Raw genomic sequence first — 144,179 nt, forward strand, 5'->3', positions numbered from 1 at the left:
GGTGGAGGGTGCCCTGCACTGCTGGGGGGTGGGGGTGGTGGGAGACATGTGTGGGGGCCTGTTGGAGGGTGCCCTGCACTGCTGGGGGGTGGGGGTGCAGGGGGACATGAGTGGGGGCATGGTAGAGGGTGCCCTGCACTGCTGTGGGGTGGGGGTGATGGGAGACATGAGTGGGGGCCTGGTGGAGGCTGCCCCTGCACTGCTAGGGGTGGGGGTGATGGGAGACATGAGTGGGGGCCTGGTGGAGCCTTCCCCTGCACTGCTGGGGGGTGGGGGTGGTGGGAGACATGAGTTGGACATGAGTGGGGGCCTGGTGGAGGGTGCCCCTGGATGCTGGGGGGTGGGGTGGTGGGAGACATGAGTGGGGGCCTGCTGGAGGCTGCCCCTGCACTGCTGGGGGTTGGGGGTGATGGGAGACATGAGTGGGGGCCTGGTGGAGGCTGCCCCTGCACTGCTGGGGGGTGGGGTGGTGGGAGACATGTGTGGGGGCCTGGTGGAGGGTGCCCTGCACTGCCGGGGGGTGGGGGTGGTGGGAGACATGTGTAGGGGCCTTGTGGAGGGTGCCCCTGGATGCTGGGGGGTGGGGGTGCTGGGAGATATGTGTTGGTGATCAGTAGTGCAAGGTGACATGTGGGTTGGCTGGGGGGCATGGCCATGGTGGATGGGTTGCCTGTGGGACATGAGCAGGGGTGCAGGGTAGTCCCCTGTGGTGTGGGCTGCCTGCAGGGGCCATGGAGGGTGTAGAGGGAACACCTGGCAGGACCCACACGGCCAAATCACGTGTAGCATTCCCCGGCACCACCGAAATACACGCACCATGCTGAAATCGCTTGTGAATCTTCCTGCGCACCTCGGAATACACGTACCCAGGCCAATCGCACGTGGAACTTCCCGCGCACCCGAAGTACACGTACCCAGGCCTATCGCGTGTGGAACTTCCCGCGCATCCTGAAGTACACGTACCCAGGCCAATCGCGTGTGGAACTTCCTGCGCACCCGGAAACACACGTACCCAGGCTAATCGCGTGTGGAACTTCCCGCGCACCCTGTAGTACACGTACCCAGGCTAATTGCGTGTGGAACTTCCTGCGCACCCTGAAGTACACGTACCCAGGCCAATCGTGTGTGGAACTTCCCGCGCACCCCGAAGTACACATACCCAGGCCAATCGTGTGTGGAACTTCCCGCGCACCCAGGAACACACGCACACGCAATTTTTCACACAGCGGGTGTCCGTGTTTGTCGGTACCCCTTTGCACCTCATTTGTCCTAGAGGGCCACTGTATGGACCATTCATCATGGCTGTATATGGGTGCTTTTTGTTAGCGCACATTTTGGCGCACATTTTTTTCAGGCGCAGGGACGCTACCGCCTGCTTTCTTGTGGCGTACTTGTTTGGCCCCGTGCGCGTCTTTGACCGTGCGCTGGTTTGCCCTATTCGATTCCATGAATACGGGTTGTAGGCGAGCGTGTGGGCGTTCCGCGCACTTGCCTCCTGTACTTCCCCCGTGACGCCCACATGTTCACGCGTTGTTCCCCATTCCGAGTGTTACGCCCCGTGTTCCGCCTACTTTTGTGATGTGCGCCACGCTATGTGCGATTTCGCAGTTGCCGTGGCGCACGCTGTTGGATGACCTGGGCGCCGGCGTGCACGGCGCACTTTTTCAGCGCACATCTAATGTTTTTCTCGCGCACGAACTTCCATGAATCGATGTGCGCTGGTTTCTCTGCGATTTTCGCACTTGCACTGCGAATCGCACGTTTTGGCACCTCTGCACGGGAATTTTTGGCACACATTAATTCCATGAATCGACCCCCTTATGCCACTATTACGTACATTAAAATAGCTTATTAAATATTAAAATGTATTTTTTTCTGAAATGCACATTACCAACAATATTGTATAGTTGCATATTATTATGATAATTGTATTCCATGGATAAATATGCTTTCTTGAGAATGAGAAAAAAGGGTTATGGAAGCCTAGAGAAAATGTCAAGAAATAAGTACCACCAATCAGTATTTGAAGAAAGAAAGACGAAAGCAAATAAACAGATCGTAAAACAATACAGCACAAACTACTCTTGTGCACCATGCAAGTTCTTAAATAATAAATTCAACATGTAAGTTTCAAAAGTGGCAATTGCATTATTTCACAGAACTCAGACATTCCCCAAAGCACAACACAAAACGAAATGAAACATACAAACCATTGCAATAACAACTAAGATTTAACTACCACACTTAAAAATATGCTTACCTAGCAAAATAAAGCACAATAAAAACATAAGCAAACATAAACAATGCAAACACATTTCTTTTTAGCATTCATAGTTAAAATGGTCAACCAATTAATAAAATAGTGTATCATTAAAAATTACACACACAGATACCTGGCAAGCATTTAAAGTGTTATTGATAAAGATATTTTTTTCAGACAATGTTATCTCCATGCAATGCAAAAGCTCAAGAAGATTCAACATTTTATTTTGCAAAACTATTAAACTTCCATTGGACGCAAATGCACACTACACAAATATAAATAACATATTTTAAGAACATTTATACAGAGATTCCTCACACGGGAAAATCATTTCAAATGCCGAAGAGTACAGAATTGAGGTGTAAAAGCAGAATATTTCCTATGTATTCATTAGTTTTACACTCCATAGCATACCTGTGTCATTCCACGACGTAGGAAGGGCACAATGCAGAGTTTGCACCTGTTCTTTGTTTTCCTTCTTTGTCTTCAAGGAGTACCTAGTTTTGCACTTTCGTGAGAGTTTCAGGAGGTAAAACATTGAATTGCTATGGCATACACCATGTATTCACACCTGGTCAATAACAAGCCGATTCCATATATATTCATTATACAATGCAGCATTATACAAGTGCAAGCATTGGTGGTCATCATTATTATATCAGCATAAACTATAAAATTACCCCCTGTCACGTTGCTGAAGAAAAATACATTATTAAAATTAGTACCCAGCGAGGGAGGTGTGGTGGCCTCCCAGCCAATGAGGAGGGTTAGAACGGTGTCCTTGCCACACAGGAAAAGACCCAGCTCCAAGCCTCCTTGGAGCGAGAGTCTGCCATCTTTCCTCACAGGCACCTAAGGTAAGTGTGCTCCCCGCATTCTCTGCCCTTTACCCATCCCATTTTCTGCATATTCTGTCCTCTCTCTACCCAAACCCCACTTACCTGCGCTCCTCTGTCCCTCGCAGGCGCTGGGAACAGGACTGTTCCTGGCGCATCTCTGGCGTGCAAGTAGCCACCATGGAAAGGGAGAAGGGACAATGTGTAGTCCCTTCTACTTTTTCCATTGCAGCCATTTTGTTGGTTTATTTTTTTCATTAATTTTAGTGGCTGCCATGTAAAGGGAGAATGGACTACATGTAGTCATTTCTCCCTGATCACTGGCAGCCATTTTTTGGCATTTTCTTCACGAGTTGAGAAACAGTTTCAACGCCGTTTCTCAGCACGAGAAAGAAATATTATTATTACCCTGGTATGATGTGCCAGGATACTAATAGCAATGGAAACCTTGAAGTGGGGAATTACTAGTCTGGTTAAGCCCCCGGGCCTACCCTAAAGTCCTTGCTACACTCAGGCTTGTAACTAGGGCCCCGGGGGCCTTACCAGACCAATATTGCCCTCTCCTATGGTTTTATTGCTACAATAATATTAAATGTGGGTTGAGTAAAGAAGATAATACTTTTTTGAATATAGAGATGGAGAAATTCATGCATTAATTTATGTTGCAAACACTACAAAGGAAGAATCTGACATATAATTTTCCCTGGTGACCTTACAACCTCTTGTTGCAAAAAAGGGACTCTCTTCAGAGTGCAAATTAGAAAAAAATATCCTTTGACCGTGGTATTTCCATTCTGACATTCACCCTTTGAAATCTCTATAACAGCTTCTGTTTGAGAGATATCGTTTAAGGGTAAAACATATTTTTACCCAAACAGTTGTAAACATTTTCTGAAAGGAATGAGCTATTGATTACCTGCTGTTATCTACTTTTGTACTTAAACCATGCATCCTAATAGACCATGCTCTCATCTACTGCTTCTCTGTGAATGAGGAGAATCTGTTTGGAATAAGTCCATTTTTTTTAATACACGTTCAGTTTCACAATGTTTGATAACAAAATAGAATGTTCATCCGCACCCTGGAAAAGGTGCTGAGCAAATCAAGTTGCTGAAACAACGGGCAGGAATACACATTCTCCATCTTCTGATTAAGGCCAACCAAGGCCATTTCAAGAGTAGTACCATTTTTCTTTTCTTCAAATGTGGGGAGTCAACATGGAGTCTCTTTCTGTTGCCTCCCCAGCCCCCCCCCCCCCCCCCCAAAAAAACCGTCCCCGCTCAATCCCTCGCTCCCTCCCCATGTACCTGCTGGACTGGAGTTTGTGCTCTGGTACCAGCGCTCCTCCAACTCCCAGCCACCACCATAGAAATGGAAAAGGTACCAAGTCCCTTTTCTCTATGCCAGCGGCCATCATGCTTTTTCTTTTTTATTGGAGATTGGCTTTGCTTGTGCAGCCAATCTCCTGAGAAAAGAAAAATAAACAATTCACGCCTTGGATAAAACCTGGAGTGCAAATGGCTTTCATCCCTGCTGTTGGGGGCAGAGATGGCTTTTAATGGCCCTCAGCCCTTGCTGAGGTGCACACTTTGCTGTCGGGTAACTAGGTTCAGTCTGCGCGCCGTTAAAGACCACGTCTGCCCCCCACAGCAGTGGTGAAAGGCATATTCTCAATCTTTGGACAATCCAATGGATATTTGAGAGCTTCAAAAATAACAAATGTGTTTACATTTTTAAGGTGTTTATTAAAAGATATTTGCATGTGTGTTCATTAATCTCCGTAATGCAATGCATCACAATCCTTTAATTCATTACCACAAACAATATACATGCATTGCCTTTCAGAAATACCAAACAATAATCCTAATTATTTCAATGAATTTTAAGCATTTCTGTAATCATCTAATTGCAAAACCATGATAGGAATTGGAGTGTTTTTAAAAACAACATTCCGTTGGTCTGTTCTCACTTTGTCAATTGCTCTAACATGAATTGCTTCTAAAATCCAGTAGGTTTTAAATCTGTTTGTCTAAGGCTTAATCAGAATGCAGAATATTCTGTGGAGTATAGTGATGCTACTTTTCTCACTAGTTTAGACGACCTCTGGCCTAAAACCTTTTATTTAAAAAACAGCTTAAGAAAAGCTGTTTCAGCACAATGCATACAGACAAACAATCCTTGTGGATTTTCTGAGCAGGAATCTGTCCTGCATATGTACACAAGTGAACCCATAGGCCCTTTCAGCAAGGTAGGGCTATATGGGATGGATGGGGATGCAAATTTTAGTCTTACACCAATAATAAGACTGACTCAAGAAGTTGCCAAAACATAACTTTTAAAATTACATTTATTTAGTAAAAATGTGTCATCATTGACGACATACTACGTGGCAAAATAAGAAAACCTACATGGGTTTGTGATAGGCTTAAGGGGAACATCTAGGTATACTTTCTATGGGGGATAGGATTGAGATTGGGTCTCTAAGGTCAGGTGGACAGCTATTCCCACTCCTAGTGCAAGTCTTCTTTGCCGTCATGAAATACACAATGTTTCATTGGCTTTCAAACTATAGGTCTCTTTGCCATGTGGCCCCCTGTGATTGGTTGCCATACTGTACCCTTCTGGAATATTCCACTTGCTAGCAGCACACAAGCTGGTGCCCCAGGTGCCTGTGGATTGGACTTGGCCATGCCTCCCAACCCAAGTAGCCCATCACCCATCATCACTCCTGCCATTCGAATTGTCTTTGAACTCGACCTTGTAAAGTATCACTCCACCTGAGAATAGAAGGGAGGGTGAGCATGGTCTTATCTTTAAGTCTCGGTGTTGTTTGCCTAAAGTCTATTTTCATCTAGACCATGTGTCAGGAGACCGTGTTTCAGCTCTTTCTTCTGTATTTAACACTAGTAAATAAATACAACCTGGCACTTGTATTGATTTTCCATTACACCTCAACTGGAGCTTGCCACGCTTCTCACGTTCATTGTATCTTCTCGAATAGATAACCAGTTTCTTGACTGCCCCAGCCCTTGAAACTGGGCCAGACAACCTTTCTCGATACTTCCCTCATCGTCAGCTGTTTTTTTCTACTGCACCACACTTTCAGCCCCTCTGTTCATGGGGTCCTAGTTTGCTAAAACACGACATGGAACATCCAGATTCTATACACATATATATAAATGGTGGCACCGTCGGCAGCCTATTTACTACATATAGCCAGCTTCAGGATTACTTATTTCAGCATCTGTACAATTATAAAACGGCTTTCATTTTCTTCAGTGCTCTCCGCACATTCAATCTTCATTCCACACATGAAATGTTGCCCAATTCTTCACTTCACCATCAGATTCTATAAGGTCTATATACTCTCTTCATTGGCATCTCTTCTGGATGCATCTTTTTTGCTTCATTTGACGTCACAGGTCTTCTCTTTCATTCATCTTCACACTTCTTCCGGAACCTCCTTTAAAAGACTGTCATTTCACTGCCGGTACATCATATAGGGCTTTCTCAATGGATAACTTGTTTCAAGGATTGTTCACGGTATAGGGACCATTATTGGTGTTGTGCATGTCACAATTTCCGGCGTCCAACATATAGGAAGAATGGAGGCGGGACTACCGGTAGAGGCACTTGGCTCCTCCTCTACACAAGCAAAGGCTCAACCTATGACTTCTAGTTCAATTTCATGACAAAACAGAATCAATAATGCTGGACCTTAACTCCTAATACTTTTAATTAAATGTGAGGAAATGAAGGCTCTAAATATCAGCTCCCTGTTTCTTTGCAAAACAGAATAAGCTATTACTTAGTCCACATTTTCAGCACTTCTGTGTTTCAAAAACTGCTTTAACATGGCATACCTAATTTTGGGGCTGGCTTGAAGTCAACTTAACCCCTTCTAGGCCTACCTCTCTGGCTGACTTGTAATCATCTTCCTGCTTCCACCACCCACACAACACATCTAGTTTGCCAGTTGTCACAGGACTGAGTTGTCTTGAGCTGTGTATTCTATCAGAATATCCTTTATCTTGTATGTAGTCTATTTTAATTTTAACTAATTATTAGTGTACTTGCTGGTCCAGTTATTTATAGCATCTGTTCTGGACAATCAGCTATGTCCAGTATGTTTATAAAACAATGTAGAAAGAGATATCAGGCTTGGATTAAAATCACGACATTGCATATTCTTGTAATCATTGAGTCAGTCCTACTCTTTACTGGCATTCATTAGCTTACCTACTATGGTAAGAAATTTAAAATGTCCTTACATCTCAGCTTATCTCGTTCCGGACAGTTTGCTTGGATTGTTTTAACATATTCTGGCAGTATCTTTATTCTTGTTTCCTCTGAGTTGAGAGCCCAAATAATTCTTAAATGGACGTCACTGAATTAAAATCTGATACACACTGAAAAATAAGCATTTACCTTTGCACAATGGTAATTGAAAAATGTTAAGTACAATGTATCTACTTCTAAAGCACACAATATTCAATCTGGTTCTAACCATTATTCTTAGGTTATTTGTGCAAGGCTTATATGTGCATCCATTTAACCACAAAGTTCTAATGCATATCCCTGTTGTAAGTCTGTGTCTTTCCATGGTTATAAGTGCTTCTATGGGCTGACAAGAGCTAATGGATTTGAATCTGAGATGACAAATGTGCATGTACATTAAACCTAGCGCGCTTACCCAGACATGCTGTATAGTTCATAAGGCTCAATTGGGGAAATTATGGTTTCCATATGATGAGCTACATGCATTTCATTGAAATCCAAAAATGCATCACCTCTCTTTCAAATGTGGTGCTCAGTTGTCTAAAATGGCTTGTACTACTGCAATAACCCTAGTTATACATGTACACATATGTTCTCAATTCTCCAGTAAATTCAAACAAGTTAAAGCAATGAACATATTTACAAACATTTGCTAGGCAGAATGTACATTCTCTGTGTTTGGAATTTGATTGTATTGTGGATAGTTTCTTGCCTTAGAGATATTCTGAATAGCTGTTTTCAAATAATCAGATAAGTGTGTAGAACATAACTTTGTTCTAAGTACTTATCTGATGTTTGCAAACATTTTGCAAACATGGAGTCACATGTTCATTCCTTAAACACATTTGCACAAACATATTTCTAATGTAAAATCAAACAAAACATACATATTTTACAACGTGATTCTTTTCATTGGCCACAGTACACATGATTACATTGACATCACATGCTATGCTCTTATGGGAATCATTGCAATAGTACATTTCCTTACATTCACATTTGTGATACACACAATACAGAAATCAAACATGTAGTTTAGAAATGTACATTGCTTAATAAAAAACAGCAGAACATATTTTACAATTAAAAGAAACAATGAAAAGAACATCTTCAGAAAAACATAAACACATTTCAGATGATATACAGATGACATATATGGAGTAGTGTGCCAGTGCTGCCCCAACAAGCATTTGTTTAGAACCCCCATGACCATGTAATGCAGAATATTGTAACCGTTTAACTGCAAGCAATGGTGCTTGTAAGTCAGGAGAGCTAAACTATGCCATGGTAGTGGTCATCATGGAAAAGCAAATACAGCTCCTCTATCCTTAACCCATGTAGGTCTCTGTGCATGGGAAAAGTAATGAGGCAGTCATTGGCTGGATTGACCTCATGGAAACAGTCAGAACACACAATAGTGGCAGTGGTCTGTGGGAGAGTTGAAGAACAATAATGGGAATAAACATCTCTGAGAAGAGTTTGAGAACTTGAATGGGAGGCACCACTCCGCGGGAGAGCTTGAGGCCCTTAGTGTGGCAGTCAGAGGGCTTTCTTTGTGTGCCATCTCAAGAATGTTCAGGGGTGTTGCATTAGACATTTGAAAGAACATAAGAAATATAGTGGGTGGCTGCACCCTGTGAAAGAGGGTGAGAACATTATGGAATGGGGTTTGCACTGCGAGGAAGAGAGCTTTAGTGAATGGTTGCACCCTGGGAGAGAGCCTGAATATGTTAAGGGGATCTGGGATGGGGGCGAGAGGGGGTCGTCTCGATTCTGTGCAGGGCCTGGGAACTTCAGTGTGTGTCTGTGCCCTGTAAGCGAGCCCAAGCATAATAGTGTGGGGCTGCTAACTGTGATTGAGCCTGAAGGACATTTGACAAATGCTGCCTGTGCTTGTGAGACGATAGCAGGATTTAAAAACCATACTTGCACAATAGGCAGTGGCTTGCAGAAGTACTACAGCTATCTGTTTCCCAGACACACGTGTCTCAAAATAATCCCATTCTACTTTTCAGTTTCTGATTTATACAGATGCCTAAGTCAATGACAAATCTTTCCCAGATCATCTCTTCCTGTAGGCTGCCCCCCACTGCTCACAAAGAGTTTGACAGCTGTTTTTGATTTACCGCCCATTGGTGCAGACAATCTTCTTGACCGGGTCATTCCCAGTGCAGTTGCACACATTTATTCTTGTTGTTTTCTTCGTGCTGCCAGAATGTGGTGTTCCAATTACGTTTCCAAGTGCTCCAGAAAAGTATACTCATACATTTTCGCAGTGTGTCCTCTATGTGGTATCTGCTGTGAGTCCTCTTACCCTGAAACATGTAGTTTAAAAGCAACCACTTTTACCTTAAAAATTGGGTCCATACAGGAAGCCAATACCCAATGGGATCTATACATCCAAATACGCTTGAATCTCCTTGCACCTTTAAAAGCAGTTGCATCGCAAGCTACCAAGCATTGGCATCACATTCCACGGGTCGTGGCTAGGTTGGTCAGGTTCAGCTCAATCATTCAGAATACAGAGAGAACATCACCGAGAGATGCATTGGGCCTCATTACGACCCTGGCGGTAAGGGGTTTACGCCAGCGTTAGCTGCGCCGACCCCTTACCGCCAATTACGAGGTCCCTTAGCGCCATGGAGGTTTTAACACCCGCTTTTAGCGGGTGTTAAAATCCATGGCGCTAAGGGACCATGGAGTTAATTACGCCACCGTAATTTACGGTGGCGTAATTAACGCCTTCCCCACTCCCATTATGCACTATGGGGCAAAAATGGGAATGGGGAAGGGTAAATGGGGATTGGGGACTTACCGCCCCGCCAAGGTCAGAATGGGGCGGTAAGTCCGCCAACCACCATGGCGTAAACGTAGTTTACGCCATGGTGGTAAAGTCACGGCCCAGGCGGTAACTTACCGCCTGGGTCGTAATGAGGCCCATTGTGATCGATAACCTGTGTGGTAGCCTCTTTGAAAGGTCACAGCATTGTTCAGACATTTAACAGCAGCTGGCACTAATTCAGTGTAAGAAATGCCCCACCTATAGCTCTCATGTGAGTTTTGCGGTAATCTGTGACGGCAAAGCACATATCACACAGCTTCTTTAGAAATTGCAATGTTGAATTGCTGGTATAATTTGTGGTGCACTTGCAGTAGGTGCAGACCCGTAATTTTTCCTCCGGCTCTCAGGTCTGGAACCATTGTTCAATAGTGTCATTGAAATGGAGGATAGGTTACAGTTTTGTAGCTCACTCACGCTCAGTGACCAGTACAAATTGCTCATGGCTGTGGATAACAGTCTGGCCTCCGTGCGTAATGAAACAGGGTGGCAAACAATCCCTGCTCTAATATGTACAGTGTCCTGGGTTGCCTGCAACACTCTATTTTTAGTTTGGGCTAGTAGGTGTCACAAGCGAGCAGGTGTTGTTTGGATATTTGCCCACCCATTTACTGCCCATGGTTATGCTAAGCTCTATTGTCATGATCCGCCGACCATGTAAGTTGTGGAATCAATGGAGGAAGGGTTGAGCCGTATTATCTCATGGCAGAAGCGAATGCAGCATTCTAGTGTTTCCACTTCCTGTTAGTGACGTGTATTTATGCGCGTCGGCAGCTTTCGACAGCGCATTGCAACCCTCATTGCTTTCGGGTTTACAAGCTGTCAAGTTCTACTCTGCATACTCTTGTGCTCCTTTCCTTCCTTGCCCTCGTCTCCTGTCTTCCTCTGTTTCCCTTCCTCCCCTACGTTCCACTCCTCAGAACATATCCTTTCCCGTTTGGTTTCACTTTACCTCTCGGGTTTCCGATCCACTTATCGCGCTTCCCGTGGTCATTCCTTGCAGCAAAGGCAGTTCCGCTCCGGACCCTCAGACGTGCCTGGAACCTTCCTCGCTCCGTCCTTCTGTCGGAGTTCCCTTACTCTTCTGCACCTTACCGGGATAAAGATCTCACCGGTGCTTTCTGGTCCTTACAGTCCTCCAAAAAGAAGTCCACCACTTTACTACGTCACCGAATCCAGTTAAAACCTCCGGATTCTGCCAACATCGTTCTACATAAACAGGGTTTTTCAGCAAAGCTTTTCCCTGCCTGTGGGGTGGTCTCCCTGGAGGTCCCCACTGCCGAGCAGTTGCATCAGGCAGCGTGGCCTCCGGAAGAGCCCATCCTAAATTCCCCAATAAAAAGCCTGCTGCAGCTTGGAGAGAGAGAAGAGACATTCCTTCTCACGAATCATCCGAAAACGAACATTCAGGTGAGGAGGAGGCGGGTGAAGGGGAAATTCAAGCAGATTCTGAGGCCTATGGCCATTCCCACCCAGTTCCTGTCCCTCCCCACCCCAAACACCTCCTCATGGGAACTCATTGAGCTCACTTTAATAAAGCCTTAAAATCAAACTTTGCACTTGAAGTGCCCACCAGTTTTTTTTTCCAAAGCAGTCTTCTGAGAGTAAATGACTTAATTGGAGTGCAAACCCTCTACTGATGTAATAAAAAATTATTAAGCAAGTCTGGCATCAGCCATTCGATGTATAAGCACTATGCTAGTCCTTCACAGAAATCCTGTTTAAAAAAATAAAATTAAAAAAACGTGCAATGGTAACGAAAACAGTTTTGGCTTGTGTATAAATATTAGGCAATTATCAGCCACTGCCATGAGATGCCCATGTATTAGCATAATTTTACACCTGCTACCAGCAATCGTCAGTTAATAGCACTACAACAGTGCCTGGCAAATGCCTTTCCCATGCCTACACAAAAGCCCAAACTGTTGGCATTGGCAATGATTGTTCTGTGTGTTTTTAGGCCAGTTCATACAGCTTGGAAGTGACGCGCACTGGAGGCTGTCCACAGTTTATTGACTCAAGCTAAGCGTGGCAATGGGCATTGCATTACCTTACGGTATGTCTTTATTGCCATGGGAGGGCGTAATGGTGCAGACGTTGCTGTTAATGAGATACAAGTAAATCGTGCTGCAGAGGATTAGGGTCCGAAGTTTGAGGTGACGAGGGCCATTTTGTATGTTCTTCTTCAAGAATTAAAATGCTTGGATCAGTAGAAGGAAGGGTGCCAAGGCAGACATGTTCTTGTGCCCGTGTTCATGAATTTTGGGATATACAGTAAGAGGGAGTTGGATGATATGAGCCTGCGGTTGGGTGGTATCAGTGGATCCTCTCCTTACTAGGTCCACACCCATGGAAGGCTTGTTGTGCAAGGAATAGAACCTCAAAGATGTTCCTTTCAGAGACCAGAAGCCTTTGTAGAGCAGAAAGTGTAGTGCTAATATTGCCTCTATGTCTCAGATCAAGGATTGCCTGGGCAGCTGCATTTTTAACACACTGCAAGTAAGACGTCAGAAAACCATAGTCAATTCGAGAAATCATCATTACTCCAATGGTAGAATTTTGTAAGTAAATGACTTGTGTTCCACTGGAATCATTGCAATAGTGGCCCTCAAACCTCACTAGGCCTTTCTGCCTATAGTTAGAGGGCAGGCCAAATAACTCCTTTCTTTACAGAAGATGGTGTAAATGTTTCCCTTTGTCCTTGCTTCTTCATTGAATCCCTGTGATGCACGATTCCCTTTGGCCTTGCTTCTTCATTGAATCCCTGTGATACCAATGATTCTTGTGAGGCTCATTGAAGGGCACTGCTGGAGGACCATTGATATGTGCTAATGTGGAGGACGCTGCTTCAAGGTTGAGGGCCAGTGGTTGTTCTTGGCTACCCCCTCACAATTCTGATTATTTTCTTTTTCCACCTCATTGCCAATACCTTGCATTCTGTGTCTGGTAGTGAGCTGTAATCCGCGCGCTGGTGCCTCGTGTTCAAGTTCAATACGTGTTTGCTCTTGTTCAGGTTGCAGGTTACACGGACCATAAGTGAGCACCCGCACCAACCAGTGGATCCATCCTTCACCTACTACTCAAAGGTACAAACTGTCAACTCAGATCCACTCTAAGGTTCTCTGTTACATCTCAGCACATGCTACAGGCATCCATTACCACTGCATGCAAAACAGGACTCTACACCGTCTCTCTTCACAGACCTGTAAAACATAACCGTAATTGTGAGCATAACTGTACATTGAGGATGATCAAACATGTATTATCAAAAACAGCTCAGCGTGTGGTCTTACCCAGGACTGTAACTAGAAGTCTAGAAGTTAGATTTTTATTTTTTATAACCTATTGGTCTGGTAGGTCTACAGAAATAGTACAATCTTTAACAGTGGAAATAAGCAATAGAAAATTGACCTCATTTCATACTGGAAATTTGCAATTGCTCGCACTGCATTTAATACCATGCTTACGTGATTTCGAAAAACTCCTGGCCCAAAAGGAATAACTCCTGTCAGAACAGCGTGGTAACAAGGGCAGCATTAACTGATAAGCAGCGGTTGCTTCATTTATTGCTGTTACCATTTTATTTAACAGTGATAGAAATATGAATTAGCTGCCATAATCACTGCCATGCGTCGGCAGGTTGCAGGAGGGCAGGAACATTTGTATAGATTAGCAAACTCTCGAGACTGCAGGAGAACAAATGCGTTTGTTCTCACTAGGGGAAAAAGAGCTCAGCCTAATTAAATCTGAAGAACCCCAGCTCCAGCATGGAGATCTTAACAAGGAAACGAGATCGACTGCGTTAAGAGTCATCCAGCTCACCAGCTGCGGTAAATATGACTTTGCGGCAGTGCAGAGAATAATTAGCACTTCTCTCCAGTCGAGTTAGAGGAGCTTTTCTCAGGTGCTCACACATGCCTTGCCTCACGGATTTCTCGGGAAATACTATCTACGAATTGGGACTAACTGGCCACTTATTTAATTACGATCTAACTGAAACCGATTAATCACCTTCCATTCTGTGCACTTCCCTTTCTTGGTTTTGCGTAGTTCATATTTCTGCTGGGTGACCAAGGGGTTGTCATCACGGGAGACATTTTCCATTTAGTCGGATACATATAAAGCAAGTTTGGCTTCGAGACGAGACTGCTAGAGATAGGTTCAAGCCCTCTCTCCAAGTGCATGGTGCACTTGAAAGCGGTCTGAACATTTCTGCTGGGTAATATACACATGTCTCTGAGAAACAGTTAAGGACTCATATGAGAAGTCGGTGCGCTCTTTTTGTGAGTGGCATCGGGTCACCCTGAGGAAAAATGTAATCAACAGGCTTTCTGCGTGGCCATTTTGTATAATGATTGTAAAATAGCAATCAGGCAGACATCTTAGCTTTGTGCACCCCTGGAAGCTTTGACTCCTTGCATACTGCAATATGGACTGCAGATTGGGTGATATTTCTGAGGAACTTGTCAGGTGGTCACATGATGCATTTCTGCCATTCGCGTGGTGTAGCCATTGCGCTTTAAAGGGTGCTTAATTAAAGGCCCTCATTACAACCCAGGCGTTAAGGGTTTAACGGCGCCGTCGGTGCTGTTAAACCCTTAACGCCTGATTCCCATTTTACCGCCTGCTTTTAGCAGGCGTTAAAATGCAAGGCGCTAAGCCGCCTTGGTGCTAATTACGGCACCGTAATTTACGGTGCTGTAATTAGTGCCTTCCCCACTCTCATTATGCCCTATGGGGCAAAAATGGGAATGGGGAAGGGGCCATGGTGAATGGGGATTTACCGCCCCGCCAAGCTTAGAATGGGCGGTAAATCCGCCATCCACCATGGCGTTAACGTAAATTACGCCTTGGCGGTAAAGTTGAAAACTTCCACCAAGGTTGTAATGAGGGCCAGTGTGGGCAAACAGTTATGAATTCTAAGTCAAGACCGGGGTTGAGCGTTATGCTTAACTTCTTTATTCACTGCTTTCAAAAGCCTTTAAATCTTACACTTTTTCCCTTTTTTGTTTTGTTTACATCAGCTAGAAGCTGTAAACCAAACATGCATAACAAAAAAGGAAAGCAGTAACAACAAAACCACAAGTCCCATGAGTCTCTGTAGCATGGTAGTCCTGAGCCTCTGTCTTACTCTCCAATGAGGGCTCCTCCCCATGTACAAATCCCTGCTCCCCTATGTACTTTCACCTTCTTTTTTGCTGCAATCCGACTTCTAAATTACATTTACACAGTTTTCATTACAATAATGTCTTCGTAGTTTACAAGTAGTTTATAATGTTACAATAACAGCCTGGATGTAGAATTGTACATTACACAATATATGTTTTGTTTGAATAAACTACCATAACGCGCGCATGTTCATTCCATCCCTCATTATTGTGTTGCGCGGTTCCCTGCAAGGGCATTCAATTAAGAGAAACGGACCGAGCCCGCAAGCGATCTCGTCAGCCTCAGGGCTCCGGTCCGCATTTATCTTAGTCAACAGTGCGACGTGTAAAACCTTGCTGGTATTCGAGGCTGTATGAAGAGACCGGCCTACACTCACAGGCAGAGAGCAGTCATGATGATGCAGTAAGCGTCTTCTGCGCATGCGCGCCCAGATCCTTCACAGTAACATTCCCAAAAAATTGTACAGAGCTAGTTTCTCTGCGCTTCAAACAAGAGCAGATTAAGGAAAATACATATATAGATATTGATATAGCGTTCCAGGGTTCTAAGCTACAGATTTCGATTATATTAAAAAAAGGAGAAAGTTCAGTTTGGATAAGGGCATCACAGCGTCCCAATGAAGATATTTTAAAGTGACAGTTGCCTCAATCCTCCTCTGCAGCCTACAGCAGAATGGCTTGTGACATGGGAGATTATCCTTGGAGGGAAGCAAGTGAGGACATAGGACAGGAAGAAGCAGACCTCTCACAGAGTTTGAAAAAGGTACTGGGGGACTACTTAGTAAAGGCTGTTGCCCAGGGAGCGAAACCCCTACAGGACAGACTGCAGGTCCTGGAAGACATGTTAGGCAAGAAAGCTGACGACCTAGAGGATCCAGGGGAGGAGAACTCCACAAATCAGCCCATCAAAGATGTTGAGAAGGGGAGCAAATCAGCCTGGAAGAGGAAGGCCTCTTCTACTCCCCAGGCACAGTGATGACACAGTGATGGGGATGAAGAAGAAGCCTCAGGAGGTGGCTGATGCCTTTAATAGACTTAAAAAAGCAGCCATGCCCAGCCACTTACCGCCTAACCCAGGGGTGAAAAACACAGGGGACGCTCTCTCATCATCAGAAGAATTTGATAAGTACTTGGAAGATGATGATGAAGATAAGCATTGAGAATGAGAGCATAGATGTGCAGAGAAAACCCATATGTGATCTGAAATCCAGCAAGGAGGAGTTTCCTCAAGAAAAAGAAGATGCGTCAGACATATTTGAGCCCGTCTCCATCAGACACCCCAGATCCACTGAGTGGGCCCCGTCACCAAAGGTATCTCAATGCATGGCACAGAAAATCTGTAAACCTTTAGAGAAGGAGACTAGATTCCATTTGAAAGCCAAATGTCCAAGACCAGAACTGGCAGGAAAAGTAGCAGACACACCCGAGCTTGACCCCAATATGCTGACCTCTGAAACCAAAGCAGGAACAATGCCAGGAAAGGCATGGATCTAGGCTGGAGATCATGCCAAGACAATATATTAGACCTAGCCGGGCCCATTGCTAAAATAATGGATCTAGCAGCAAGGGCTAAAGGTACAGAAGAGCAGTCGACCCACACACCCTAGCAGGCTGGGCGCAGCGAGCAGTATGTATGCTTGGGAATGCAAACTGCACTTCGGAGAGGCATGCAGGGCCATGCTGCTAAAGATTAACAACAAGTTGGGAGACCTAGGCTCCTATGAAGCAGGGGAAGGAGCACAAGGCTTGCTCTTTGGCAAAGCCTGTGTAAAAGAGATGAATCCATTCTTAGGGACCTTAACAGCATTGGAGAAAGTGCAAGCCTCGATCAGGAAAGTTTTCCTTCGGAGAGGTTTTGCAGGGGCTGGTGTTCCTAGAGACTCCCAAGCAGCACAAGCCCCCTCCACGCATGCACATTACCCGAGCAGAGAGAGTGGCCCTCATTGCGAGGTTGGTGTTAGTCATGTCGCTGTCAGCGCCATGACTAGCACCAATACCGGTACCGCCACCGACTTGGTGGATTGGGACTTACCGGTCTATTCCGACCATTGTGGGACCAGTAAGTCCCCATTTGAAAAGCCATTCCCCATTCCCATTAGAGCCCCCATAGGGCTCAATGGGAAGGGGGAAGGTGTCAATAACGGTACTGCAAATTGCAGTACCGTTATTTACCCGGTATCCCTTTGCGGGTCCCGTCCATAACGCCTGGTAAAACCAGGTGTTAAGGGAGGGACCCGCAAAGGGACCTCGGAATAGGGTGCAAAATGATTACCAGCACCGGTGTCATTACCGTTGCCCGGTATCCCTTTGCGCCCAGGTCGTAATGACCCCCAGTATGTTTAGACACAGAGATACAAGCTCTGGCGCAGAAGAATATCATACGTGTTTTTTAACCAACATGTTATTAGTACACTTTAAAGACAAAGTGCGACCAGTAATACATTTAAAATAGTTGAACAGTTTGTTAGTATACAGACTCTTCAAGATGGAGGAAATCCAATTGTTGGTGGACATGCTCAGGAAGGATGATTGGTTAGCACGGCTCCATTTGAAGGACGCATATCTGACGATACCCGTAGCAGCGGAATTTCTCCCCTTCTTGAGGTTTTCTTGGACGAGGGAGATAAGGCAGTTCAAGAGTCTCCCATTCGTCCTAGCATCAGCACCGTGGGCCTTCACCAAGCTGATGAGGCCTGTGGCAGCTGCCTTCAGAGAACAGGGTATCAGGATGATCATTTACTTAGACGACATCCTATTCATGGCAAACGAGAGAGAGGTTAGAGAAACAGCTGCACTGGGCGATATTGATAACAACAGGCCTGGGATTCTTAGTAAACGAGGAGAAGACCGTGCTTATGTGCAGCAGGAGAGTAGAATTCTTAAGCTTCACAATAGATACGAGGAAGACAACGCAGGAGCGTCCAGCACCCAAGACGAGAGCAATAAAGAAAGTTCTGATGGCAGCTCTCAGGAAGCTAGTTATTTTGCTTTGGAATCTAGCCAGAATGGTGGGCCTGCTAGCAGCTTCCATCAGGGCAATCTTTCCTGGCCCTCTGGACTATCGAGCCAGCGGATAAAGATCAAATGCCTTCAGAAGGGCGGGAGGTACCGCTAGATGAAGACAGCAAGACAGAGCTGCTCTGGTGGCTGCACAATATGGAGGTGTGGAATGGTAGAGCCATTTTCAGAGATGTTCCAGAGCTCACTGTAGAATCAGACACCAACAGATCAGGCTGGGGAGCCAGACGTGGGCAAACAGAGACAGGAGGGAAATGGTCCCAAGAGGAGCTCTAGCTACATGTACACTGCCTAGAACTTCTGGCAGGCTCTTTTGCAGTGAAAGTGTTTGCCAGAGACAAAACACAGTCCTGTATTCTGCTGCAGATGGACAATATCTCAGCAGTAAAATACATAAACACCCTAGGAGGTACAAAATCAAAGATGTTAGCAGATCTAGTGAAAGACTTTTCCACTTCTGCATAGAGAAGAAGATCTCAGTTACAGCAGAATATCTACCGGGAGTTCAGAACTCCTGCTATTTCGTACACTTAAGCATCTGAGAGCAACACAGATAAGTCTTCGAGGAGTTAGAACAAGTGTGGTACCCCTTCCATACGGACCTATTTGCCTCCAGACTAAACACCCAGTTGAGAAAGTACTTCAGTTGGAGGTTGGACCCAGAAGTGCTAGGGAAGGATACCTTCCTACACAGATGGGACGATCAAGCCTATTATTCATTTCCCCCATTCACGATGCTGGTGAGGGCACTAGCAAAAGGACGCAGGGACAAGGCAGAATTAGGGATAGTGACACCAGAATGGAAATCGCAAGCTTGGTTTCCAGTTCTGATGGAACTTTCCCTGGATTTCCCCCAAAGGATTCCGCGCAGAGAAGATCTTCTAGCAGATCCATCAGGAACTCTGCACCCATTAGTGCTAAGCCAGACACTAACACTGTTAGCTTGCAGAGTTTCAGGTGCAAGTGATTTTTGCCAGGACTGTAATAGGAAGCTACATAGCTTATCGAAGTATCATGGGCCCCTTACATGGTTCGGAGCTATAAATCTGTTTGGCAAGCCTGGGAGTGATGGTATAGGGGGATGGGTGTTTACCCATTTTAGCCTCTATAGTACATGTGATACATTTTCTAGCGAGCCTGCCCAGACAGGGTAGAGCTTTAAGAACAGTAGGAGTGTATAGGTTGGCCATCTCTGCCAGACATGAGCTAGTGGACGGGGCACCAGTAGGAGAACACCCAGCAGTAATGAGATTGATAAAGGGAGTTAAGGTGGGCAGGCCACCGTAGCCAAAATATTCTTCCTTATGGGATGTAAAAAGAGTCCTAAATTTGCTAGAACAATGGCTGAGGTACGAACTTCTGTCGGGAGAGCAATTGTCAGGAAAGTTAGGCACGTTACTTTGCCTAGTATCCTAGAGTTTCAGATATCAATGTTTTGGAAATAGACAGAAAGGTTTTCTATCCGGAGGGCAAAGTGCTTAATATTGCACAGCGTACAAAGCCCAACTCCTCAGTGATTTCATATCTGTATTTTCCCAACAATAGCAATTTATTTGTAGAACAATGCATAAAGGGCTAATAGAAAGCAACAGCAGCAGTGAGACCACAAAATGTGAAGCAACTTCTAATAGTGCGCAGGAAACCATATCACCCAGTAGCAGCTGCAACCATAGCGAGATGGGTGAAGGAATTAAAGGATTTAGCAGGCATTGATATTTCTGTATTTGGAGCCCACACAGCACGAGGGGATTTGGCTTTCAGAGCTTTTGCGGTGTGAGTTCCGGTGCAGGAAATCATGAAAGCCACTGATTGGTCTAGTGACTCAGTATTCAGAACGTTCTACTTTAAGCCGGTTTTTAATTTTGCTACGGCGTTAGTGGAGAGCTTTGAACAAGCATAATGCTCACCCCCGCTCGTGAAATAGAATGAAGATTGCCCAAGCGCCTAGCGCAGGTAGTCTTGATTCTTTTAAAGACACGGAGGCCGGCATTATCCCTCCAATTGAATATGGTGTATCATCTTTAAACAGTATGTTGTACTAGGATGACAATGGTAGCATATTCCCCTCCCTTACAGTATGATATGATATGGCATTTGTAACACGCCTATACACAAGTGTGTCAAGGCGCGATGAGGCAAGGAAGGGGGAAACAGAGGGAGGACAAAGACAAAGATCTTACTAGGCCAAGTGACATTGGGATCCAACGATTTATTTTTTCATGTAATGTGGTTTAATACCACTTTCCATCGAAAACCTGTACAACACATTTTTTGTATTTTTTATTTTAAAAAATGTAACTTGTCGAGTGCTGAAATAGTTTATAATTTCAGTACTGGACAACTCCCTGTAACTTTTGGTATTTATTGTTTATTGCGGGGTCCACCAAATCCCCCTCAACCCCCAGGGGTACTCCCCCCTGAACCCTCCAAACCCCATTTTCAAAAATTAACCCGTTCCTCAACCCATTGAATTTCCAACCCAAACATACATCTATTTTAAAGGTATGTTTGAGTTGGAAATCCATCGAAATTGACTCAATGAATATGCTTTTTGCTGGAAAAGCATTTCAATTAATGAATTTCGATGGATCATGATTTGATGGAAATATGTTCGATGGAAACACTGGCTACCGTGTGCAACTGGGCAGGTACGGACCTGGGACTGAAATCAGAGGGGAGCCAGGTGACAAGTGCAGTATCAGACAGGATATCAGCAGGAGAGAGGAAGAGATAAGGCAGAGGTCTCGAGGTGCTCCCGGAACAGGAGATGGTTCTCCTCGAGCTTAGAGAGGGAGGGAGGCTGTTCCAGAAAGAGGCCCCAGCCGAAGAAACAGATCTACCACCAACTTGTTGCTTGGCGAAGTGACTGACCCTGAGGGAGTTGGAGGTGGAGGAGTGAAGAGCTCGAGAAGGAAGGTATTTACGAAGAGAGAATTGGAGGTATTGAGGACCCAGGCCCAGAAAGCCATGTGGACAATGCAGGGTGTCTTGAACTTAATCCTTGCTGCCACTGGGAGCCAAAGCAGAGATTTCAGTACTGGAGAGATGTGATTCCTGGGCTTGAGGCCAAGGACAACTCTCGCAGTCCTGTTCTGGATGAGCTGCAGAGGGCGGAGAGTAGAAGCAGCTAGAGCCTAGAGAGAACCAGAGCTCTAGAGACAGTGAGCTTCTGGGGAAAGGAGAGAAAAGGAAGAATACCTCTAAGGAGATGCAGTTGATAGTTTGACTTATTAGAGATATCAGATATGTGAGGAGAAAAGGAGAGCGTGGAGTCGAAGATGACACCAAGGTTCTTAGCCTCACAGGTGGGGGCAGAAAGAGGGACAAGGGAGGCCGGCCAGAGAGTGATAGGAAAGGAGGCAGAGATCATTGGCAGCACACTACTCCTGGATAGCAGACAGGCAGTCAGAGATGAGAGAAGGAGAAGAGGTGGCAGAGGGGAGACTGAAAACGAGTTGAGTGTTATCCGCATAGCACTGAAAGGTGGAGCAGGGAGCGGCAATGTAGTGGGCGAGAGGTGCCAGGTATTGGTTGAACAACCAAGGAGAGACCCCTGGAGAACACCACAGGTAGAGAGTGAGATAGAGGAAAGGAAGGACCCAAGTTGGACCTAGGAGGGTCGATCTGAGAGGAACGAGGTCATCCAGGCCAGGGCCTGATTGGTGATACCCAGGTCATCATGGAGACAATTGAGCAGGATGGCAAGGTTGACCGTGTCAAAGCCAGAAGAGAGATCGAGTAAACTGAGGACAGTGGGGAGATTATAATCAAGGTTAGAGAGCAGGCCTTAACGGATGTTCAGGGGAGCGGTTTTCATGCTTTGAAACCCGAATGATGGTCAAGGAGACAACCAACAGATTTGTTACGAAGATTAAGCTGGGAGATGGAAGTTTGCCCAGTAAAGGTGTAATGGAGATTGGGAAATAGTTAACCGGGCAGGAGGGGTCGGCTGAGGGTTTCTTGAAAAGAGGGTGCACAAGAAAGTGCTTCAGGTGGCAAGGGAAGGCTCCAGGGGCGAAGGAGTGGTTGCAGAAGTCAGCCAGGACGAGAGCCAGGATGAGAGATGATGTTAATGTGGTCCTTGATGATTTTGGAAGAACAGGAAAGAAGCTTTTTTGACGAGATATTCATATGATATGATATCATATGATATGATATGATATGATATGATAGTTTATTTATATAGCGCCTATATACAATGTGTTTCAAAGCGCTTCAAGGCAAGGAAGGGAACAAGGGAAAATACAACGACATTCTTACAGGCCATGAAGAGTAAGGATGTGAAATTAACTATCGTACTCGGCCTGACGACATTTCAGATAGCGCAAGTGCTAAGACATAGATAAGGAAGGGAGGGAGAGAGTGGGAAGGAAATGGAAACAGACAGGTGACTGCCGTACTAAGCTTGACAACATTTCTGGTAGAGCTGAGGGAAAACAAAAGGTGAGGGGGAGGGGCACAGAAAGGGAGGGGAGGAACAAAACAAGTGACTATCGTAGTAGGCCTGACAACGTTTCAGATAGTGCTGGGGGGGGCGGTAAGGGGATAGGGGAGTGACAGACGAGGTTGCTATCATAGTAGGTCCTGGGACAATTCTGATAGAGTAAGTGCATAGAAGAAAGTAAGGGGAGGAGGGGAGGAGATGGGAAAAGGGAGAGGGGAGGGGAGGGGAGGGGAGAACAGAGAGTAAGCAGTCAAAAAGAGTGGAGAAGCAAGAGAGGAGAGCGAATACAATTGCAGAAGTCAGTAGTAAGACATAATGCTGCAAGCCAGGATACAAGATGAAGATGGAACAGCATGATTCAGGGCCACCATGAGTACAAGATGCAAAGGAAGTCCAGCATGAGAGTTGAGAAAGGGTGACACACCATGAATCAATGAAGTCCATAAAAGTAAAATCCAGCATTGGCCACAAGACGGTGATGGTGAAACCAGAATGTATCAGGACAGACTACTGTGTGCAGGAAGGGGGTGTGCATAAGGGAACAACACGGGGGGACCAGAGAGGGTGGGGATGGCCTGTTGGGACAGAGGGTGTAAACACATGTTGGTGCAAGCTTACCTGCTGTCTTAGCAGGGGGTCGGACTCTGGATCATCCTGGTCCGAACAGGTCCAAACAGCAATAGCACTTTTCTTTGACTGCCCTTCACTTTGGAGGCCCGGGCGAGAGACGCCCTTCATCTAAGAGTTAAATGCAGGAAGGAAGAGGCAGGGCTAAGAAGGTGGGCAGGGCTTAGGCCAGGTGGCCTAGATCCACTTACAGCTGCTCCCCAGCTGCAAAGGAAAAGAGGCTGGAGGGCTCCTTAAGTAGGGAAAAGAATGGCAAGCAGGAAGTCACCAGGTAGGCGGGGCTTGCTAAGTGGTGAAAAGGAGCATCAAGCACGAAAGCACCAGGTGGGCGGGGCTTGCTAAGTGGTGAAAAGGAGTGGCAAGCAGGAAGGCACCAGGTGGGCGGGGCTTGCTAAGTGGTGAAAAGGAGCGGCAACCAGGAAGGCACCAGGTGGGCGGGGCTTAGGCCAGGTGACCTAGATCCACTTACACCTGCTCCCCAGCTGCAAAGGAAAAGAGGCTGGAGGGCTCCTTAAGTAGTGAAAAGAGTGGCAAGCATAGATCATATCATAGATCTGACTTGTCTAGAAACCTTGTCAGGGGAGAACAGAGGAAAGGAAGAGAAAGAGGGAGGAGAGGTGGCCACTGGGGGGGCGGAGGTAGAGGAGAGAGTAGAGGGAGGAGGAAGAGAGGATGAGAGGGTGGACAGGATGTCCTGGGTTTTAGAAATGAAATGAGAATGCAGGGCCGTGCAGAGGGACTGGGAGGGGACAGGAGAGGTAGAGACAGCAGCAGGGTTGGCCAGCTCCTTGCAGATTTTAAAGAGTTAAGCAGAGTTGTTAGATGCCGCAGAGATGTGGGCTCTCTTTTTAGTGTGGAAAGAGAGCCGGTATTGCCTTTGGAGCAGACAATAGGCCAGTTTATCAGAAGATGCACAGGAAGGTAGCCATTTTATCTCCGACACCCTGCACTTGCATTTAAGGGTCAGTCATACCAGGAGTTGCACTTGGCTTTGAGCTGCAAGCGGATCCTCATGACAGGGGCATGAACATCAAGAGTATAAGAGACAGAAGAGTGGAGCATAGAAAGGGCTGTGTCAGGATGTGAGTCAGCCAGACAAGGAGGGGGGAGAGAAAGTGGTAGCGAAAGCCTCACACGCTTCATGTGTCAGATGACGAAGAAGGTAGGTGGCAGTGCTGAAGTTGGCTTGGCCTGGGAGGAAAGGAAAAAGTAATCACTCCAGGAGAGAGGAGTGATGAGGGGGATTTCACAAAAGAGTCCAGAGGAGGGACAGGAAGCATCCAGGTGGATGTTAAAGTCTCCAAGAAGGAGGTCTTGAGTGGTCGAGGCTAGGAGGGAGGAGGAGAGGTCCGCCCACTCAGAGAGGAAGCAGGTGATCTGACCAGGTGGGAAATAGATAGTACCCATGGTAAGAGAGTTGCCAGGAGAGAGAGAGATAGCCTGCAGAAAAGACATTTGAAAGAGGAATGACAAAGGCAGCGATCCACTCCGGGAAGATCAAGGCTACACCCCCTCCCAAACGGTTGGATCTTGAAGCAGAGAGGATCTTGTAGCTCAGAGGTATGCCCTGGTAAGGTGTAGAAAGAGCCCAAAGGGGGGGCAGAAGAGGAAGGGGGAGAGGGTAAGTTAGCCAAGGAGGAGGCAGGGGGGAGGCAAGGAATCCAAAGAAGTGAGAGAGGGGACAGCACAAGTAGAAAGGAAATTGATGAAGTCTGGGAAGCGTCTATCAAAGAGGAGAAGGTTGGCCTGAGGGAGGCCTGGGTTGGAGACCAGGATATCCTTTTTGAACGTCGTCCTACCAGACTGAGTGAGTGAGGGGAGCAGGATAGTCAATAGAGAAGCAGTTTAAAAAGATAGGAGAAACAGAGAGCAGCATAGCGTAGGTGGGGGAAGAGGAGAGAGAAGGTGGGAACTGTGGGAACGGTGGGGGGAGACACTAGGGGAGGACACAAGGAGCAGTGCACGCAGATGAGATGAAAAGGGAAAAGAAAATAGTGGACGATAGACTAAGTAAACAAGAACTCAGATGGAACAGAAGGCAGAAAACAAGGCAGTCCGGTAAGTAAATCAGGTTACCAGGGCATCAGGAGCTGCACAGTCATTAAAAAGAAAACCTCGAGGAAGGTGGAGCACAGTAGTATACAGAACAATATACACAAGAACAAAGCAGTCGACAAATGTAAACCTAGAAGAAGGAAGAATGCAGAAAAACACAAAGCAATACAATGCAAAACAGGGCTGTCGATGAGGAAGAGCAAAGGGGGTGCATGGCTGCAGGAGGCTGGAGAAGGGTGGGCACGAGGCAAATACAATAGGGATTTTCCAGGGACTATGCAGTCAGGGAGGCGCTGCTGCGAGCGAGAATATAACTTTATCACCGAATTTGCGTTGGCATTGCCTGATGATGATGGGGATGGCCTGTGGGGACAGAGGGAGGAAAGACATGTTGGTGCATGCTTACCTGCTGTCTGAGCAGGGGTTAGGGTCCCTGAGTCCTTCTTATCTGAACAGGTCCAAACAGGAATTCCCCTTTTCTTCATCTGCCCTTTTATTCGTCTGCCCTTTTCTTTGCCCTATGCCTCTCTTTTCAGATAGGAGAGGATCAGAAGCATATTTGAGAGTAGTTGCCCGGAGGGTCTGGAGGGAAGATATTCAGGCAATGCCTACTAGAGTGGATGGAGTTCAGGACGTCTCTTTGCCGAGAAGTTCAGAGTTAGGTACCTTAGCCTGCTAGACTGTTTTGCAGAGTTTAAAGGAACATAAAACAGAAGATGAAAGGATTTAGGGGAGCAGGGATTTGTACACAGGGAGGAGCCCTGCGTGGAGAGTGAGACAGAGGCTTAGGACTACCATGTTACATAGACTCATGGGACTTGTGGTTTTGCTGTTACTTTTTTTCCTTTTTTGTTGTGCATGTTTTATTTACAGCTTCTAGCTGAGGTAGAACAAAAAAAAAAGAGAAAGAGTGTAAGATTTAAAAGGCTGTTTACTTGACATGTCCTGACACAGGTGTCAGGCAAAGGCAGGCAATTAACTCCAAACACAAAAATGTCTTACCCCTAATCCCATCAAAGAAAAAACACCAACAACAAATCAGTTTCCTCTCTCCCAGTTTCCACTTGTGTGTTTTTTGTTTCCATCTCATCTTTCCACTTGAGTGGCCTGTTGTTTTGTTATGTAGAGTTGTTTGCATTAGTATAGTAGTTGTTAGGAATGCTTCATTGTTGTTAGCTTTGAGTTGAGCCTTGGTTCCCTGGGCTGGTTGGATGTTTCAAACTTGTGGGATCCTATGGTATTCTCACAAACGTTTCTATGCTTTGGCAATTGACATTTTGGGTTCTCATTGTGAGCATGTGATTCTGGGAAGGAAATGGGAAGAAGGTTATTGGGGAGATGCCAGAGAAAGACGTGTGTTTCCCCTTACGGCAGCATGGTGATTATCACAAGATATATAAGAGGTTGCAAACTTATGTTTGAAGAAAGCAGATGGTGGGCAGACAGAGGCAATGCAGCACTGCACATCATTCAAGTTGGCCTGGAAGCCAGAGGAATTGGGGGATTTAGTCAAAGAAGTATGGGATGAGTTATGGCCATCAGAGGGGGCCTTAACTAATCATACTGAGTCTGTGGCAGTAGGACCCCTGTGGAAACCCCCACGGAAACAGGATCTCTAGTGAAGGCATCCATGAGGGCAGGGAAGGCAGGGTCTTTTGTGGATGCCCACAGAGAGGCAGGTGCATTAGACATGCCACCACAACTGCATGGGTGGGAGTATGTGGCTGCTCCAGAGTGGAATGGTCATTCAGGAGAAAGTGGCATCTATCCAGCAGGGCTACCATGCTACTGAGGAGATGGAGGTTATTTAGTAGGATGATCATGGGGATTACCAACCTGTGGATGCTTCAGCCCTTGCTGGGGCTAGAAGGGAAAGAGAAGGAAGTACAGAATGGGGTTGAAGAGGTGCAGAGGAGACTGTGCCTACTTCTGCCATGGCAGATGGGGCAGGCCATACACAAGAGGAGTACCAGAGATTAATTACTTCTATTCCCTATCCTGCCACATGGTCCTGAAGGTGAGTTGATTTGCCGTAAAACCATGGCCCATCTTCATGGGGAGGAGCCTATCATCTTTTGTACAGTGGACACTTGTGCAGAAAGGGTGAGGCAGGGCCATGAGGAAAGGAGGATGGACTGTGTTATAAGGTTATTGGCATTCGGGAACCACGTTCACTAGTGGAAAAAGAAAGTATACCAGATGAATGTTGCCTCTGTCTTTGTAGGCCCACAAATAACCTTGCTGCAACCACTGCTCCCTCCAGTTGTGGTGAGTATGGAGAGGTACATATCATTTCCAAGAGTCAGGTTCCAGCATAGTAGTAACATCAAGCATGTTGTGCCAAATCCCCTGCACCACACAGCCTACCCTTTTCCGTACTAGTGGCACTGGTTCCATTTACCAGTGATGTTGCAACTCGTGGTTGGATTGGCATGTAGTACCTGTCTTTCATGCAGGCCGACCTACACTACATCGTGAGGCAAGTAGGCACCTACTGCCTTTGTTGCGGTCAGTCTGTTAGATCGGAGAATCTGGACAGCATGTGATATTATATGAGATGATTTGGTATTTATAATGCACCTCTACGCAAGTGTTTCTAGGCACCAGAAGACAAGGAGCGAGATAGGGGGATAACAAGACAACAATCTTACTAGACCTTTTGACATTCAAATTGTGCACTTGAAACAAGAAAGTGCAGGGGAGAGGGTGATGGGAGTAGTGCATGCAAGGGGATGGGGGAAGTGCAGTCACGCTCTGAGCAAGTGCAAGGACGTTAGAGGAAAACACGGGTTGAGTCTGAGATCGGAAGTGCTAGGTAGACCTTAAGGCAGTGCAGAGCATTGGTCAATGGGAGGGTGGGGTGGCACCCTCTGTAAATTTTAGGGCAACCACGCCACCAGTCAGTATGATAAGCAATGTACATTAACAGAGGAGAGGGAGGGAGAAGGAAGAAGAGAAGAGGAAAGTCTTGAGCAGCTTCCAGAACTTGGCGAAAACCAGAACCCAAAAAATCATATAAAGTATCCTTGGGTGAAATTATTAGTTTCCTAAACAATGACAGCTCTCTCCCTATAATCATATTGACAATAGATGTCACATCCAATTCATAACGAATAACTTCCACCGGTACACAGTTCGGTAGACACTTAATGGATGCCTTTAAGAGACGAGCTTCAATTTTAGGAATTTCAGCTAATATCCATGTTGGAAACAGCTCAAGGTCGTAACACAATTGGAGTAGTGTTTTCAGTTTATAAAAAAACGTAAAGTAGGCCAAAGGAAAACTTATCAAATTTACTATCAATTAATTTAGGTGGATAATTAAGGGCACTACCTTCATCTATAAAATATTCCCTATAGTAGGATTTCATACAACCCCCATAAATGGGGTAACCTAAATATCGTAGAAATGGTCCTAACTTTGTATGGTTCAAGAACCAAGAAAACTGTTTGACATAGGTCCTAGGGTGGAGCCAGACAAACACTGTCTTTTTTTCATTTATGGTAAGAAGATTGGCAGCGGTATAATATCTAAATTTACTCAATAGACGCTGTAATCCAATTGGAGTATGGCTGAAGAGCAAAAAGTCGTCCGCATAAGCGGTCCAACATATTTTGACTCCTCCGACCATCAGCGGGGCAAATGCAGTTCCTTCTAATTATAGTTTGGCATCTGAGACATAAAGATTGAATATGGTTGGTGCAAATATGCACCCCTGTTGTAAGCCATTCGGTGCATTAATCATAGATGATAAGCAACCCTGATTGTTCAGCCTAACCTGCAGCTTTGAGCCCTCATGTATTTGAACTAATATGGAGAGAAGATCCAAGGGCATGCCTAATCGATGTAATTTTCCCCAAAGCACAGATCTGTCCACCTTATCAAACGCCATCGATAAATCGATTGAGGCGATATAAATGAGTGCCAGTCCTTTCCTCCAGGCCTTCGCCTGCATGATAATCAACAACAAACCACCGACATCTGTTCCCACACCTCTTCTGAAACCAAATTGAAATCGAGACACCGGCCTGTCATGCCAACAGCCTATCCACTTACAATCCACTTCCGGTGCACCTGGAATATTAAGGAATGACTGCACCCAGTGAAAGAGCCTGAGAATCTGTGTGGATGCCGGTGCCCTGTGAAAAATATAACTTTAGAGAGAGGCAGTGCTCTGTGAGAGAATTAAGCAACTTCATGGGTGTATGCACCAATTGCAAAGAACCAGAGTACTTTAGTGACCCAAGATTGTTAATGTATGAGACCTGGGAATCTTAAGGGTTGGCTGCAATCTGCAGGAGAAACCAACAACCATAGATGTTGGCTGTGCACAGTGCAAGAGCCCAAGAACATTAGATGCTGAACCCTGTGAGTGAACATCGAATTTTGATAAGTGCTGTGATCATGTTTAGACAACAAAAGCATTCAAAAGTATTACTTGCACTATGGTCAATGGCATTTTCAAGACAACCAATGATCAGGGCAGCTGAATCCACTGCCACAGCCATATGTTTCCCTACCACATGCACCACATCACAACCCTGCTCCACTTTTCTATGCTTGAGTTGTACTGGGTAACAAAGGGTCAACATCAGCCAAACTGGGGTTTTGGCTATGGTTAGATGCCATTACATAGTTTTCTGTAACAACATGACTGTCCATTTTCATGAATGCCAATTGTTCAAAATGTGTTACTGCATGGGTTCACCTGCAGTTTGAGACATCTGTGACAGCCACACTAAAAACTCTCTTGGACTGCACTCTTGTGAGATGGCAGCTTATGGACTCAGAAGCAACATGATGGAACACTTGCCGTACCAATATTATAATAAAGGCTCCTTGTTTTCTGTATTTACTAATTTGTATACATATATACAGATGGAAATCATAATTGTTCCTTTCATTATTTGCTTGTAATGGAGAAATAAATGTATGTCACTTGGTTTACTTTTTAAGTTGTCTATCATAGATTGCAGGTCAATGGGTGTGCAAAGTAAAATAATACAGAAGTTGAACCAGGAATGTAATTCCTTGTACGTTGTTTACATGTCTACAGATGTGTAGTACATCTTTTTGTGCAAGAACCAAGCTCTAAGAGCTTCCCTTTGCAGGCAGTAAGTGTTAATGCGTCTTTTTACATGTAAATACACGTGTAAAATTGCTAGTTACAAATGATTCATTTACACAGAAAAAAATAAACAAGGATGAATAGAGATAAAATTGCTAAAATTAGATATGGATTAATACAGACAGAAATGGTGTAAAAACAATACCATACAATGGAGACCCTTCATTATAATGGATCACCTTCCCTTCCTGCAAGCGTACAGTACATTGTCATCAAGCATCTGTATGATTAGTCGTAAGCTCTTTGTTCCTGTTAAGGGTCATTCTGTTTTCAATATTTCCAAGTTACCCAGAGATTCCCCTCCCCATAGGCTGTGCCTGCACATCTCACAAAGTTTTCCACTGGCGTCAGTGATCTTCTGCCCGTTGACGGTGTCAATCTTCAGCTTGATATTATACTTGGCAGCATTTGGGCTGTTTGGTTCCTTCATGCTGCTTGCATTCGTTCGCCAATAGATGTGGCAAGAGCTGCAGAAAAGAATCCATTCACATTTGACTCCTAGTGATGTTTTCAGTGAGACATATTCACCCAAGCCATACAGATAAGTGGCCTCTTTTACTCTGAAACATCGTTTCATAAAGAACACAAACAGGCACTCCGCCTCTAAATCTAGCTGCCCATGTAGCATCACGCAAGGTTGAAAAGCAGATCCCTAACCAAACTGTACCACAGTGGCATCCTTACTCAAAAAGATTGTGTGTGGAGTGCACATTAGACATTAGACAGCCACTGACAGATTGTGCGTGTTGCAGTAATCCGTGATGGCATTGCACTGCTCACATAACCTGTCCAACAATGACCAAGTAGAGTTCCTACTGGTTGGACACTGAGAACGTCAGTTTGCCCTTTGGCAAGACGTGGTACACCTGAATTTGGACAGCTCATCTGAAATGGGAGCTAATCTTTTAGGCCACAGTGGTCATTTCATTCAAAGGCTCACAATGAATGATAGATTGTATGCCCATGGGATTAAAGAGAGGCGGAAAGCGGGGGATGTGCGATTTCTTGCACTTTGTAAACTAGCAAGGACATGTGGCTGACTTATCTGCTGCAACAAAGACCAAATTCAGAACACGTGGCTTTGACAATTGTGCTTCCACTTCCTTCACCTTCTTCCAGGTGTCAACTGGTCTTTGGCTTCCGTCCGGAAACCATAGCATACACACCATTACCAAGTACTGTGTTTCATAGATCCGTTGCCCCGGTCAATTACTGTGTGAACCCTCATACATGGTAGAGGATGGAAAAACCACCAAGCATGCAGTGACAGCCATGCAGTAAATACTCTGAGCACTGGTTCAGATGGCCATGGTGAAGTGGACGTTTTGTCTCATACATTGCTATAGTAATCACCCCACTGAAGCCATAACCTAATCTGCTGTGCCCCTTTCCCAGAGAAAACGAAACAACTTCAACCATGAACTTCCAAGAATTCATGAGCTTTTCTCATAAGCCACCAGAATCCAGGGCTTTCCACAAAAGATAAGGGCAATATATCTATTGCCAACATTACTGCCCGGTTTTTCTTTAGCAGGCACTGTCTGTTATGGGGCATGTGATATTTTGGGCACATTTAAGCACTTCCACAACACTGACCTGAGAAATGGGATCACTGCTATGTGCACCTGCTGTATTTAATTTCTTAGGGTAATTGCACTGACCGCTAGAAGTATGCTGATTAGATCTTTTGAATATTTCCAATGTGTTTGCATGGCACCAAAGCATATTTGGCAACTAGGCATAGATGTGGCCCCCAAGTTGGTCCCTGCTTTTCCACAAGTCCCCAGATTCAGTTGTTGTTACTGCAGTTAAGTGCGTGGTAAGGCCTGTTAGAGCTTGTACTCTATCTTTGGACTAGCATATAGGCTGGGCTCATGAGAGTGCACACATGCTGGCAACTGTGGGGCTGATTTTCTTCTGGATTCCACATAATCATGTGATTGCTTTTTGGCCGCAAAGGGAAGGCTGTTTTGCACTGTGACTGTACTCCGATGGGAGTGCGCTTCTATGTATACTACAACCTCTGCATTTGTCGTGTCATTCTCTACTCCTCCTTAGTGTTCCTGGGTACCAGCAGCAACACTCATTTGTGTCTGGACTCTTCCGGAATATAATCTTTGATCATTTTATCTAATTTATGTGAGGATGGCATGGTGAAGATAGCGACCTGGGGTTTTCAAATGACTTCAAGTGTTTAACTGCATGTGTCGCTCTTCCATGATATTCTCTGTGGTTAATATCTGTGTATCACCCTCTTCTGCACTAAATAAAGTGGATGCACAGTAGATAGGAGTACATGTGCAATGTCCTTTGATGGTCTCAATTGTTATACAAAACCCTTGAAAGAAGTGTGATGTGGCTATCAATGAACCTTCAGTTAAGGCCTCTCTGATACACATTGAACATGCTGCAGCAGGAGTAAAAAGACCATGAGCAGTATGTCTCCACCTGCCTCAAGCTTTTTTGGATACTGACACACTGTTCCAAATGTGTCAAACATTCAGTGACCTCTTTCTCGCACTGTGCTAGCGTGACATCTTATGAAGGTGTGATAGCATACGTTTTTATTTTTTATTTTTGATGAGCAAATAATGTGGTGTAACTCTGTTTCTGAAATTGGCATCTGCTAATCAGGCCCCACTTTCATAATTCTCGATGACAAAAAGCAACATGCACACATGTACCTTGCTAGATCTGTCACATGATATCCCCAGTGGTTGCCGCACAGTGGCAGCAGGGCAACCTCAATGGTCACATGTGCATCCCCAAATAAAGCTGCTGGAATTCAAAGTTCCAAAATATAGCTGTGACTATTTAACAGTTTGCACCTCTGGTTCACAATTTCAGAATTGTGTACCCTGGCAGCCTTTTGGCGGTTATTAATATCTTAATATAAGCCATGTTTAGTTTTGACACGGCGCCTACTAAGGTTTCAAAATGATGCAGCCACAAGCATTGGCTGCCATATTTGATTTATCTTAGTGAACAGTGACTATTTCATAAGAGGGCTATGCATGTAATTGCTGTTGGGCCTCCGTGCACCCATGACAACCATGTGCAACCCAACCCAGAAGCAATTCTTGGATACCACTTAGGGGGCTGCCACCTTCCTTCAGGGAACAGCAACCCTCACAGGGAGGTCTCCTTGGAACTGGTGCTTGAAAAACAATCCTTTCATGACAGTGGCAATTTCACACCAGGCTGCTGACTACTGGAGATTTTTTGAAGTATTTAGACAGAGGTACGGGGTGGAGTTAGAGTAGCAAAGGGTGAGGTTCAGACCACAGAGCTGAGTCACCGTCTTTATTTTTACTAGTGCCCTTGAACTTCCTTCCCCTCCATACTTTCTGCCACCAAGGGACTCTGGAAATGACATTAGCAAGCAAATAACATTTATTGAAGCAGCCAGGATTGGACCACTAACAACAGAATTACTGTGGTCCAAAATATAATGTATTTTTCAGTATGAATAGGAACACACTCCTTAGTTGATTCTTCTTTGGACTACTGAAGAAGAAGGATTCAGCTGGATCCTTGTTGGGAGTATAGTCCATGCCAATGTCTTCCGCCAGAGAGGTTAAGACCAGACACTTTGGAGCAAAGGTAAGTGTGTCCCCAAACACCCCCAAAGGGCATATTTGGGGGGAAGCCCAGGTCTAAGCTTCTGCTTAAACACTAAAACCAGGATACTGCTCACTGGAAGTATCCGTTTGTCTTTGTTCCCACTGGTAATCTTTCTTGAATGGAGGTGGAGAGCATATACTACCTGTTCTCCTTGTGACCTAAATGGGGCATCCTAGCAACCCAGAAGTCAAGGACAAGCCCTGGGCCATGTATCCTGCCTACAACTGCTTGTGGCTACGCTGACCTGGGCATCACCTGCTGTGCCAAGCTTCTTCGTAACACCTACTGGTGCTGATTGGACCACATTGTGTGTTGAATCTAGTAGAAAAGCTCCCTAGCCATATGCTGAACCATTGCCTCAGAAAGCTCCTAGAAGCCTGGATCAACACCTTCGAGCACCCAGAATAAGAGCTGCAGATAGTTGACGTGGTTCAGTCCCTTTGGCATGCCTAAAGGAGACTGGTCAAATTAAATACCCTGCCCCTTACTTTTCTTAAGAGAATCTCAGTGAACTTAATCATTACTACTAAACTTCTTGCCTGTTGGACCCCTTTTTTCAGACCCAGAGTGGTTTTTATTCAAACATGCGCATATTTCCTTTATAGGGGTGGGTTACTAATGTTTTTTATCAGTTTTATCAGTTGTGTGCATTCTTATATTAATTCAAGTTTGTATTTTTATTTAACCTTGAATGCACATTTCTTGAACTCACATTTCTTTTATTTTGGGACCAAAGTAATATTGCTATGTTGGATACTAACGCAGATCCTGCCTGACGAGTATAGCATGTCCTTGGCATTCATTACCAAAAGAGGTGAAAGAGTTATACCTTTCGATCTGTGGCTGTTCACCCTTGATGATTGTGATCATTGTTAGTTTAGTATTAGATTAGTGTGGGGCTGAGAAAGCGCTCTAGACATTACTTTTCCCTGTACTCCTGCAGAACAGTAGTCATTCCTTCACACAGCCATCTCCTTGAATCTCTGACATTCTGCCCCAGCAGAATTAGCATGCCTACCCACTTGAGTTCCCAACTACTCCCAATTGTTTACCCAGATTCCTCCAAATAGCATGTATCTCACCCACTCATTTCAAGAGACAGAGATTGAGAAGTGAGTGCCCCCCTGCCTGAATCGTAGCTGCTCCGTCCAAGCAAAATAAAGTGAGTGTGTCTCTCCTACAAGATGCCTTTAGGAATTTTCAGTGTCTCTGCTCCTTCTGCTGTGTGTCACTCTAGGACCTGTTTTCCATCTTGTCACTTCAAGAGGCAGCCACTGACTTGTATGTCACCTTCTTTACTGATCTCAGCAGTTCTGTCACATCAAAATCTGGTGATTGTGTTTCTACCACAAGATGACCTCAGGAATTCCCTCTCCCCCCTGTGGCTCATCCCAGATGCCACTCATAGGATAGACACTGACTAGTTTGTCATCCATCTCCCAGAATATTTGCTGTTCTGTTCAAGGAAATCATGTGATGTCTCTTCCACAAACTGCAATCAGGAATTCCTGGCTTCTCCCACTCCTCCTCCTCCAAGGTGTCAATCAATGCCACATGTCTCAACTACTCTCTTCATTTGATGGAAACTGAATGGAGTGTCACAGGCCTTCCCTTATTTCAGTTGTTCCTGTCCAGCAAAATCAGTCTGTCTCTCACACAAGTGGCTGTCGGGTATTCCCAGCTCCTCTCACACCTTCTCCAAGATATCACCTGATGGTACATAGCTCACCCAGGCCTTTCAATAGATGGACACTGACTGATGTGTCACCCAGTTCCCGAATGTCTGTTGCTCCATCCCCCAAAAATCTATTTTCTTTGTTGTACTATAACTGGAGTGTTCCTTTCGCTCCTCCTTTCACTGTAGCACACAATGGTAGATTCTATTAATCAGATAACCATTTACAATGTTTTCCCAAGATGCTTAATCGAGATTTGAAACATATGACTCTGTTTTAACCTTTCATTTTTACTATAGCATACATAGTAAGCTAACGGTACATATTACAAGCACAATGTAAAACAGAGGCAGACACCATACAGGTTATTGATGAGGCACTACACATCATAGACAAAGGTGACCCTTGCTTCATTCTGCTTGATCTCTTTGCCAACTTCAAAACACATGACCATGAAGCCCTCAACATCAGACTTACATGCTCATTGATTTTGATGGAACAGCCCTGCAGTGGGTCAGATGCCAACTCTTTAGCAGAGACCAAATCATCCAGGAGGACCCTAATAGAGTCCATCAACCACTAAACGATGGAGTTCTGCATGGCTCCTTCCAGTCTGCTGTCGTCATCATTATCAATGTAACCTCCATGCCAGCAATGGCGTTGAGTTAGGGCAATGTACAAATGATGCACAACTTTACCCAAAGGATTGTTATATCAGTGCTATCATCAACTCAAGTGTTCTCTGTCCTTCATCAATGCCCGAAGTCCAAGCACATACCGGAAGCAAGACCTGCCAAAGACTGAGTTATTTCTCCTATGAATTTAACAAAGCATGGCCAAGTCCTGAAATGACTGACCAGGATAAATCGTGATGGATTCACACCTCATCTCTGACCCATTCAAGTACCCTTCAGCTTTGCAATCGACTGTGACATCTCCCTCAAATCTCTAAGATGTCCCAAACAGTCTAGTCCAGTGCCTCAATTGTGCTGAACCACAAAGTCTAGCCCTTTATCCTTGCTATAAGTTTCAGAACAGTGGTCCAAGCCCTGTTATTTTCCAAATGGACATAGGAAATGCGTTACTAGGAGTCCCATGTGCCTATTGACCCTGGTGAAAGTTTGAAAGTTACTCAGCATGCTGGAGGAACCATTGTCAAGGACTATGAAATTCCAACCACATCCCCAACATACTCGAGGAGCTGTACTGGCCAACACTTCAAGCATATACATATTTTAAGATACCTATCTCACCTACAAAGCAAACACTCTAGCTGGACAAGAAAATAACCATCTCTGGAGTAAAATGCACCACCAGAAGCAACGTCACCAGAATGGAAACAAACGACTGTACGATTGAGACAGATTGGAAAGATGTCTATTCTGGATATGCAACCTGTCTCTGGGGGCAGGTCACCAATGAATATCGGTCTCGACCCCTCCACCATACACTTCATAAAGGGCCTGAAGCAGTGGTCGAAGTGTAGAAAAAGAAATAGTGGAACTATGTTCCCTGCTGGCCTGCATCAACACCCCAAAATCCCATCACCACGCCCCCTCCCACACAAAATACACCCATCCAAACACTTGCACCTGCTGTTTAAGAGAACGTTCAGTGCAGTGCACTGAAAGTGCAAGTTTCAACTTCTTCCTACACTTTTATTTTAAAACAAAACCATTTCGGAATGGTTTCTTTTTAAAATAAAAGTATAGGAGCTGTAAAAGGTGATTAAAAAAAGTAGAGGAGCACCGCTCCGACCGCTCCCACTCACTTCGACCACTGGCCTGAAGGCACTACTCTTTGAAAAGCTAAAAAGCTGTTCACCAAACGATCCCCCTTTTTGTGCTTTCTCCACCCATCCCAGCAGCTGCTGCTACCTGTGCAGCCTGCCTGTAACTGGATGATTCCCAGCTAGAATCGAGCTTCAGTAAGTTATATACATATATTCAAAGACACATAAGTACATACACATACACCAACATAAATACAATCAGGCTTATTTCATTGTGACTTCCCTAGCTAAGATTATGGCCTCGTTGGAGTATTGTTTAGTCAGATGGAACCATGACCGAGGGCGAGGGGAATACTATTCTCTAAATATTGTACAGGCTGCAGGTCCTCCACACTGGAAATGCATGGCATTTTCTTAATATTAAAGAGTAAAGAAAGGAGGTTTTTGTTTTGGCCACTAAGTGCCTTTTTATAGTAGTGGATAAAATGTACATTGAAATTACCTTCCATTGCCTCTCATTGAAATTCGTTCTGTGCCCCGTATCCAAGGAATCATTTTGGAGTACGGCCTGCTCCTTGATAGCAATCACATCTCAATTTACCATTTGCCCCATTTCATGAACCTTCAGGGAGCTGTATTCTCCAATTGCCCCTGAAGAAGCGTGGTTGAATCCAAATTGGTCTTTGGCCAAATGTGATATCAGAGAATCCCCTAATTGTAATTTACCTGTCAACAGAAATGTGATGAATGAACCTCATTAAATAAAAATCAATAATATTAGTTACATTGAACACCTAATTTTCTTTTGAAGAAGGCCAACTTCACTTTAAAGATATACAGAACAAAATGTCCAGGAAATGAGTATTGCAGAGATAGTCAAAATGTTTAAACTGGTCATCAGTAGATTGGTTTGGGAGAACAGGAATACATACAAATGCAACCAATCGATAGTAAATATGTGTGTGACCCAAGAAAATCACTCTGTAGAGCAGACTTCAAGGAGTCTTTAATGCACCTTAAGTTACAGAAATGTCTCTCTAACTGATAGGTTAGAAATTACTTTATTGACCATTTTCTAAAGTTTGGAGCAGGTAATGATGGCAGCTCTGGTCGATTGTGTAGTCGGTGCAAAAACGTGTTAGTGTCTCCCTGAGCATTTCTATTCAAAATAGGAATTAGTAGAGTCATGCTTGGATGTCATCCTAGCAGCTTGCAGAAAGAGCGAGGAACTCTGGAAATGTTTTATTGAAAACATCTGGGGTTAGAAGTTGCTCCAGGATAGCAAAGCAGGATCAACCCTTAGTATTTCCCAGTCTTTGTCTAGGGAGCACGACACTTAGCATGCTAACGTTAATGTCCTCTTGTGTATGGCAAAGCTAGCTCAGAATTATTATGGCACTATGGCACGAATCCTCCAGAAAACTTGCATGTTGGTGTTAGGGAATAATTCCATGTTTCCGATTGTGCAATTTTACTTCATGGGACCCCCTACTCGTAGTGTTTTTCCTCTTTATTTTGTGGGTTTTCTCATTTATTTTGGTCATCATATGGACTTCTTCTGCAGTACATAGTCCAATGCACCCCTTTTTAATTTCTTTAGAGTATGTGGTCATGGGTCACTTTTAAGGCTCACAGTTCCAGGAGTGCTCCTTAAGCACCCCCTTCTTAGTCTACAGTGATTGTCTCACACTATATTGGTTTAAGAAGGTAGGCTGGTGGCAGGTAATATTTAGTTTTGGCTTCAGCAGCGCTGCAAGCCGATTTGCCACATTCGTAGCCCAATGTACCTTTCTGTGGCTACTGGAGTACTAGATGGAGTTTTAAATTCTATTCTCGGCCATCTTTGTTTATGGGTTTCCTTTGATCAGTAAAATGATAAGGCAGGCCTGATATAGCCGCTCTGCTTATATGGACCCTATATGGGACCAATGTGGCAGTCTCCATAGGGGTTTGAAGTGGTTTACACACTATGAACCAATACACGTCCTATTGATTTGGGCTTGGGTGTTTGGCAGTTTTTGGTCCCATCATGATTTAATGGCTGCCAAAATGTATTTTCAATCACCTAATGGGATTGAACGACTGTCAGAAAGCAACCCCTGTACATGAAGGCACCTATAGGAGAAACCCGTGTTCGTACATACAGTTGTGAAGGTGTTTGCTGCATACCCGTTAAGCGATTTGTCTTTTGACCCATTGAGAATCTTGTCCTGGTATGCATGTCATCAGCTAGCTGACATCACCCCAGCATGAGAGACTGCAAAGCACTAGGTTTAGTTGGGCTTCTGGTAAGATCATTCCTCTTCTTATGGTTAACAAACAGTGCAACGCATGCATGCCACATTGCTAATGCAGTTCTTTTGGTGTTTGATAATAACAGCAATGTCAAGCACATTTTAAAAATAATAATGTATCATGTTAATTGTGTAGCCATATATTAATAGCTCATTTACCATTTACCATTTATTTCAACACTATTTGCTGGGTGGCCTTCCATGCAAGAACTTACAAGCAAAGAGAGTCAGCATTGTCGATATGAATTACAGTGGCAATGTCACCAATAAGTCACAATTATAGTTGAACAACCATGACTCTCTCCTTTTTTTTGTATCTTTATTTGAATCCAGGTGCCGCATTATTTCTATTTTACAGTACATGTAGTTACCATTCATAGTGCAGCATACCCACCTGAGGGGTCCTTACCAATTAGAATGTGCCATGTTTCCAAATCACAATATGTCACCTGGTAGAGCATTGCACATTTTAATTATGTTCAGTTGGCACATCATAGCCAGTTTCCAGTATGCCAACATAGAACAGCATTGTTGTTTTACATTATACCCAATGTGCATGAACTTGGCAGTTTTCATTATGCCCTGATAGAATATCATGACTTGTTACTTTATGTTTAATTAACCCACCATTGCTCGTCCTTAAGTACTTTACCACAAAAGGCATTACCATCTTCTACCATTGCCAGGAATGCAAGAGGACTAAGCTCCACAGGATGGTCCAAGGACTGGATGTCCAGTAAATCTTCACTCTGTCGTTGACACCATACTAAGGGGGTCATTACGTGTTGGGCGGAGCAGCAAATGTGTGGCGATAACGCTATTACCGCTGCATTACCGGTCTGCCCAATCCCGAGTTTGGCTGGAAAGTTGGAGATTTACCTCCAGCTTTTTGCTGGAAGTAAATGTTCACTTTCCACCCATTTGCAGCGCTATTACCACAACACTACTAGTGCCCTGAATGTACCACTGGATCCAGTGGACCCAATGGGAATGGGAACTTACCACATCCCGCAACTTAAGATCTGGTGCCAATAGCACCAGATTGAGTTGTGGTAATGCAATATGCGTTGGCTGTATCCCAGCAGATTTACTGCCAGGATACCATCAAGGTCATGATAACGCCCTAAGACACTTCACCCCTGAAAGTATCTGATATTGGCTTGGAAGCTGGCTCTGGTTTGCTGTATGCTGGTCCCTGTCCAGATATCCTAACCTGAAAACAAATAGCAGGCAGGTATGAGTGAGATCTATGTCAGCATTTCCCTATGTGAATTGATTTTTAATACACATATCACGTTGTTGTGTCAGGCAATGACTGCATTTCCCCTGCTTTTTGTGCTGGTGCTTAATCCTGATAATCCTGAGGCATATTCCAATGAAGTTAATGGTTTTATGTTGTGTACACAATGGCACAATGTCCTCAGTTGCACAGGTCGAGTACCAAATGCTAAATAAATAAATATATCTTTCCAATGTTTCTGATACCCCTTTTTTTCTGAGTTTGACAACATCTAAGTACAGTTTCAGTTTGACAAAACAAGTATATTCACAATTTGACAACACCAGCAAGATCCATGTTTCACAAACCCAGTAGACTCAGAGCTTGATGATCCAAGTATGCTCCTACTTTGATAGCTACATTGCATTGCTAGATTTCAAATTTCAGTATAGTACAGATTTGACAGACCCAATACACTTCAAGTATAAGTTCGGTTTCCACATGTCATTATAAGCATCTGTTTACAACCATAGTATAATCTCTAATTAATACCTCTAGTACAATCCCATTTTGACCTTACAAAAAAATCTGTTTCACTACAGACATGTTTGCAGTTTTCTAAAGAATAATACATGTCTAGTTTAACAAAACCAGTATATTCTAATTTTTCAGTCTATCACAGATATAAGTCCAATGTAAAAAAGACCAGCAAACTCCTGTTCTTGTTGTTTCACAATTTTGATATAATCAAATTTTACTTTGAGTATATGTTTAAATATCTTCAGTATATTCCTAGTTTGCACAAATTCCAGTTTTGGCCAAGGCTTTATAAAACCAATATACTCTGTGCTGAGCCAGAGGAAGGACACACATTGGGCCTCATTACGAGGAAGGAGGTAGCCATGCCGCTTTTTGCCTTGGAGGGCCTGGTATTTCCTCATTCAGGGAACCCAGACCCGGTCCATCCCTATTCCGATTTGAGCCCCGTTGTTAGCATGCTGGACCGCTCGCAGGACCCGCTAAGGATGTCTGGTAAAACCAGGCGTCCTTAGCGGGTCCCGTGAGCGGACCTCGTAATGAGGCAGTAGGGGGTTAACAGGGCCAGCAGCTCTACTGGCCCCTTTAACCCCCTACCGCCAGGGTCGTAATGAGGCCCACAGTCTTGATAGAAATTTCCTTATGGTATATATTGACAAAAAAGTCAGTGCCTATCTTTCTCTACTTCTATGGGGTATTCCCTAACTAACAAACTAACTAGGGTGCTCGTCAGCCATCAGTTAATGTATTAAAAGAATCTGTACACTGTCCTAAACTAACCCTAACTGACCCTGCTACTATTTTAACAACTAAGGACAGGAAAATGGCTCCCTTCTCCTGGATTCCTGATCCTCATAAAGTTATATTCAATAACTAATTATCAAATAGTTCAATGTGACTTCTTTAACTAGTTGACACCGTTTTTTTGCACTTCATTACTCATTTTGCTATTCTCAATGTGTGGCTTCTTGGTTCAGGACTGATATTTTTTCTCTTGTCAGTGTCTCTATTTGTGCTTAACTGTCTTCTTTAATTCTATTTCCAATATGTATTCTTCTCAATCCCAGGGTAGGGTTATCCAACCTTTCTGTGATTCTCTTTTGCGGTTTCTTCCTCTTTTATTAATTTCTAGCTGTCTGACCTCTTAAGGGTATTTATCCTTTAAGATACAAGCTTCTGTATCCCTACTCTCAGGACTTTACCCCACATGTTCCTTCCTTTGAATGATGATGCTTTCCTTACTTTGTCTGCAATGAGTATGATTACTCTCATAATGATTATCCTCCAATTCTTTGTCTCTTTGGCGTATACTCTAAATGTCTTTACTGAGCTCATTAGGAATACTTTCATAACAATTCCCCCTTTCTTCTCTTGTCCTCACTAATGTGTTCTTGTTATCTCAATGATTATGGGTACTCTTATAACAATCTTCTTTCTCTCCTCTTATTCTCTAGGCTATTTCCTCGTTGTCTTAACTTGAATGAATATGAAATATTCTTAAAATGATTCTCATTCACTTCTCTCACTGATGTATTCTCATTATATTTACTAGGATGAGAATGAATGTTCATTTAATGATTTTCACTCACTTCTCTTTTTCCCACTGGTATATTCCCATTATATTGACTATGGCATGTATGAATGTTCATATAATGATTTTCCATCTTCTCCCCGTGTCTCTCATTTACCCAGTTACCTGATTCTCTTGGAGATAAAGTCACAGGGTTTCCATTTCCATTTTGCTCCGCTTGTCTTTTCTCTTTCACTCGGCCGAGCCCTTTTCGTCGTCAGACCTATTGTTCTCCTTATCTTCCTTCCTGATGTCTTTTTGGTATCCTAGGTACTGGTTTGTTCAACGGTCTCAGCCATGTAGCAATCTTGCTATGATTACATGGTCCTCCAGTCCACAACTGGTTTTCTGTGGCTATGCCACCGCTTGCTACTCCTCTTCCTCTCCAGTTTCCAGGATGCCAGTCGTCCATCACCTCAACTTTGGCTCGACAGCTGGTTTGTAATTCACGGGCGCCCTCCCCTTGCAGAGGTGACACAGCCGTGGGGCTTCCCCGGCATACCTTTATCTCTTTGGCTCTCTCTCTTGACCTCTTGAAGCTCTTAATCTTCATTATTCATCACCTTCATCTCGGTTAAACACAATTCTACCTTTAAAAGGATAGTCGCAGTTTCTGTTTCTGTCATGATGCCTACTCCCGCTGACATGATGCCTGCTCCTGGGAAGCCAGTTCAGGCCCAGCGTCCCCGAAAGCAGCCATCATGTCCCCAGGGAGGGACCCAGCAACCCCTTATAGGGGCTCTTTTGACATTGTCCTGGCGCCTTTGGCGCCAGGCTCATAGAAGGCATCAGTCCTGGCACCATAGGCGCCAGGCTCATTATGGGAGTACTTGGATGGACTTACCTGATGCAGACCATGCTGCCGGATCCAGACCTCCTTGAGGTCTGAAAGGGACTATTTTACCTATGGGACTATTTTACCACTCGGGCATGGCTGAGGAAGAATACTTACCTGGAACTACGTTGGGGGCTATTTAAACCACGCCCAGACAGCAGCTCACGCTTCGCGTTGTTCTGCATCTAGCCGCTGGACGCTCACCGTGTCTGCTCCTGCGTCCTGGCTCCAGCCACGCCCGCCTGCAACCTGGAACACCTGAAAAGGAAGGAAAGGAGAGAAAGGTGAATAATTGAACTTTACCTACCTCCATCCGGAGTCCGGAACCAACACTCCGACGATCCTGAGAAAAGACATTATTTTTAGAAGCGCATCGCATCGCTCGCTGCCGTGCCGCGTTCCACTCACCTTCACGAGGCGCTCTCGGGCTCTTCAGCGACCATTGGCACCATCCGTCGCCTTTCAGCGCCTAAGGAGAAAAAGAGAACAAACATAGGTGAGCAAAGGAACAGATTGAGGAATGCCTGATTTTTCCACCTTAAAACTTACCTGATTATTGTTGGGACAATCTTTCCTCACCTCGGGTCGGCGCCGCTTCTTTGGCACTTCCGTACCCCGGCCCCTAAGGGGAAAAAGACACACGCATTAGTGGGTGAAAGCAAGATCACTAAGGGAACCATCCATCAAAAAGACTCAGCAGAGTTTACCTTCGGCAAATCCATTCCTCTACAAGGATTCTTCATCCTGCATCTGAAATAGAGAAAAGGACAACGGACAATTAAGGCTTGAACTTTGGCAACTGAATACTTACGGCCTCATATCGGAAAAGTCAAGCGGAGTTGAATACTCACCAAACCCGAGATCCAGTGAAGTAACTGGAAATCAAAGCGCCACTGCATCGGAAGCAGGATAGGGAGCTTGTCCTTTCAGACTCTAAGGTGAGACTCTACGGGGAATCGCGGAGGGGGTTCGAGGAGTGTGAGAGGGGGAAGGGGGGGGAATCCGACACATTATCCAGCAGACAGTTAATCCCCTTTTCCATCTACAGAAGGATTCTTCTATGGGCCAGACAGATGAGGTTTGGGGGTCCGGTCCAGTCCGTCTTCCGAGTCCTGCGCTTCACCTTAGAAGAGGTCATAGCAGTCCAGAACGGGTCGGCGCCTCTGTGGGAATCAGGTGAGCGTTACAGAACGCGAAGCCTACCTACAATTTCCCCATCCGGGCGCTATGGAGACTTCCGAGACAGACCAGCTGGCCCAGCTATTGGGGGAATTACGGGCTGAAGTTCATTCCGCTCGCCAGGAGACGAATGCCCTCAGGAGAGAGTTAATTGTATCTAAAGAATGAACTGATGATCTTGCCAGACAGCTATTACAAGGTCAGGCTGGTCAAACTCCTTTACCAGGTTCTGGGGGTAATTCCGCCCCAGTGGTTTCAAATAACCCAGTGCAAATTAATCTACCTGGAAATATGTCACTGGCCCCACCGGAACGTTTTGCCGGGGACCCCAAAAGGTTTGCAGTATTCATGAATCAATGCCGATTGCACTTCCTCTGCAGACCTGGGGCCTTCCCTAACGACCAATCAAGGTCGCTTTTGTACTATCATATCTCAGTGGCAGTGCTGCGGATTGGTCAGTTCCACTGGTTACTCAAGATGACCCAATTCTTCGGAACTTTCAAGCCTTCCAGACAAGCATGGAAAGACTTTTTGTGCGGCATTCTCAGGGACAGGCCCTGGACAACGAGCTTCTATCCCTACAACAGGGTAACCTGGACCTCTTAGCCTATATTGTGACCTTCAATAGGTTAATTGTGGAGACTGGATGGCCGGAGGATAAAAGAATCACTTTATTCCATCGAGGTCTACGTGGAGAATTTAAGGATGTCCTGGCCCAGGTCGTAAATCCACCCCAAGACTGCTCTGAATATATAGACTTGGTGGTCCAATTAGATCACAGACTTCAAAACGGAAAGGCAGATCGGTCCAAGTTTGAGACCTGGGTTTTATTCAAAACCCATGTTAACCCCAAGGGTGCCGATGTTACTGAACATATGCAAATTGGAGGGGTTAAAGGACCTTTAACTCAAAAAGAGCGTGAACGAAGACGGCAAATGCAATTATGCCTTTATTGTGGGGCTTCTGGACACTTTTTACGAGATTGTCCTATAAAACCGTTTAAGAAGGCGTAGGAGTCGCTGATAAGAACCTGATGGAATCTGAGTCGGGAAACGACCACGCCCGACAAGCGTAGGGGTCCGCTTGCCGAGCTTAAAAACTAACTTTCTAACCTCGCATTTCATCATGCCAATGGTCCTCGTAAATCCGAAGCAGCCTGGGTGGTAACATGCCATTAAGGCATACATCGATAGTGGGGCTATAGGAAACTATGTGGATCGTGAATTGGCTTCCAGGATCAACCTCCCTCTTTTCCCTAAAACCAGTAAGGATGTCATCACCACAGTGGATGGAACCGAAATCGCCTCTGGGCCAGTAACACACTCCACTACTGAAGTGACATTGTTTGGTCAAGACGGACATCGGGAGGCAATTGTGTTTGATTTAATCAAGGCTCCGCAATTTCAAGTAATTCTAGGAATCCCTTGGTTGGAAACACATAATCCTTGAATTGACTGGCGAGCAAAGAGGATAACCTTTCCAGATTGTGCACAAACCTGTTATGCAAGAAATCCAAATATTGGCCTAGCTACAGTAACCCCTGTCATTTTGCAAATACCGCCAGAATACCAAGAATTTCAAGACGTCTTCCAAAAGGAACAGGCCAACATTCTACCGCCTCGCAGGTCGTATGATTGCCAGATCGATCTATTGCCCGGTGCACAACCCCCTTGCAGCAGGATCTATGCCCTTACCGAACCCGAGAATCTTCATTTACGACAATATCTAGATCAGTACCTAGCCAATGGTTTTATTCGCCCGTCTAAGTCTCCTGCATCCTCGGCTTTATTCTTCGTGCCTAAAAAATAAGGCGACCTCAGAACTTGTATTGACTAAAGCGCATTGAACCAGATAACTGTTAAAAACTGATACCCTTTGCCTCTGATCCCTGAACTCCTTGACCAGGTGAAGGATGCCTGCATATACACCAAGTTAGATCTCCGGGGGGCCTAGCATCTGGTGCGAATAAGGGAAGGCGATGAATGGAAAACTGCCTTCCGCACCAAATATGGGCTATTCGAGTACCAGGTGATGCCTTTCAGATTGTGCAATGCACCGGCTGCCTTCCAATACTTCATGAACGATGTCTTTCGGGAACTCATCGACGTTTGTGTTGTCGTATATATCGATGACATTCTTGTGTACTCCTCTTCGGAATCTGATCATAGAAAACATGTCAGGGCAGTTCTCGAGAAATTGCGCCAACACAAACTATTTGGTAAACTTGAAAAATGTGTTTTCCATGCCACAAAAGTCGAGTTTCTTGGTTTCATCCTGACACCTAAAGGAGTCCGCATGGACTCACGAAAAGTGGATACTATCCTCAAATGGCCATCGCCTAGCTCCGTGAGAGGTGTTCAAAGCATGCTTGGCTTTGCCAATTTTTATCGCAGGTTTATCCCGGAATTTTCTCATGTGGTTCAACCCATCACTGCGCTCTTAAGGAAAAATAAACGTTTCGAATGGTCTGAAGAAGCCGAGCAGGCCTTTCAGGAACTAAAAGCTAAATTTACCTCCGCACCTGTATTGAAGCACCCGCGCCCAGATCTCCCTTATGTCGTCGAAACTGACGCATCCAGCCTAGCCATGGGAGCTGTCCTGTCTCAAAGAGATCCCAAAACTAACCAACTGCATCCCGTTGCATTTTGGTCCAGAAAATTCTCGGCAGCCGAGGTTAACTACGCAATCACTGACAAAGAACTGTTAGCCATTAAATCTGCCTTAAAAGCCTGGCGGCATTATCTACTTGGCGCTAGACATACCATCACGGTGATCACCGACCACCGGAACTTACAGTATTTAAAGACCGCCAAGGCTCAGTCATCTTGACAGCTCCGTTGGGCTTTGTTTTTTGCAGAATTCGATTTTGTAATCACCTACCGTCCTGGCTGTAAGAATGGAAAAGCGGACGCTCTATCCCGAATAGGAATGGGAGAAACTGATACTAACTCAGAACCTGTACCGATAATTCCCGAACAGAGAATTGTGGGCATGACTTCTTTACCAACGCTTGAAGACATTCAAGCTAGAGTTAAACAACTCCTGGACCCTACAGACTTACAGGATTGGGTACAAAAGGGATCTGACTTTACTATAAACAATGATTTACCTTATTTCCAAGGGCGCTTATTTCTGCCACACAAGGAATTACAAGAGCTCGTTATTTCTTGTTATCATGATACACTAATAGAGGGGCACCCCGGTATTGCCAAGACGGAAGAAAAGGTGAAACGACAATTCTGGTGGCCTTCTTGGCGAAAAGATGTTAAATCATTTGTGATGTCCTGTGGTGTTTGCGCCCAAAATAAAGGCCAAAAGAAAAGACCAGCCGGTCTCCTTCAACCTTTAGACATTCCGCCAGCACCTTGGCACACCCTGTCATTGGATTTTATTACGGACTTACCTCCTTGTTCAGGATATAACACTATTCTTGTTATTGTGGATTTATTTTCCAAAATGGCTCACTTCATTCCATTGAAAGGTTTACCTTCAGCTTCAGTTCTAGCCAAAGAATTCCTTGAAAATATTGTTCGTTTACATGGATTCCCGTCTGTACTAATCTCAGACCGGGGAAGCCAATTCATTTCCCACTTTTGGCGTAGATGTTGTCAATTGGCACAAATCGATGTAAGATTATCGACTAGTCACCACCCTCAGACCGATGGTCAAACAGAGAGGACAAATCAGACCCTTGAGCAATATTTACGGTGTATGTTGCAGCAATCTGAAAGTAACTGGAAAGACATTCTTTGGATAGACGAATATGCATATAATAATTCGGTACACTCTGGAACTGGGCAAAGTCCTTTTTATACTTTATATGGGCATCACCCTCCAACCTCAGACCTCGACTCGCCTCAAGGCCTCGGAATGCCCGCAGTGGACCATCTGCATTCTACAATTATCCAAGCCTTCAAAGAAGCAACTACACATTTACAACAAGCCAAGAGAAAATACAAGAAGAATACTGACCTGCATCGGAGTGAAGCACCTCATTACCAGATTGGGGACCAAGTATGGCTGGCTACCAGGCACTTATCGCTCAAGGGACCTCGAACTTTTAATCCAAAATATCTGGGGCCTTACTCCATTACGGCCATAATCAATCCAGCGGCCGTTAAACTTGATTTACCAGCTAACATGCAAATTCACCCTGTTTTTCATGTGTCACTTTTGAAACCAGTGCAACCTGGAAACAGACTTATCAAGCCTCCAGAACCCATTCAAATAGATGGAGAACCTGAATTCGAGGTGAAGAACATTTTAGATTGAAAGATGTTAAGGTCAAAACTTTTCTATCTAATCGATTGGCAGGGATACGGGCCTCAGGAGAGGTTGTGGGAACCCAGTGACCATGTACATGCACCTCAATTAATTAAGAAATTCCACCGGATCTTCCCAAACAAACCAAAACCCCCGGAGGGAACAATCTTGGGAGGGGCCTTGGGGGAGAGTGCTGTCATGATGCCTACTCCCGCTGTCATGATGCCTACTCCCGGAAGCCAGTTCAGGCCTAGCTTCCCCGAAAGCAGACATCATGTCCCCAAGGAAGGACCCAGCAACCCCTTATATGGGCTCTTTGGACATTGTCCTGGCGCCTTTGGCGCCAGGCTCATAGAAGGCATCAGTCCTGGCACCATAGGCGCCAGGCACATTATGGGAGTGCTTGGATGGACTTACCTGATGCAGACTATGCTGCCGGATCCAGACCTCCTTGAGGTCTGAGAGGGATTATTTTACCTATGGGACTATTTTACCACTCGGGCGTGGCTGAGGAAGAATACTTACCTGGAACTACTTTGGAGGCTATTTAAACCACACCCAGACAGCAGCTCACGTTTCGCGTTGTTCTGCATCTAGCAGCTGGACGCTCACCGTGTCTGCTTCTGCATCCTGGCTCCAGCCACGCCCGCCTGCAACCTGGAACACCTGAAAAGGAAGGAAAGGAGAGAAAGGTGAATAATTGAACTTTACCTACCTCCATCTGGAGTCCGGAACCATCACTCCGACGATCCTGAGAAAAGGCATTATTTTAGAAGCGCATCGCATCGCTCGCTGCAGCGCCGCGTTCCACTCACCTTCACGAGGCGCCCTCGGGCTCTTCAGCGACCATTGGCACCATCCGTCACCTTTCAGCGCCTAAGGAGAAAAAGAGACAAAACAAAGGTGAGCGAAGGAACAGATTGAGGAAGGCCTGATTTTTCCACCTTAAGACTTACCTGATTATTGTTGGGACAATCTTTCCTCACCTCGGGTCGGCGCCGCTTCTTTGGCACTTCCGTACCCCGGCCCCTAAGGGGAAAAAGACACACACATTAGTGGGTGAAAGCAAGATCACTAAGGGAACCATCCATCAAAAAGACTCACCAGAGTTTACCTTCGGCGAATCCATTCCTCTACGCGGATTCTTCATCCTGCATCTGAAATAGAGAAAAGGACAACGGACAATTAAGGCTTGAACTTTTGCAACTGAATACTTACGGCCTCATATCGGAAAAGTCAAGCGGAGTTAAATACTCACCAAACCCGAGATCCAGTTAAGTAACTGGAAATCAACGCGCCCCTGCATCGGAAGCAGGATGGAGAGCTCGTCCTTTCAGACTCTAAGTGGAATCGCGGAAGGGGTTCGAGGAGTGTGAGAGTGGGAAGGGGGGGAATCCGACACATTATCCAGCAGACAGTTAATCCCCTTTTCCATCTACAGAAGGATTCTTCTACGGGCCAGACAGGCGAGGTTTGGGGGTCCGGTCCAGTCCGTCTTCCGAGTCCTGCGCTTCACCTTAGAAGAGGTCATAGCAGTCCAGAACGGGTCGGCGCCTCTGTGGGAATCAGGTGAGCATTACAGTTTCATAATAACACATATGTTTTGCTTCTTCATATGAGATATGGTTAAAGAGATCAACTTAGAAGACTCTTTGGGGAGTTCCTCACAGGAAAGTGAGTCCTTGTTCCCAAAGGGTAAGTATCTCCTGGTGAAGTCCCGCTTTCATATACCACTAGGGAGGGAATTGTGGAGTGGGCTCACCTCCCTAGCCTTAAGGGAGCAGGGGTTACCCCTCGCAGAGAAGAGACACATTCATGTGATTCATCACCTCTGCTATTTTGACCAGTTCATTTCAGTTTCATGTCCACAGAATGTGTAAAACATGTAAACTCTCTGTTTTACCATCCGACTGCATTGCACATTTGATATTCCCACTATCTAGAAAATTTGCAAAATTCCAGTATCTCACTCACAATATACTCCATGGATTTTGGCAATCGTTAGGCACTACTAGCCGAGGTTTTCCAATTGCTCTATGGCAACCATAAATTACATGAATGACAGTTCGGGTATGCTCCTAGTTTAACTAAACCAATATATTTTCACTTTTACAACCTTATCCTGGCCCCAGTTTACACAAAAATGTCCCATATATTCAGTGTCACATTACCCATATACTCTGAGTTTTATAATCTTGTAGCACACACAGTGTGTATAATCCAAGTTTGACAATGTTACTATATTCCCCATGTGCTAATCCCTGCATACTCAAATCTAGGCAATCGAGTATATATTTTACATACACTAGCTGAGTGCACGCCAACTATAACAATCACAAAACACCCCCACTTTGACAATCTCAGAACACCTAAAGGGCACATGTTGCAAGTATTTTCTAAGGATGCCAAATTCAGTATACTATATTCCCAGTGTACTCCCAATTTGACCACCCTGCACACTATTCCACTGTTACTACTTTTTCAATTCCGGTATGTTTCCATTTGACTGAATATCGTTATGTTACCATGTTGACATTCACAGACAGTCCCTGCAATTGACAAGTTCAATACACATTAAGTACTCAGAAGAAGAGTTTTTTTTTTTCTTTTTCCTTTTGGCACAATAACACTATATTCTCAATTTGACAATCTTGATTTAGTGGCAATTTACCCAATGATAGTATTTTTAGTTTGACAATACCAATATATTATACTTTGCAGCACTCATCTGCTTAATAGTTGCAATGTTGGTAGGCTGTTTTTTCAAGTCCATAATATTCAGTTTGGTATTAGCAAATATTTCCTCTTGGTCATTGCCAGTTTGACAAACTCAGTGTTTTACAAACTTGAAACATATGTTGGGGAGGAGGCGGTCCTTTCCGATCCGTCTCGCCATTCCGGCAGTAAATTGATCAGGTGTAGGCCAAGGAGGGACAGGCACCCACCCCCCATGGCATGCTGTTTTATGATATAACATAGAGATTTACACAAATAATGTGGCCCAAAGCCCCGACAACAAACTCCATTTTGTATTAGAACAGATGTCATCTTTTTACTAAGACCAAAAATCATCCCTCTGTAAACTCAGCTGACCCTTCCCCAACACCTCACACAGAGAGCCCAAGACACTACCACCCGCTCTCTGCCAGCTCCGCGCGAGCCGTGTCCTCACGGACGTCCAACCATTATTGTTGCAATTGTTTAGTATCAGTTTCACAGAATGTGCTCTCTGTTGAGCGTGAGACAAGAGCAGGCCCCAGCACAAGTTCCCATCCATCTCCATTAAACTGCCCATGCTCTATCAAGCCCCATCCCACCAGGCCAGGGCCCACCAGTCCTCGACCCTTCACTCTCTTTCATGATGATACCCATCTGGCCATTCCAGAACACCCTCCATAGACTTAAACCCTTGCAGCAGTATATTCATCCCAACACATGTCTATCCGTGTCATGATGCATTAGGGAACATAAATAGTAGATCAAATCAGCAAGGGGAGACACCTGGGAGAGGGACCCCAATATCAATAAAGCCTTGAATGCAGAGGTAGAAATGCCAATATATTAGCCCACCTTTCCTAAATACCGCCTTGAAGCAAGGGTATAATTGCTATTATTCTCATAGTATCAGTTCCTGTTGTTTAGCTTAGACAGTTAGGCGTGTGTTACATTTGCCCTGACTTTCACCGCAGAGATGAGCCCAGCTGAACCACATGCATCATGATCGACTGAGAAGCAAAAACTAATGAAACCAGGCCTCTCATGTGGAGCTGGGTTTAGTATATGTCTCCAACCAACCAAAGATGCTGAAATGTTACCTATATGATGTCACACATGACGCTTGGTGCCTTTGGAATGTGCTGTCTGTGTACTTTTGGCAGAGCGCTCTCGGGCAGCAGAGTTCTTTGCTTGCATACTTTATTTTATATAAAGTTATATAAAGTTTGTTACCCTTGCCACTTATCTCTTTGTCTCATTCCCTGACAGGGCGTGTTATCATTATTTTATCTATTGTGAGGACGCGGGTTTGGGAGTCCACCTTCATTTGGTGACCCCCAACGTGATTTCCTCAAGACCCCCGTAATTGAGGCGAGATCCAGGGCTTCTCCGGCAAGGCCGACCCCACCTACGGTTGACCAGTCTTCAAAAAAAGCATACACATAGGAAAAATGTTCATGTGGGTTCTGGATTTGCGAATACCCCGCTGCTTGCCTGACCCGGGTGTGGCCCCAGGTGTTGTGGATGTACCGCGAATGGAGGCTCTTGGAAGAACATGGGAATGTGAGTATAAAGTACAAGGGAAAACAAATGTTGGGATGGGGAATACAGAACGGTATGATTGAAGGGAACATGCACGGGTGGAATGTGAATGAGAAGTGTGATTTTTTGAAGTGAAGCGCTTTTTCATTTTTATGGCCATTTCTTTTTTTTTAAGAGAGACAAGGTGAAAATACAGAGGAGATTTGGGAATCTAGCTCTGAAAGGGGGTGCAAGGCAGCACCATGGTGAACTGTCCCGAAACAAAAGTAGGAGCCCCATATAATTAGAGGGCTCGGGAATAAGTAGTGGTTTTTGTTTTAGCTTGTTATTTTAGCTTTTTGTTTTCAGTGATTTTATATATTTGGAGGAAGGTCCAGGAGGGGCAGACGTGAAGTGAATGACGAGTAAGTGAGGAAGGGGATACACTCTAAAAAAGGGGGAATGGGGTATATGTTTTGTGTTTATTGTTGTTGATTTGTTTTTTGTTGATTTTTGTTACTGTTGCAAGTTATTTGTATGTATTGTATATCGTGAAGTTAAGGATAGAGGTTATAAAACATCATTGACAGTTACAGAAAGGAGGCCTCGTGTATAACAGAAAGGGTGAGTGGAAGATAAAACCCGACAAGTGTTGGGGGAACAATACACCACAGGCAAAAGGGCTTGTGGCCATGGGGATGGATACCCCACTGTCCCATATTTGTAAGCATCTCCCCCTGTATAGTGAGCAAATTATAAAATACCATAATCAGTGGGTAACTGAGACATAGGGGGAGGGACTAGTGAATGCTTGGCCAGAGGATGGGTCTTTTGATAAGGGAACATTAGAACATCTGAACACGTACTTGACAGCAAAATATAAATGGAATCAGCTCCAAAACAGAAGGGAATTATTAGATTTGTGGAGAATGATTGAAGAAACTCCTGCCACAATTAAAAGGGAAAAAGGGCTGGAAACGCCGACAATGGTGGGGGGATATGGGAGAGATACTGTGACAGTGGAGCAGGAGCCCAAGAATATTTACCCATTACTCACAATACCAGCAGAATTGTACTCCGATCCTACAAATGTATCAGGGCACAGCACTCCTGGTACCCCAGGTATGGCCCCACCCCCTCCATACGACACATCTACCACCACCCCCGCTCACACAGGAGTAAGTACCCAAGATCTTGAGGCAGCACTAACCACAACCTGCACTGAACTGGCCCGATTACTAGCAATATGTGAAGCAGCACAAGTAACTGAGTGAGGGCACCAAATCCTGAAAATACCCCCTCCCATACCTGCAGATAAATGGAAATCGGGAGACTTCCTCTTTAGGATTGACAGTGTGCCTATACAGGCAGTACTAATACAGTGGGAAGGGAAAATTGATAGTTTGGGATATGACACTGTGGCCTTGGTAATGGACGACCAGTACTGGAGTGATTTTGATGAATCAGATGAAGCTGCTGTGGTAGGGATACAGCAGGTGCAAGTGGCCACTCTGAGGGTAGAAGAGATATGGGAGGGGAGGCTCTGAGACTGAATGGGAAGGATGGCTTTAGAAAAAAAGAAAGGGACAAAGGTGAACAGCGGGAAGATAAAATCAAAATTACAGATGCCCTTTATCCATAAGGGAGCGGGGCACCCTCACTATGTACCGTGGACACGAATTGGCAAAAACAACCTTCTCAAGTCCCTCCTCTCACTCACGGCGTACATGGGAAAATGGATTTACGCCTTTGAGAAACACACTGCAGATGTGCCCCTGGCGATGGGAGATATTAAGAGTCTCTTGGTGTCTGCGGTAGGAGATCATCCAGACTCTGTGTGGGTGAATGCAGGGTTCCCGGGTGTGACAATAAGTGACAACACTCATAATGGGGCATAATTCAATAATGTTTGGGCGCAAGTATGGGCTGCACTGCGGAGGACCTTCCCTGATATGCCCAATTTACATTCTGTAATGCATTACACTATGGAGGATGAGGAAGATGCTGTGCAGTTCATTCTTCGGGTGCAGGAGATGTGGCCAGCAGAGACAGACATCGCAGGGGAGCAGTCTACCTCTCTATTTTACTTCATCATTAAGCAAGGCCTACCAAAGGAAGTGCAAAGACCCTTGATAAAATAGCAGGGATAGAAGCCAAAGGCTGGCCTAAGATTCAGAGCATCATAGTTCACCACTGTGAGAGGATCAAATAAAGGGAGAAGGAAACAATTCAGAGGAGATTAGCAGAACAAGAAAAACTGGTGCAGACAAAATTGGTGAAGGTTGCAGCTGTTAAAACAGCTCTGATCTCAGAGCAGCCAGGGGAGGAGGGAGGTGTTTCTGTAGCAGCACAGGCGAGGATGGCTGCAGTATGGAGAGACAACGGGCAGGAGCAGTGGGGAGGAGAACAACAGTACATGGGACCTCAATGGCAAGGAAGACCCGCAAGAGGACGAGGTGGGCTCCGAGGACAGAGAGGAGGAGAATACGGAGGGCAACGGCCCAGAGGATGGAATCCAAGGCAATGCTGGTCATGCGTGAGGTGGGGTCATTTTTCATGGGAATGCCACAGCAGGCCTTGAGGGTACTATTAGTACAACCAACCCTATTACAATCAACCCCAGTGTGGACACCCCCATCCTGGGAGCCTGCATGGTATGCCACAAGGAGGGTACGAGCAGAATCAACACTATGAACAACAACCCCCTCCACCACCTGGTTATAATAAAATCCATCAACCCCCGCACAATATGCAATTGCAGAAAAACTGCCCCAACCAGATGACCCAATGGCATAACAATACCTTTGCCACCACCCCAAATGGCGCACCATCATCCTATCAAGGGTTGTGTGTGCTGAGTGAAAATATTTTTTCTTTCCCAGGGACAGTCATTCACCCAGACTAGGACAGCCCATAGAGAGCGCTTGCATGTCCAGTCCTATCCACTACCTTGCATCCAGTAGAGGAACCACTGGTGGGGCCAGGGATAGGGAACACACAGTTTATCTTTATGATTCTGGGGTGGAGAAATCATGTATATGTGAGGGTAATTTTCCGTTATCTGGCAAAAATCTCGAAATGCAAGGGTTCTCTGGTGCTGTAGTAGTGGTTCCTTTTACAGAAGATTTGGATGTCAAGATAGGGGGGCAAAACAGTGTGGTCACCCCTACTTTATTATGAAAGTTCCCCGGTCAATTTATTGGGGTGAGATCTGCTCAGCAAATTAAACATGACTATATCATTCACTGATCGCAGGATTGTCTGCTCCACCCCAAGCATTTGCTCCCTCAGAACAATGCTGGTGAGACTTACATTGGCCAATGAACTAAAGGTGAGGGGGGTACCAGTAAATCCCGACATGTTCACCTATGGGATCAGGGTTCTGGCTAGAGAAGTACCCGAGCTCACTATGAAAGAATGTAGAGTGACCTCTGATTTTGTGTTCCGCCCTGCAGCCGCCCCCAAATGGATGCTGGTACAATATTGTCTTTAGAACTAGAAGGAGTGCAAATATCTGCAAAAAGAATAGTGGCAATAGTAATGGACATACATGGATGTGAATGGCACACAATGGTGTGCATTGACGCAAACATACCATTATGTGAGCTAAGCGATGAAAAACTGTTCACTGACAACAATACTGACAGGGAAATTATTTTAGCAATAGGTATCCCATGTCAAGTGATGGTACAGTACAGGAAGGTTGCAAGCCCCCTCATGGCTGTTGTCAATGCACCACCTTCTTTTTATGACACGGATATGCAACAAGTGCCCCCTCATTTGTGGACCACAAATCCTCATGATGTAGGTTTGCTAAGAGAAGTTACCCCAGTAAAGATTACTCAAAAACCAGGAGCAATACTACCCAGAGTGAAGCAGTACCCACTGCCCAGAGAAGCGGAGGAAGGGATTCAGGAGACACTAAGTGGGCTTTTTCAGCAAGGGATAATTGTCCCATCATACTCCCCATGCAATATGAACTTGTACTCTATCATAAAAGCCACAAGAGGGTCATGGAGTATGATACAGGACCCCCGCAATGATATTATCCAGAAGGATTTCCCTCTCATTCCAATTCCAGCGTCCATTTTGTGTAGCATCCCAAAACAGGCCACTCATTTTACTGTGGTTGATGTGAAAATGCGTTTTTCTCAGTGCCCCTTGATCCAGACTCCCAGTACCTCACAGCATTCACACTGGTTGGGAGCAGGTATGAACACTGCTGATTGTCCCAAGCATATTTAACAGAATATTGCACAAATATCTCTGCAATATTGAAGTACCAAGCATGATTATTCAGTACGTAGACAACCTCCTGGTATGCAGCAACAGTGAAGAAAGTTTTGGAAAGGATTCCATTGTCCTCCTCCGATAATACTCACCCAAAAGGGATATATGGTAAACAACAAAACACTGCAAAACTGTCTGACTAAGGTCCTGTTCTTGGGCCAATTGATTTCAAAAGATGGTAAGAGAATAATACTGAGAGGGCAACAACTGTACATTCCTCAGCCAGACCACACACTGTAAAGGATATGTAGAAGTTTCTCAGAATGTGCAAATACTGTTGGGCATGGATACTATAGTATGCCGCCTACACAAGGCCTCTCTTGCAGGGTTTGAAATAAGCACAGAAAGATAAGACACACATAATATGGAGAGCAGAAATTCACACAGCATTTGAAAACCTCAAGGAATTGATCAGCACGGCCCCAGTCCTAGCCACACCTGATTATAAAGGGGAATTTTACCTGTTCTCGCACACCAATGGGACCCTAAGGACATCTGTGTCTGTGTTAACACAAAAAAAAACATGGGCCACAAACCACTGGCATATTACAGTGGCATGCTCGATTCTATAATTCATGGTCACTTCGAATTTCGAAAAGGCCCTCGCAGCTGCCGCCTTTGCTATTGGAAAGAGCTCAACAATTGTCACCCTGTACATTGAACACTCCTTGTTTGTCATACCCGAAAGGTCGAAGTCCACTCTCACCACACAAAGTACATGAGACAGGTGAAAATCATGTGGGTGCAGCAGTAGTGAGACTGAAAGATGGGGAATATGAGGTACTAATAAAGAAATGCTTGCCCGTGCACTATTCCATTCTAGCAGCAGAGCTCATGGCATTAATTGAGGTACTCCATGCAGCAAAAAGATGTTCAGTAACAATATATTCTGACTCAGCATATGTAACTGCTACAGTACATGCTGGTCTGCCCAGATGGAGAAGGAGGGGTTTCAGAAGGGATGATGGAACCTCAGTGCAACATGCAGAGTTACTGAATAGATTGAATAGATTGATTGAAGCCCTCACAGAACCCTGTATAGTGGCCCTAGCAAAATGCCAGGCCCAAACACATAATGATGACAAAATATCTTTGGAAAATGCAGCTGCAGACACAGCCGCAAAAGAGGCAGTGTATCTCCTGGTACACATGAGTACTGAATGCATACTATTGAGCAAACACGATGAGCAAAAAGCAGACAGCTACAACGCACTAACCATTGTACAGATAATTGAATTACAGAAGAGCAGTAACTATGGGCAAAAAGAGGATGCAGACAGTCACCCTCTGATGTACTGTGGAGATAGGATATGACAGGGAAAGTGCTGATGCCCTTAGAACTATTGTATGTGGTGTTTGAACAATTGCACTACCCAGCACATACTTCAAAGCAGCACATAGCAGCCGATCTCCAAGAAGATTGGTTTATCCCAAATCTTCAAAAGTACCTCAACAAGATGGAGATTGAGTGTACGACATGTCAAGTATTCAATTCAGGAATGACTCTCAGAACGCTGAGAGGAACATTGCCCCGCACTGTAGGTCCCTTCCGTGAACTGCCCATTGATTATGCAGACAAGGGAGAGAGATGTAACGGTGCCCAATGCCTGATTGTAGTGGTTTGCCCCTTCTCGAGATGGGTGGAAGCCAGACCTTGCGCTTACCCAGACACAAAGTGTGCTGCTAAATTCTTAGTGAGAGAAGTGTTCCCCCATTGGGGCATATGTGATGTCATACGATCTGACAATGGAACACACTTTGTAAACGACCTGTTCAAAGAGGTGACGTTGTTGCTAGGTATAAAACACAAAATGTGATTGATGTATCACCCACAAGCAAATGGGCTTGTCGAGAAAATCAACCGCCTCCTCAAAAGTAGATTGTCCAAATTATGTCACTCTCTAAAAAAATATTGGGTAAATTGCCTGCCCTTTCCAGCTCCACAACCAGCCCAGCAAGGACCACCACCTGTTCCCCCATGAGATAGTAACTGGCAGGTACATGCAAATGCCCTTGTCTCCAATAAGGAGAGCATCTGATGCACACAGAACAGCATCTGTGCTAGGCGAGGAATTTAAAGAATGCTTAACACAGCTCAGCAATGCAGTAAAATGCATTGCCAAACACATTTCCCCTCACTTTACAAGAGATAGTGTATGTACAGAGTTTCATGCGGAAAGGGAACTCACCGTGATTCCATGGACCCTACGAGGTGATCTATTGTACCCCCCTGGCTGTCAAAGTAAAGGGGTTAAGGTATTGGATCCTCCTCTCGGATGTCAGAAAGGCACACAGGATTACTGGGTATACAAAAGACAAGGCAACTGTGTAAATACAAAGAGTACCATGAAACTTCAAAAGATAATATGCATTGAATATAACAAATGCTCTCTCTCTCTGTCTATATATGTATGTCTCTCTATATTTCACTCTCCTTCTCACTTTTTCTTGCATTTCACGATCCTCTTTCACCCTGATGTCTAGTCCTGTCTAAAATTGTATTAATGCCCACCCCGTTTTATCCTTTTTTATAGGTGAAACTATGTTGGAGCTCACACCACTAAATGAGAATCATGTTATGTTAGATATCAGTAGGAATAGCATAGGCACTACTAGAGCCTATAGTTATGATTGCAGTGTTAATTATGTTGAAATTGTGTTTTCCATATTTATGATTGTTTTAGGAATATATTGGGGAGCATCTTTTATCTGGGGGGCCCATATAAAAGTGAGGGGGTAACTAACTAATATGGTATATCCCAAACTCTTTTGAACCTCACAATTCTGCACACAAATATTACAAAAGTGACCCCAGAGCCCGGAATATTTGTAAATACTGAAAATGAAAAAGCATCCGATGCAGAAAATGTCATGTTGCCGCCCCCTACCATGTTTACAGTTCTGCAAGCTACTTCACAACCTAACAAAATGTCTACCTCAAGGCTCTATGAAATGTATACTATGTTGCCCACTACCGTCCCTCATGTAATACCAAGTTCCTCTCCCAGTATGGTATAGTGGAAGTAAAATACAGATACTGATGCAAACATAGATGCTGGTATTTTTTCAATGTACCGTTTGAAACCCATATATGTACAGAAATCATTATGCACCAAATCATTATGCACCACAGATACACTGCGTAAAAGGTCAATAGGGAAACAACAATCTCTTGTGCATAACAGGAGGAGGATTAAGCAGACCCATCAGTACAAGGATGATGCTTATCATGGATTGGGTTGGGCTTACATAAAGTAGAGGACCTCTGTCACCCAGGGCAGTCTAACAAGTGGTACTTGTATATGAGTGCCTCAGGGAAACAAACAACCAATGGTAGTTGCTATGTGTGTTCCTTGATACCGCATGCATCTGGGACACCCAAGGTCCTAGTGCCCCAAGAGGCTCCTTTAGTAGAAGCACAATGCCTCCTTCATCTCACACTATGTAGGATAAAGTGCACCTTCGAGGCACTCACAGTAAAAATTAAGCTTCTTCCGCCAGATGAGAAGATATGCAAAGAGGGATCTCAAGGTGCAAAATGTATCAACAGAGGGAACAACATTTGCAGAAAATAAATGGCGAGACTCATCATACATGTGCAAAGCTGAAGGGTTGCATGGCCTGTTGGATGAAAGACTAGAATGGATGGAAAGCACATGTGTGCAAATATGGACTGAACATATCACAAAAAAAAACTCACGTGGGTCACTGGTCTTGAAAAACCAATCAAGGTCCAGCATGAAGAGAATTATGAACTTTGTTTCTATGGGGAAGGACAAGTGTCTATGGGTTCTAACACATGTTGCAACAAAACCCTCATTCTTGATCTATGAAAAGGCACTGCTGCACTAATGGACTACTACTGGGTGTGTGGCAAACAGGCATACTTACACCTCCTACCATCCTGGAGGGGCTACTGTGCTCTGGCAATGCTGCATGCCGCACTACTGGTAATATCAGAAGAGCATGCTAAGGGGGGAGTGATTCCAACAGGACTGCAACTGGCATCAAAACCAACCGAAGAATCACCCCCCTTCTTTCGCATACTGTCTGAGGAAGGGCAACACGATCCAGTGTCCCGAAGGAAGCGAGCATCCAACTACCTGTTTCAAGAATCATCTGACCTTTTTGCACAGATACCTGATGAATACAAACTTTTCAACTCAGCAGAGACATTTTTTGCATCACTTGTGCCCAGTGTCCAGACAAGAACAAATACAAAATGGCTGCAAATAACAAAATAGGAGCTGATCCAGCTGGCGAACGACACAGAGAAGGGCTTCAACAAAATCAAAGTAGAACTCAGAGCACTTTGACTCATGGTGATGCAGAATCGCAATGTGTTGGACCTCCTCACTGCAATGGAGGGCACTTTTTGCAAGAAAATCGAGAGTTTATGTTGCACATTCGTACCTTCTTCTGATGCTGAGAACGGGACACTATCACACGTGATCGCAGCAGTGCATGATCTTGGTGTAAAAATGAGAAAAGAAGGAGGCGTTCAGGACACTGAATGGTTCAGCATGGCATTCAGCTGGGTTGCCTTGAGTCTTGGTACAATAATGAAGATGCTGATCCCTATCATTGTGTTCTTCCTGCTGATCTTCTGTGTGTGTCAGTTAGGGGTTCAATGCTTCGCAAAAGCTGTTTCTGGTAATGCGAAGATGATGGTGACTATTGGTAATAGATATAGTAATAACAGGATGTCTCATGATACTAGAGAAACACAGGTGCAAACTGGTGAAAATGATGAGCCCAAATAATCCATGGTTGCAATCTACTATACAGGGGAGGAGGTGGATAACTATTCCCACACAACTATCAAAAAGCCCCAAGATTTAGAAAATTACCAAGGTTTTTGTGCAGATTGCAACCCTCTCATTGGCCTTTCTACTGCCATATATGCTATAGGTTGACTTGGATCGGACGGGGGATGTATTTACATGACTTGCAGTCCTGAAGAATATGCACGACGTGGGGAGCGTTTAAGAAGTGTGTGCAGAGCATGGATGCCCATAAAAGCTACCCCTGTCTGGGAAGAAGCAGTAAGAAGTGTTGAGGAACGTAGAAACACTGGGGGAGGGTATTTGTTACTTTAGGAGTAACAAAAGGGGGCAATGTTGGGGAGGAGGTGGTCCTATCCCACCCCCTCACCATTCCCTCGGTAAATAGATCATGTGTAGGCCAAGAAGGGAGAGGAACCCACCCCCCACGGCATGCTTTTTTATTATATAACATAGAGACGTACACAAATATTGCGGCCCACAGCCCTGACAACAAACGCGATTTTGTATTAGAACAGATGCCATCTTTTTACAAGGCCCAAAAATCATCCCTCTGTAAACTCAGGCAAGCCTTGTTCTCAGGGAAGTCCAACCATTATTGTTGTAATTGTTTTTTAATTGTTTGTAATTGTTTGTTTGGTATCACTTCCACAAAATGTGCTCTCTGCTGAGTGTTAGACCAGAGCAGATCCCAGCACAAGTGCCCATCCATCTCCACTAAACTGTCCATGCTCTCTCAACCCTAACCCCACCAGGCCAGGGCACACCAGTCCTCGACCCTTCACTCTCTTTCATGATGATGCCCAACTGACCCCCTCATATTGGCCATTCCAGAACACCCACCATAGACTTCATCCCTTGCAGCAGTATATTCGTCCCAACCCCTGCACATGTCTATCCGTGTCATGAGGCATTAGGGAACATAAATAATAGATTGAATCCCCAAGGGGAGACACCCGGGAGCAGGACCCTGATAACAATAAAGCCTTGAATGCAGAGGTCGGAATGCCAATATATTAGCCCACCTTTCCTATAAACCCCTTTGAAGTTAAGATTTTATGTTTGCCATTATTCTCATAGTATCAGTCCTGTTGTTTCGCTTAGACAGTTAGGCTTGTGTTACACTTGCCCTGACCTTCACCGCTGAGATGAGCCCAGCTTACCCACGTGCATCATGATTGACTGAGAAGCAACAGCCAATGAAACCCAGGCATCCCATATGGAGCTGGGTTAAGTATATGTCTTCAACCAACCAAACATTCTGAAATGTTACCTATACATGATGTCACACATGACGCTTGGTGCCTTTTTAATGTGCTGCCTGTGCACTTTTTAGAAGAGCGCTCACGGGCAGCAGAGTTCTTTGCTTGCATACTTTATTTTATATAAAGTTTGTTATCCTTGCAACTTATCTCTTGGTCTCATTGCTTGATGGGGCGTGTTATCGTTATTTTGGTCTATTGTGAGTATGCGTGTTTGGGAGCCCACCTTCACATACCAATACGATACTTGCCAATACATTTCTCATTTTGAAAGCCCTGCTGTACACCCGATGTATAAAATCCCAATTTGACACTGTCAGTATGTTCTCAGTTTGAATAACCCAGTGTAATCTCAATTTGGCAACCCCAGTAAATTCCCAGTTTGGCAATTAAAATGAAAACCCTGTTTGAACATTGCCAGCATAACCTGAGGTTGCCAATTAATTTTGAGGACATTGCATCATTGTATAAAAAACTTATGGGCCAATTGAATTTACAATCAGAAACTCAATCAATAGAGGGCAAACCAAAATGCTCAAAGACTGTAGCTCCTTGTGTAGAGGAAAATCAAATTATAGATGCAAAGGTACAACGTGTGGAGACAGTAGTTCTGTATGTGGAAGGCATTATATATGAAACTTCTCTGGATGCTGCAACAAATGTACAAGGGGGCGTACAATTAATTGGTGCTAGTAAAACCGGTAAGCCACCGGAGGTGTTCATGTTTAAGGACAAAATTACCAAACCCAGTAAAGAGGCGTATACAATATTTGCAAAAAATCCAGCTACTAAGAAAACAGATCTTAGAACCAACTTGAAGAAAACAAAAAATCAAAAAGCCAAGAGTGTAAACGGGAGTGGACAAACAAAGCTGTTTTTTAAGTCTATCTCCAAACCAGTAAATTGTTCCACATTAGCGGTAAATGCGATTACCAAAAAATATTTGAATCAATCCTTGGAAAGAGACAAGACTTTAAAGAATGGTAAAGATGTGCTACAAGTTGATTTATCGCATTCCCCCTTGGATAAGCTGGTACAGGTTGCAGAGGGGCTGAATAATAGCCAGGTGAATTTGGATGCTGAGCCTAGTAGAAAGGACAAGGTAGTGAAGCACGGCTTAATACCAAATATACAAGAGCTCAGAAAAGCTGTGGACGAATACATGAGCAAAGTCAATGCTGAGTCAAATGCGACCCATCCTTTAGCTAAACAAACTATTCAATCGAATTCGAAGATATGCCCGCAGAAAGAAACTAAAACAAATTCAATGGGATCATTGCAAGAATCCAAGCTAAAACAAAGGAGAAGGAAATGAGTGAAAAATCTGCTCTTCCGAATATGCAGAATGATCTGCAAAATAATATTCTAAAAACAATCAAAGACTGCTTAGTAGCCTTAACTGCTGAACAGAAGACACTTCAATCCTCTATGAAAGCGATATTAGATAATAAATTTGAAGTAACCAATAGGTGTGAGGAAAAAGTGTCGTCGAAGAATGTCTCATTCAAATTACCTTCTGAGAAAGAGAATTGTGGCTTACACCAAGAAAGTAAATTAAAAATGAAAGAAGGGAGTTCCAAGGGGACAGTAAGGAATACGAAAACATCTCCAATGTACTCAGTGTTCATTAGTTGTCGGGGAGGCTCCTTTCCTCTATATATTTTAAATAGAATGGGCATTCTACAACTATTCTGGGACATAGACAGTTTGGAGTACATAGTCTCAGGAGATATCCAACAAGTTGAATTTCCGGATGACAATGACTCAACTGTATCATGTATATGGATGAAGTCGCGCATCATTTATAATATGATATGGTCTGCACAAACTGCTTTATATGACCTTGGATCTATGCTAATCGCTACCACAAAAGAGAACTCATTTGAGGAGGCGCCACAACAGCCTCGAATGCAAGAGGAGAAAAATGAGAGTGTGGCAAAAATGACATGTAATTGTAATAAAACCTAACTAGAATTTAATGAGCTATGTCCAGCAAATCATAATATAACACGGGAGGGCACAAACATTTACTCAATAATGATAATCACTATTTTAAGAAATGTGATTTAGTGTTGTTGCAGGAAACTTGGCTAAGTATACCTTTGTCATGGGATAACCATTTTGTTCATCTATTGCCAGCGATAAAGGGTCAAAAAGGTAGACCAATGTCTGGCCTAGCTACCATATCAAACATGACCACTACAAACAATATAGCTGAGTGGCCCTCTGCAAATTCCTTTGTGCAATGTTCCATAATAGAAATACAAAACTCAAAATTTGCAATAATTAACATATATTGGAATCCAATTGCAATTATAGCTGATAAACTCTTCAAAGATATGAATTTATTGATGGAACAAATCATGATTACTAAAAACATTGACCATGTGATTATAGCTGGGGATTTGAATATTCATTTGGTGGCAGTAGGGAGAAAAAGCCATTTGGAACGGGCCACGCAGTGGCTTGAATTTGTCAAGGCTTGGGACTTAATTATGTTGAATGGAGCACTAGAGTCTGACTCCCCTCCTTCGCATACTTGGTCAAGCGGAGGACAAAAGGCAACTATTCATTATATTTTTGTGGACAGAGGTTTTGTTTGCTAAAACTGTTAAATTCTCTGTTGTACAAACATCAGCGAGTGATCATATGATGGTGGAAGCAGAATTTGCGCTACAGCAGCCCCAAAAAGTTCAATCACAACAAAAAATGCTGAAGAATTTAGTCATCAATCCACAACGGAATAGACTGCATTGGACTGCTCCAATGCTAAAAGATTTTGCGGGCAGCTTAAGGGAAGATCGATACTGTGCTGAGAGAGGATTGATGCCTCCGGAGTACTCTGATAAAATACACCTATTTGCACTTGCTTCTGATAATAACAAGTGCAGCACTGCACAAACTCATACATTTGATCATTTTGTAAGAATTAGAAAAATGGCTTTCCGAAAAGAAAAGAGACAGATTCTCCTGCTGCCAGAACAGAAGGGTGAATTAGCGCTACGCAGAATAATAACAAAGTATAAAAACTAGATTCGTATGCATAAGGCCACTATGAACCAAAATGATGGTGAACACTGGTTGGAAGTATTTAAGAACAAACGTTCATCACAAATTTGGAAGTTGCTAAATATGAGTTCAACTCGCCCGCAGATGCAATCGCAACTAAATGGGGTTGCTGAAAAAGATTGGGTGAGTTATTTCACCAATATGTATGCACTTCCTCAAACAAGTATTGCACAAGTAACCGCCAATTGGAAAAACACTCCCTTTTCAATTACATTTGACCAAGAGGATGTGCCATACTATATTAAAAGGGCGAGCTCTTTGAGAGCTCCAGGGCCGGATGGCATATCAAATTTTGTCATGAAACAGAACCCGACAATATGGGCATCCATACTATATGCTGTTTTTCAGACATTATTGATAAAACAAAGTGTGCCAGCGTCGTGGTGCAAAGCGATTACAGTGCCAATTTATAAGAAAGGAGAGCGGACAAACCTGGCCAACTATCGGCCTATATCTCTGCTGGATGCGCCAGGGAAGATCTTCAGTAGAATTGTACTAAGAGATCTTAATGCCTGGACAACTAAGGAGAAATGCCGCGATGCATTTCAAACAGGATTTGTCGCAGGCTTTGGTACAGCGATTAATATTACAACTCTAAATGTAATCAAGGAGCTTTATGCGTCAAAAAAACAACCGCTTTATCTGGCATATGTAGACTTCCGAGTTGCCTTTGATTCGGTAGATCGCCATTTGTTAATTCAAAAACTAGTGAGCTTTGGGTGTCCTCCAGCATTAGTCTTGATAATACACCTATTGCATTCAAACACCTCAATGCAAGTAAAACTGAATTTGGATGGCCTTCTGTCGGAGGTGATTTTGACTGAGCGAGGCGTAAAACAAGGGTGCATACTAGCGTCCACTCTATTTAATCTATTCATTTTGGATCTAGGATTGGATATTATGAAAGCAATGCATGATGCACCAAAACTTGAAGGGCAGTCCATCGCCTGGCTTTTGTATGCAGATGACCTTGTACTTATTTTACAGACGCCTAGTGGTCTGCAAAATATGTTACATAAACTAGATATGTATGTTGATAAAAACAACTTAACAAAACTCAAATTATGATACTAGGCAAAAAGAAAAAAAGACAAAAAAAATTGCTTGAATTGGGTCCTGAAAAACCAAAAGCTTACTATAGTTGATGAATATAAATACCTTGGAGTATTATTCAGCAACTCAATTGTGAATAAACCTCAGCTAAACAGTATAAATAATAAACTAAAAGTGCTCACCTCTCAAGCAAGGATTCTCCAATATAAATTTGGGAAATTCTCTTGTGCAGATATTCTTGTATTCTTCCATCAAAAAGTGGTACTGATCATCTTCTATGGAGCTGAAACGCGGCTGCCGCAAAACATAATTTATTGGAATAAATTAGAAGCACAGTTTTGGAAAAGAGTACTGAATCTCCCTAATTCAACTCCCACTGCTCTTCTTCGTTTTGAGTTGGGCAACTTATCTATACACGTACAAGTAGCCTGGAAAAGATGTTGCCTGTTCCGAAAATGTGTATTAGGTTTAGCTGAAAAAAACGTGCTTGCAATATTGGCAAATCACTTATTAAGATCAGAAAACGCATTCCCGTTGAAATGGAGAGCGGCTGTAATTGAAGATATGAGTAACGCTAACATCTCGCTTGTCACTCTGTTAAATAACCCTAACAAAGCAAAATTGAAATTGCACCAGTATGATTGGAATAACACCCAACAAAAATGTCTGCAATTAAAAGATTTTGATAGAGCGCTTTTCCGTCATAAAAAATTTCGACAGGCGGCAGACTATTTACTAAAATGTCCTTCGTTCAAATTAAGAAATCAAATATTACGGTTTCGTTTGAACCTGTGGCCAACTAACCAGATATTAGTAAGAAGAGGTCTATTACAAGTCGAAAATGTAACGTGCCGATTTTGTAAAGTATCAAATACTAAAGAAACATTAAGGCGTTTATTAATTGAATGTGATGAATTAAGAATGCAGAGAGAAGTGATGATCAAGAAATTAACACAACATCACCTTATTAAGCGGTCAAATGATGAATTGTGGCATGAGCTATTTGCCACTCCAAAAATTTCCATAAGAATAGCGACAATGCAATTTTTAAATACAGTATTGCTCACTACGGGCTCTGAGGAATAAATGATTCTAGTAAAATGATCGATTATTAGTGGTTAAAGCAATGTATACTTGAAGAAATGTGTGGCTTATATCCACTTATATGTTCAAATTTACTCATTACTAGTTTTAATGTTATTATCTTCATAAGTGTTTATCAATTAGCATTGATCCTAATGTTACTTTTAAGTATGTATCTTAAAGTCGATAACAGACAGTTCCATCTGTAACTTTTAATGTTTGATGTGTCTTAGAGAAAAGGTTTATGTAATTATTCTTCTTGTCTATGATATGTTTGTTTTGAAAGATTAATTAATTAGCCAACCAAAATAAAAAATAAAAAAAATAAATTACTGCTTTAAGATGTTGAATGACTGGTGGAGTCGTTCTATTGGACTAGCCACTGATTAACCCTTGTCATATCTTAATGTGGGGGAAGAACCCATGCAGGTCATCACATGTTATAATTATGTGCCAACTATAACACAATTGGTTTAGTTAAAATAGTCATCTTGAATGCACATGGTCTTTCCAAGCCAGTTGCTGGCCCATGTAGGCAAACACAAATACGACATAGAGCTGATGCAAGAAAGTCACTTTGATGCAGTTGAAGCTCATAAAAGGCAAAGAGAACAAATATCCCTCACTATATCCAGTCTAGGGAAAGGAAGACCAAATGGAAGAACTACCCTTGGCCATAAGAACCCAAACCTCTCCCTAACTGTTTTAAATTTTTAAAAAAAGAACAAGGGAATATTCCAAGTTGTGAGTGTAAAAATAGCTGCAGGGTAACGTCAATGCCCCCATAGCAAATAGTCCTGAGTTCTGCCAATATTTTGTCAACATTTTGTCAAATCGGCCCACTTATTCCTAGATGCTGATGTTCGTGGTAGACCTACCAATTGTTCTCAATGGTACCTCACATCTACAATTCATTTTAACAAATCGCACAGCCACAAACTGATTAAATCTGTCACAGAATCTCTGCTGATAACTGTCACGTCGTGTGCTCTACATCCTTCACAGGTGGAATGTTCTTTCGTATCTAACCCTTACAAAACATTCACTAGTACTGATTACCTCTGTGCTAATACACGTCTGGCCGGGGGGGGGGGGGGGGGGGGGGCAATACCAGCAGACATTGCCACTGCAACTATTTCAAACTGCACCCCGGATAGGATGATCTTTGATCTAGACATCCACAGTCAAAAGCAGAAAATGGTGACAGGAGATTTCACTGCTGCATTAAGAGGAGTTTTCTTATGTCAGCAGGGGACATTATACATATTTCTACACACGCAATGATGGCAATGACACCATGAGATTCGTGCATGAACAAGTACGTGCTTCAGTCACTTAAAACGAGAGGAATCCACTTTGTACTTAGGTTAACAGCACTTAGAGACAACAATCAATGCTCTTTAACGGCACTATGCTATATTTCGCAGGTAACGCATGCTTTCCACACTGACAACAGACACATGTATTTCAACTCCACACGCACAAAATACACCACCCTAGCACTACTGAAAACATAGGTTTAAGTCCTACGTATGGGGAGTGAAAATAGATAAAAAGGGGCAATTAATTTAGATGATATGATATGATATGGCATTTATAATTTGCATGTACGCAAGTGTTTCTAGGTGCCACAAGACAAGAGAAGGAAAACATAGGGAGAACACGACAAATGATGCTACTGTGTCATTCGGATGTGCAAGTGTGACAATAGAAGTGTAAGGTGAACGGGAGAGGGAAGTGCAAGGGAGGTGAAAGGGGCAAAGTGGGACCAGGACAGCATGTCTATGACTAAGTGCAGCCATGAGCTATGGCCATGTGACTCTAGGTAAGTGCAGGAGACAGGGGGGCTTTAGCGGTTACAGTTACAATCCGTAAATGGACGGTAAGCAAGGAGGCGATAAGGAATACTAGTCATGGAGGAGCCTGGTACTCAGTGAGACTCTAAGGGAATCAAGCAACCAGTCAGCATAGCAGACAGGTAAGTTATCAAGGGGATGAGAGAGAGAAGGCAGAGGAGAAAAGGAGGGTCTTGAGCTGCTTCCGAATTTAAGGTGGTCTGGCTCAAGTCTGAGAGGGTCTCGGAGGCCGTTCCAATAGGAGAAAACCTCAAGTGCAGCCTAGCTAAATCAACAAGGTTTTCTCTGAATTATATGAGGAATTATTCAGGACACATCAGAGACTGATTATCAAATTCCAATTTCTGCAAACATGACCTGTCCAATCTTGAAATAGGCATTGACTTACAGGAAGGCACAGATGCACCTACAATGATCCTGGGCCTCATTACGACCCAGGCGGTAAGTTACCGCCTGGGTCGTACCTTTACCACCATGGCGTAAAATACGTTTACGCCATGGTGGTTGGCGGACTTACCGCCCCATTCCGAGGTGAGTGGGGCGGTAAGTCCCCATTAACCCATTTACCCTTCCCCATTCCCATTTTTGCCCCATAGGGCATAATGGGAGTGGGGAAGGCGTTAATTACGCCACCGTAAATTACGGTGGCGTAATTAACAACAAGGTCCCTTAGCGCCATGGATTTTAACACCTGCTAAAAGCAGGTGTTAAAACCTCCATGGCGCTAAGGGACCTCGGAATCAGGCGGTAAGGGTCGGCGCTGTTTACGCCGCCGTAAACCCCTTACCGCCTGGGTCCTAATGAGGCCTCCTGTGTCAGAAAGAAGGCCCCAGGAATGGACGACTTCACAAAGTGTTCCATACCTTTTTAGACAGGTTAAGAACAACACCCCTGGAGCTCTAACATGTTCTTCCTGGCTCAATCGTCACTGCCTCCGTGGCTATTTTTCCAACTCCTCATATGGGACCTGCCCAACCGAAAATAAAATAAAAATAAAACAATATCTCCATAAAAAAGCTGAATTTAAAATCTATACTGAGATCAATGACAATAAGATCAATACATTGCAGAACAAACAGTAACTCGAGATCAAGTGTGCTTTGGGATAATACTAGATTGTTTTTTGACGCCATAGATGTTAATGCTGGCAGAAAACAATCACAGTGGATGTCTCCAACAATGCAGAGGCTTCGATTTCAGCCACAACGATATTACGGTATGACCAGGAATTGGCCCGCAGACACAACCTTTAAACTCTTAGTTTCCCTAAGGATGCCCTGGCACAGAGTACAACAACAAAGCAATAAGTCCCAGCCATCCTGGACATCATTAATGAATATGCTCAATTTCTGGATATAATGTTAGCGAATATTATTATTCTGCTATTATACGGTGCTAAACTGGCAGCTCAGAATTAATGCTTTATGAAACACTCTAAGGCCACGTTCCATGCTCCTAAATTGACTTTTTCTTAACCATGCTGTCTTTCAGTGCCCTCAGATGACCCTGCTTTCTGCTAACCATTCTTACCATGTTTACTCCCCCAGTCTGGCTCCACATTATTCCCAGAACCCATTGCATTCCCTGCGGATAGAAAAGGGCATCCTTTTTTTGCTATTTTGTTCTCCCCAGTGGACATCTTTGTGGTGATTTTATTCTTTTATCAAGAGTGTTTGAGTGCAAGCATTTCCACATGCCGCAAGCCCTTACCATTTCATCACTCCAATTGATGTGTTGCCTAATGGCAATATTGCCTCCAGTGGTAGCACATACTGGGAATGTAATGGCCACCTGCACTCATCAAAGTTCCTTTCTTTGTCAAGGCCTACTCACACAGATGATAGGCCTTTAGTCCTTGGCCCAGTGCACCACTATAGGCATTAATGTGTTGGAAAACCAAGGTCCTTGTTTTAACCATCTCTCTCTCTCTCTCTCTCTCTCTCTCTCTCTCTCTCTCTCTCTCTCTCTCTCTCTCCTGATCTCACCCCACATACGTTCCACCCACAGGAACATATCTTGGATAACAAAGACTTTAAACATCTGGGATCACCACTGAACCTAAAATGGTCCTGATGCCACATACCAATTACGAAGGACTATGGCAGTGTCCTTCTGAATTAAGCTGTGAAAGGAAGAACATGATTTTGTTTCTTTCAATTAGGGATCCCCCCAAAACTTTGGGGCTGTCTGTAGCGGTCCTGAAAGTCACTAGACGGTCTGTCTTCTGTACAGTAATTCAACTGGATTCCATGCAAGACTCACCATTCACTAGTGCGGACCCCTCTTCCCCACCACCCTGTCCCGCTGCAAGGTTATTAGGGCACCAAATCTCTTAAGTGCCCCCACAGAAGCAGGAGAGATGCCACACACCCGCAGGACTGGTTAGAGGTTGATACTGGCAGCTGACCTACCCCACCTCTCTGACGATGAACGCTGAGGGCCGCGCACCCAGCCTCTCCCTCATCCCTAGCTGGGAGCTCAGGGCCATGACGGTAAGTGCTGCATCAACATTTATTTCAAATATTGTGTATTTATTTTATTCTGTGTATTACTCGCGGAAGGGTGGGTTCGACCAATTGGAACCATTGTTTACTATCATGCCCCACTGGGTGCATGGTGAGGGATGCATGCTTTTTGCATTTCACGGGGTGAGGGGAAGATGGCGAGGGACCACAGTGGGTGGAGTGCTATGTTAGGGGTTCTTATCTAACGCAATAATCCAACAGTTCTTTTGGTGCATACCCCCCCCTTGGACCACCAATGTGTTTCTTAAATAGAAATGCATGTCCAAATGTGTAAACCTGCTTCTTAGTGCATTCTGGAAATTGATCTCCAAGGCTGGGTAATGCTATCACGCATCGGGGTGAGTAATCACGATACGTTGTCATTCTCTGATTCAAATGGCTGAAAACCAAGCTTGAACACAGACAGGGTAATCCCATTATGCACTGTGCAGAGGTGCTAAACAAGCGTTGACAATGCCCGTAGGCCTGACTTCCTTTAGTGACCCCTCCAGGCTCGTATCTCCAGGTACTGCCATTGCATACCATGTGGAACCATGTATGGATATATGTATGTATTTCTGGCCAAGTCTGATGTTGCCTGGCATGCTAGGCACATCTTTGTTTGCCTGGATACTCCTATGCTTGCCCACCCCGCGACCTGATTAGCCCTCGAAGAGGACATTACTAATCACTCCTGGGTAGCCCTGTGCCCAGCAGCCCCATCGGCTAAGGACCCCGAGGCAAAGGACGGCTACTACAGAGACAGCTCCAGATCGTATCAGCAGGTATCCGAAGGAGAAGCAAGAAGCCAGTAGCCTGCCGTCAATCAGCACCAACCAAAAGTAAGTGTGGCCAGGTTGGGGACTGAAGCAATTATTTCACGCCTGAAAGCCCTACCACTCTTACATAAAACTCTAAAATGTTTTTCTGTTCTGCTTCGTACAGTCACATATTAAAGTCAAACGATTACTCGTACCCTAAGAGCATCACTGTACTGAACCCTGCAGCTAGACTGTTCTCCCAACAAAATTGAATTTATAAAGTGTTCCCAACAGCATTGAGTGTGCCCTAATAGCCTCACTGTGTTAAAGTTGAATTTAGAAAGTATGCCTAATAGCGTCACAGTGGTAAAGTTGAAGTTGGATGGTATTCCCAACATCATTGAGTGTGCCCTAATAGCGTCACTGTGTTAAAGTTGAATATAGAAAGTGTAACTAATAACATCACTACGGTACAGATCCATGTTCACCATGTGGATGGAAAGGATGGGATGGATGGAAAGGATGGAGTGGATGGAAAGGATGGAGCGGATGGAGCAGATGGAGGGGATAGAACGGGTGGAGTGGATGGAGTGGATGGAGTATATGGAAAGTATGAAGTGGATGGAAAGTATGGAACGGATGGAACAGACAGAACAGATGGAAAAGGTGGATGGAGTGGATGGAAAAGGTAGATGGAGTGGATGGAAAGGATAGAATGAATGGAGTGGATGGAAAGGACAGAGTTGATGGAGTGGATATATCTCTAAATCTCCTATACATGCTATGTATATGCTATGTACCTGTATTCCCATGTGATCTGTATCACAGGTTTACCCCTATCCATCCTGTCGCTTTATATACGTATACCATTATGTACATCCCCTGTCCTGCTCTCGTGCTTGGTCACAGCCGCTTTACTGATAACCACAATATCACACTAATACGCTTACTCTCTCCTATACACCATCATTCAACTAGAACACAGCTATACTATGACACATTCGGTCTAGCTATTCTCATACTAACATGACCCCACAAACACCTAATCATCCTAATAAAACACAGCTAGCTGAGCACGTACCAGCTAGTTTAGGTGTCTCCTCAGACCTAATGCAGCCAGAACTCAGTCTTGGTGTCCACCCTCCAGACTGAACACATCCAACTGATTTCCTCAGCACCACACCTACTGCTAAGAAGCAGCTATCACGCAACAACCACACCAGCTGCACACAAATCTGGTGCACCCACGCACCATACAATACTCTCTCTCTCTACTGACTTGAACTGCGGTTCCCGAGGGCGTTCAACCTACCAGCGCTTTGAGGTCATACCAATGATACATAAGGTGCTATATAAATGCCAAGTAACATAACATAACATAACGATTATCCACCCACTGACCATACGCCTAGATAACATGACTACATCATTCTGAAAAATGATGGGCCATCGGCAAGACAAGACTCACACTCACTACATTTAGCCAATATACTACCTGAAAAAAGAAAAAGAATAAATGGGTTAAATCCCAAAGTGTCCAATTCAATGGGTTAGATCCCAATTGTTGCAAAAATATTCACAGGGTTAGATCCCTTATGCTGCATTGGTACTGCTGTTCTCCTCCTTCAAATATTCACAGGGTTGGATCCCTTATGCTACATTTGGCTGCTGTTCTCCTCCTCCTAGCGCTTTCGTGTCCCAACACTCTTCAGGGAGGCTGTGTTGCCTTTCAACTTCAGGTGAATTCAATTAAATTGCTAATGCAGTCTCTAAGAATTATGGGAGCTGTAGTGAAATCATTTGTTCAATTCAGGTGACCAAGGAAAGACTCCCCTCCAGGAGCACACCTTTTACCCTTAGCAGGGGGAGGGTGGAAAACCATAACAAAGATTCTCAACTGTAGGGAAAAATGTCCCCGGTGCTGCAGCCTCTGGAGTCCGGATCTCCACAAATTGCATGTAAAAAACGAGGGATGAGGCGTGCACTCCAATTCCTGGCCAATATACTACCTGAAAAAAGAAAAAGAATAAATGGGTTAAATCCCAAAGTGTCCAATTCACTGGGTTAGATCCCAATTGTTGCACAAATATTCACAGGGTTAGATCACAATTGTTGCAAAAATATTCACAGGGTTAGATCCCTTATGCTGCATTGGTACTGCTGTTCTCCTCCTTCAAATATTCACAGGGTTGGATCCCTTATGCTGCATTTGGGCTGCTGTTCTCCTCCTCCTAGCGCTTTCGTGTCCCAACACTCTTCAGGGAGGCTGTGTTGCCTTTCACTTCAGGTGAATCCAATAAAATTGCTAATGCAGTCTCTAAGAATTATGGGAGCTGTAGTGAAATCATTTGTTCAATTCCCTTTTTTCACACTCACTACAGTTCAGCTTGGCATTATACATGGTGGAGTGTGCTTAACTAGGTATCGTACGATCGGACCGTGAAAAAAGGTCTGACCGTACAATATGACCAAAAAATGCTACCACCAAAGGTTCGAACACCAAAAGTTTGAACCTGTGTTGGTAGCATTGCAGGTAAGTTAAAAAAAAAGACTGTGGGGGCTGCGGGGGTGTCCCCTGCAACAACCCGCTCACTATACTCTGTGGTATAGTGAACGGGATGTTGCGGGGGACACCCCCAAAGCACACCCATGAAAAAAAAGAAAAAAGAAAGAAAACGGGGGCTGCGGGGGTGTCCCCTGCAACACCCCCGCTCACTATACTTTACAGTATAGTGAGCGGGGGTTGCAGGGTAAACCCCTGCAGCCCCCATAGTATGTAAGTGTGTTCGCATGCAAACTTTCTGGCCGTGGCAAAATCGGTCGTGGTCGGATCACTTAGAACCGCATAACTAATTAACTAAAGTAACTTAATGCCTTCACAATAAGGCAGACGATTTTTGGGTGAATGTCAGCCAACAACGATGGAGATCTCCAGTTTCTTTGCCTAGAGAAGTCGATGGCAAAGTTAAATCCCTAGTGTACTGTGCACATATCTTAAAACATCCAGTTAGGCTAGCCCTGATATGAACTTCCCTAGACCCAATTTTACTATATTTTTCACAAACCTTGGCACAGTGGTCTGGGACTCGCCTGAGGCATCCTATGGATAAAAAATACAGAAGAGTACACTTATTGGAATACTTTTTGTACCGTCTTTCTGAATTGAGAAAGGTAACTGTGGCCTTATCACCTATGTTTGGGTGAAATACCTAAACCTTTCCTTTAATAAAGTCAACATTCCATTTGAAGGACTGCATAGTTCTATCCTAACTTTAGTGGACAAGCAAGATTGGGGCAGCTGGGCTAAAGGTCCACTTTTCTAAGCCACCAACCTGGTCCCATCCCCACTGCAACATGTGCACATGTCAAATCCCTACAGAGCTTCCTGCTCGTACAAGCTACCCGGAGAACCCCTGATTTTGATCAAGTCTAAAATTGAAGAAACTTGGGAATCAGAATCGGGTGTTGCAGTAAACATGTACATGTTGGAAGAAATCTGGATGGATTGGCTATCCACCACCAGATCTCCACAGTAACACATATTGTGTTCTTTCCTGGATCATGAACTCTTGTGATCAGTTTGCACCTCTGTTGTTTCAAACTATCCAAACGATACATTCTAGTTCCGTGACAAGGATCTGGAATCAATGGTCTACAGCTGCCCACATAAACACTTATATGGGACCTTCTGTAGGCAATTGTACATGGCATACTGAAGGTTGATTGTTCTCTGATAATCCCAATAATAGCAGTGGAATGCTGTATTTCTCACCAGCTAATTTAGACGTATTTTTGCCAAAACAAGTTCAATGTATAGATGTTACTGGGATTCAAATGAATTACATCCAACTAGAAAAATCGAGATGGAATTAAATGGAGTGCCAGACCGTGGTGGTACACAGTAGATGAATGGAACTGGTTGCAACAGACAATTGCTCAATCCGATAAAGATCACTGGGTAAGTTGTAGACTCAAGCCTCCTGACGAATCCCGGGCTTTCCAAAGAGAGTATTGGCTAAAGCCCCTTGTGTAACTGCTCTTGGTGATTCCCCAGGAGATGTTGCAATTAAAGTTGTATGTCTCCCTGTAGAATGCAATGTTGGCCTATCTGCCCTACCACACGTAATGTGTATTCTGCCTCTCAGGTTCTTCCTCTGTGATCAGAAGATGCACTCACACCTCGACTAATCACATTGTGACAAAGGCTGTGCCTGTGGAATTTCCAATGTCTCCCTCACATCCCCCTTTGTTCTTCATCTTACGTGCATGCTTCCAATCACATCCCCCATTTAATACATTTGCATACAACCCCTTAGTAAATGGATGAATTATTTGCTCATTTAGTGCTCACTGTTTCAAATGTTTCCTTGCTGATTTGATACAGCGGTGGTAACAATTCCCAATTAGTATTTGTCTTTGAATAGAGAATTCACAAAAATGTTCATTACATGCTTGCCCTTGTTAAGAAATATGCAATTAGTTCATATTAACGTTTACTTCCTCTGTGTTACTGTATCACTGATTTGCATGATACCCTATCCTGCAATTCTTGAAAACCTAGCAAAATCTGTTCTTAAAAATCTGTTATTCAAAAGTATGTTTTTCACAAAAAAACCTGGTTTGCATACCCAGCACCTAATTTTCCATCAAGGCCAGCTCACTGAGTAGGTAGTGTAGGCCTGATTACAATCTGGGAGTAGTGGTAAACATGCAGACTTAAAAAATAAAAATAAAAAAAAATCCAGATTTCACATCTCCTGAAAACTATTCGTTTTGGTACTGAAACTCTTCTATTCTGCTTGCTTTTGGTGGAGGCGTTTTATTGTTATAAAGTTTAGGACTTGGCTGTAAATATTGTTAAACATGTTGATCCTTTGAGGTGAAATCGCAACGTAAGGTTGCTCACATATTGTTCAATATGTCTAAGATGATTTGCAAATACATATATTTCAGAATGGTAGATCACTGTTAGCAGCACAACGTCAACAGTTCACATTTGCTGTTCAATGTTGCCTTTGGACGCTCCAATGTTTAACACCAGATGCTAAATATATACATTCTGAAATGTTGAGAATCTCTTTCCGAGAGCATGAGTCGAGCAGCAGCTAGCATTAATCCATTGGTGTACTTGGTAGAAGGCAGTGGTCCCATGCAGCAACACGAGGCTTCTGTTATGTGGGCACTGCGAATATGGGGGCCTCTCTCTTACTCTAACCCTCATCTTTGCACGAATGCAAAATCTGTTCTAAAGATTCCGGGAAACAGTATCTTAATATAGGCTTTAATTAATTCTGCTGGAAAGCAAAGCTATGTTAATTAAATATCATGTTGGCCTATTAATAAAGAATGCTCTAATACAAAAATCGCCAAAGAAGCCAAGGAAATATGAACTTAATACCTCGAGGAAGTAATGTTGCAAGCCCGCTGAAAGTATCCTGCATCACGACATATACGTCACCTTTTGATTAGTCTCGTGAGTTAATAAAAGCACAGATGGGAGCTCTTGGTCCAGCTTCCATACATTAATCATTGTTTCAAAAAATGCTCTGCAAATATGTGTGCACCCTCTTTGTTGTGTGCATGATGCAAAATTGAGCTATTGTGTTTGCTGCATTGCTAAAGTTTTGCAGCAGTACAGCTATGAGTAGTGTTGTAAACGCCCACTTAGCTCACATTACAGCTAGACCAGCAGGGATTCCAATCATAAAGGTGAAACAGGCACAGTTCAACATGTATACATGTTTTCCTTTGTGGTATTGTGGGTAGAGGGCAAGTTGTACTCCTCAGGGTGTGGGGGCAGATACAGTTGCAAAGAAACAACAAAAGTATGGTGGAACTAAAATAAAATATTGTACAAATGCCAATGTTCAAGGATATATATTTTAAAAGGCAACAAAAAGGTGTTTAAAGGTCACTGAGGTCTTTAAGGCAGAACTGGGGACAGGGCCACTGCAAATACCTGTATTTCTTATAGTTGGTGCTTGATAGCATGGAGCCAAACATCTACGCACTTTTATGTGGTGTAATTTGCATTGAGGCGGTTGAGTCATCTTTTTCTAGTGGAGAGTCAGTGTCAAGTCAGCTTTGAGGAGGAGCTCTCTTTGGATCAGGTCAGAGCTCGACACAGGTCTGTTTGATGGGACCCAACAGTGTGAGTCAACGGTGTTGTGTCAAACCATGCATGGACTAGGTCGAGTTGCCAATTGAGATGGGGGAGATGCGGGACTCAATGGTTTTGAGTCAGGTCGAGACCATGCTTCTGTTGGGTCGTGGCAGTGCTTGGTATGCGGCTAGTCAAGATCTCCAGTGCTGCGACCCAGTAGTCGAGTTGGGATGGCGATGCACTTAAATGGGTTTGCAACAAAGTTGTGGGCAGACGGATTGAAACAGTGTGTTGTGTGTGTGTGTGTGTGTGTGTGCTAAGTCGAGATAGAAATGGAGATGGGCTAATTGATGGTTTCCAGCAAATCAAGTCGTCTTTTGAATTGGGTCAGGGTGATGCTTATGTTGGGTCCAATCAGAAACTTCCGGATTCAGCAAGTTGTGAGATTCCATGCTGCAACAAGTAGCAAAGCACTTCACTGGGTCGAGTTTGTGGTGAGACAGCTCGAAGAAGCAGTAAGTTGTTTGAAGTTCATAGATATGATATTATATGATAGGTTATTTATAACGCTCTTAATAGCCAGAGGTTTCTAAGCGTGGCCCGGAGATCGAACCCGTGTTGCTCTGTGTCGTCTTGCTTCCAAGGCGAGCACTTTGCCCCTGAGCTATCCTCCCGAGAGTGTCAAAAGCACCACCACAGGTCCTGTAGTGCCATGCATTCAGTCAACCACGGACAAGACAGCTCAAAGTGGTCTTAGAGTGGTAAAAATGGTTTTGAGCTGCTTCTGGGCTCCTGAGTTGCTTTACTCTGATGCTTAAAGTTGTGATCTGTGTTCTATACTACATTTGTAGATTATCTGGAGATTTGACACACAAGGTATTATTTGATTATTTTTTGATGCTGGCAAAACTAATGTTCTGCATTCAATTAAATAGACATCGCATAGAAACAGTAAATGTTACATCTTGGTTAGCGTACACTAAATGTATATGTATAGAATACGTCATTTATATCCCGTTATTACAGGTTGTTTCCACTACTGATGCCATAAGTGATGATATATGTGATGTCATTAGTAATAGAATGTCTGATGTCATAAGTGTACTATAGTTTCCTGTGATGTAATCAGATATGACATAAGTGGTGTCATAAGGTATCTTTCATGTGATGTCATTAGTGACTTAATCTGTGATATCCCAAGTGTACTCCTGGGCTCTGCAAGGGGTACTGTGAGTTAAGGTCGCATAGATTACAGCCATTTCTACATTTCTGGGAGTTGTATTGTGTCAAACTAGCCTGTGGGCTCATTATAGGACATAATCGTCTTTTACGGATCATCTTGCATAAGCATTATCCTTTTGCATGGCTGGAACGTACCTTTTTCTTGGGTGGAGTGGCAGTTTGTTGGATACATAAAGCAATTGGATAGGGGAATAAGTTGCTTATAGTTTACATTGCTATATGTATCTTGATGCTGCACGGCAATAGTTACATTCCTCACAGCTTCTTGTTCGTTCACCAGTTTGGACATTTTAACACGTGACTCTATCCATACCCTTCGATATAGCCTGATGGTATTAGTTACTATATCACAAGTGCTTTGAGTTCCCACCTTAGCAGGCAGGGCCTTCGTGCAAAAGCTTTTGATATAAGAATAGACAGGTGAACGCATGCAAATGGGCAATACTATCTTCTGTTTATAGAAGCGCATCTATTAATGGCTGACTAAATGCTTTCAGATTGGTATCTTGAAAAGTGACAGTATTTTGAACTGTGTAGTGTTAGCTGAGAATTTAAGACAAACAATGCACTTTTTCTTAAAATAATTCAGAGGTTAGTAGTGAATCATATTTAAATAATGCATCTCTCACTTTCAGATGTAATTTGATGTATTGGTGATGTCATTGACAATTTCATAGGGGATGCCAATTGTGACTTCATCAGTGATGCTTTCTGCCGTGTCATTACTGTGCTGTAGTTGTCTGTATTGTCATAGATGTCATACATTATTTTGATCAGCGATGTCCTCAGTGTACCAATGGGCTGCACAGCAGAGGATTGGATTTGAGGCGATGCATCTCCGAACATCTGCCAAATTCCTTATAGTCACCCTCACGGACTATGATTCAATGTACAGAGATATACTTTAACAAATATATAGTTGAAATTACATTATGGTGCTGGTTTATTGCAACAAAACCACTGTGCTTGAGCTGGTGTTGAAAGATATGGCACCTTAACTCGCACCTCGCCCTCCCTGTTGCACAGTCCATTGGCAAACTGATGACATCATGTATGCTATCACATATGATATCACGTATGACATCAACATTGACATAAGCTGAAAAAAGTCTGAACTGATGTCATCACAGATGAAATCACTGATGACAATATTTATGCAATTACTCACTGCACCTTTGCAAATTAGTAATAGCAATTACAATACCTCTTGCTTTTTTCAAACAAATGACACAAATATTCTATAAATATAAATGTGTTGCATATTAACAGAGATTCAATCACTGACTGAATATCATGCATACCTAATTGAACTGAAAACAGTATTGTCAATCATCAGAAACAATGAAAGAATATCTTTTAGAACGTTATTTATTCTGTTCATGATTTAGTTGTTCAACATGTTCTGAAAAGCTATAATATGCATGTGTGAACATTTTTATTGTATTTAGACTTTATTAATTTTGAATGAAACACAGTCTGTAATGCAATTATATATCAGATGCAATATCTATAAATTAATCAAGTTGTATCTCCCAATGGCAGAACATATTAAGATAGGATCATTTTGTGAATCATGTTTTTTAACATGTGAGTGCATCAATACAGACTATAATTAAACACACCCTGCAAGTCAAAGTTATTGCTATGAGTTCCCAATGTGCTAAACTGGGGTTTAATGCAGGATGTATCCGTCAAGGACAGATTTATAAAGGCACGAGAATATATGTCTCAATGTAACTACACAGTCAATACTGTCGGGCTCATTTCTATTGGAATATCATGGTTGAAAAGTGACAATATAGTTAGATGTAAATGGAAGACAGACGTTGCTCTTGACTCAATGGACCCCATTATTATCACCCCAGTAGTGATTTTCTGTTTTAACATGAGAGTTTTTTTAACTTTCAGATGTGATCCTGTCTGCCACTGATGCCATTGATAAGGTTATAAGTGATGTCATGTGTAATGTCATAAGTGAAGTCACCAGTATCCTCTAATTTCCAATGATGTTATCAAAGATATCATAAGTGATGTTATCTGTGATATCATCACAGTGCTCAATGGAGGCTAGGGGTTGACATATCCTTCAACCTTTGACACATGTCAGGTGTTTTATTGTGTCAAAACCACAATGCAACATCACTTCAACTAAAGTTCTTTTCACAGAATGTCAAGGGTGTTGTTGCATTGAGCTGATTTGCCTTCCCTGCGTCTTAACTACACATTTTTCATAGAATTTCAAAGGTTTTGCAACTCTATGCCATGTCTCAGTGGTAGCAATGCCCTGTAGTTTATCAGTTATTTTCACTAATACTTTTATAAAGTCTTGACTATATTAAAATTCAACACCGTAGGGTTTTGTGTTGTTCAGTATTAAGCGTAATGCAGATTTAATTAGCCATACATGTTTATACTAAAACCACCAAATTGAAATGAACACATACACAATTTAAACATACATAATATTTCATAGAAAAATAATCGCCTTAGCTAAATTACGACTGTTGTAAACTTCAACATTATTTGAAGTTAGCTTTTCCTTCTTAATGTTTTGCTTTTTTTCCACAGGGTTTGTGCGTGATCATTATCATTGAAAGCATGCAGCATATATCACAGCAGAGAACAGAACTGTTAGGCTCCAGTGCACCACCAGACCACACTTGGAATGTTTTCAAATATGCTAATCACACATGTTTTTGTGAACTATTTCTTTGTTCTCACAACATGCCCACCCACACAGGACTCTTGGATTTTCTATTTCGTCTTGATTTCTTACACGCAGCATAACCATGGCACACATGAGGACCACCTGCAACAATCTGCTAATCTTGGCAGATTTCCCATTTTATTTAAATGAACATATTTCCTTGTTCTTGCGATAAATAATCCATGTTCATGAGGGCACGTTTCAATCTCCTACCAACCCGGGAAATCCAGGTGATCGGAAGACAAACGATCGAGAAGTCCTGCCGACTCTGCAAACAAATAAATGAGATTGAATCGACAAAACATCTGCTGTTATATTGCCCAGAGTTAAGTAAAACAAGAGCCACATACCCGACTACCCTATCTACAGATCTTTCTAGATCACTAGAAGATGCAGATACAACATGGTGGAATAGGCTGATGTCAGGGCAGAAAACTAAATGGACGATAGCGACCGTGAACATTTTGGAATGTGCATTAGAATCAATTGCCTCTAAAGTCCCGACGCTGACCGACGACGAGGCCCCCGACCTGGAATCAACACTCTAACATGGAAGAGGAGGAAACCAGGTGGGAATCGCCCTCTGTTTGCGTTTCAACTGTGGGACTGCTGCACTTTTCTGCTTTCCTATGTCGCTCTTCGTGTGGCTCTTGTTAGTTGACCAACATCACCTTTTTGTAAAAATTGTTAATGCAATTATGTACGAATAAAAAAAAAATAATAATTAATCCGTGTGATTATCAGCAACACACCCGAGAGAATTCCCAGCCAAAATTAGTCAGATGTTCTTGTGATTACTTCCTGTGGTCTTGTGAGCATTTATGACCATCGTAAACACATCAGGTTTGCACAGATTGCTGTAGTTGCAAACGCACATCTAAATTCTCACCAATATGACATTGATACATGTGATTATAAAAATGCAAACATATACTATCCAAAAACCACCTCAAACTTTCAAACTGCACATCTGCTAATGTTTTACCATTCATAAAGTCAAGCATTCCCTGTACTTGTAAAAATGTATGGAAGAGCACCACTCTACATCGCTAAAATGGATGGCAGATTTTCATTTCTGCAAAGCCTTAGCTTCTGCAATACACCATTGGAGTTAGAGAAAACAGTTTGATTTCAGGAAGTGCCACAATCTCCACAATAAAAAAAAAAAAAATATCTTGATAAATGTCTGCCAAACCAACAAAAAAAGTCTGACTCCCTTGCTTTGTGCCCATCCCAAAACGAATTTAACCCAAATCCGTCCAGCGGTTCAGACTATGTACCTGTCAGCACACATTTTCCATATGGGAAAATAATGCAAGAATTAAAAAGCACGTCTTTTTATAATGCTTTATAACTTTTGAACAATTGGAAAAAAAATGTATTATGCATTGTGCTTTACCCCTCACCAAAATAATGTTGTAGAACATTTCAGACAGATGTATTGCCCAATGTTGTTAATACAATCAAGTGAAAGTGTACAAGATTATACAAAACGACCAATCTTTCGAAGGAAGATCTTTTTTTGTTTAACCATTTTTATTTTAAACCAAAGCAGGGTGACAGCATAATATCTTTAAATTATTCATATCATTCAACATTTGAAATACCCCCTTGCCCCCCTCATCCCCACCTGCTAACGAAAGTCAGAGTTTCAGCTGATTGTGTCCTCCACCGCCCTCTCGGTCCCCTTTACCCCTTGGGGGGCCTTCTCGGTGTCCAGTACTCTCCTGGCTCCATGGGGTTTATAAGTTAGAGCCGGGAATTTCCTATAATAATCCAGGAAAGGGGACCAAATATTTTGAAAGCGGTGAAGCAGTCCGTCTCTAGCTGCCGTTACCTTCTCTGTGATCAGGATATTCCACATCTTTCCCCAGCATAAGGACATCAGAGGACTGTCAACAGACGTCCAGGAGCGAGCAATCTCAAGTCTTTCCGCCACAGACACTGAGTCAGTAGCTTGGCCCCCTCACAGATCTCGGGTAGCTCTCTGGGACCGGGGCCCCCAGGAGAATAGGTTCAGGTTCCAACGGGATAGCTACTTGGGTGATACTTTCGATGGTGGCTAAGCATTGCTTCCAGAACAGTTGTACCTTCGGGTATACCCACCACATGTGAAAGAAGGAACCTGGTTGACCACAGAGTCTCCAGCAGGCGGGGTCTAGCACCCGGTTCATATGATGCAACCTAAGGGGGGGATAATACCAGCGCAGCAGGAGTTTGTATGCACACTCTCTGTTAGTGATGCAGGAGGGCGACGAGTGTGTCCGTGACCATATATCTACCCAGGTTTGGTCCTCCACAGGATGTCCCAGGTCTGTTTCCCATTGCGCCATTCATAGGGTTTTTGAGGCAAGAAAGTCACCCAGGAAACATTTATATAAAGTGGAAATCCTTTCCCGAGCCGGGAGTTCTTTTAGGGTCAGTTCGAGGGAGGTGGGGGTTTGTGTTGCTGCTTGGAGGGTTTGCAGATGAGAACACCAGTTGTGGAGTTGGATATAGGAGAACCTATCCATTTCCTCAAACTGAAAGGTTTCCTTACATTGTTCAAAGGTGTGGTGGAGGCCCCCCATAAAGAGTTGGCCCAGAGTCTTGAGGCCCCCTGAATCCAGTTTCTGAAATTCTGGGGGTAAGCTCTGGGTGAAAATGGCAGGTTGTGGAAGACTGGTGAGAAAGGAAAAAGACCTCTTGGGATCCCCTTGCACCTCCGTGCCCCATCCCAGACGCATAGAGTGTGTTTCGTGGATAGTAGTATGTTGTTCCATTGTCGCCGCAGTGGGGGCGAGATATGTAGAAAGAAGCGTAGGGGAAGGGGTAAACGGGATTGCTCCATTTCTACCCATCCAGGGCATTTAGAGGACACAAGCCAACCATGGGTATGCGCTATCTGCGCCGCCACCTGATAGCTCTGTAGGTCGGTGACTCCCAGTACACCCAGCCTTGGGTTACCTAACATTGTTTTCAGGGGAATCCTGGCCATCTTGCCCCTCCAAATGAACCACAGCATTTTCTTCTGTAGCCCATGAAGAGCAGACACCTGGATTGCGACGGGTAAGGAAGTGCAGGCATAAAGGAACCTGGGGAGGAGGTTCATTTTACAGGCTGTGATACGCCCCATTAACAAGATTTCTTGTGATGCCCATCTCTTCAGATCCAACTCCAGCTCTTTGAAGAGTGGGGGGAAATTAGTGTAATATATTGCCTTTGGGTTTTCAGGGATCTGGACCCCTAGGTATGGTATTGCGCTCTCTTCCCATTGGATCGGACCCTGTTTGGGTCAGGTCACTTCCCAGGGCTACTGATTTATTGAAATTGATGGAGAAGCCTGTGACTCTCCCATAATGATCTATTTCCGTGAGAGCGTGCCTTAGCAAGGAGTTAGCTTCTGAAAAGGTGAGTAAAACATTGTCCGCATATAGGGCTATTTTGTATTAGGAGGGGCCAACCTGGAGACCCTTGATGCTGTCATTCAGTCGAATTTTTTGGGTGAAGGGTTCTATAACAAGCGCAAACAATAGTAGAGATCGTCCCTGCCTAGTCCCACAGGTTAGGGGGATTGGGCTAGAAGAGAGCCATTAATTATAAGGAGGGTTTTTGGGGACTGAAAATTGGTCAGGACCAGCTTCTGAAATGCTTATCCAAAGCAAAATGCCTCAGGAGTGTGGCATATAACGGTCCAGTCCACTCTATGAAACGCCTTCTTAGCGTCCAGGGCCATCATTACCAATTTCCAAGATTCTCGAGAGGCAAGATCTACCAAATTCAAGGCTTTACAAATATTATCCCCAGTGGATCTATTTCTAATGAAGCCGGTCTGATCATGGTGGATTATGTCAGGCAAAATGGGTGATAAACGGTTAGCAAGAATTTTGGAATAGATATTGGCTTCTATGTTTAATAGAGCAATTGGACTATGGGTAGCCGGGTCATTAGGATCTCTCCCCGGTTTGGTTAGAATAATAGTGATTGACTCTTGCATGGAGGAGGTTACATTGCTCAAAACACTGAAGGAATTGAAAAGGGCCACCATAGGGGCAATCAGCTGGGGGAGAAAGATTTTAAAGAATCTGGTGGAGTATCCGTCCGGGCCAGGAGCTCAGGGTTGAAGCGATTTTATGATGTCTTCAACCTCCTCACCTGTGATTGGAGAGTCTAAGCTGTCTCAGACTGAGGCCTTCAGTTGGGGAAGCGCTGCCTTCCGCAGGTATTCCTTTTGTTCCTTCTAGTCTTGTGGAGGCACGGTCATCACCTGAGCTAGGTGGGCCACCGCTAGCGGCTGCTTTTCTTGCTTGGCATATTGTATCACGCCCTGTTGGTCACGCAGTTCAAGATTACATTGCTCTTCTTTGCCTTGGCTAATTCAGCCACCAGTAGTTTATTTGCTTTGTTGTTCTTAGTGTAATAAAACTGTCTGGTCTTAGCCAAAAGGTGTGCTGTATGTTCAATGTATGAGCTTCTAGTCTCTTTCGAGCAATGTGGATTTCTCTTTGAATCTTTGGAGACCAGCCCTTTTGTTTTATGTGTTTTTTCAGCTTCCTAAAGTTCCTCTTCAATAGCCAGGCAGGCCTGTTGTTTACCTCTATGGTATGCTGCACCCTACGCAATCAGTTCCCCTCGGACCATGGATTTCATAGCGTCCCAGGTGTTTGCTGTGGAGGTATCCGCGCTTGGACTTTCCTTAAAGAAGTTCTGGATTGTTGCAGCGATTGTGTCTGTCAGCAGCATTTTGTTAATCATTGGTTCGTAAAGGGCCCATCTGCTTGGCAGGTTAGGAGCTGGTTGACATGCTCGGAGCTCCAGAGTTATTGGAGCATGGTCGGATAGGGTCCTAGTACCAATGGACACCCCGTTGACGTAGGTTAATAGCTGTGGGGATGACATGAGGAGGTGGTTCCTTGAAAAGGTCCGGTGTCTATAGGAATAGATGGAAAGGTCCCTCTCAGTGGGGTGGAGTACCTGCCAGGAGTCCACCACCTCTGGGGTTCTGAATAGACCTAACAGACCAAGAGCAATACTGAAGTCTCTGGGGGAGGGAGGGTGCGATTTTTCCCTTGCAGGGTCCGGGACTCCATTGAAGTCTCCTCCATCCACAATCTGACCCTCTGCGAAGAGGGAGAGAGTAGTGTCCAATGAGTCATAAAAGGCAGTTTGTCCCTCGTTGGGAGCATGTACAGAGATGAATGTTTGTAACTGTCCTAGTAGGAGACGTTTGACTGCAACATATCAACCCTCAGGGCATAGTCTAATTTCCAAAATCTGAGGGTCCAACCCTTTTACAAACAGAACCACCATTCCCCTTTGTTGGTGCCGCCAGAAGCTAAGAATTGAAGTGGGAAAAGTCTGGATCGTAGTCGCCCAAAATCTAGTGGCAATAGATGAGTCTCTTGTAGTAGGACCACTGCAGCGTCTTCATCTTGTAGTTTCTGCAAGATGGATTTACGTTTGACGGGGGAGTTCAGCCCCTTAACATTGAGGGAGACAAATCTTAAGGTCTGGTGATCTGGGGCGGAGTCTGAAGCTGCCATGGGATCTGAATTGTAGGTGTTGGGATGAACACGGGACAGCCATTGTTCCAGGGAGTCCATAGCTGTATGTCACCCTCTCTTTGGGATTCTAATTCGGGCCACCAACGGGAGGCTGGAACTTTAAGTGGTGGGGGTGCAGTTTTGTGTTCAGCACCATCCTTGGACAACTGGGCCAAAACAGAGCCCTCAGCCAACATGGCTGGGGCAGGCAACAAGACTTGAGTTTCATTCCGAGTACACAAATGTGGTCTGTACCTTGGAAATGGGCATAGGCCATGGGGGGCCCGCTGCAAATATCAGTGGCTATTAGTTTTGGGATCGGCAAGTTCCCACCAGAGGAGGGGAGGGTGATGAACTCCACTGAATGAGGTTGGGGTCGGTCAGGGGGTGCACGGAACTGTCACCCAGTCCATAGTGCCCTGGAGTCCAGTGCTCCCCGATTCCACTGCACCCACCTTACGTCATCTCTTCCTCCCGATCCTCGGCACCCTTGACCAGGAAGCTTGCCTGGGCCATGCAGGAGTCTCTTCCCAGCACCCTCTGAGGCTAGATTAGCACCCCCAGGTGAGTCCGGATGCAGAATCTTCTCAGCATCTTCAAGGTGACAGATTCTCTGAAGGGAGCCCTGGTAAGAAAATTGTAGCGCCGTTGGGAACAGCCATCTGTAACCGATCTGGTGGTCCTGAAGCAAGAGAGACAGAGGGCGAAGGGGATTTCTTTTTTGTAGTGTAAGGAGGGAAAGATCCTGGTAAATCTGGAGGGGATAGCCGTGGAAGGAGAGTTCATCCCGGGATCGGCTTAATGCCTTCGTGGTATAGAAATTTACTCTTGTTATTATGTCAGGGGGGAGTCTGATTTCACCCCCTGTCACAGGCGCAGCTTATGGGTGCAGTCCAGAAGTAGTTGAGGTTTATCCAGTTGCGGGAGAACGGATTGAAAGAAGACCCCACGTATTCTGCTAAATCCTGGTCCGGGAACGAGGAAGGGATTCCCCGAATCCGAAGATTATTGCGCGGGCCCTGTTTTCGAGGTCCTCCTGTTTGAATTCAAGGATCTCGCATTTATCCTGTAGAGCCCAGATTGAGCACTGGACTTCCCCCAAGGCAGCGGTGTGGTCCTGAGACTGGTCCTCAACCTCCCCCAATCGTTGTTCCGCCTCCGTAACTCTTTGGTAAGTTTGTTCCAGCTTCACGGTGAGATCAGTCATGCATGACCTAAATTCAATCTTGATATACACCATGAAGGCTTGTATTTCTTCTTTAGTGGCCAGGGACACTTTGCCATCAGGGTACTTTTGTGGCATGAGCTTCGGAGGATCGGGTTTCATACCCCTGTTGACAGTAAGCAACATTGTGGCTATGTCCGGATTCTTAGTAGTTTTTGTTTGCTTAGCCATGGTGATACCAGTTTAGTGAGAGGGAGAGTCCAGAGGCCTCCGGGGTGCTGGGCGCTGAGGGAATTGTAGCCCATGTTTTCTTTACAGAGTTCCGCTCTGCCGGAGCTGATAGAAGCCCAGATATGTGTTGTCAGTTATAGTAGAGATTTCAGGGAGCAGGACCCCAGAGCCACAGTCGGGGGGGGGGGGGGGCTCCCCTATACCTGATTCGGTTGATGTGTAGGAAATAGAGATGAGCCTTGGGGGAGATTGTCTGCTGGAGAAAGGTGGGGAAGTGATTCTTTCAAATAGCATTTCCAGCAGCTGTTCTCATAGCAAGGCAGTCCTTTGTGAGGCTGCGTATGTTCACAGACGTTGAGGGGCTGAGGTAAGCACAGATATGGGCTTCAGGAAGCAGGATCCCAAGGCTGTAGACAGGGGGGGAAACACCCCCATACCTGATTCAGTAGTTGTGGGCAAGGCTGCCACACCGCTGGAGTGCAGGGTGAGGGGGCTGCTGTGTGGGCCGGGGCACCCCAGGAGATAGAATGAGCCTTGGGGGAGATTAGCTACTGGAGAAAGGTGGGGAGGCGACTCTCTCAGATGGCCCCTTCAGGAATTGTTTATGTAGCAAGGCGGTTCTCTATGCAGCTGCATATGTTCATGGACGTTGAGGGGCTTATTGCTGCTGTGCATCAGCGTTGTGGCTCATGGGCCGAGATTGATCCCCCGCCTGGAGTTGGTCCCTCCCCTCCAGTGAGGGGGGAACTGAGGGCAAAAGTAAAGGCAGGTGAAGCCAGGAGGTGGAACGTGCTGCACGGGGCCGGCGGCATCATTCAAGTGAGGCCTGGGGGGCTCCAGCCTCATGAAAGTGACGGATCATCCGAAGCCCAGGAGGGCGGAAGAGGCCAGCGGAGACCCGTGACCCCTCGGCACCTCAGATGCTGCAATCCACCCTATGGAATGGGCTGCTGCAGCGTTGCACCTGCCCCCAGAACTGAGCAGGCAGGGCGGAGGGCTGCAGCCGCCGCAGGACCCAGCGAGCTCGCTCTTCGAGTTGAGCAGGATTCGGAAGCAGAGCAACATGGCTGTCTGGAAGAGGCACGCCAGGTGAGGCGCATCAGTCAAGGTCTTCAGGGCCAGGGAAAAACGCCACCAAGCGTCCATTCAGGGTTGCTGCAGATCTCCACTGTCTGCCTGCCAGTCTGCCTGCCATTTTGTAATGATACAGCTGCAAGGACGTGGGGCTCTGGGTCCCAATGGGGCCTCTGCTCTTCGTTCCCGCTCCGGTAGCAGCCCCAGATCTTCCTGCATCTAAATAGCCATTTTCACCTCAGGAAGGAGTGCCGAAACCGCTCCATAGATTGCTGTACAGCGGGCTCACCACAGAGGCCATAAGGAGAGCGACCACATCACTGGTGTTCCAGGCCACGCCCCTCAAAGAAGATCTTCTTTAATGACCTTAATAATAATAAAAAAAGGTGATCTGGATAGAGAGAAAGAAAATTATGTGAAATATGCCTGAAGGACATCTTAAGTGTACGCAGACACCACAGGACTGTCCCTGGACATCCAGACTGTTTGTGGATTTCAGGATGAAAAACACCTATTTTTTGGCTTCTTATGGCCATATCCCATCCCATCCTCATCACCCACCACCTCCCCAGAGATTATTTGTTGAGTTTGACAAGTGCAAATTTGCATTTTTTTTAGGTTTCTACCGCAGTGTTAGCAGAAACTGGCAAAAAGTCAGCAAATCCAACATCGCGGGCATTTTAGAAAACCAATGCATTTCACACTTTTCCCTCATCGAATCAGCAGGAGCGCCAGATGTCCGCAGACTTCACGTTGCCTGATAGGCCAGTCAGATGCCTGTCCGCAGACTGAACATGGAAATTGGTCCGTGGAGCGGTGACGCATATCACAAATTTTTTGGGAGCTACTTTTTGGTCGTTTTAAAAAAGCTACTGGATGGATTTACACCAAATTTACAAAAGTATGCTTTGGGGACCAAGCCGCTGTTCCTGCCACAAATTTGGTGAAAATCCATCCAGCGGATTGGGCTGTAGGCATGAGCACATTTTTTCCATTATGTCTGTGGAAAAAAGAAATGTGGGACCCCCTCTATAACTTTGACCCCCTTGATGAAATCTCACCAAACTTGCCAAAAATATTAATAGCGCACCATATACTGTGTTTCAAAGTTTGATAAGGATTCGTTCGGGGGAGCAAAGTTATGAGCCACCCAAAAAGTGCTCTTCCTTTGAGATGAGCACCTTAACCATAACTACACGGCCGCTACCGCAGGTCGTGCAATGTCGATACTTCCATCACATCTGTGACATGTTTGGACATTGACTTAGGATCTTTTTGAGGTGGTTAGGTTTGTTTTTGACCATTGTGTCTTGTGGTTGTTCAGTTGAACTGCTTGTGTGTTGTTTGTGGGATGTCTTAACCCACTTGTTGCTCTGCCATGCGGCATCACTGTGTTCTGATGGTGCCAGAAACATCCAAATGGCCGCAAAACCCTTGTGAACACCAAGACCTCTGAAAATCGTGCTTAGCAAAAAACAAAAAGATGGCTGCCCAATCTACCATGCATGTTATCAGTGGTGGAACAGAGATCTCACTCCTGAAACATGTCACTGGACTCTACAACATGTGAAGATGGAGTACAGAAGGAAAAGCAGTGCTTTGCTGAAGGAAATCCCAAAATGTTGCTTTAAATCACCTTTTCTTTGTTGCTGAAACTGCAGAATGCAGGTACAAAACACCCTCAAACATCCAGAATTCATGCTGGGTGCTACAATTCACTTAGTGCAAGAAACCATTGTGAAACTTACAATGTCCTGAAAAGCTGAAAGCATCAAGGGATTTTCACAGCAAAAGTGGCTCTGTGGATCTGTCAAAATCTGGGTGCAGTACCCTCGGCCGCCTGAATGACAGCTGTCAGGGGCCTGCAGGATTAAAACTTTAAACATGTATAAACCCAACTCAAATGTTTGCAAGTTAAGAGGCCTGTTAATGAGAGTAAACCATCTTGTCATTGTTTTTATTCCATGGTTTCAAATTTTGAAGAAGTATTTTGCTGTGATTTGATCCCACAAGTTTGTTGTATGCTAAGGGAAAATATAACAGAATTAACATTTAAATTTAAGCCTGGCTAAAGCAACCAAACTGGAATAACAGCTTTCCTCACAGAGGCAAGGCCTTCCCCTCCAGGTCCCTCCACCAGGAAATCACACCTAAATGATAATTATAGGGTGCAGGAAGAACCTGGTCTGCAGTGGGGAAGGAAACAATGAACAGCTGCAAAGCAGGAAAAGGCTAGGTGTGAGGACAAGTCATACAATGGCCTCTGCCAAGAGAACAGGGAGGAGGCTTCTCCTGAACTGAAGGGAGACAAAAAGACGGGGAGACAAACAGCCATCTGTGGCTAAAGAATCACAAAGAACATGTTGTTTAAATACATATAACTTGCCACTTTAAAATTGTCAAAAACACAACAATAACAGAATTGTAAATCTAAATTTTGGCTGCACATTTCAAGAGGCGGCAACATCGTGTGACATAATTTGGAGGGAAATGGCAGAAAATGTGATTTTACACCAAATGTATTGCTGCTAGAAGTATGAAACTGTATACACTTATGCCCACGTTATACGAGCACACTTGTAGAAATTTGCTGATAAATGGGACATTGTGTTCCTGATGAAAAGGGCGAAATTCTGGGAACAGCAGACACAAGATCCTACAGCTATGGGGTTTGGAGGAGTAGCTCCTGTACAAAATATGGAATCTATATATGGGGTTGTTATAGAGGTTGCATATGTGTAAATATGTATTGTGTCAAAAGTAGGTTTTGTGTTCAAGAGGCTAGGGGTGGACTCTAAGCCTCATAAATCCACACCATAAAGGTGACACCCTGTTTTTCTCCTCCCATCAAGGCAGAGAGGAGATCCTGACCAATCCCTGTCAAAAGGGCGAGCTTAGGCTAGATCAGCACACATACCCCCTTCAGCATAGCATAAATAGAGACAACAGAGGGCAGAAAAAGACAGACAGATTCAACCAATATCTGAATGCTGGCGGAGCACCCTGCTGCTGAACTTTCCATCTTCCTTGCTCCAGACTCCAGAATCTTGGCAAAGCAGAACCCATTGCATAGCTGAAGCATTTTCAGCTAGGCCTCAATTTCCAGAACCAGAAACAACCCCATAAACTTAAGGGGAACTTAAATACAGCCAAGCTGCGTTGTACTGCTTGCCTGCTGACATAATTATCATCAGAACCAAAAAGGGCAGATCGAATCTAGTCCGGTGCCGTGCTGTGACCTTAGTGCATAGCAGATCAGATCCAGTCCTGTGCCATGCGGTCTCCAGAGCACCTTGACGTTGCTCAAATCTGATGTGCCCAGCAGTCTGTCCAGACCAGAATCCCTGACCAGAATCCCTGACCAGCATCCTGACGGTTCTTTTGGAAACACATCTAGTGAGTAGCTCTAGATAGAACTGTATCACTAGCATATGTACCTTGCTTAGCCCAATCCCTATCTTAAATCCATCCTATCTTGTCTTCAGAATCTGATATTGTTAGGAGTATTTTTGAATTGTCTGAACTCTCTATCCAATCCCTCCTATCTTCCTCCTGTGCTAGTTTTGTTAAAACTATCTCTGCGCTGATCTTTTCGCATCTGAAGAAGGCGGGACCACTGCAAGCCGTCACCCTGATCAAGTGGCTGTGTTCCTCTGTGGTATTCATTGTATTCATATTTATCCTCTAGTATAAGACTCCTTTTTTCATTTTAAAAGTGCATTCCTGTTTCCCATTCTTGCGCCTATTTCGAAAAAACAACCTCCACTAAAACGTCCATAACATCCTCAGTTTTCGTGCTAGAAACAAAATTTCAACTTTTGCTTGTAGCCAACATCCACAGCTTTAAATCACATCCCAAATCCATATGGTTCTCCCGTTATCGCGATTATCCACGAATTCCACGAATTTCATTTTAGGGAAATTCTTACACATGTAAAACAGCTTATGATTGCTCCCGACCTTAATTTTAAGATTTCAAATTGTTTCTTGGTATTAAATCATTGCTTGCGTTTGTGTGCAACCATCCAAAGCAGCTCCCATAAGAATTGATAGTAATTTAAGCATTTTCACCATATTTAGTGTTTTGCCCAATCCATTCTCAAGATAACTTTAAAAGCCATTCAGACAGTTTGACAGTGAATTCTGTTTTCTCTTGTGTTTGCTGGGGGAAAGTGGGATTGCTATTTTGTTGGAATTCTGCCATTCCTGAATACCTGCTCTCTCCTGTCTCTTTACATTGCCTATTGGGGGGGTTGAGGGTGTGCAGGGGGAACTAGTAACCACAGTGCCATTTGATCTGCACACACACACAAAAGTATTATTTCTGTGCTGAATTGTTTTGCTCATTATTACTCCTTGTGTATTAAAGAGATTGTTCTGTGTTACATCACCCCATTGGTGATTATTGTATACCCATTAAAACATAGTGTGATTAAATTGTAAATGCATAAATACATATTTTAACTTTGCAAAGCAGCCTGATTTCTGGTTCAGTGTGACCGGGGGGGTTCCAGGAGAGGGGCGTCATATGAGTGGTACATCGTTCAGAATAAAATAACTTTTAGACAAAAATAAATAAGGATTTAAGTTGTGCATTACACGCTAGGCGTTGACTTGGGTGTGTGCCGCATTGAAATCACTTACATGTTGTCACAGATTGGTAGGTGATCCGTGAAATCTGCTTTGTCTTTGAGGTGGTCTATTAGATTAATGGTTGGTTGGCTGAGTTCCTCTAATGCATCATCTTCTATGTTTTGATGTGGTTGCTGGTAGTGCTTTTGTGTTCTTGTGATATATAGGGTGAGGGCGTTGGTTTTGTACCTTTCTCTTTTGGGGTCCTCTCTTCTTTTTTTGAGGGGTTCCAGTAGGATCTCATTGTGTTTGGACATGTCAGTTGCGTTTGGTGTTAGTCGGGCTGTGTTCTGTGTTTGTGATGGTTTCTACTGGAGGAAGGTGAAGGTGTTTAACCATTCTGTTAGTTCATTGTTTAGATTCTCTTGACAGCGCCATGCTCTGCGTCATGGCATTTGTGGTCCTTAGTAGTATGATGCTTTGGATATTGAGGTTAATGGGGGTTAGCCTGCTTGTGGGTCCTTGTGTGATTTGTGTAAATGTCCAGTCTTATCCTCTTGTGCTTTGATAGCTGGCTGTCCTCTATGGGTGTCTGTCAAATTAGTGATTGGGTTCTGGTATTCTCTATCAATAGATGGGTGGTCTAAGAGGGGCGCATCCGGTTATTACACGTTAGAAGGTAATGCAGTTGGATAAGGGAGGAGCCAATGGATTCCCTGGGCAGTGACCTGGCTTTAGTAGCTTGTGTTCAGTGGTTGTTGGGAAATACTGGCAAGGAGCTAAGTTTCTCAAGAGGCAGCTAGTGAGAAATGCACCTGGAATTGAGATTCCTTGATAGTGGGAGGGTGGTCTGGGTTTTACAAAGGCAGACACAGGGGTGACACACCCAGATCATACACTCCTAGATAGTGGGAGAAAGGCCTAGGTTTCAGAAGGCACACAGTGAATGAGAATACCTACATTCAAGATTCATAGATAGTGGGAGAAAGGCCTAGGTTTCAGAAAGGCAGACAGTGAGCGAGCACACCTAGATTTGAGATTCCTATAGAGTGGGAGAAAGGCCTAGGTTTCAGAAAAGGCAGACAGTGAGCAAGCACACCTAGATTCGAGATTCCTAGATAGTGGGAGAAAGGCCTACGTTTCAGAAGGCACACAATGAATGAGAATACCTACATTCGAGATTCATAGATAGTGGGAGAAAGGCCTAGGTTTCAGAAAGGCAGACAGTGAGCGACCACACCTAGATTTGAGATTCCTAGATAGTGGGAGAAAGGTCTAGGTTTCATAAAGGCAGACAGTGAGTGAGCACACCTAGATTCGAGTTGGCAGAGTAGTGGGAGAATCCTAAAGTCAGACATTACCACAATGTGACTCCAAATACAAGTTCCTGGATGTAGGTCTGACTGTAGGAAATAGCTGGCTAAGACGAATGGCCCAACGTTAGGAAATAAATAACATACAGTTTTGGGTAGCATGTAGCAGGTTACAAGTTTATGGGAATAGGAGTAATACGATTGGTGGCACAATTTGGTGTGGAGCACTAGTGGCTGCTCCCACTGCCCATACTATTTGTGCTTTATCTGTTGCTGCTGGTTGACGTTAGCCCTTCCTGCTCCTCTGGCAAACACTGGCAAACACAATCTGGAGCCGCCTCTGCAGGGGCCACAATTTGCCTCAGGGCCCTTCGACCTTAGGGGCTGCCTGGTCAGTGGGCTGCTCTATGTGGCGTGTCTGAAAAAGGTCTACAAGGCGCAATCACGTGGCTTTGAGGTCGAGTGGGGCGGGGCCAGAGTGGGACTTCGGAGAGGTGGGATACGAGAAAATAGCAGAGCAAGAAGCAAGAAAAGAAGGGTAATGGCCCAAAGAGAGTACAGATGGAAAAAACAATATATTTACTTTGAAAAGAACATTGTACTCATTCATTTTTATTAGAAAGTCTTATTTTTCAAAATCCATTTGTACATAGGTTGGGTCCAAAATGGGTCCCTGTCCAAGTGCTGAACAGTTTAGTGCATACAAAACATAAAAAATCACCAGTCATAGTTTTTGTACTTAAATGCTTGACACATTCTTTTTAAATACGTTTAATAACAGCATTATGGGAACAGAGATGTTAGATATAATCTATGAAAAGATAGTAAAGCACATTAAATGTAATCTGAGGTTTTTTGTTAGTGAAGGCATGCCCCTAAACGCTCACACTAGAGAGAATACAACCCCCTAGGGAAGGAAGGCCCAAGTTGATCTTGTACAAGTTTTAATCACAAACTCTGCTGCCAAGAACGTACAAGAACTCTGCCGAAAAGAGGTACAAGCAGAAACATTTAAAGATACACAGCGTCATAATGACGCAACAACATAGAGTAAAAACCTGCTTGGCTGATTAGATAGACCCTATACACATTCCACCGTTACCGATAAAGGGTGTCAGCCTATTGATCCCAGCCCAGTCTGCCCGTCTTCCATCACATAAGTGCTGCAGAGCTCATCTTCTTTTCACGTCAAAGGTCAGAAAACAAATTAATTAAACTCCACTATACAGATATTTGATCACTTATGCTGTGTGCTTTGCAGATGTTAAGATGGTCAAAGGAGGTTCTGGGGCACTCTAACCTTCACACACACATTTCATTCACTAGCCCCCACGCCATCCGGCTCCGAGGTCTCCACCCTCATTTTGAAGTATATTGTGTCCCTCCCAGCACCTCGCAATGCAAATCACATGATTGCCCCTTGAAAGATATTCCCTGTCTATCCTCTTTGAACATTTCAGTACTTGTCACTTTGGAGTTGGTGGTCAAAGGGCACCTGGTGCTATGCAATTCAGGGATCTTAAGGTTTAGGCAGTTATACGGGCTATAACTCATGGTAACCCGGTAATGGTCCGGGTCATGCTTTGGCCAGTGTGCCTCTGATCGAGGCCTTGTAGGGCACATCCCCTTGGGTAAAAAACACATCTTTGCAACACTGTTAGAACAATTAATGAACCTTGTGGTGGTTGGGGGTGTGAGCTGTCCTCATGGTAGCTCGGGCATGGCTGGGGATTTCTGTGGTCTTGTAAATTTGGTCCTAGTGCATGCAATGCCACATTTAGCACGCAGGCCTTCCCTTCTGCCTGTGATTACTAATATCTACACAAAAATAGCAATGATGCCCATGCCTTGGGCTATACTATGTATTTAGACTATAGTTGGTTATATTAAAATGGGGTTCCTGTTAGACAGGAAGCCGTCCCTCTCACTGCCCCCCACCCCCACACATTTGGGGTTATTTGGTGGCCAAAAGAGGGCCTGGAAAGGGTGGGGGAGTGGAATAAAGTTGATATGGAGCTGTTTTTATAGGTGAAAATGGGGTTTGCAGGTGCCGCTAAGTCCGCAGTAAATTTTAGTGTCTGCTGACAGCATTTGGATGGTAGGGGGTTCTGGGTAAGTCTTGTTATCTGAAGGTTTATTGTTCATACTTGTTATATGGTTTGATTATATGGTGGTGGTTGTGGCCAGTGGTCAGATTCTAGTGCCAAGAATCTGGCCACTAACAACACACACTATAGTAACATATGTATAGTAATTATAGGTACAGTATGGGGAGTGTACAATATATGTAATATGGTTGAATTATATAAGTGAAGTATACGTGGTATTTTTGATCATAGTACTATTGAGGATAGTGCTCCTCAATCTTTGCTCCACCTTTGACACGGTCAACCATTCTATTCTCATTAAACAATTACATGATACCTTCAGTATTACTCACTGGGCACTGGACTGGCTGACTTGTTTTCCTCAATAACCACCCTTCCCAGCTTCAACTGGGCCGTTACCCTCTAGGGTTGTATCCTATCGCTGTGGCTCTTCAATATGTAGCTCATTGCTCTGGCTCATCTGATCTACTTTTTCTGTCTTCATTCCCAGTGTTATACTGATAACACATAGCTTTCCTTGAAACTTCCCTCTACTACTTTCTCCTCCCCGTCTTTCATCCCTGATTGTCCAACCAACATCCAGGCATTGTGTACGGCTAACAATCTCAGTCTCAATGACAGAAACATGGAGATCCTTCTTAGTGGGACACCTGTGCCCTATTTCCCTCCTACCCTCTGGCTGTCCTCATTGGGCCCTCTACCATCACAATCCTGTGAGACCAAAGAACCTGGAGTCATCTTTGACGCCTCTCTTTCGCTACTTAAATGTTGGATCTTGTCAGGAAGGCCCGTGTTCAGCTTCACCTCCTTACAAGCATTCTACCTTTCCTGACCTTCTCCCAGAAGCTCAACATCTCTAGAGCCCTGGTGATATCTAGTCTAGACTACTGCCACAGTCTTTTTTATCAACCCCCTCCCCTGTGTTCTCTACACCCCCTTCAGCTAATCCCGAATAGGGCTGGAAGACTTATCCTTGGACTCAATCCCAAGGATTGTATCTCTGCAGCCCTAAAATCTCTAAGTTTGCTTCTAGCCGCAGAAGGATAAAAATCAAGATCCTCTGTATCATCGACAAGGCTTTCTGTGGCCTGGGACCACGCTATCGCAAACTTTCTCGCACTTAAAACTCCTCTGCTACATCCCTCTGCTCCTCTATCTCCAATTCTCTGCCCGTCAAATGCTTCTCCAAACAGAAAGTGGGAGGCAGGGGTCCCTCTTCAGCTGGTGCCTCTCTTTGGAACAGCTTCCCTGCCCCTCTCAGAGTTGAGCCAGAATTCCATAAGTTTCAGAAACCTCTGAACACTCAGCTTTTCTCTTCCTCTTTCCCTCTATACCTTCCCTGCTCCCACCTAGCACTGCCACTGAGACTGATGGCCTAGTCCCACATAAACCTCACAGGTTTCAGGCCCTATATGTAGTCAACACCATTAACTACCCCTTCAGCACTGCCCTTGCAGGTTTACCTCCTGGCGGCTGTGCACTCCACCCTTGGGACTCCTCTGCCCCAGGCAGTTAGCCAGTGCCCTTCCACCTTGGCATCCCTTGGCACTTCAGTCCTGGGCTCACATGAACACTCGCCCATCCTCACTCCCCCTTTCATTCTTACCTTCTGTTACTGCAGAATGCAAATGTGCATTTATATCAGTACTGTAGGCAATTGGATAACTAAGGGAATTGCAGATGCAAAAGATTTGTAACACATTGTGAAGTGGCTGTTGGTGTGTTGAAGTTTAATATGTTAATAGGGTTGTATGTAGAGTTTTTGGAAGTGATTGGTGGATGGATGTGTGACTAATCGAAAGCAGGCAATGAGGGAGTGTTACAAACATAAAAGTAAAAATTGTAGAACGGCTATCCTGTGCGATGGTGTGCATGTGCCATCCAAGTCTTTCACTGATGCATGTCCTGGAAAGGGGACTGCAGAGACTGCAGATAGTCATGAAAGTCCAAGGATTATGGCAGTTATTGTATGCTGGAGAAAAGAATTTGGGACAGAAAATTGTTTCTGTCCTTTTATTTTTTTTCTCTAACATACAATTGTCCATTGTTTCCATTAGCATAGCCCAAATTGCTAATTGAAATGTTGCAGAACATATTGAGTCTAACTACTTTGCTGAACAATGTAAAGTAAATTGATGGATGGAGTCTATAAGATTATTTTTTTGTGCTATATTTTAACTATGTTAAGTGGTTCCTAAAAAAAGATGTTTTTTTCTTGATTTTGTATATTTTTTGCTTTTTTGCAGGAAAGGCCAGGAAGTAAAGTGGGGGAGGGGAATGAGGGAAGCGGTACTAACCACATATATGGAGGTGAAGGTGGCTAGGGCAAGATGTTGGGCATGCATTAAATGTAAGGTAGGCGGCAGTGTTTCTCATGCTCCTTGATTACAGCTTCAAAAGCACTTCAAAGGTGTTCTCCTCTGCACAGTGGTGTGTTGCAGTATATACAGAGTACTGTTGTCTTGGAAAGATATGGGTCAACAGCATATTTGATGGCTTTCAAGGTAGCTGGTGGGATTTTGTGCCCCACAGTTGTAACCTGTGTGGTGGCAGTATTGATTGAGGAAGATGAGGTAGAGGAAGACAGCCTACTACTTTTTGAGAAAGGAACAGCCTTTCCCCGAGCATCCCTATGATTGGAATTGGTGTGGCAGCACATGGAGGTGGTCCCGTAGGAGTACTGCCCAGGATGTCTGTGACTGAGGTTAACGTTGCATTTTCCCTTGGTAGCCTTAACCTTCAGTACACCACCGATGGTATCATATTGATATGATGTTTTATTTGTGTCATATCAATATCATACTGTCTGGAGTGTACCAATGGCTATGGCTACGAAGGTAAAATGCAACGTTAAACTCAGTCACAGACAACCTGGGCAGTTCTCCTATGGAACACCTTCATGCACCACCACACCAAATCCAGATGGTGGTAATGAACCGCCACACCCATTATTCTTTCTGGGTGCTGGATTTAGGAATTTCTTCTATATCATCTTCTTGGTCATTTTGATTTTTTCTGCATGATTCCGCTTTTTCCGTTGTCCAGGCCCTACAGCTGGCGGTGGCGGTGTTGGTGGTGGAGGCTCCTAGGGAGGAGGGATGGCTATGGTGGTGGTTTGAAGTTAACTAGCAGTTATGCTAATATTCATCCAAGCGTGTGCTCTATCCTGGATTTCGGATCTAGAACGAGTAAGTATAGGTCTAGGAGCTGTGCAAGGGTAGATTTTCAGCTTTTAAGTTCGTAGATTGGCTGAAAATGCTGTTTCAAACTGTTAGCAAATCACAGACCTGTACACAAAGTGCAGACTCGTTCATGAACTAGTCATTATGCTGCACACACTCATGGGCAAGTGATGCTGTTCGGGAAGTTCGTGATGACGTCAGACATTCGTGAACTTTGACAAACAGAAAATGTGTAAAAAGTTGCAGAAAGTTGATAGACATGTTTAGAAAGTTACTAGGAGGTGGGGAATGCCACAGTTTTTGCTTGAAACTTTCTTGATTGGATGAAAATGCTGACATACTCAGGGTGAGTATGATATTAGGAAGTTTAAGCAAATGAGGGTGCACTGGTAAAAACCTATGAAATTCAGTGAAAAGACTTTGTTAAAGGGACGTTATGTTTAAGTTGCAATATTAAAAATATATGGAATTCAGTGAAAACACCTTTGTGAAAGGGACATTATGGTTACAATTAAAACCTGTCTTAAGGGCCCTGCCAGTCTGGGTGCAGTTCTCCCCTTCCCTTTCTCCTGCACTTCCTGTCTGCACACGTGCACAATGTAAATGACACTTGCCCTGGAGATATTGTTTATCGTGTTCACCCTTGTTCTCCCCCCTTGCCTGGTTGCGCCTTGAAACACTTGTGTATAGACACATTATAAATAACTTGACTAATCCATGAATCAATCAATCAACTGAAAAAAAAACAAAATTCTCCAGTTAGGGTAAGTTAAGCAACCATAACTCACGCCACAGCTGTGAACCTCTAAGACTAACAACCAGGACATCAACAATGACATCGCATATGCGATTGGTGACATCACTGATGACATCACATATTCAATTAATTTTGATGAAGAGTCCCTACAAGGGGTTGTGCTTACAATGTTGGTAGCATGATGTCAGGGGTGATCTGGAGACCTCTCATGAAGTATTTCATGAATTAAAAAATGTACTCATCTAAACAACAAATTATAATGCAGGAACCTAACAATACATACACATAGGCAATGGGTGCAGCATGCACCATAGAAGTACAGTGGGCCTCATTATGACTTCGGCGGTACCGTGCCAGTAAAACCGACACATGAGTCATTTTTTACCAGCGCCCGGGAATGGAGGACTGGTGGGTTATTACGGCCCTGCCAGACCCGGCATTTGTCCATTCCCGGGCGCCGGTAAAAAATGCTCCCCATTCCCATTGAGCCTTATAGGGCCGGTGCCGAATAGTGCCGGTGCATCCAGCATGGTCTGCTCGTGGGTGCCGGTCCGCCCGGCAGGTCAATCCTGGCAGACAGGAAGGCACCCACGAGCAGAAGTCATAGTTTGCCGGTACGGTAACAATGGTACCAGCAAGCTTACCGGTACCGCTGTTACTGTGCCGGAAAACCTGTAATGAGGCTATTTTGAATCTGGTAATATTGGCCAGTTAAATAATATATGTAAACCTATGAAAATGTTGACTAACATTATACTTGGAATTAATAGCTAGCAATACAAGACTTACTACAACCTTGTGTTAGTACAAACAATACATATGCAGAGCCACAATGCATACAAATCTGAGGCACATATATAGGGAAACTCCAGTGAGGAGGAAAGAAACAACATCAACTGAAAATGGCAATAATATTATAGCTGATCATCATGTACACACATACATTGTTTGTTTGAAACCTCCTTATTGGCCCATGTATCTGCACCATGAGTGCATATCAAACTGCAAGAAAAATATGTTTAACACATATGGGAAAGTTAATGTCTAGATAAATAGCACCTTTTCAATGCTAACAATTGTCACTGTCAGTGAACAAAAACAACTAGTCTAGATATGTCAGTGAAGTAAAATAAGTAGCCCAGATATGTGATGTCATCAGTGATGCCATCAATGACATTTGTGATGTATCTCTGATGTCCTGGGTGTTAATCTTAGCAGTGCACGGTGGTGGCTGACCGTTATATTTGCCTAGTTTACCATAACTTGAGAATTTCTGTTTTTTGGGGTTTTAATTGTGAACATAACATCCCTTTAACAATGTTTTTTCACTGAATTTCACACGTTTTTTATTAGATTTTTAGTACATTTGGTGTAAATCCTTCGAGTAGTTTTTAAAAAAGGGGCAAAAAGCCAAATAGTAGGTGAAAAAAATTAGTGATATCTGGGTCCAGTCTGTGGACTCATTTCCTGATTCAGAGTGCTCAGACACCTCTGGTCCAGTCAGGTGGGGCTTGGTGTCTGCAGATTTTGAAACAAACTCCGTATTGGATACATGGACAGCCGCTGCTAACCGCAGACAACACAGTGAGGAAAGGGCCTGGAAATCACATTTGGAGTTACTTTGTGGCCGAAAGACAGACTGCAAAGGGTGGGGGAGTGGAAACAAGTTAATAGGGCAGTGTTATTGTAGGTGAAAACAGGTTTGGGTGTGCTGCCGAGTATGCAGACAGCGCTGCTGACCATGGAAAGTGCGGTAAGAAAAAAGTCTGTAAACTTATTTGTGGCTATTTGGTGGCTAAAACGGGGGCCTTGAAAGGGTATGGGAGTGCAATAAAGTTGTCATTGACTTGTTCTAAAAGGTGAAAAAAATGGTGTTGCTGCCACCATGTCCACGTTCACTATCCTTGTCCAAGGACACAAACACATGTCTGCAGACGTCAGTTGAATTGGTGGATGGGGGTTCTAGGTGAGTCTTGTTATTTGAAGGCATATTGTACGTACTTGTTAGATGGTTTGATTGCATTGTGGTGGTTGTGACCAGTGGCCAGATTCTTGGGTGCAAATACCCTAAGATTCTGGCCACTGTTTACAAGCTCTATAGCAATATGTGTATGGTTATTATAGGTACATTAGGAGGAGTATACAGTATTAGTAATGTTGTGGGATGATGTCATTAAAGTGTACACAGTATTTATGAGTGCAGTACATTGAGAAGAGTGGTGTTGGACTATGTAGGTGAAGAAAAAATACAATATATCAGTGGGTATTTATACTTAGTTGCAAGCGGAAATAAAGTTGGAATGTCTGGAACATATAATGTGGAAAATACAGTATAATCTGTTAAACACAGTAGTTTAAAACATTTATTTGCATTCAATTGTACATATAGATTTACTTTTTAGACCCTCATAAACAGTGCATTGTAAGTACTATGTTTTGTAGAAATTTAGTGTGTTTTGTATTCACTTGAAATAATAATATGGTCATTGGAAAAAAAATCCATAGTGGATTGAAAAAAACAACTATATTTTAAAGAATATACATGTTACAGAGGACATGTGTTTGGTAGCATTGATATATGTTGTGAGTGTAGGTGTGGTAGGATGTTTGTTGGAAGTGTGTTGTAAGTAAAGACATGTTTAAAGTAGTTAGATATCCTTTGGTGTTTTCTAACTATGTTGGATTTTAGATGAAGTATTGCAGTAACAATAAATGTTATAGTATATCTGAAGTATATTAGAATGATAGGGATTTGTAAAGTAGTTAGATACCCATCGACGTAACTAACTGTCTTGGATATTAAAATTTGTATAAAATTGTTAGTATTATGGATGTAGTTAGATACCTGTTGGCATATTCTAACTGTTTACTGTACTATAGTTTAGTGAGAAAATTTAAGTTGAAGGAATATAAAGTAGGCATTTGCTATATTTGCTGATAACCTATATTTGGAGTCACAGATGTATTGTTACATTCAAACCAACCACTGTTTTTTTAACATATGCAGTATAATGGCCTCAAGTGGTTGTGGAAGCAGTGTGGTATATTATGTGTACTGTTGTGAAGGTTTTCTTGACAAGAGGACCATGGCCATGTCTGAAGCTAGTCACCTTACAATTATTTTTGGTACCATCTGCATTGTACCTTAGAAGCATTAATATGACATATTGACATTGTGAGTTTATTTGTATGGTGGAATGATTGAATAGCAAAAAAGGGCATAATATGTATGATTTGCATTTTGGGGAAGCTGCTGAAATGGAATGGATTCAGAATTTGGTATGGATGCATAAACAAATTGTTCATTAGGATGTGCTCATGTGAAACATGGCTGCAGAGAGTGCATGTATGTTTCCACATATATGGAATTTGGAAGATTTCATATATAGGGATGGTTTTGGTTTCTAGTACTTGCAGCAAGTGCATGAGGAATTTTTGTGGATCGTCTTGTGAATTGTACCATTCCTGTGCATGAGTTTAATTCTTGCCTTACATGAGACACAATAACTGTTTGCAGGATAATTTATGGCACTTCTATGAATGAGGAGCATTTGCAAACACTACTGTTCAGAGCCGCTTAAGTAAATGTTGTGTACACATGGTGGGAATTGGAAGAGAAGATTGATTGCTACCTTTGCATAGCAAGTTATTCCACTTGTGTTCCTTTGCACAACAAGTTACTCCACTTGTGTTTCTGAATTTAAATGGACCAGAATGTTTTGCTTTTGTATCTTTTAATGGGCCTGTAGTTGTTTTTTTTTGTAGAAGAAACATCTGTGTTTATCTCTTCTGGTGGATGTACAGTTGTATATGTACTAGAAAGTTTTGCGGCTGTATTATTTGATAGACTAGCAGTTTCTCCACCCCCCAGTGGTATTGCAGAGAGATCTTGTATAGGTTATGTTTGTATTAGTTTTCTTTTTAAATATTTTCTTGTTTTGGGTACAAGATACATAGCTAGGTGGGGGGTGCACAGTGCACACAGCCTGTTGTATTCTAGGATGCAAAGAATGTCAGTGTTGACATTGTTTTCATCAAAGCTGTTTAGTCATGCTGAGACTTGTTGACACATAGGGAGTGTCATGCTGTGCACCTCAAGTTTATCTGTGGAGCTGATATGCACTATCGGTTGCATTTATTTTTTCGAACATTGTATCATTTAATTGACTGTAGCTTGCAAGGATTGGTATTAAGGACATGCATTTTATATTTTGTTTAGTTAATTGCTCAATGACAGCAGGGGCAGATGTGTTTAGCCCATATTGTTCATGGATTAGTCAAGTTGTTAATATGGATTTGTATCTTTAGTAAACAGAACAGCCCTAATGCTTTTTAAAATGTTTGCAGAGGTGAGATCTGCAGACTGACACATGCTTTGAGTTAGTGTTCTGTACCACAATTTGACTGTGTCATAATGTTTTAAAAATAGGTTCACCTTTTACTGGTGTTAACTGTAGGAGGTCTCTGAAAACAATTACGTGTTTTTCTCCAAACAGTTCTTTGTAGTCGGTTTGTAGGACTTCTGGCATTCTGAGATGAATTAGAGCCAACATGAGGTTGGAAACCATGCTTATTTCATCTATCAAGGGCACTTTCATTTGTCTCATAATTCTGTGTACTTCAGAAGCAGCTGCTGCTGATAATGTGTAGTATTCTAATTTGTTTTGGATTTCTACTCAGAGGAGCAGTAGTCGTGTAAAGTTAAATGTCCTATGTTATAGGCAGCTAAACCTGTGGGGCTGTTACAACAGCAGAAGTGTTATTGTTTGTTAAGTCTTGTAGAAATGTGCTGATTATTTTAATTAAGAATGTTTTACCAGAAACAGCTTCACCTCTTACATACAAGAGCAGAGGGTTATAATTGTTATTGTTGCAAGATTTTGTTTTATTTTTAAGACCATGTTACATTTTTTCAATGACTTCTAGATCAATGGTGAGTTTTTCATAATTTAGCTGTGATTTGAGCACTGACAAGTCAGATTGTTTAGATTGATGTTTTCTACCACAGTCATGGCAATTTCTGCTTCATTTAGAATTAGTGGCTTCCACTGGTTCTTGGCTTCCTGTAAGTGAAGGTTGACTGCTCTTGAGAGTGTATTTATCTAGTATAGTTTAAATGTCTTCCTCTTATCTGCGTTCATTGTCCAACATTTGTTTGTATTGTTTGAAATTGACGTTTGTTATACTGCTTTCTTTTGTTTTGTATTCAGCATCAAATGAGTCATAGCCAGCTAATAATAATTCTTCTTTTCTGCAAAGGTTTAAAAAGTTGTAGTACGGCCATGTAATAAGGTTCTCTATGTTGCCGAGATTTACATGATAGCTTTTGTAGGAGCGGTTTTGGACTGTCTCGTATAGACACAGATTTTCCATACTAGAACATCTGTTTGGGTATTATGTGTCAATTAAATAGTTTTTTTAAATGTCCTGGCTTTGGCTATTGTTTATATCTGTTGGTAGGATTTTAATACTCTTTTTCTGGATGAAGCTGAACCAAGGTTTAGTCACACATAGTGGTCAGATTTGCGGTATAAGGTGGCACCTGTAAAACAGTATGCAGTTCTGTCTCACCTGCATTCTCTGTGGGAGAGCATTTTTATATTGAAGCTGTATCATTTTTGTGGCAGTGTTTTGTTAGATGATATGTCATCCCAAAGGTCCTTTAGATCGGGTTTCTCATCTTTGGTGACATAAGGCACTTTCCCTGGCACTTTTCCCCTTTCCTCTACCCTGAACTTGCGCTTTCTGAATATTACTGGTCCTAGTAAGTTTGTTGTCTTGTTCCTTCTTGTTCCCCTCCCTCGCTGCAGCGTGCCTTGAAACACTTGTTTATAGGCGTGATATAAATAAAATATCATATCATATCATATCACATAGGCTGTGACATATCTTGCAACTGCAGTGGAATTGTCTGCAATGTATTGGATGTCTATATTTGCATTCCCTAAGAGGGCAATGATTGCATTGTAATCATAGATGCACTTGGATGTTTTGTCCTTTTTAATGGTGTGTGCATTTTTAGGGGATTTCCCTTTACACTGTGTCTAACAGAAGACGTTAAGCTATTTACTTGTCCTGTTGTGGAAACTGGTCTAGGGAAAGCAAAGCACCATTTGGTATAGTGTTTATATTTGTTTTTATTTCGATGTCAGCAGTATTTGCCACACTGACATTTTTTGAAGTGTAAGATTTGTGTACGTAGGTCACTATTTGTGGGATATGAAGGGATATCAGAGGTTATGTATTTTTGAATGTATTGTAAAACTGTGGCATCGATGTCATGGGCACATTTGGGAACATCTTTTATCCACAAAAGCATTTGGATGTGAGGTCCTCCTCTGGATCGATAATCTTTTCTCCAAAAGAAGTGTTCGACATCTCTGAGGGGAAATTTTTAGTGCTCTGCATGACGTCAGAACCTGTATCCTTTTGTACCACCCATGTTTGCCAAGAGATTTCATATATTTGACTGCCAAACTTCATTGTTGTCTTTTATCTTTTGAAGTAGTTGGGTAGCAGATATGTTTGACAAATTAGAGCCTTTCTTTCAATGTGTGTGCAACTTCATACCATAGACTTGCTGGTTCACTTGCAAACAGGAGGTGGAAAATGTATTTTAGATTTTGTCTAAATCTGGGGTCTCAGAATACATTAGTGAAGAGGGACATTCTGATGCACTAATTTGTGTGGATCTTTAATCGTATCTGCCTCCTTTTAAAGTAGCAAAGAGCAGAGAAAAAGAACGTGCTTTTACACTGTTCTCCCATATGCTCATTGGAGAGCCTTTTACTTGACACATTTGATATGTTTCTAATGCATATTCTATGGTGTCTTTGGAGTGTAGCGGGTGAAATGTATACTGGTCTAACATGTTGGCTGCAGTAACAGGATCTAGACTTCAAATTGGCCAGTTTGTGGTGAATCTTGAATTATTGGGGTGGTTACTTTTACGTTGACCTCTATGTTTATATCTTTGTAGTGTTCGTTCTTTTCTTTAAGGTATTGTAGGGCTTGTCTAACTTTATTTAAGTCGACTAGTTGTTGCCAAATGCGTTTATCTTTTGTTGGTACACCATTAACTAATACAATCAATGATTGATATTTTAGTTGCTCCTAGAGTTTCTACATTTTCTTTAAGATCTAATGGCAAATATACTACTTAATCACAAATGCTTTTTAGTAACTCAGATGGAGGCAATTGGCCGTTTTCAGTTGAAGGCGTATTATAGCTTGAAATGGGTGTACAGTTTGGATTATAGTGCTTGTATACAAGTTAAGTTGTTGGAGAGTTTTGAAAATGGGAAGATTATTAGTAATAGCACGTGATGTCATTTGGTTATTGTCCAGCTTTGTACTGCAGTATGTGCAAACTATTGTGGGGGTCAGTTATTTTGTATTTATTTTCTGCTGTTAGATATAAAGCTAATTGGAACCATTGGGATTCCTCATCTATTTTGTAGGCTTTATATACTATTTTGGTGCTCTTTTTATAAAAAGTTCTGCGACAACAGACACACATATAGGCATCATCAGGAATTGGGTGGTAGCTCTTAAATCCGTCAGTAACAGACTTAGCGCCACAAATACTGCTCCACCGGAATACAAGTCAGTGCAAATACCGCCTGCCACAAAATGTACCAGCGATATAACAGCCAGTGCTATTACAGCCGGCGCTATAACATCCGGTGCTGATAGCTCTGACAACACAAAGTGCAATTACAGCCATATACCAAGTGCATGTATGATTGTATTCACACATAAAACCAGCGCTAGTACAGCTGACACAGGTGGACCCAATGCACTCCAGAGGGCTCCATAATACTCTCCCAAGCCTCAAACACTGTTTCCAACACCATGCTGCCATTTTCTGCGAGCTGGAACAGACAGCTGCTCTTCTGCGTATGGACCTTAAGATGCTGAACAACCAGGACAGGGCACAGGAAGAATGGGTGGGTGCAGAAGGCGGAGGAGAACCATCCAAGCAAGGCGAGCACCCATCCCAGGGTTAGGCCATCACCCTAGGTCCTCAGTGACCCCCAGTTGGTCACCCTTTTAACACCTAAACAGGGAGACTATCACCAAGCTTCTTGCCCCAATCCAGAAAGACATAGGGGGCAGAATCAATATCTGTACAATGGTGCCCCCACTGGTAAATCTGGTGGCAGTCCTGCAGTTCCTGGGGACAGGCACCTTCCACCACTCTGTGTCCATGGGCCATGGCATGGCACAACACACATTCTGTGCAGTCCTGGCCCAGGTCCTGGATGCCCTCCAGTGGCACATGAAGCCCCATATTGCACTGCCCACAACACTGGCCCAGGACAATGACATGAAAGCAAGATTCTATGCCACCGCCCAAATGCCTCATGTCATTGCAGCCGTTGACTGCACCCATGTGGTGTTGGTGGCACCCCAAGCCCCTGAGGCCGCATACAGGAACCAGAAGCACTACCACTCCCTCAATGTGCAGGTGACTTGCAGTCCTCACCTTACTATCACCCACTGCTGTGCCCACTACCCAGGTTCCACCCACGACTACATTGTCTTATGGAGCTGCACACTGCCAGAATACATGGAGAGGAACAGAGGACAATGGCCAGGGATAGTGGGTGAGTGTAATTTCTGCCACATATCCACAGTGAAGCACCAGACCAACATTTGGGCGTGGAATGGTGACACAGACAAGAAGCATTGCAAGACAAGTGTATGCACTAGCAGCTCCTGGACAGTGCCTGCAACAACGCCAGGGGTCATTCAAGGGAGCATGCACATGAGAGGCACTCCTGGACACACACGCTGATTTATACATACTGGTGCCATTAAAATAACACATGACCGGATGTACCACAATGCATCAGTAATGCGGCACAGTGCACATCCACACTGCAGCACCCAACAGCAGAACTGCCAATGCCACAGCGAGTGCAGGCAAAGGTTTGCATGTCACCACTGACAAAGGCTGCACGGGCATCAAACATACACATTGCAAGTACGGGATGTTCACATGCATGCACACGTCGACCAATGCCTCAATACAGTTTGAGAGCAAACCCACATGTGAGAGAATTGACTAATATCTGTATGCCACCCCATGCAGGTGACTTTGGATATCTGCAGCTGGTGTGGCTGATGTCCCCTGTGCATGACCCATGGACACCACATGTGACTGCCTACAACCTAGCTCACAGCCAGAACTGTGTGTGCATTGAGCACACCTTTGGACTCATTAAGGCATGATTCCCATGCCTATATTGCACTGGTGGTGCCCCAATGTACACGCCTGACAAAGTGGGCAGAATTGTGCTGGTGTGTACAATGCTACGTAACATTTGTCTGAGGAGATATGTGCCACTACCCCACGACACGGACATGCCACACCCGGAGGAAGATGCACATGAACAGCATGAGGCAGGAGCCAGAGCAGCCAGTCCCAGGGATGATGTGAGCGAAGGGAGACTGGCCCGGCAGGCACTAATTCCAGTACAATACCCTGCCTCTGTCCACTTCCAGCACTGTGAATAAACTGCACATGAACACAATCAGGAATGTCTACCCATTAATGATTTTCAATAATCTTTTATCTAACTTTGTGCAGCAAATATCCCCCTTCCATCTGCCCAGCACCAACACCCAAGCACGCAGTACCCCCGACCTACCACCAACACCCCAGCACAGAGTCCCCCCAAACAACAAACCCACCACCAACACACCAGAACACTTTCCCTCTTCCCCCTGGAAAGTGATGTGATGGAACATGCCTTCGCAAGCAGTTTCTGAAATGCAGGTTTATGAATGTCCTTGCAGTCCTTGAATATGGATGCTCACTGGGCAGAGGTCCATGGTTTGTAAAGTTTGTATTCTACTTTTGTGTTTTAGTTTCACATAGTGATTTAGGAATAGTCAGAAAGATTTGAAGGCTTGCTGTCATACATTACATATTGAGTTCCCCGTCCATTTGTATACTGGACGGTTTGTTTGGGCAATAGAAACATTGGGTTAAATGTTTGCTGGGGAAGTTTTCTCTTCAATTGTTTCTTTTGCCATAATGGTGTCTCCTACCATCTCATAGCCTCAGCCATTATTGTCTATGGCAATTGGGTTTCTTTTGTTCTATTGCTTATACGCGTCTACATTGTTTTTTTTTCCTTTATTTGTTTTGGTTTATATAAACCTTTACAAAGTATAAAAAGACAAAAGATAATAAGATAAAATACACACATTCTTAAATTCATTATACATACACCAAAAAGATAACACATAATATATTTCCTAAAATTCAAATTATAACAATACACAAAACATAAAATCATTACACAACCATACTTAATTTCATCCAGAATTTAACTTACAGTTCCAAACCTAAATCTCAGATTCAGGTTAAGTTCCTGTCACTTAAAAGAGAGCACAGACATTTCTCAGGAAAGTAGAAACCCGAATGTTTAAATTGCCTTTACTTTTGTGTAACATTCTCATCCATATGAATTCTCTATTAATATCAGTGGAGTTGGGGACATACTGAACAAAATATAGAAGCCTTTCAGCCTTAAGTGCCGGACATACTAGCAAAATATGTTGTAAGGATTCAACCATCCCTTCAACACAGCAAAATCTACACCCCTTCCAAGTACCCAACAAAGTTGTTCTTATAGAGTTAATCTGATTTGTTGGGATGACATTAAACCTAAATCGCATGAAATCATTTGGATTCTTTTACTGGGATATTTAGATACATTTCCATTACCGGAAACCGTTTGTTCAATGAGCATACCTGGTGGTACAAGTTCAATTCGACAATGCTCTTTTTGGTGTATAACCAATCAAAACCCATAACACTTTCTTTAACCCGTGAAGGGTTATTCAATAGCATAATAGCAGACATGCCCAAAGATTTTAAAATATTAGAAGACTCCAAATTCAGGGCTTGTATGAAGGGATTTTCTGTGTCCCGACCAACACAGCAGTAGAAGGACCCTTCATCTGTTGATTTGCAATTACTCCACAACACAAATGTTTTCCATTTTGCCCAAGCCTTAAGAGAGATTAAGCCAAATTCGTACTTGATTTATTCAAAAGGGATGCATTTCGGCAAAAAATATAGCACTGATTTCCAGCTATAGCTCTCAATGTATAACAAATCCCCCTCACACATACTCGATTGTAGTTCCACCCCGTAAGTTAAGCGGGGAATGATTTTTGTACATTTCCCAAATTTAGATTCAAAAGCACGCATTTGTCTAATGGCAATATCCGCCTTAAGTTTAAGTTGAGACCTAAATAGAGGTCTACATTTAAATATTCACTGTCACAGACGTTTGAGGGGGTATCTCTGTTCAAATTGTGTACCTTTAGAAGTACTTTTAGTAATGTATTGGTTAATTCAGTTAGTGGTTTTATTCTAATATTAATATAAACAACTTTCTCAACTTTCTCTTTAGTAGGAATGCACAGTAAATTAGAGCTTTGAGGATATGTTTTTTGAGGATACGTTTTGTGCAATAGTTTTTAAGGGTAGATTGTGACTTTGTAGACATCTTGATAAGATTAAGAACTGCACAGTGGAATTTATTTTGTAAAATACCATTTTTGCCTTTCTTTAATGTAGCTATGCTAATATTGATAGATGTAGGGTTAGGTTCATTACTCGGTCTGGTTTTGCCTGTACATGTGCTTTAACTTTTAGATTTTGCAAGAGGGACGTTAGTTGTTTTAGTTGTGGCTGGTTTACTTTTGTTAGGTGAGGTTATTAACTGTTTTGTTTTAATGTTTTCTATTAATTGTTTTAGAGGAAGGTGCCTATATGTCATGTTTTTATTTGTATCTGCTCTATTTTTTACTTTGTTTTTTTCCAGAGTTGCTTTTTTAGTAGGTATTGTGTTTGCCTGTAGGGGAAAAGGAAAGTTTGTGTTTAAAAATTGTGGAATGTTTATGCATGTATTTTGCATGGGTGTGTGTGATTGTGTAGTGTGATGATAGGTGTGCTTTGGAAGGCTGTAAGAGTAAGATGATTTACAGGTGTCATAGGCTTTGGTTAGTGTGTAAGTGAGTGGTGGTTTGATGGAATAAGCAGTGACATTATGATGTTTTGGGGACCACAATGTTGTGATTCACTGCATAGGTATGATGGTTGTGTGGTGTAATGGGAAAGGGATGGATAATTGTGTCTGTGTGTGCTAATTTGTTAGTGATTTGGATTTGAATGAGTTTTGAAGTTGTGTTGGAATTTGGACCTCATGTGCACATGGGTATGGAATATTAAGGAAGTACATTGTGGTGTAGAAGTTGTTGAGAGCTAGCTGTGTTGTTAGGTAGTAAGGAATGGGTGGTGTTTTCAATAAAGAATAGTGTTTAGATGAGAATCAAACAAGTCTGAATTTTGCAATATAATGAGTATGAGTGAAATATAATGTTGATGAGTAGAACAGAATATTCTAGGCTAATGTAATGTATTGTGAAAGTACATTGTTACAATTAGAGCCGTGAACATTTTATACTCATGTACTTACTTTGTAGGATGTGAAGAGTGTTCTTTCTTCAGTAGCATTTTTCTTCAACCTTCTTTTTTCCTGTTATTTAAAAAGAAGTTTGTGGGTATATGTGGTAGTGGGGAAGTATTTTTAGTAAGAGAGTTTGTTATTGATTATGGTGGTGGAAGTTGTTGTGAAAAAGAGTTAATGAATGTGGGTTATGGGTGGTGTAGTAAAGTATGCAAGTATGTTGTTGGAAAAAGTATTATCATTGAGCTAGTCTGTAATTAAAAGTACCAGTAAAATGTTACCAAAGGCTTTTCTTGAACGGCAATCTTTGGGTTTAGTGGTAGGGGCACTGTACCCCTTGCACGTCTTATCTGCTGGGAGTTGAGGCCACTACTGGCAGGCTTTACACTGAAGCATCGGCATCCTCGCTAATGGTGCCGGTGCATCATGGAAAACACTGAGGTCAGGAGTGCACAACAGAATCAATTAATACTTTCAAAGTACATTTAAAGTATTAGATCTAATAAATGTTTTTAAGGTTCATCAGTGTGAGGCCCTGTGACAATGCAGGACCAAAGAAAAGCAGTAACAGAAAAGAACTGGTTGTTTCCAACAGGTGACACTTGATGCACTCCCTTCAGAAAAATCCCAATAAAAATTCAGAAAAGTAAACAAAATCAATCAAGTTGTACATATAATTCTTATTAGTGACACTACAAACAAAACAGTTTATGGCAAAACAATAAATATTCAATTCAATGGAACAAAATTAAATATAATACACTGGGAACAAGCTCAATTCCAAAAAGAGACTCTCCGGGTCATGTATAAAATCATGCACTCAAAATAGAAAGAAATAACTTCTGCTAAACGATCTAGGCTAATGCATAGTGAAAGTACATTGTTACAATGAGAGCAGTGAACATTCTAAACTCATGTCATTACTTTGTAGGATGTGAAGAGTGTTCTTTCTTCAGAAGCTGTTTTCTTCAATCTTTTTTTTCCTGTTATTCAAAAAGAAAGTTAGTGGGTATATGTGGTAATGGCAAAGTACTTTTAGTAAGATAGTTTGTTATTCAATAAGGTAGTAGGATTTGTTGGGAAAAAGAGTTAATGAAGGTGGGTTATGGGTGGTGTAGTAAAGTGTGTTAAGTATGTTGTTAGAAAAAACAGACTATGGGTCTTATTATCAATTAGTTAGTCTGTAATTAAAGGTACCAGTAAAATGCTAGTGGCAGCTTCTCAGGCCGGTAAACTCTGTTTTAGTGGTAGGGGCACTGTACCTCTGGCACATCTTATCTGATGGGAGTTGAGGCTGCGACCGGAAAGCTTTACACTGAATCACCAGCATCCTCACTAATGGTGCCGGGGCTTCATGGTTCCCATTCCCATAGAAAACACTGAGGCCAGGTAATGTACAACTGAATCAATTAATAAATTCAAAGAACATTTAGGGGATAATTCATGGAATAAATGTGCGCCGAAATTACTGGCGCAAGCATGAGAAAGCCAGCGCACATGTGGAAGGCCCTGCGTGTGTTTCTCCCAGGATGTGCGCCAAATCCACCCGTGGCACACACATGCGCACAATTCACTAGAACATCCCAAACGCTGTGCGCAATGCGCACAGCGAAAGCGCACAACATAAGCGCACACACCAAAAAGGGGGCATAACACGGGGCGTAACACGCGGAATGGGGAACAATGTGTGAAATTAAGGGCGTAACTGGGGAAGTACTGCTGGAAAATACACGGAACGCCCACATGCACGCAAACTACATGTATTCGTGGAATGGAATAGGGAAAACACGCGCATGCCAAAAGACATGTACAGGCCTAAACACATCCGCCACACGGAGGCAGGCGGAAGCGCCCACAAGCATTATAAAAGGGCGCACAAACAACAAATATATATATACAGCTACAATGAATGTCCCATTCTGTGGCCCCTCAGGAGAAATGATGTGTCACGCAATTCTCAGGCATCCCAAAAAAGCAAGAAAAAGAGATACACGACCCCTGTAGACCATGTGTGTCTAAAAAAACACACACACAGTATGCTGTGGCAGCCAGGAACACATAAAATGTGTATGTGATCAACACGCAGGCCGGTATGCCTGAAAAAAAGGGGTACTTGACTAACAGGGACACCCGCAGTAGGAACAATAGCATGTGCGACTCACCGTCTGCTTTGCGTGTAGAAGAAGAACGCGTAGTCAAAATCCACGCCAAAAGAAGAAGTACGCACTGTAGCCGCTGTGAACTAATCGCATGTGACCCCCAACGTCTGGAAAACACACGCACCACTTTCCAAGAAAAGCACGTACAGAGTGATGGAAACCCACGTGGGACATTCAAACCGTGCCGAGGGAAACGCCCAGTGTGAACGTTACGTCACCTATGTGCTTACGCGCTAAGGGCCTTTCCTCAGAGTTCACACAAACATGCTGTTTTTCAAGTGCTAAATCACTCTGTATCAAGCTGGCCATGCGACAACACACGGAAGAACACACTCCTGCCCAGAAGGCCCAATAACTGCCGCCCAGAGCCCCGAGCAGCCTCCCACGAACCATCTGCTGCTGCCTGCCTGCTGCCACCGTGCCCTGCCATTTGGTGCCTGCACATCTACCATCTGCAGGGGTCCAGTTGTTGTGACCACCCCTGCTGGAACAGAAGACTCCCGACTGGTGTTCCATCACTCCACAGCCCAGCCCCCGGACCCAGTTACCCACCCACACCTGCCTCGGGGTTGCCATGTCTGACACAACACCTTCAGGCACCAATGGCAACCCCCCAGCAGAGAGGCAGAGGGCTACCAGCTTCAGTGAAAAGGAAGTTGGTATCCTGGTGGAGCAAGTTCTGGGGCATTATGATGCCCTCTTCACACCATTGCGCACCGACAAGGAAGGATGCAAGAGGATCTGGAAGGACATAGTGGGTGCCATCAACACAGAGGGGATGGCACCCCGTGACACCAAACACGTCCAGAAGTGTTGGGAGGACTACAAGTCCAGGACCCTCAAGAAGGCCCGGCGCCTCTTGGAAGTAGCGGATACAGTGGGGCGCTGAGTCGCTGGGTCCAGCTTACCACCCAGCAGATGAGGGTCCTGGAGCATATTCGCCCAGTGCTTCACCACCAGATCCTCAGGATGCAGGCCCGTCTGGAGTCGAGCGGTAAGTGGCCATGCATTCACGTCTAAAAAAGGGCATGTTACAGTGTGCTGGTAGTTTGCTACTTGGCTGCATGTGGGACATGGGTCATGTTTGGATGTGTGTGTGCAGGGGCATGATGGTGCTGCATGTGAGTCCAGTCAGGCGTGACCCACAAAAAATTGAGTATTAATACACATTGCTTCACATGTAACTGAAACATTTTTTTTGTGTAACAGTACACACGGGAAGTGAAGGGAATGGGCCAGACGCATCACCTACTACACAAGTACATGAATAGGAATCCAAACTGACAATGTGACTAATAAACAAGTTAGCCTGGGGGCAAAAATGGACGAATTGATGAACAGTTTTGGCGACTTAAAAAAATGCGTACAAATACATATAATGGGAAATATAAAGTACCACTGTACAACTTGCACATGTGCCCCTTCTCCCTGTCCCGGCCTGCCATCACCACAAATCCCCTGTAAGCAAAGATGTTAGGATGAGACCTCAATCCCTTCCTCCCCTGATGACCAGCCCACACAAAACCCCAATTCCCCTGTTCATGTTTCCATTTCCGCTACCCATTCACTTTCCTAATTGTGTGTATTTGTGTGTGTAAATAAAGCAAAGCAATGATGTACTCTAATTAGTTCAGGGAGCCACACATGTCCGGCAGACTCCTGGGCACATGCGCATCACACACCCTGAGTCCTATGAACAGCGCGCCTGTTTGGAAATGTCCTCCACATGTGTATCATACTTTTAATTAGTTTGGGGAGCCCAACTCTGTCTGTAGGACACATAGGCGTGCACAATGGATCCCACACAATAGGTGTCCAACGGACAGCCATCCCATTTGCAACATTATCATGTGAAAGCACCCACACTGAGCATCGGCCCTTATTCGTGAACAGGGTCTGGGTCCCGAACAGCAAATAATGCTTTTTGGCCAATCCAAGGTGTTTTACTGTGAAACATCACCCTTGCAGAGGTCCCAGGCAATGCCCCATGTGATCTGGACACTTTTTGGAACTTTTTGAGCCCAGCTTGGGGTTCAAACTGTATGCGAAGCGTGTGACTGATTGTGAAGCGCTCCCCGCACCTCTATAAACACCCCAGTGCTGCTCCTCACTCTGTTTCTGGATTTCCTGAACAAAGCACTCTGCCAGATTGGCGGATTGCTGCCTTACTGCTCCAGAATGCTGGATTGCTGCATTACTGCTCCACATTGCCAATTGATGCATTGCTGAGCTCCTGAGCTGATTCCTGAATAATGACTGCCTCTGCCTCAGCACCACCCCCACCACCTCCAATACCTTTCCAAGTGCTTGGGGAAGGGAACAAGCATGCAGATAGAGTGGATGCACAAGAAGATGATGAGGATGAGGTAGTGGAAGTCCTCACAACCAGCTGCTGATGTGAGTCTTGGGTGTGGAGGCTTTTTATCAACGTTGTGGGGGTAGCCAAGGCTCAACAGCCCAAGTTCACTGCAATGAGTGAGTCGTGGCAAACCTGGTCTGTTCAGTTATGGAACCACCTCCACATGGTGACACCTGAAATCCAGCCACAAAGCAGCAGTTCAGAAGGTTGTCACCTTGAAACAGGGTAGTAGGTTGAGTTCCACTGCAGCATCCTCAACATCTGCTCTTGTCACCACCAGGGGCACTCCTGTGGGGCACTGGATAGCTGGCTCAGCCTTGCAGATCATACGTAACATTGTAGATCCTTACATTTTAATGGTCACTGTTTTGTGTGTGTACTGCAACGCGGTACGCTGAAAGCGTGAGAAGTTCCGGAGTAGTTTCGAGGCTGTGGTCTCGGACTAAAATGGAAAGTGCCCCCTGCCTGGATGAGGCCCACCCAACATCTTCCTTTCTCCTTCTGCCCTTTCTTATCCCTGTGGTTGCTGCCGCTTCCCTACCCTCTCATCTCTTCCCTCCCCTGTGAGTCGTGTTTAACAAATCACAAAACACAAAAATAAAAAATGTATCTCTTTTCAGAGCCACCATTCACCGTTAAAAAATAGAAGTGCCAATGAAATGGTGCAGGCCCCTGCACACTCTGCAAAGTCCACGGACAGTGCGGGGAGTGGCAGAATGTAAACCATTGCATTCTTTTCCGGGAAAAAATGGTGGCTCTGAAAATAGCCTTTTTTTTCCTTTTTGTTCTTGGAAGTTTCCAACACCTACAGCACAAATGCTTTCTATGTTTGCAAGAATGGCTGCAAAGCATTTTATTTAAGGGGGTATCTAGCATCAGTAAGATGGTCGCTCTTTTGAAACTTTAGAAAACAATATGAAAGGGGATAACTTAATCAAAGAAATCAAAGATAAACTTACTAAAATGGAAGAGGAAATCGTTAAGTTTAAAAAGTTTACCTTGGACAAAAAAATCTGGAAATACAAAAAAGATATTGAAAAATACAAGGAAAATTATGTATCCTTATCTTGTAGAAACCTTCTACTCAGATCAAAACAAATTATCTCAGAGCAAAAATAAAAAAACAGGCCGCCAGAGAAACAAATATGTAAGTTTCTCTAATACATCGAATACCATAACCAACAGTGGGACTCATTACGACCCAGGCGGAAAGTTACCGCCTGGGCCGTGACTTTACCACCATGGCGTAAACTACGTTTACGCCATGGTGGTTGGCGGACTTACCGCCCCATTCCGACCTAGGCGGGGCGGTAAGTGCCCAATCCCCATTTACCCTTCCCCATTCCCATTTTTGCCCCATAGGGCATAATGGGAGTGGGGAAGGCGTTAATTACGCCACCGTAAATTACGGTGGCGTAATTAACTCCATGGTCCCTTAGCGCCATGGATTTTAACACCTGCTAAAAGCAGGTGTTAAAAGCACCATGGCGCTAGGGGACCTCGTAATTGGCGGTAAGGGGTCGGCGCAGCTAACGCTGGCATTAACCCCTTACCGCCAGGGTCGTAATGAGGCCCAGTGACTCCGATAATGCTTCTGCCTCCAATGGCACAAACCCGAACAATCAACCCCAGTTTTTTCGGGGATGAGGCAAAACAACACGCCACTGGCAACAAGGGCCCCCTCGAATGCAAACACGCAATTGGAGAAGGCCACCACAGAATTGGTGATTCCGATTTTCAATCTGTCCACGCACAAAACACAAGTCCTGAAAAATGGACTGAGCTTTGTTCCAACCATAAAAGCTAAAGATTTTGATACATAGATGGAGCTACATACATTTTCCGTTTAATCCGTCTTAAATATTTCTTCAAAGACAGACGTGCATCTACAAAAGAACTGAGCACTACAGGTTTGAAAATACCTTCTAATTTTACTTCAACCAATTTCATGGTCAGCCCAGCCATTTTGGCTTTCGAAAACAAGATCCTAGAAAAAACAAAACACTTATTAAGGGACAAGAACCATCACAAAGACAATCTAACTAGGGCAGAAAGAACGGCCCTCACTACCTTACAAAATAACCAAGCATTCTTGATTAAACCAGCTGATAAGGGTGGTGGAATTGTTCTGTGGGATACTGCACTATACAAAACAGAGGCCCGCATTCAGTTAGAGAACCCGATGTTTTATCGGAAGCTGAATCGGGATCCTACAGACATCCTACGAGGGGACATCAAGAGCTTGATGGACGATGCCCTTCTGCAGGAGTGGATTGACCAAGATGAACATCAATTCTTGATAAAAATTTCATATACCACTCCTGCTTTTTACCTTTTACCAAAGGTGCACAAGAATTCCACCAACCCCCCAGGTAGACCGATTGTCTCGGCCATTAATTCCATTCTTGAGCCCCTGTCTATCTATGCTGATTGGTTTCTGCGGCCTTTTGTAAGATCGATGAAGTCCTTCGTAAAGGACACCACTAGCATGATAAATCTGATTGATTCCATCCAATTGGAAGCCACAGATCTCCTGGTGACTCTGGATGTTACCTCACTCAACATGAGTATCTCTCAGAGAGAATTTCTGACCGTCATGGAATCTTATCTCAACAAACGTACTGACACTGTCAGGAAAGTTCCAACCTCGTTTATCATGGAATGTATCATGATTGCCCTCACGGAAAATGTCTTTTTGTATGAGGGCACGTTCTATAAACAAATACATGGAACGAGTATGGGGGCTACTTTTGCCCCCGATTTACCAAACTTATTTATGGATCATTTTGAATCCACCTCCATCTTCGATCCTCAAAATCCTTTTAAGAACAATATGATTAAGTGGTTTCGCTACATTGACGACGTCTTCCTTATTTTAAAGGGCGACTCGACTACACTCCAATCTTTTCTAGAATGACTGAACAATCACCATCAGCATATTACTTTCACCATGACGTATGACTTACATACCATACCTTTTCTTGATCTCTCCATTTATAAAACAGAGTTGGGCTTGTTGAAAACAAAGCTTTTTTCGAAAACCGACAGATAAAAACACCTTATTAAGATTGAATAGTTTTCATCCATTGAGTCTACGAGAGAACTTACCGGTTGGACAATTTCTTAGAGTGAGAAGAAACTGTTCAGAAGTTGTTGATTTTGTTCAGGAGGGTAAGGACCTCAAACAGCGGTTAATTACCCAAGGATACCCCAAAAAAAGTATCAATTGAGCCTACAAGAGGGCAATACATGCCAACAGGGACAGATGCCTCCACCCGGAACCAAAGATTTTAGAGGAAAGGGTCACGTGTGTGAGTACCTTTAGTCCTATTAGCAATGCTCTGCGTAGAACTATTAAAAAACAATGGCACATTCTAGCGACAGACGACTTCTGTCCAGCTCAACCTAGATTTGCTTTTAAACGTCAGAAGAATTTCATAGATATTTTAGTTCACACATATCCAGAGCAACAGACCTCATCCACACAATCTAACCTCTGGCACTTACCTACGGTGCTTGGTCATTACAAGTGTGGCCAATGCTCAGTCTGCTCCCTAACTACCAATTGCAAAACCTTGGAATTTAAAGGGATGACATGGAAACTTAAGTTCTTTTTTAATTGTGGTTCGGATTGGCTTATCTATGGCATCAAGTGTCCCTGTTATCTAATATATATTGGGAAAACCAGTAGAGCTATAAGGCAAAGAATATGTGATCATAGATCATGTCTCAAAAATAAAACAGACAACAAACCATTGGTGGCCCATTACACATCAGCAAAACACAATTACACAGAACTGCAGTGGTTTGTTATTCAGAAAATATCTTCCTCACCTAGAGGGGGCAATAGAGATTTGGCATTGACTGTAGCAGAACAAAGATGGATTTATAATTTGGATATGGTCAAACAGGGTTTGAATGTATCCGTAGAGTGGAATAATGTGATAACCTAACACTCTATGTAATACTCCTCTGTGTTTTGATTTTTCTGGGAATTGCATAGCAGATCACTTGTGGCTGTCCTTTGCCATCTTTCTGTGTTTTTCTGTGTCATTGGCAGGCTGACACTGTACCCGGCACACTTATCTGCCTATGGCCACGCACACGTGGAGACAGGTATACTGGCCGCTTTTACTTCGGATATCTATTTTATGTCCTGACATTATCTGATAGACCTTTGGTCCTCTTTGTTCCATCCAGTAGATCAGACTGATTTAACTGTAATATCTGGGAAATACTCTGTGGATGATAATATACTTTTTTGGACATTTATGACATAGCCTTTTGTCCAGATGCATTTACATTTCCTTATTGGACCCACTTTCTACTCTTGTAGCCACATTTAATAATAATTATAAATGATGCCGAGTGCGGTTTCATCCCGTTATTCCTGGACAGATGCCCAATTATTGAGTCCTGCCATATATAATCTGATACACTACTTTTTTAGAACTTCTACACACCACGGGTGCGTTGTCTCTTTCACCTTCCATAAACGTGTGTGACACAGCGGATTAAGCGGGGAGTGGTGTTTTCCCTGTCGTATACCTTTAAAAGGAAGCCATCACTTTTGTCATATGGCAACCATCTATAGTCATGTGACTTGTGTTCTTTCAGACGTGCACGGCACGCCGACACGTACTTTCGCGTATCTAACCCGACGGATGTGTTCACTTTGTCTTGCATAGAGAGTGCTCTCGGCTAATGCATTTGACGTCGGGTTTCTTTCATTTTACTGGAGGTAAGCGGCAAGTTTTAATTATTTTTTCATTACTTGTGGTTAATTTATACTTGGCGCTCTGAGTCACACTCTGGACTTTTTCTGTTACTTTTGTGCTAAGTCGGAATTTGATATTTTGTCCCTCCGTTCTAACAGATTATATCTGGATGCGCATCTTGTTTTCCATGTGTTCATGGATTCTTTTACAACTCCACTGCTATCCCGAGTTTTGAACTATTTTTGTTCAGTATAGATTGATCTCCCTCCCATCTATTGAGAGTTTCGAGGTACTGCCTTTTGTTACTTTGCTGACTATCTGTGGTATAGCTCACCCGTTGGATAAAGAGCGGGTTTTTTAACAATATCTGTTGTTTGTCTATTCTTGCATGTTTATGCAGCCTACGATTAACCTATGTTTGGTGTCGTCCTACGATCCTCGTGACTTCCTCGGGCCGATAACAACAGAACCATATGTAATGGTGCCAACCATTCACCTTTAATAGTAAGTCTGATGCTTGACAATTAAAAAAGTTTTGTAGCAATACTGATATGTTAACTTCGAGAGTACTGGGGTATTTATTTTGCTGACTCTGTGCTTGTTCCAGAATAAGGGGATTTGTTTTTTCCGAACTTGTCCCCATTTCATAACTAACAGTTTATAGCCTAATAGTAGACTAGGCCTTTTGATAACTGGTTCATATATGTTCCCTCAGTAATATAGGACTCAGTGATCCTTGCCATGGAACTGACAATCAGCAACTTTTCTGTGGACTTTAAAATTATTACGAAAAACGGATGCAATTTGTTCTCTGATTTGGTCACACTCTCCCTAGAGGAATCAAGTAAGAGATTGAATATATTATGTGTCACACAATGTTATGTAGGTCATTTGTTTTGTTTGTTGTCTCCTTTTGTTGAGTTTAGGGGTAACACCTGTGTGTGTAGTTCTCTTGGTATAACCATTGGCTACAGATAAATACAAGCATTGAAGGGTTATAACGAACACTACAGAATTTTGTAACAGGTCCATGTTTGATTAGACCAACTATGAAGTATGTCATAGTTTCTTCTTTTTTTTCTTTTTTTCTTTTTTCCTTCTTACTGACTTCACTGCTAAAGAATAGACCAACTATGAAATGTATTGCAGCTGTTTTCTTTATTGTGTATTAATATTATATATCTTTTTAGATTTTTAGATTTACGATGTTTCATCTACATCATAGAAAAGATTTATTGTGAAGAAATCATATGTCCTGAAGATGGCCACTACATTCACTTCCGAATGGACATTTGAGCAAATATCCAATTCGCCTTTGGGCCTAAACATGTCGACACTCTCTGTCTCAGCTAATGTCTAAAGATAGACAGTATAGTTATATGAATTTGTCTTCCGAAAATAGGGCTATTGATTGACTCATTTTTTTGATTTTTCTTTTTATGTTTCATGTCTTTCATTTTTGCTGTATCCCTTGGATACATTGATGTATGAATTCATCTTTTTTAACACTTATATGATTAAAATTACTTTTGTATGAATTTGCTGCTGTTGGTTACCTTTTTGGATTGTACATTTAATTTTGGGTTAATGTGTTGAGGCAACTTTGTTAGTGCTATGTTAAACTGTGTGTGACGATAATTCCTCAATTTCTACTCTCTCTAGGGTTAAAGCAGTGAGGGGTAAGTCATTCTCAGTGCCCTGTCTGGGCACCTCCTTGTTCTCTGTTACTCAAACAGTACAGTGTTGTATTGAAGCCTAGACAATTCTATCCAACCCCACAGCACTCGCTTCACCCTTACTCATTGCACCTAGCCAGGTCCACTGTTTGTATTGTCATCAGAACACCAGTATGGTAATACCCATTAGTTTTATAAAAAACATTGTAATGTCCTTACTACTTCAGGCACATTATACTGTCATACACACTGTCATACACACTGTAGCAAACCTTTACCAAAGGAACACACAAACACATACCAGCACAACCTTTGGAACCAAAAATAACAACCCTTTGCAGAATCACACTCCTCTATCTAAGCCTACCCTCATATTCAGACACTCATGCACAGTACACATAAATACACTGCACAGCTTCCAAACCCACACTTTCCTTTTTTCTCCAACAGACACAAGAGAATGCCTACTAAAAAGCATATCCATAGAAAACAACACAGAAATAGAGCAGATAAAACTCAAACCATGCAAAATAGCCATCCACCTGTAGCAGGCTTTGTACGAAAAGTTCAAACAAAACAGCTAACACAGTCACTGAGAAAAACGGAACAAGGTAGCAGGAAAAAAAGTGTGACTTCTCTTCCAAAATGTAAAACTAAAAGTAAATATATTAAGAAGAATGCAACTACTGATAGTTCTAAAACTATGTCTGCCAACGTTAACATACCCACAAGTAAGCATTCCCAAAAATGTATTTTACAAAAAATGTTCCATCATAGAATCTTTCAGTGCCTTATAAAACAGGGGAGAAATCACGCTCAATACTTTTAACTTACCGCAGATAACTGATCATGTAAGCTTTCATAGACAGTGCAATACTCCTCAAAAGGAAATTAATTATATTAATTATAAACAGAATGAAACCACTAACAAAATGAATTAGTTAACTACAAAATGTACTTCGCAACATATGAGCAGGTTGAGCAGATTCACAACACCAGCACAGGGCCATATTTCAATGAAGAGGCATACAAACAAGAGCAAACAAACCCAATTGACATACATAGCAGTGGCCGACGGTATGAAAAGGTAGACAGTACAATTATGGCAGAAGAAACACTGATTTCAAGAATATCCCCAACAAACTTACAATCAACTCTCCATTCCACCGAACCAATCATTCCCGTCTATGTTTTTATTTATTTTTTATTAGCATTTTTAAAGCACTGACACAGCCTGCGGGTATTGAGGCGCTGTTACAGGAATTCTTTGTTTTTTTTTGTTGTGCATTTGTTTGTTTTAGTTGCGTATTTATAATGTGCTTAAATACCCAGAGGTTTCTAAGCGCGGACAAGGTGATCGAACCTGTGTTGCTTTCATGTCGTCTTGCTTTCAAGGCGAGCACGTTGTCACTGAGCTATCCTGCCAGTCTACAAATGGCTGTGCACCTCAATGTGTGACGTACAACAACAATCCTTCAACTCTTTGAAGCAGTTCCTCAATCATTATGTGAAAGCCAAAGACAAATGAAAAATTGAAATATTACAAACCATGGACTAATGTCCAGTGTGCAAATACACAGGACTAAGAGGACATTAATTACCATGCATTTCTGGGCCTGCATGCAAAAGCACCTTCCACCACAACAAAATATCAGCAACACACCATTCTCCTATACGAAATCTTGTTCAGAGACTGTACTATGCAAAAAGTCCTGCTTTAGCACTGGAGCATTTAAATCACATTCTCCTACATGGCACAGCCAAACAAGTCCTGGAAGAAATAGGCCACATCCAAAGCAAATATTTTGGAAGTGAAGAGCAGTTACAAAATCCAGTAACTTTAGAAGAGAGTATCAACAACCTTTCAGATGCCAACCTTCTGTTACACACACACAAAAATAATTAGCACCATTTAAAAGCACATCTGTTAAAGTACCAAACCAAGCATGTGAGAGTTGTCATAGAGATTTTTATACAAAAAGCACCAAAACTGTAGAAATAACCTACAACCTACAAAACAGAACTCAGTCAGGAATCCCAGTGGTTCCAATTAACTCTCTACCTTAAGGCAGAAAACAAATACAAAATAACTAACCCCTCAATACTTTACACATACTTCACTGGACAACTTGATAATAACCAAATTCCTTCACAGGCTAACACTAATAACTTGATAATATTCCCACTTACAAAACAACAGCTTAATTTGTATGAGAGCATTGTCATCCAAACAGTGCACCCATTTCAAGCTATGATACGCCTTCAATCGAAAACAGCCAAGTTGCCTCCATCTGAATAACTGAAAGGCATTGGTGGCAAAGTAGTTTATTTGCCATTTAATCTTAAAGAAAGTGTTGACAATCTGCGAGTGCAACGGCCAATAGATCAATCTTTGATTATCTGTGTGAATTGTGCAACTACAAAAGAAAAAAATTGGCAGCACTTAGCAGACTTAAACAAAGTTAGAGGAAACCCTGCAATATATTAAAGAGAACAATGAATACTACAAGAAAAGTAAACATTGAAGAAAACCTGAGAGAAACCATCAAAATAATTCAGGATTCCTCATCAACTGGCCAATTTGAACTTCTAGATCCTACTACAGCCTCCAATATTTTAGACCAGTATACAATTCACCCACTACACTCCAAAGACACCATAGACGATGCACAAGAAACATAACAAATGTGGCACGCTAAAGGATCTCAAATCAGCATATGGGAAAAAAGTGTAGAGCACAAGCCTTTCCTTGACTCTTTCCTACTGCAAAAGGTGGAAGGTATGATGAAAGATGCACACAAATAACAGCATCCGAATATTGCGCTTTACAAATGTATTCTGAAGATCCCAGATTCAGACAAAACGTTGAATACATATTCCACCTCTTTGAAAGTGAACGAGCAACTCTATGTTATGGAGTTGCATTGCAAATCTCTTAGCAAACATGTGTGGTACGAAATAATACTGGTTCCGACATTACAGAGATGTACGGTGTATGCTACGCAACCTTGCCCTGATAGACATATAAACACAAGAAGAACTCTGCTCTCTTGACCCTGTAAATGGGTCAAGGTACTTCCATCACCATGTTATTGCCATACTACACTTCATCTGTATTAAAACAAGACCTCCCTTCAGAGAAGTGCAACATTTCTTTAGGAGAAAAGAATATCAGTCCAGAGGAGCACCACACATCCACATGATTTTGTGGATTAAAGATGCTAATAAATTTGGCCAGGACAGTGAAACCACTGTTTTGCAGCTCATTCACAAATATGCCATTTGCGAAATCCCTTCAGAAAATGCACATAGTAACCTACATGCACACATTTTGCAGTTTCAAAGACACAAATGTGGCAGGTATAGTCGGCACAGATATAAAAACAAAGGCAAATACTACACCAAATGCTGCTTTGGTTTTCCTAGACCAGTTTATGCAAAAGCACAAGTAAACAGCTGCATGGCTTCTGTTAGAAACAGTTTGAAAGGCAAATCGCCTAAGAACACAATGCAATCATTGCACTCCTGTGGAATGCAAACATAGATGTGCAGTACAGTGATATGATATGATATGATATGGCATTTATAACGCACTTATACACAAGTGTTTTAAGGTGGGCCGAGGAAAGGGAGAGGAAACAGAGTGAAGACAAAGACAACAATCCTACTAGGCCTGGTGACATTGAGATTGCGCCAGTGCAGGGGATGAGGGAAGGGGAGAAGTGCAGGGGGAAGGGGAGTGCAGTACATAGGAAACAGTAAAATAAATAAAGACAATAAAAAAAGACAATAACAAAAAGTGCAGCCAGCTGGTGGCAAGTACAGTGGTAAGTGCAGACATCAGTTGCTAGTAGGGGCTGTTGGGGTAGAGAACATTCTCCAAGTGTAAGGGTTGCCAGGGGGCAGTGCAGGAGTGCAACTGGCGGGGAGGGGACATGGGCCCGAGGGTAACCAGGTAACCAGTGCAGTTTCAGATTAAGCCAGGAGATCAGCAGGGGAGAGGAGGAGAGAAAGCAGCAGCAAGGAGGAAGGTCTTGAGGTGCTTCCGGAACTGGAGATGGTTCTCCTCAAATTTCAGAGAGGCAGGGAGGCTGTTCCAGAGGGAGGCCCCAGCCGAAGAAAGAGATCTATCACCAACTCGCTGCTTGAAGAAGCGACTCACCCTGAGGGAGTTGGATGCGGATGAGCGAAGAGCTCGAGAAGGAAGATGTTTAGGAAGAGAGAGTTGAAGGTATTGAGGTCCCAGGTCCCAGAAGGCCTTGTGGACAATGCAAAGGGTTTTGAACTTAATCATCACTGCCACTGGGAGCCAGGGTAGGGATTTCAGTCCTGGAGAGATATGATCCCTGTGCTTGAGCCCAAGGACAAGTCTTGCAGTCCAGTTTTGGATGAGTTGCAGAGGGCAGAGAGTAGAGGCAGGCAGATTTAGAAAGAGGCTCTTTTAGTAGTCCAGCCTAGAGAAAACCATAGCTCTTGAGACAGTGAGCTTCTGGGGGAAGGAGAGGAAAGGAAGAATACCTCTGAGGAGGTGCAGCTGGTAGTTTGACTTCTTAGAGATGTCAGAGATGTGAGGAGAAAAGGAAAGTGTGGAGTTGAAAATGACCCCAAGGTTTTTATTCTCACAGGTGGGAGCAGGAAGAGGGCCAAGAGAGGCCCTCCAGAGAGTGACAGGAAAGGAGGGAGCAAGAGTGCCGATGAGGAGAATCTCGGTTTTACTGGCATTAAGGCAGAGATCATTGGTGGCACACCACTTCTGGATGGCGCACATACACTCAGAGATGAGAGAAGGAGAAGAGGTGGCTGAAGGGCGTCTGAACATGAGCTGAGTGTCATTCACATAGCACTGAAAGTTGGGGCAGTGAGAGGCAATGCGGTGGGCAAGTAGTGCCAGATATTGGTTGAACAGCCAGGGAGAGATGTTAGACCCCTGGGGAACACCACAGGTAGAGATAGAGATAGAGGAGAGGATGGACCCAAGTTGGACCTGGGATGGTTGATCGGAGATGACAGAGGTTAGCCAAGCTGGTCCTTATCTGTGAAACCCAGGTTAGCACAACGATGGTTGAGCAGGATGGCATGGTTGACTGTGTCAAAGGCAGAAGAGATATCAAGTAAGGTGAGGACACAGGTGGTGTTGGAATCGAGGTTGGAGAAAAGGTCTTCACGGATGTTCAGGAAAACAGTTTCCATGCTTCTGGCAGATCTGAATCCAAACTGATAGTAATGGAGACAACCAACATATTCAGAGTGAAGATTAAGCTGTGAGATGGCCAACTTTTCCTGGAGTTTGCCCAGGAATAGAGTGATGGTGATTGGACGATAGTTAGCCGGGCAGAACGGGTCGGCAGAGAGGGTTTCTTAAGAAGAGGGTGAACAAAGGAGTGCTTTAGGGGGAGGGGAAGACTCCAGTGGTGAAGGAATGGTTGCAGAAATCAGCAAGAGTAGGAGCCAGGGTGTCAATGTGGTCCTTGATTGTTTTGGAGGGACAGTGGTGAACCTATTTTGACGAGAGGTCAAGAAGGAGTCCAGTGGAAGGACAGGATGCATCCAGGTGGATTTTGAAGTCTCCAAGAAGGAGGAGTTGACTGGTTGAGACCAGGAGTTAAGAGGATAGGTCATCCCACTCAGAGAGGGAGGAGGAGATCTGACCAGGTGGCCGATAGATGGTAGCCACATTAAGAAAAGGCCATGAGAGAGAGAGAGAAAGCCTGCAGATGAAGCAAAGCGGAGTAGGCCTGCGTAGGAATGATAGAGGTTGCAATCCACTCAGGGAAGATCAGGGCTACACCCCCTCTGGAATGGTTGTATCTGGGCGCAGAGAGGATCTTGTAGCCATTAGGGAGGAGAGTGTCAAAGCTTGTGACCCATGTCTCTGTGAGACTGGGGACATTGAGGTTAAGTTCCTCCAGGAGGCAGCAGATGTCAGCGGAGTGTCTGACAGCTGAAGGAGAGTTTAGAGTGGAATATGCAGTTGCACAATATATCACAGCCTACTTAACCAAAGCTGAGAAAACAGAGCTGAAACACCTCTGGGATGACATATCATCTGACAAAACATTGTCACAAAAATTATTTAGCTTTGGCATAAAAATGCTCTCCCATATGGAATGTGGTTGCTACGAAGCCACAGACTGTTTAACCGGCACAGCCTTGTATGGGAAATCTGAAAAAATAGTCTGGCTAAGCCTTGGTCCTGTTGCATCCAGAAAAAGAGTTCACAAATGGTGCCAAGACATTGAGGCAATAGGCAAAAACAATCCCAACAGCCAAGACATTTTGAAAAACAATGTATTGGACACATACTACCCAAACAGGAGTAATGCTTTGGAAGCCATGTATCTGTACCACATAGCACAACACTTCTCATAGAAAAATAATATTAAACCAGATGACAAAAAAGGTAAATACATAGTCAAACATTGTGATGGCAGCCTGGTTAACTTACCAAACGCAGAATGATTAATCATATGAAGTTTCATTAAAAACACCTCAACATAGAGAACTTTACTACATGTCCCTAATGCAACTTTTTAAACCATGGAGAAAAGAAGAAGATTTATTGGACACCCATGCCTCCTATGAGGATGCTTTCAATGCAAATGAAAGCACTATAACAGATATAAACTTCAAATGGTTCCACGTGTTAAAATCTTAGAAGAAGATTGTTATTTACACAAAAAAATCACGGCAAAAAGGCAGTGGTTTTGCCGCTGTAATCCATGTAATGGATGCAGGGGACAACCCCACAACCCCAGGACCCGACCCATTATACAATTTAAGGGAAGCAGGGAACACCCCCACAACCCCCACTCATCTTAAATTGTATAATCGGGTGCACCTTTACCGGGTCAAATCACAGGATTTTTTCAGTGATTTTTTATACAGACAACTTTTTGCTGCAATTTTATTACTGCATACCCTTCAAATAGTTCAAAAAACGTGTTGGACAATAAATGCTAACAAGAGGAAGAACAACAAGCTGAACTAAATGTAGACACTCCTGAGAGCAGTCAACCTTCTCTTAAAGGAAGCCAAGAGCCACTTGGAGAGCCACTCATAGTAAATGGGGCAGAATTAGACATGACTTAAGTAGAAAACACCATGTGTCAGTATGAGGAATCTGAAGAAAACTTTTCTCTACTGAAATCCCAACTGAATGATGAACAGCATAGCATTTTCCTAGAAGTAACTAAAGAAATTGAACATGGTGTGCAGCACTAAACTAAAACGTGTTCCTGTCAAAACTATAAACCTGTACTCCTTTACGTAAGTGGGGAAGCTGGTTCAGGTAAAACATTCTTAATAAAAATCATCAGCAAGTTCCTCCAACAGTTGAAATACAACAAGCGTTCAGCTGCTTTAACTGCCCCCACAGGTTTAGCTGCCTACAACAAAAGTGGTATTATTTTACAACGATTGGTACTCCCTCCACTAGAACACCAAAACAAATCAGACTACTACCAACATTCAGCAGAAGCTGCTATGGAGCTACGAAGAGTTTTGGAACACATGGAAATGCTCCTAATAGATGAGGTGAGCATGGTCTCCAACCTAATGTTGGCTTTTAGTCACCTGAGATTGCAAGATGTCCTTAAAACAGACTACAAAGACCTCTTTGGAGGAAAACATGTTATTGTTTTCTGAGATCTTCATCAATTAACACCAGTGAAAGGTGAACCTATTTTTGAAAACATGGGGCACAAACTGGCAGCATAGGATATGTAAATCTTTGGCAACATTTACAATACAGTGAACTAACTGGAAACATGTGTCAGTCTGCAGACCTCACCTATGCTAACATTTTGAAAAGCTTTCTAAGGAAACACAGTCTATCTTAAATATCAGATGCATCCATGAGCTATATGGGCATAACACATCTGCTACTGATGTCATGGAACAATTAGAACACAACAATGTAAAATGTATGCCAACCGTAGCAAGCTGTGAACAATTCAATGAAATAATGTTTAAGAAAGAAATGCAACCAATAATGCAAATTTACTTCACAGACAAACTGGACATGCACGGTCTAACAGTACCTACGTGTAAACAAGCCACAGCATGACTAAATAGCTTAGAAAACTCTATCTCAAGCAGAACTGGTTTGGAGAAAATCTTAACATTGTGTTTAAACTGTAGAGTAATGCTAAAGAATAATCTTGATGTGGTGCAAGGTTTAGTTAATGGAGCACTTGGTACAGTTTTTGGCTTCCAGACATACTCACGTGACAACAGCATTCAGTTTGTCAACATCCACTTTGACAAACGTTCAGAAGTTAACAGGATAGGACGCTCAACAGTCCGATTCCTTCTATTCAAAGACATGTATCTACACAGAAAACAGTATTCTCTGTCTCTTACATATGCAGTTACTATTCATAAATCGCACAGTCTTTAAAGAAGGTATGAGTTAAGTAGCACTGTCACACCTACGTAAACTTGAAGTTCTATTTCTAGTCAGTTTTTATGCAAGCAAAGTCAAGTCTAATATTCATTACATCGTAGAGTACAACAGACTACTTGCACTCTACACACCCCATCTCAAAATGTGCCCAGTTCCTCAAAAAGGCAAACTTTGTAAAAGAAAAGTAGTGTAAACATAACTTATATGTGATCTCCCAACAGTCCCACCAGAGAAATTGAAAGCAGCTGTTACTCCATCAATTACAACCACAGAAGTATGGACTGAAAAGGCAAATGCATACCCAACTGCACAAACAAAGATAACTACCTCTTCAAAAAAAGCGCATTGGCTTCCATCAAATCACTCAGACATAGACCTGTCTGGTCCATTCAAAGGTTCCAACACAACTAGTGTAAATTGCTCTGCAAATTTAGCAATCAATGTTCTATTCCACTTTCCACCAATTATTGAAAATATTTACTTAAACAGTGCAGACCGGGTAGTGTTTGCAAATGCTACTCCCTCAAAGAAATGCAACAAACAATCCTGTCAACACGTACAGTGTCTCGGGAATAAGGGAGGAATTGGACTACTGTGCGGGAATGGTGAGATTCACTATAAACACACAAGGAAAGCCACAAGAATGTCTCATGTACTTACTGCAAGTACTGGAAAGCAAAAACATATATATGCATGAAATCTGGAACATACATGCGCTCTCTGCAGCCATGTGGCACAGGAACAAGTCCCTAAGGAGCGCTTAGTCTATGTACCTATGTCTAACTGTGAATCCATTCCATTTCAGCAGCTGGTACACAGTGCAAATCATGGCATATTATGTACTATGTGCAATTCAGACAATAGTTCCACCTTACAGATACAGTCACATACCCAATACGCAATAGTAATGTTTCTACGATACAATGCAGATGGTACCAAAAACAATTGCAAGCGTACTAGCTTCAAAAACGGACAAGTATTACTTAGGAAGAAAACCTTCACAACAGTAGGCATAATCTACCACATGGGTGCCACAACCACTGCAGGTCACTATACTGCATACAGTAAAAATAAATGCGGGTGGTTTGAACAATATGATACTTCCATTACTCTGAAGCTGAGATTACCAGCAAATCTTGCAAATGCCTACTTAATATTTTTGAAACCGAAATGTACTCATTGATCTACAAAAGTAGCATAGCCTTTTGTCCAATACCCACCAACAGATATCCTGCAAACGAAAAATAACCTTCTGCCCTGTGAAACTGGTACAATTTAGCATACACCAACTGGCCCATGAGCACGTCAGTTGCGCTGCTATACAGTTTTTTCCACAATGACCCAATGATCATAGTCAAAGAAACAACAACTGTGGAAAGGGCACACTAATATTGTTTCATCCATAGTACTTAAAAAGAAAAGTACTGAGTATGAGGGTCTACAAACTGTCCTGAATGACCTGTGAAATGACCAATTGTTAGAATAAGGCAATAGCTGTCTAACAAAGTCCATACCACTGCAATAAATATGTGACTGAATAATGCAAAGGCACTTCACAATAGTGTAACATGGAAATCCGCCAACAAGAATGAAGGTGCTTGAAGACATACCCTGCAAAACTGTGAAACTGTAAACAGCTAGAATATGCCAACTGGTATCTAACTGTGACCATAATACTGCAATATTACGTCCCATTACCACACAATTTCAAATCCACCAACAAAAATGAAAGTTCTTCTGAGGAAACCCTTCAATACTTATTAAGTATAAACAACCAGAATACACCAACTGGTATCTTACTACACCTGCAGTATTACAATATTACTTCCAGCGGTCAAACTGCCAAATTCGACCTTCAGCAATCAAAGTGCTACAAACATACCCTGAACAACTTTCAAAACACCAGCAGTTAGACCACGCCAACAGGTATCTAAGTGCCCCCACAATCCTGCAATATTACTTTGCAATAGTACAGTACTTAGAAAACACCAACAACAATCAAACGGCATAAACGACTTACTGTTAAAAAGAGGAAACAGATAAACAGTTAGACTATACCAACTGGTATCTAACTGCAACCATAGTACCACCATTTCCAAAAAGAAAGACATACACCATTTCAATTCCTCCTACTGCAACATTGCTTATAACAACAAGACCACATAGATCTGCACCTTAACCATTCCTGTAAGTATTGTACACGTCAATGAAACAGAGTGTGCCACATAACATCAAATGAAAGTAGAAGTTATTATTTTTTTTTATCCTGCATGGATTTCTTTTCCCACAGACCCAATGATTGTGCAAACAAACACTGGAACTGAGCACATTGCACAGTACACATGCTTAAAGCATAGTACTTGTAATGTACTAATTAAGAGTGTCCAAAGTACATAAATGTCTGAAATTCATTACAATACGACATTATGATGTACCTTCCCTAACATGTTATGTTTTTTTTTTTTAATCACAGACAATGAAACAAAGATTTCTCCTCCATTGCCACTCCTGCCGCAAATTTGGTGAAAATCCGTCCAGCGGTTTGGGCTGTAGACGTGAGCAACAATTGTTTCCATTCAGTCTAAGGAAAAAACGAAACATTTTGGGACCCCCTTTAATTCCCCCCCCCTTGACAAAACCTCACCAAACTTGCCAAAGCAATTCAGAGGCCATATACTTTTTTTTTTTTTTTTTACAAAGTTTGGTGAGGATTCGTCCAGGGGGAGCAAAGTTATATGGCGCCCAAAAAGTGCTCTTCCTATGGGTTAAGCAACTTAAACATAACTACACAGCCACTACTGCAGGCCGTGTAATTTGTGACAATGTTGCAAAAAACAATACTTTCTAGCAACTAACCATACCTGTCGTATGTCTTCTTAGGTGCAAATGTTGTTGAATCAGCAAGTAGATATTTTGGAAAGTTTCACAGTAGGTTTTGATGGAGATGGTTGTGATCACTAGAAGATGTGTACTGTCAGAGTTCAAGTGTACATCTGAAGTGTTGAAATGAGATGACAGGGTTTGGTGTAAAGTTTTTGGATGTGATTGGTGGATGGATGTGTGACTGTTTGTGGAACGGTAGAAGGAGTGCCCTGTGCTTCAAGGTTTGCAGACACCACAGTAGTCCACGGAGAGCAGGCATGCCATACGGATCCTTTGAGGATGCCTGGAATGGACAAGGGACTGTGGGGATTAGCCAATGAGGATTTCTGGTTGTGGTTTACAGGAAGACAGGGTATCACTTGTTTTGTTTGTTGTGTTCCGGGAAGATGGCTGTGACTATTGCCATGAAGAAGATTGATGTTATACTGAATCTTGTGGCATCTCTGGAGCAATTAGATTGCAGGGAATTGATGTTTGGTGTTATACAGTTTCTGGGCTAAACTGGGTGAGTTTATTATCATTTTGTCGGAGTATGTCTTACTTTGAATGTCCAGATATTATTATTGTTCATTGCGGTGGAAATAGTTTTGGCTATGTTACTCCACTATTTTTGCAGGTTGCATTAAAGGATATGTTTCGAAGCTTAATGGAACTATTTCCATATGCAAAGATTCTTTTTTTAAAAAAAATAAATCCAAGGGAAATATGGATTTGTCCACATGTGTTTTGTGTACAAATGGAAGAAGCTAGACACCATGTCAATAAAGGTGTATGTGCTATTTTGAATGGTTTATGCAAGGCATCTTTTCAAAATGAAAATATAATGTTGTATGGTGTAAATACTTTTCAGAGTGATGGGGTGCATTTAAATGAGGTTGGGAATCACATTTTTCTTTTCAATGTTGAAAATGCTTTGAAAAGGTTCATGTGAACAGGTTAAATTGGAATATGCGGAGTGTAAAGGAAAGCATTTGTTAGAAGGTGTAAGATATACAAATGAGGAAAAAAATGTAAAAACAAACAACAAAAAAATATGGCTCTTTTAAGAGCCACCATTGTAGAATTCATTGTTTAAATTGAATGTAAACCTCCCTACCCCCTTCAATTGGACATGCTGTCCATGGACAGTGTGGTAGTCCACGGACACCACATGTGCCATCTGGGTACTTTTAGGATGCCTGGCATGGAAAGGGGACTGTGGAGACCGCCAACATTCCAGATGTCTGTGGACACCAGGGAATCAGCAATTCAGGTTTATTGGCTGTGGTGTACATGAAGAAAGGGTAGCAGGAGTTTTATTTGCTGAGTGCACTGAAGATGGCTATGGCTATGTCTTTGAGGAAGCATAGTGTATGGATTGTGGGAGACGCTTGGGTCCATTGACTGAAGGTGTATTATGAGCACTGTGGATTGTCTGAGAATCTTGGATTACAACAATTAAAAGTTTCCTGATATGGAGTTTGTGGAATGAAGTAGACAGAATTGTTCCCGTTTTATGAGAGAATGGTTACTTTAAAGAGTCCAGACATTATTGCTGTTCACTGTGGAGGCAGTAGTTTTGCTATGTCACTGGAATGTCTTTACAGTTTGAAATAAAGGATACATTCGGGAAGTTAATGAAACTGTTTCCACATTCAAAAATATTTTTTTCAAGGATTGCTGTAAAAGTGCTCGCATTTATTTTGTCCACAAATTGAAAAAGCAAGGCACAATATTAACAAAGCTGCATGTGCTTTTTTGAAGGCAAGAATTGGTGTGCTGCCACATACTGGGACCTTCTGTGCTCTCTCCCCACCTGTCGCCTCATCCTGTCATGGTGGAGTTTATCGTGGTGCGTTACAGTGCAAATATCTTGGAAATGTGCATCCTAGGGCCTGGACCTCGAGTTTTGTTCCATGCAGTTTCATTGGAAAACACCTTACATTATACATCTTTATACACTTGAAATGAAACAATGCAAAAACAGAAGAGACATCTGCAGTATAAGAACATATGCATTAAGAGAATGCAGAGCAACATCAGTATAGTAGATTATAGCTGCCATTCCAAATCATCATTAAAGCCACAATTATGGGTATTTGTCTTAAAAATTATGCTTTTCTTACAGCTGTGTCCACCTCTTCACTGGCACGAATAGATTTCAAAAATGTTCACAATAGATCATCTCCATTATAGCCAGCTTAAATGTTGTGGGGAACTAAAGAAGCATCCAGGTTTCAAGTCTGTATTCAACTCCATGTGTTCCCCAATCCTAGGTTGCACTGTCAGTGTTAGGAAGCCAATTAATAATTTCTGCCATTGAAAAAAAGATGTTTATGTTGCTACAGATGGTGAATATCTTTTGTTTCTATGCAGTGGTTAACCCAGTATCACATTCAACAGAATGAGCGTTAAACTTGCAAATAACATGGGAACAACAAGTATAATGATCGTTATGACCTGTGAGATCCCACATTTTCGAAATGGTAAATTGTTTTGTTCAGATTTCTCTTTTCATATCAGCAGAGACTTAAATACCCCTAATGCTTTTGCTCTTTTTATGTGCAAAGTGGGGTTGATCCTGATAAAATTGGTCATTCTGTTAGATTTCTGTGTGTTTTAACAACATTATCTTTGTTATAAACTAAAGATTAGAAAAGGTGTTCACAACTACAGTTGTTTTCCTTTGCTGTGTATCCAATATTGTGTTCCAACAGAGGCTCAATGTGATTATGTTTTGCTCTTTTAATAGCCGATCTGATTACAAGTTTAGGGTAGCATCTATTAATTTATTTTTCAGATAAGCAAGGGCATCCCTTTCAAAATCATTCTTATACTGTTTCTCCTCAGATGCAGAAACTATCTTACTGAAATATTTTCTCCCACTTACAGGACGGGAGGAGTTAACTCTTAACAAAGCATCTTTATCAGTAGGTTTCTGCAATGTTTTGACTTGCAATGTACCTACACTGTAAAAGTCTGCAAAAGTCTGCAGGGCAAAGGGCACAGGAGTTGCCGTGCAGCAATCAACAGAGAGGGAATCTCTCATCTTGGCCATGTCCCCTACCAGTCTTCTGTCCCAGCCTCCCCCCCCCGCAGAGGAAAGGGTGCAGGATATGCCATGCCACAGTCAACAGAGCAGGAAGCTCTCATCTTGGCAACACCCCCCAACACCCCACACCAGTCTTCTGTCCTTGTCTCCACCTGCAGGGTGAAGCCTGCTGGAGAAAGGGTGCCAGATTTTGGCAACCTCAGGGAGTTTGGCAGTCACAGGTGCAGGCTCCTCCCATGCAATCTCTTGAAGTCAACAGTTCAACCTGGAACTTTTTTTCTCATTGCAACAGCACCAATATGGGGAATGACCAGTTAAAGGCAACTTTAGCTGGTGGTCATGACACAGTCACATCCGGTACACCTATGAACAAGGAATTAATACAGAATTCCTCAACCATCACAGGGATGCCTACTTCCTAATTCAAGAAATAAACCATTTTTTTTTTTTACCACATGCCATGAAACCGGTGTGTCTAAGACCCAAGTTTACAATGCAAAAGGAGCATGTATGCCTGCTTAGCACCACAGGTAATAGAAAGAAGGTTAGTGATTTAGTGCATCAGGAATGGAATGCCCACGAGAATAGAGTTCATGAGGCTGTAGGAAAGACTGCAGATTCACCCAAAAATGTTACCAGAAAACTGGGACATCAAGACTGTGGGGCAGGGGGGCCGGGAGTGGAACTAGTTCTGAGGTTCCCTAGCTGTCCCAATTGCTGAACCAACAACTGACACATTGGCTAAATATAGCCCTGAACTTCCGGGTATATTTTTGGATAATGAACATCCTATCGAGTCAGATAGTGGCAAAGCCGGAGTTGTAATAATCCTGACCCCTGTAGTATTGCTGACCGATGATTGGCTCTTAACCAGCTCTGCAACTATTCCCAGTAACACCCACCTTTTTACCCCTGACAGGTCTCCAAGAAAGTTAGTGTCCATGTATACCCCAAATGTTGAGCCTGCAGACTGGAATTGTCCATCTAGCCCCCCTTTGAGCCTGCATTTGCCTCAGCTTCAGAGGGGGAAGGTGTTACCAAGGAATACTGTAACAAATGACCAAAGCAATTTGGACGTCTTAAAGGATGAGGTCATTATGACCCAAACACCAGAGAGTCTAAATGCAAATGTGAATCTATTGGAACTTTGTTGAGACCTGGAGAGGGCCCCAGCTCCAATGGTTTTAAAAGAACTTGAAGACACCAAGGCTATCCTGCTACCGCCCAATGACACTGTGCCCTTTACTAATTCTTTCCAAAAAGTACATAATCAAAATACGAACCAGTATGGGAGTACTTCACTGTTGAGCATCACTGACCCTTGCATTCAGTGCATAGCTGACTCACTAACTCAGCATCAGTTTATTTCAACTGATGAGAGGGCACATACCACATGCAGCTATAATTGTAGGGCAGTCCTGAGTGAACTAAGGGATGTTAAGGGATGTTAAGAGGTTGTTGTTGATCCTCCGTGAGACACAGTGAATAGAAGAAGCATTGAGGGAATTGAAATTGGGCTGGTGGAACCTGAGGCAGGCAAGCAACCACTCCATCTGGCAGGTCCATGACTGTGGTTAACAGGGACTGGGCCTACGTGTCTAGACAGCAACTACATTGGCCCCAGAAGGGCTTTGATAACCCAGGTGCTTAGTGCCCCAATTGGATACACTAGGCTGAATACAAGATCCCTGAACCAAGAATCACAAATGCCCAAGCAGCATATAACAAGGGGGGACAGGCCAGCTTCTTGACACACAACCCCAAACATCAAACTTACTGCGGGGACTGGCTGTGAAGGCTACAAACAAGTTACAATTTCAGCTTGCTCCTGGGCTCATAGAGAACAGTACGGTCAGTGCTTAAAGAGAGGAAAAGTACATTTGCACCAGTTCCCCAAACTATCCCGGAAACATTATAAACCCAAGGAAGCACTGATAAATAAATGCCTGCACTGGCTCCATACAGTGCACGGCTGTGTATTTATATGCTGGGAGG

This window comes from Ambystoma mexicanum, chromosome 7q (assembly GCF_040938575.1).
Source record: "Ambystoma mexicanum isolate Mex_15411 chromosome 7q, UKY_AmexF1_1, whole genome shotgun sequence".
NCBI lineage: Eukaryota > Metazoa > Chordata > Amphibia > Caudata > Ambystomatidae > Ambystoma > Ambystoma mexicanum.